General features: G+C 46.7%; 2 protein-coding genes across 2 annotated transcripts; one reads left to right on the forward strand and one right to left on the reverse strand.

Moving 5' to 3' along the window:
- Positions 1 to 18790: 18790 nt before the first annotated feature.
- Positions 18791 to 19804, reverse strand: LOC137543629 (zinc finger CCHC domain-containing protein 3-like). The gene has a single exon (XM_068264748.1). It carries the CDS (start codon positions 19802 to 19804, stop codon positions 18791 to 18793), a length of 1014 nt encoding a protein of 337 aa, XP_068120849.1.
- A 3073-nt stretch (positions 19805 to 22877) lies between these two features.
- Positions 22878 to 97129, forward strand: LOC137543626 (alpha-1,4-N-acetylglucosaminyltransferase-like). Its single transcript, XM_068264746.1, has 3 exons — positions 22878 to 22968; positions 67617 to 68083; positions 91258 to 97129. Exons 2-3 carry the CDS (start codon positions 67640 to 67642, stop codon positions 91843 to 91845), a joined length of 1032 nt encoding a protein of 343 aa, XP_068120847.1. The 5' UTR covers positions 22878 to 22968; positions 67617 to 67639; the 3' UTR covers positions 91846 to 97129.
- Positions 97130 to 144179: the final 47050 nt, after the last annotated feature.

The raw sequence follows: 144179 nt of genomic DNA on the forward strand, positions 1-144179 counted from the left end.
GGCCCTTTCAGAAGAAGCTGAAGCTGATGGAAAGCCTGCTGTGAGCCTGCTCTAGAAATGCCTGCTCTCCTCTCCTGATTCATGCTGAAGCCCATATTCCTGTGATGAGAGGAGAGAGGACATTACAGTGCAGGGAAACAGCCACAGAAGAGACAGGCAATGCAATGCTGCAGGACAGGGCCGGGCCGAGGCATAGGCTGTAGAGGCTCCAGCCTCAGGGCGCAGTGTAGGAGGGGGCGCACAATTCATTCAGCTGTCATTCCTAATTGTGTTTGAAACAGAAAGAAATAAGAAAAGGGGATACATAGCAGTGACTGCAAGCCAGATAACTAGATATTAAGGTGTTGGGGAGGTTGTGGGCCCTGTGGCACTCTTAGTCTAATAGCAATCAGTGTGTGATGGCTGGGGTGGCAGGGATGGAGGGGCGCACTTTGGTGTCTCAGCCTTGGGTGCTGGAGGACCTTGTCCCTGCTCTGCTGCAGGATGTCAGGGCTGCTTCTGTTAGAGCAGAACCCGGCTTCCTGCTGTTGCCTGGCAACACACAGCCACAGCTCAGCAGCGTCTAGGGGCTAAACTATTAACTGAAGGGGGGGAGCAGAACTTTAACAGTTAAAAAAACAAGCAGCTCTGTTCTCCAAAATTCTATTCTTTGCTCCCACATCCTGCAGCAGGACCATAGGAGCCTTGCTGGTATTACAGGGATGATGAGGAGCCAGCAGCTAGGATACCGGGGCCGGATTACATGCTGATGGGGCCCCTTAGACTTTGACAGGGCCCCAATCAGGTGCTTGGAATGGTTAGTGGGATAATCCGGCCCTGCGTTCACCCTCAGATCGCCCTCAGACCCCCCCCCCTCCTGATCACCTCGCCAGTGCAGTGCTTGCATCTTTTCTCCCCTCTAATCACACCCTGATCACCTATCAATCACCCCGTCACCCCCTGTCACCACCTGTCACTGCTACCCATCAGATCAGACCCTAATCTGCCCCTTGCGGGCACCCAAACACCCGCCCAAACCCTCAGATCACCTTCAGACCCCCCCCCCCCTGATCACCTCCCCAGCAGGGATGCTCGAGTAGTGTTTTTTATTACCCGCCCGGATCTGGATCCGTGTACCCAGATATCCGGATCTGCGTATCCAGATCCGACCTTGCGGATATCCGGATCCGATCCGGATATCCGACCAAATTACCCGCGGGTACCCGACCTATTCGGGTATCCGGATAGAAAACCCGGAAGTGCCCTTTAAATAGCTTTAAAATTGTTTTTATGGTAAATGATGCATGTAGCATCATGTTTTTTTAAAGGGGAATACTAATTAATTATTTGGTGGACATAAAATGAAGAAGAAAAAAAAAAAAGCTGTCAATTAACATCAGGACTAGGTTCCAGACAGCGGTCGTGCAGCCCACATTGTGTCCAAAGTCCGATCGCACAACTGGGACATGACAGTTTTCAGCCCAGACACCTCCAAAAAAATTACACCGCAATTGTGTTTTGGGTTGAATATAGGTGGCAGTATCAGCAGCAGTGGCCTGTGGCACCGTGGTGGCCAGATTGGGGAGGTGAAGATTCTCCTGCAGCCAGAATGGGATGCTGCGGCTTTTCTCTCTGTGGCGGTTGGGGGTTGAGTGGTGCAGCTGGTGGTAGCGGCAGAAGGATGTGGTGGGTCCCGCATTCCACGACCACTGTCTGCAATGCTGATCCTCTGTGTCAAACCCACCGATGCATCCTCCTCCTCAGAGTCAGAGCTGACATCCCCATCCTGTGGATGGTAGTCACGGTCCTTCATCCCATCATCAACATCACACCCCCCCTCCTCAAAACCCAGAACATCCTCCTCAAACTCCTTGTGGCTAACAGCCCTGAGTTCAATCGCGGCGCCTGGAGCGAAAAGCTCGCTGACTGAGGGTAGGCTGCCCGCTGGGGTCGACACTGACACGGCAGACCTTCTGAGGGTGGCTGTAATGTTGCTCCCTGTCCTCTTGCCCTTGCTGCCCCTCCCCCAGCTGCCGGTGCCAGCAGACATAGTACAACTTATACGTGATGATGTCACCAGATGATGTGGGGTACTTTTACTTTAATAAAATCGGGTTTGGACTTTACATCAAATCAGCACGGAGTCACAGACCGCAGAGTAGAGGACAGACAGTGCACACTGTGTTATGGTGGTGGCCTGGCGGGTACACACGGTGCGTTCCTGCACTCGATTTCCCGCTCGATTCCCGTCGACTCGATTATTTCCAACATGTCCGATTTGCATTTCGATGGATCGTTAGGTCGATTTGGCATACTTTACATGCGAATCGACCTAACGATCCATCGAAACCCAAATCGGACATGTCGGAAAGAATCGAGTCGACGGGAATCGAGCAGGAAATCGAGTGCGGGAACGCACCGTGTGTACCCGCCAGGCCGCGGCCATAACAACTAACTGCAGTACTAACTACAATACAATAACACAGTAATCCTCCTATTCCCTATACTGTCCTGCTGGCCTACACAGACACAGACACAGACAGGACCTAACTGAGTGAATGAAAGCAAACAATTACAAGCTAGCTAGCTAAAAAAAACCAATAGAACAATAGCGTAGTGAAGATGTTTAGCACTCAAAGCTTTAGGTTTATCACTGTATACAGCACTTGCTAAGCCAGCACTGGAGCAAGTCTGTCAGTGACCAGCCTGCCACACAAGCAAGGACAATCTGTCTCATCATGCTAGCCCTCCTTGCTATACAGGGGGGCTGGCCAGGGTTCCCTTCTGTGATTGGGTGCCAGGACTTAGGCTGGTAGGCTTCTGATTGGCTCAATGAGGTCAGGTGGGGCTGGCCAGGGTTCCCCTCTGTGATTGGTTGCTAGGGCTTCTGCTGGGAGCCCTCTGATTGGCTGAATGACATCATCTCCTTACTAGTTACACTATCCGGATCCGGATATATGGATGGATACCCGCGGGTATTCAGATTATGCAGCTAGCTATCCTGATAGAATCTGGATAGTGCTATCCGGATAGTGGCCCAGGTATCCGGATCCGGATCCGACCCGGATAGCAGAAAAATGATCGGATACCTGGGTTTACCTGGGTACCCGGATGAGCATCCCTGCTCCCCAGTGCATTATTTGCATCTTTTCTCCCCTCTAATCACCCACTGATCACCCATCAATCACCCCCTGTCACCACCTGTCACTGCTACCCATCATACTCATCAGATCAGACCCTCATCTGCCCCTTGCGGGCACCCAATCACCCCGCACACTCTCAGATTGCCCTCAGACCCCCCCCCCCCTGATCACCTCGCCAGTGCATTGCTTGCATCTATTCTCCCCTCTAATCACACCCTGATCACCTATCAATCACCCCGTCACCCCCTGTCACCACCTGTCACTGCTACCTATCAGATCAGACCCTAATCTGCCCCTTGCGGGCACCCAAACACCTGGCCACACCCTCAGATCACCCTCAGACCCCCCTGATCACCTCCCCAGTGCATTATTTACATCTGTTCTACCCTCTAATCACACACTGATCACCCATCAATCACCCCCTGTCATCACCTGTCACCTTCTAGCACACCTACGCATCAGATCAGGCCCTAATTTGCCCCGTGTGGGCTCCTGATCATTAGGCCAAACCCTCAGATCTCCCTCAAACCCCCTTCCGATCACCTCCCCAGTGCATTGATTGCATATATTCTCCCCTCTAATCACCCCCTGAGACACCCATCAATCACCTCCTGTCACCACCTGTCACTCCTATCCATCAGATCAGGCCCTAATCTGCCCCCTGCGGGCTTCTGATCACCCGGCCAAACCCTCATCCGCGCCACAGCAGTGACAGAATTTTTTTTTCTGATCACTGCGGGTCTCTACGACTTAATTGTGGCTGAGACCAAGCGTTATGCCACACAATACGCAACCACCAATCCAAGAAGCTACCATGCCCAGCCTTTTCGGTGGAAAACACTCCAAGTTTCCAAACATAACATTTTTTGGGGCCTTCTCCTTAACATGGGTCTAGTCAAAAAGAACGTATTGCGGTCTTATTGGTCTACACACCCAATACATCACATGTCCATGTTCTCTGCTGCCATGTCCAGGTCACGATTTGAGAACATCCTGCGGTTCCTGCACTTCAGTGCCAATACAACCTGTCATCTAAGAGGCCACCCTGCTTATGACCGGTTCCACAAAATTTGGCCCCTCATAGACCTTCTGTCATTAAAATTTGCAGATGCTTATACCCCTGAACAGTTATTTTGAGGCATTTGGTTTCCAGACTACTCCTCATGGTTTTGGGCCCCTAAAATGCCAGGGCACTAGGGCAGTAGAGGAACCCCACAAGTGACCACATTTTAGAAATAAGACACCCCAAGGTATTCCGTTAGGAGTATGATGAGGTCATAGAAGATTTAATTTTTCATCACAAGTTAGTGGAAAATTACACTTTGTGAAGAAAAAACAATAAAAATCAATTTCCGCTAACTTGTGACAAAAGATAAAATCTTCTATGAACTCACCATACTCCTCACGGAATACCTTGGGGTGTCTTCTTTCTAAAATAGGGTCACTTGTGGGGTTCCTAAACTGCCCTGGCATTTTAGGGGCCCTAAACCGTGAGGAGTAGTCTGGAAACCAAATGACTCAAAATGACCTGTGAAATCCTAAAGGTACTCATAGGACTTTGGGCCCTTTAGCGCACCTAGGCTGCAAAAAAGTGTCACACATGTGATATCACTGTACTCAGGAGAAGTAGTATAATGTGTTTTGGGGTGTATTTTTACACATACCCATGCTGGGTGGGAGAAATATCTCTGTAAATGGACAATTGTGTGTAAAAAAAAAATCAAAAAATTGTCATTTACAGAGATATTTCTCCCACCCAGCATGGGTATGTGTAAAAATACACCACAAAACACAGTATACTACTTCTCCTGAGTACGGCGATACCACATGTGTGACACTTTTTTGCAGTCTAGGTGCGCTAAGGGGCCCAACGTCCTATGAGTACCTTTAGGATTTCACAGGTCATTTTGAGGCATTTGGTTTCTAGACTACTCCTCATGGTTTAGGGCCCCTAAAATGCCAGGGCAGTATAGGAACCCCACCAAGTGACCCCATTTTAGAAAGAAGACACCCAAAGGTATTCCGTTGGGTCTATGGTGAGTTCATAGATTTTATTGTTTGTCACAAGTTAGTGAAAAATGACACTTTGTGAAAAAAAAACCCAATAAAAATCAATTTCCACTAACTTGTGACAAAAATGAACTCACCATATTCCTAACGGAATACCTTGGGGTGTCTTCTTTCTAAAATGGGGTCACTTGTGGTGTTCCTATACTGCCCTGGCATTTTAGGGGCTCTAAACCGTGAGGAGTAGTCTAGAAAGGAAATGCCTCAAAATGACCTGTGAATAGGATGTTGGGCCCCTTAGCGCACCTGGGCTGCAAAAAAAGTGTCACATGTGTAGTATCGCCGTACTCAGGAAAAGTAGTATAATGTGTTTTGGGGCGTATTTTTACACATACCCATGCTGGGTGGGAGAAATATCTCAGTAAATGACAATTTTTTGATTTTTTTACACACAATTGTCCATTTACAGAGATATTTCTCCCACCCAGCATGGGTATGTGTAAAAATACACCCCAAAACACATTATACTATTTCTTCTGAGTATGGAGATACCACGTGTAACACTTTTTTGCAGCCTAGGTGCGCTGAGGGGCCCACAGTCCTATGAGCACCTTTAGGCTTTACAGGGGTGCTTACAATTTAGCACCCCCCAAAATACCAGGACAGTAAACACACCCCACAAATGACCCCATTTTGGAAAGTAGACACCCCAAAGTATTCAGAGAGGGGCATGGTGAGTCTGTGACAGATTTCATTTTTTTTGGTCACAAGTTAGCAGAAATGGAAACTTTTTTTATTTTATTTTTTTGTCACAAAGTGTCTTTTTCCGCTAGCTTGTGACAAAAAATAAAATCTTCTATGAACTCACCATGCCTCTTAGTGAATACTTTGGGATGTCTTCTTTCCAAAATGGGGTCATTTGGGGGGTATTTATACTATCCTGGAATTCTAGCACCTCATGAAACATGACAGGTGCTCAGAAAAGTCAGAGATGCTTCAAAATGAGAAAATTCACTTTTTGCACCATAGTTTGTAAACACTATAACTTTTACCCAAACCAATAACTATACACTTATTGGACTTTTTTTTATCAAAGACATGTAGCACCATAAATTTGGACAAAAATGTATATAGAAATTTTATTTGAAAAATGTCAGCACAGAAAGTAAAAAAAAAATCATTTTTTTTGACAAAATTCATGTCTTTTTTGATGAATATAATAAAAACTAAAAATCACAGCAGCAATCAAATAGCACCAAAAGAAAGCTGCATTAGTGACAAGAAAAGAAGGTAACATTAATTTAGGTGGTAGGTTATATGACCGAGCAATAAACCGTTAAAGCTGCAGTGGTCTGAATGGAAAAAAAACTGTCTGGTCTTTAAAGGGACATTTAAGCCAGAAAAAAATGAGTTTACTTACCTGGGGCTTCTACCAGCCCCCTGCAGCAGTCCTGTGCCCTCGCAGCCACTCACTAATCTTCTGGTCCCCCGCTGCCAGCTAGTTTCGTTTTTGCCGACAGGCCCGACAGGACTAGCCACGCGTAGCTTTCTCCGCATTCCCGACTGTAATTAGCACTATTGCGGGCCGCAACGCGTACAAAGATATGTGTTGCTGCATTACCTATGCATAGATATGTGGCAACGCATATTTTTGTACGCGTTTCGGGCCCGCAAGAGCGCTAATTACAGTCGGGAATGCGGAGAAAGCTACGTGTGGCCAGTTCTGTCGGGCCTGTCGACAAAAATAAAACTAGCTGGCAGCGGTGGACTAGAGGATTAGTGAGTGAGCAGGACTGCTGTAGGGGGCTGGTAGAAGCCCCAGGTAAGTAAAACTTTTTTTTTTCTGGCTTAAGTGTCCCTTTAAGGGGTTTTAAAGAGAATCTGTAACATCAAAATGTCCCTTGGGGGGTACTCACCTCGGGTGGGGGAAGCCTCAGGATCCTAATGAGGCTTCCCACGCCGTCCTCCATCCCTCGGGGGTCTTGCTGCAGTCCTCCGTACAGCGGCGACGTAAATATTTACCTTCCCGGCTCCTGCGCAGGCGCTCTAGTGGCTGTCGGCTCCGAAGTAGGCGGAAATACCCGATCGCCGTCGGGTCTGCTCTACTGCGCAGGCGCAAGTCTCCGGCGCCTGCGCAGTAGAGCGGACCCGATGGAGATCGGGTATTTCCGTCTAGTTCGGAGCCGAAAGCAGCCATAGCGCCCCCGCTGGAGCCTGCAAAGGTAAATATTGAATTGACAGTCAGGTCTGTCGCCGGCTGTTCGGAGGGCTGCAGCGAGACCCCCATGGGACAGAGGACGGCGTGGGAAGCCTCATTAGGATCCAGAGGCTTCCCCCACCCGAGGTGAGTACCCCCCAGGGGATCTTTTTGATGTTACAGTGTCTCTTTAAGACTACAGTCCTTAAATGGTTAATATTGAAATTAAGTTAATCAGGAACAACATATTTTGAGTGATTATTTTGTTTGTAAATGTGCTGAAAGGTTATTTTTATAAATTGGGTGATAAATAAGTCATTTATGAGAAGTTTTGTGAATAGAGCCCATTGTGACAGATTCGAGAAATGTTTCTAGATCTTCACATTATTTTGTGTATCTGTACTTCTGAGTCCTGTATTTTAGCACTATAAATAGTGGATTGAATGGATCTGTCATTGGACTTTATGAATATGGTGTTGCTAACTAGAACTGCCTATGCTGTTTGCTGTGTTGATTTTCTCAAAGCTAAATTTCCCAGGATTACCAAGATTACCCAATTCCATTAGCGGCTTGCAAGGGATAGGAAGATGGTGTCGGGTTGGCACTACAGCGAACACCAAATACGTGGAGTTGTGGACGATGAGCTTAGAAGAGTGCACTCCTCATAGGGCCGCTTCACTGGCATGCGCAAGCATAAAGATAGATGAAATGCATAACAAAAAAGGTGAGATAGCTGGAACTGCTGTGAACGCTGATTTATTAGTACAAAAAGTGTTAAAAAGTCACAAGTGCAGGTTTGCAAAATATGACAGATACGATGCACATACCAGAGTGAGAAGAGGCACAAACTTGATGGTGGGTGCTGGGTAAAGGATGCCTGATACCCATTTTGCGCCGGAAGTGCTTCTACGGTGGCTACCAAGGCTACTTCTACGGAGGCTACCGAAACATGCTTCTACAGAGGCTACGGTAGCCTCCATAGAAGCACGTTTGGCGCAAAACGACCATCAGGCATCCTTAAGGCTGGTTTCACAGTGGGACGTTAAAGTCCTACGTTACAGCAGCCAGTAACGCAGCCTAACTCACAGCACTGTAAAATCAATGTGCTGTTCACAGTGCACACGTTCCGTTACATAGTAACGCAGCACGTTTAAACAAAGTGCTGCATGCTGTACGTTATACTGGGCTAAGCCACGTTAGACTGTTTGCACATGCTCAGTGATGTTGGAGGAGGAGGTCTTCCCTCCTCCTCCGAGGCCAGCCACATGGCTAATTAATATTCACTGCACTGTGGTGACTCATGGTGGGACTGTAGTGTTATCCGGATCATGAACGAATCGTTCATTTGATCCAGATCTTTTTTGTGAGTCGAATCTTTCGGATCATCACAGTGAAAGATTCAGTTCACAGTGGATGTCTGTCTGGAAGAAACAGGAACATACAGAGTCAGAATGTACAGTGCAGGGAGATTTTTTTTTATTAAACCATATCTTAGAATAGCATACAATATAAATAAATTAAATTAAAAGTATGCTAACATAACTAATATACAGCTTACAAAGCATGCAACATAATACATAAATAAAAGAGTATGCAATACAACAAAATGCAAAGAAAACAAAGGAACAACTTGTTCCACACATGTAATGTAGCAGAAACATATTTCTATACGCAAAACCACAATACCGTTCCATGTAATGTAGCACAAGAAAACTTGTTGAGGAGGCATCACTCACCCTCATTCATACTGACTGGACAACCAGACAAAAAGGAAACCAAATACATGCAACACTAACCACCACCCAAAAAGGACATGAAACAGCACCTACGACATTCAAACGACAGGACAAAAAATAAAAGAAAGAAAAGAAAAAACACATACTACCCCCAAAAAGTGAAGGACAACACCCACATTACATCATCCATACCGAATGCACACTAAAGAGAAACTGCGGGACTTTTACGCCCGATTGGATGTTACACTAATGCCCAAACACAAGACTAAAGACAATACACAAGGCAAGACTGAAAATAAAATAATCCCCAAGACAGGACAAAACCTCACCTACACGTAGAAAGAAGCACAAAGGGATTCTCCCCATGTGCCTGCGGCAAGACTTAAAAAAAAATATCAGTAAAAAAAAATCAAAAATCTACGGTATAAAGAGAAAGGATGATAGCAAAGCCTACACCCAGGAGAGGCTTCCACTGGCTCAAGGAGGCTTGATGTTCTGCCACGCCAGAACCCAAGCTCCTCTCCCCAGCTTCTTCCTCTCCAAATACCGAATGGTTCCCACCTCACCCAGAATGCTGTGCACCACCACCTGGACGGGCAAGTCTTTCTTCCTAATCGCTAATTCACAACGTGCCAACTATAAGTGTCTCCTAATCACTAAGCAAACTATGTATAATGTGCACAAATCATAACCCTGGCGTTGATTGAAAGCTCCATAGGCCCACTCAGCATAACTAAGATGCGCCAGAAATGGGATATTCAGGGCCCTCCCCACCTGTTTGTATACCTCCACGTTGAAGGGGCATGACATTAGGAAATGGTTCATGTCCTCCTCAACAGTGCACCCCTGTCAAGGACAGACACGCTCCACCACATCCCAACACTTCGTGTTCCCTCCAACGTAAAGCTTGCCCTGGAAGGTAAGCCAGGCGATGTCCCACAATTTGTTCGGAACACGTGGCGAATTAAGCAAACGCAAGCCCTCCTCCAAAATTGTGCCTGGACAATCCCTCAAGGCCAGTGAGTCAGGAAAGTAGGAGTCCACCACCCTGGCCGACAGGACTTTCCTGTCGACCGATCTGATGTCCTCCACCGTCAATCCCCACTACAGCAGTTTCTTCATACAAGGTAAGACATAGGCCGGAAGATAGCCGTGACGTGCTCTCAGATTTTTCACCAGGCCACCGCTCTTCCATTCTCTAAGGAAATGCTCACACCAGGTCTGGAAGATACCTACCCAACTAGGCGGGTTCTCCATCAACAAGCTAACAAGATTGTACTTAATAAAAATTAAGGAGAAGAAAACAATTGGGTTGACCATACCTAAGCCACCCTCCCGCCTAGTTTTGTAAGTAATGCTTCTGCACACATGGTTTAGCCTGTTTCCCCACAACTTTAGGAAAAACAGGCCTTTGACCCTGGTGTACAGAGATGCTGGCAAAATAGCAACATAGCTGACATACAACATTATTGGCACCAGATAGGTCTTGATCAAGTCAATTCTTTCCCTAAAGGTCAAACTCCAACCTTTCCAGCGAGCTACTTTTGTGCTGACATCAGATAGTTTACGTTCCCAATTTCGCAGGCCGTAGTCGCCTGGGCCGAATTTGATGCCAAGGATCTTAACTTCTTCTTGAGGCACGGGAAAGGATCCGGGAAGTCTAAAGGACTCTTCAACTTTACCCATCCAGAAAGTTTCGCACTTATCCGGATTGATCTTTGAACCAGATGCCAATGAGTACCTGGTGATCTCTTCGGCAACCACCAACGCCTCCTCCGCCTTCGAGACCACCACAGTGACATCATCAGCATATGCCACCACCTTTAGAGATGAGCCACCAGAGATGCCCACTGGAACCCCACCAAGCATGCTGCTCTCTAACCTTCTCACAAAGGGGTTGATGGCGAACACGTACAGCAGAGAACTCAGCGGACAACCCTGGCGCACCCCCGAGCTCACCTCAAAAGGCTGGCCGATCCATCCGTTGATAAGCATAAAACTCTCAGCCTCCTTGTATAAAGTCTGCAGCCAATGTACAAACCTCCCCTCCAAACCATACACAGTAAGTAGCCGCCATAGGTACTTGTGGTTGACTCGATCAAAGGCCTTGGACTGGTCCAACGTCAGCAAGAACTTTCCCCAGCCTTCAGCCCTGCACCGTTCCAGGATCTCCCGGACAGCTAACAATGCTGAGAGCGTGCTCCTACCCACAACAGAACAGTGTTGATGGCGGGAAAGTACGTCTGTTACCTGGGACAAACGCCAGAACAAGATTTTCGCCAGGATCTTCCTGTTGACGTTGAGAAGGTTGATGGGACGCCAATTCTCAATCATCTCAGGGTCATGCCCCTTTGACAGCAAGATCACTGCAGACTGTCTAATAGAGGGCGGTAACTGGCCCTCAGCAAGACAATTGTTGAACACACCAGCCAATTGAGGAGCCAAGATGGATGGGAAAGCCTTGTAGAACTCAGCCGTCAGTCCATCCAGGCCTGGGGTCTTTTTAGGCACAAGGCCACCAATGGCTCTCGCTACTTCCTCTGCAGTGATCTCAGTTGCCAAATCTATGGCAGAAACATCAACATCACCCAGACCTGGTATGGAAGCCAAGAAGTCTTCCATCCTCGCCTGGTCAAGTGGCTTCTCCCTAAGTAAGTCAGCATAAAACTCTCTAGCGATGGCCAAGATCTCTGACCTGGACTTTGCCAGAGACCCCGAACCATCCCTGAGACCACGGACCGTCTTAAGTGCCGAGCTTTGTTTGAAACTCTGGTAAGGATCAGGCAGGGGTATTTACCGTGATCCCTTTCCAGAGTCAAAGAAGCCAGCCGGTCGTATTGCTGTTGCTTAAGGCGAAGTTTGACCTCAGAGATCTCCCCCGGATCTCCGCCCTCAGAGACGAGAACAGTCAACCTCTCCCTTAGATGCTGGTAAGCGAGATTTCTATCAACACTCTTACGGATCGCTAGACCCTTGAAAAATCTGGCAACACGTATTTTTGACCTCTTCCCACCACTCAGACCTATTGTCAAAGCAGTCCAGGATAGAGACCTGTGCATGAAAAAACTCCTCAAAGGATTGTCTCACCTCATCTTCCAGCAGCAGGGACGAATTCATCCTCCAAATACCCCTACCCCTGGGAGGAGCATCCGAAGCATTCAAGCCCACCGACAGAATAAGGTGATCAGAAAACTCCACCACCAACAACTTGGGAGTTGAAGTGATGAGGCTCTCCGAAACAAAAAAACTATCTATCCTAGACCTACTGCTACCTCTATAGAAGGTAAACCCCATGAGATCTGGTGAATGGCGAACATGCACGTCCACCAGTTCAGCCTCAACAACTAATCTAGCTAAAAACCTGATATCAACACCTATCCGGACCTGGGCCCTTGCCCTGTCCATGGCCCTAGTGATGGTGTTAAAAACACCTCCCAGGATCACAGGATAGGTTGAAAAAAGGAATGGCCTGACCTGCGTGAAGAGGCGCTTTCTCTCCCCTTTAGACTTGGGGTCGGCATAGATTTTAATTAGCCTGAGATCCTGCCCCCCCACGCAGACGTCTAAGACCAGACACCTACCCATCTCTACCTTAATTATTCGCCGGCACGTTACCATGTCGGCCCTAAAGAGGACCACCACACCACTACCAGGCTCTCCCGCAAGAGACCAAAAACTCAGACCGGACACCCAGTCCCTCTCAGCCAACCAGAGGTCAGCCATAGAGGTGAGCCTGGTCTCCTGCAGGAAGAAAATATCAACCTCAAGGGTAGCCAAAATCGAAAAAGCCAATTTTCAAGCTCTGGTCATTTTAATGCTAGCAATGTTGATCGTTGCCAACATGACTGGTGGAGGAACTGCCATCAGAATGATTAACCCTCCTGGCGGTATAAAAAAATCCGCCAGGAGGGAGCGCAGCAGTTTTTTTTATTTTATTTTTTTTTCTATATCATGTAGCGAGCCCAGGGCTCGCTGCATGATAGCCGCTGCTCAGCGGCATCCCCCCGCCCTCTTCGATCAGGAAATCCCGTTCAAAGAACGGGATTTCCTGGAGGGCTTCCCCCGTCGCCATGGGACATCATTGGGAGTCCCGGGCCACCCCTCGGCGCTGCCTGGCACTGATTGGCCAGGCAGCGCACGGGGTCTGGGGGGGGGGGCCGCGCGCCGCACCGGATAGTGGCGATCGGGCGCGCGGCGGCGGCGATCGGGGTGCTGGGGCAGCTAGCAAAGTGATAGCTGCGTCCAGCAAAAAAAAAATTAAACAAATCGGCCCAGCAGGGCCTGAGCGGCACCCTCCGGCGGCTTACCCCGAACTACGTTCGGGGTTACTGCCAAGGAGGTTAAGATTTCCCTTTATGCTTCCTTAAACAAAAGGCAAAAAAAACCAAAGAAAAATGACAACATTTACAAAAAGAAAAAACATAAACACAAACTACAATGCCTCCTGAACAACATTAGGACTCCAATCACCATCTCCTCCTCCTCTGAAGTGAGGGGAGAGGTAGCCAGGACCTCAAATCTATTGGACAAACTTAGGTCTTTTTTGTCCTTCTGTCTCCTTTGAGTGACCGCCAACCTTTTGGCTTCCCTTTACTCTTCAGAGAGGGCCTTAGACAGGGCCGGATTTCTACTTTTTACCGCCCAAGGCCCACTGTCACCAGCCGCTCTCTGACCAATCTCAACCAACCCCATCCTTTAACTTACACACACTTTTCTGCCAAACATATAGCCTTAAAGAGAATCCAAAGTGGGTTTTAAGACTCCTATTAGCACACAGAGGCTGGGTCTGCATATAATCACCAGCCTCTGTTACTATACTGGGCTCCCCCTAGTCCCCCCCCCCTGCGCTCTGCAGTCCCCCCGAAAAGAAACCACCATGTTAGCGACATGCAGCGTGTCGCTAGCAGGCTGATTACATGCAGACTGTCACTCTTCGCTGCTCCCCCGCCTCCTCTATAGTGTCGCTCCCCACCTGCGTCCCTTCCCTCCCCGCCTCTGTAAGCTGATTGGAGGTAAGGGACGCAGGTGGGTAGCGGTTCTATAGAGGAGGCGGGAAGCGGCGGAGAGTTACAGCCTGCATGTAATCAGCCTGCTAGTGACACGTTGCGTGTCGCTAGCACGGCAGTTTCTTTTGAGGGGGGGGGGGGACAGCAGAGGGCAGGGGGGGGGGACTAGGGGGGGAACGGTATAGTAACAGAGGCTGATGATTATATGCAGAACCAGCCTCTGCGTGCTAATAGGATTCTTTAAATCCACCTCGGGTTCTCTTTAAAGTGAACCTGAAGCAAAATAAAAACTAGATACTTACCATAGTAGATCCTCCTGTTCCAGTGCTGGGACCCTTTGAGTATATTCAGGCCCCACCACTACTGCTAGGGACCTTCTTCCTCGAGGCTGCACTTCCCTCTGTGTACAAGCCCAATTGTACTGGTCATCTTCGAGTATGGTCTGTACATGCCCAGTAGCACAAATCCACTTGTGTATGGCCTGTTCCTCTTTGCACAAGCTGCTTTGTGCTATTGGGCATGTACTTGCACATACTCAGTACAGTTGTGCTTGTGCACACAGGGAAGGAAGAAGAGGGTCTCTGGAAGTAGTATGGGTAGCCAGATGAGCACATCACCTCATTACGGGTAACCAAATGACCCCCCTCCCACTCCTGCTTTAGGGGGATGGGAGGACCAGAACTGGGGGCCACAGTGTGGGTTAAAGGACCAGGATGGAATGGGGACATACTTGAGAAGGCTGCGTGAAAGGGACCGTGCCTGTGCAGAGTGCTAAACTTACAGAGCTGCCAGTGGGAGAATGGAGGGGGACCAGAGAATGCTGTGGGACCTCACAAACTATGGGGAGCTGGAAGAAGCCCCAGGTAAGTACAAGTGCATAGTTTTAAAATGACCCTGAGATGAATGATAATACATTTTATACATACCTGGGGCTTCCTTCAGCCCCCTCCGCACCAATCGCTCTCATGCCATCTTCCTCCTAATCCTCCCGTTAGCAGACCTGATAGCAAGTGGGGATGCACTGCGCCCACCCCATCGCTGGAAGTACTCTGCGTCTGAGCAGTACTACTGCGCAGGCTCAGAACGCTCCCAGCTGAATAGCCAAAGTTATGGGGCTGCTAACGGGAGAAGAAGGCAGAGGATGATGGTGTGGGAGCAATCGGTGCAGAGGGGGTTGAAGGGAGCCCCGGGTATGTGTAAATCTTTTATTATTATTTGTCTCAGGGTAATTTTAAGCACAGCTCAAGTCTGATTTAAAGAATAAAAAAGCTGCTGTGCACACAGAATATTGCATGCACCATAGCTGTGATTGTGCCCAGTAGCAGCTTTTTAAGAGGGATGACAACAACATAACAGGAGTCCTAAGGATCTGAGGGGCAAGAACTCTCTGAGGGTGGGGGGCTAGAAGAAACCCCAGGAATGTGTAAATCCTGTTTGTGTTGGTTTTTTATTTTAGCTTAAAGAGGAACTCCAGTGAAAATAATGTAATAAAAAAAAGTGCTTCATTTTTACAATAATTATGTATACATGATTTAGTCAGAGTTTGCTCATTGTAAAATCTTTCCTCTCCCAGATTCACATTCTGACATGTATTACATGGTGACATTGTTACTGTGGGCAAGTTATGTAGCTGTTTCTAGCTGCTCTGGCTGTTACAGACAGCTTTAAACAACCATTTCCTGTCTGTGAACATTGTTACATTGTGGCAGTTTGCCCAGAGTACCGTACGGTACCAGAGCCTCTTGTGGGAGGGGTTTCAGCACAAAATCAGTCATACAGCGCCCCCTGATGGTCTGTTTGTGAAAATCATTATATTTCTCATGTAAAAGTGGGTATCAGCTACTGATTGGGATAAAGTTCAATTCTTGGTCGGAGTTTCTCTTTAAGGTCTCGTTTAAAACACAGTGCATCTTCAACTTACACTATCCTGGGTGCCTCCTCCACTGAATCAGGATGTGCTCTCTCACTCCCTTATGTGAGAGCAGGACTAAAGCAGGCCATACACTGGCTCGATTCCCGGCCGTTTCGACAGCAGATTCGATTCTGGGATCGAATCTGCTGCCAATCGTTCGCGGTAAACACAGCCGCCGATCCGATTTCCTCCCGAAATCGGATTGGTCCGTCGATCGCGCCGTGCGGGAAATTACCCTTGATCGCCCGCGGGTAAAGTGCGCGTCGCTAGCGGCGGCCGATCCGATCAAGTATACATTACCTGAGGCTGGCTCCCGGGCGTCTTCTCCGCACTGCACGGCTCTGTTCCGGCTCCATCCATCCCAGCGCTTCCTGTGTCACTGCAGTGACCAGGAAGTTCAAATAGAGGGCGCTCTATTTGAACTTCCTGGTCACGGAGTAACACAGGAAGCGCCGTAATGGAGCCGGAACAGAGCCGTGCAATGCGGAGAAGAGGACCCGGAGCCAGCATCAGGTAATGTATACGGGGGGGGGACAGGCGGCAGGAGCAGCTCAGCAGATGGTGAATCGGTTTCAGGCTGAAATTGATTCACAATCTGTTTGCAGTAAAGGCAGCCATACGATCCCTCTCTGATCAGATTCGATCAGATAGGGATCTGTCAGCTGGTCGATCTAATGGCACATCGACCAGTGTATGGCCACCTTTATGCACCGGCAACTATACAATCCCTGCAGGTTGAAGGTTCAGCCATGTGGAAAAGAGGGGGAGGAGTTGAGACTCCTGACACATTCCTGTCTGCTAACACAGAACTCCTGTTGCGAGCTACATGGCCTGGGCACACAAGCAGGGGGGAGGAAGTGGGGGCGGAACAGCCTTATCATTTGACTTTTACACAATGACAGCGAGCAGGGCTGCAGCGATACAGCCACTGCTCCTGTCAAACTCAAATTAGCAAAGCTGCCCTGCCGCTCTGTTCCTGTCTATAGCTGCTGTGGCACACACAAATATGCATTCTGTGTGCAGAGCAAAGCACAGGCTACATTTTTGTGAGAAATGTTATTATTATTATTATAATGGTGTCGGCAGCTGTTGGGACATTGGTTGGACTGCTTGTCAACCCGCCCCTTCCTTGACTCCGCCCTAGGCACGGGCTTACCCGGCCTTCCCACAAATCCGGCCCTGGCCTTAGATAAAGATTTGGCTCCACTACCTTTCTTTTTCTTTGTTTTGAAGCATTGCTCCAGGTACTCTCTCTCCTCTAAAGACAAGTGCTTTAGCTTCCAGGGAGCAAGAGCAGCTCCTGTTGGACCGGCGGTAGCTGAGAAAGAAAAGGCAGTGGGAACAGGGCCAACAGAGAAAGAGACCGCTCCACTGCCAGAGGGAGAAGGGGAAGGGGATTCAGGAGGAGGAGGGTGGAGGCAAAACAGGAGCAGGGGGGGGGCAGGAGGGCGGGGCAAGGCAGGAGTAGGGAGGGCAGGAGGGGGAGGAGAAGAGGGAAGGTTAGGAGCAGAGGGAACAGGTGCAGGAAGATTTCTCTTCCTGGGGCGTGTACAGGAGGGTTTGTTGTCGGAACATGGGGGAGGGGTCTGAGACGCGTACGTTAAAAAGGGGCGCTGGGAAAAAAGGGCGCGGGGTTTTAAACGATAAACATGGATAACGTTTAAAAATATAATGTACTATATTTCGTTTAAAAATAATGTTTTATAAAGTTATAAATCATTAAATAATGTGCATGAAATTGGCAATTGTGAAAACGTTAATCTTCCGTTTAAAAAGTGAAACGTATAATAACGTTTAAAAAAAATAGTAAGTAACCCTCCCTGTACCTACCCCTAACCCCTAGACCCCCGTGTTGGTGACTAAACCTAAGACCCCCCTGGTGGTGCCTAAACCTAAGACTCCCCTGATGGTGCCTAAACCTAAGACTCCCCTGGTGGTGCCTAAACCTAAGACCCCCCTGTTGGTTCCTAAACCTAAGACCCCCCTGGTGGTGCCTAAACCTAAGACTCCCCTGATGGTGCCTAAACCTAAGACTCCCCTGGTGGTGCCTAAACCTAAGACCCCCCTGTTGGTGCCTAAACCTAAGACCCCCCTGTTGGTGCCTAAACCTAAGACCCACCTGTTGGTGCCTAAACCTAAGACCCCCCTGTTGGTGCCTAAACCTAAGACCCCCTTGGTGGTGCCTAAACCTAAGACCCCTCTGTGATAAGCATTAATAACGTGTGAAAAAAATATTGTGCTGTTTTCCATTTAAAAATAATGTTTTAAAAAAGATTGTACTGTTTTTCGTTTAAAAATAATGTTTAAAAAATTATAAATCATAAAATAATGTGTAATCATGAGAAGCAGTTATAAAACAGTAAAAGTCTCCGGGCGCCGCTTATAAAACGTTATTTTTCTCCGGCGCCCTTTTTTCCTGTCGGGCGCCCATTAAACGATATTTATTATGGGAGTGAATGGCGGCGCCCGATTTGTCCACTTGCCTCAGGCGCCCGAATTTACTGTTACCGTCTGAGACTCCTATTCCTCACAGGCTTAGGTCGCTGCTCCTTAGGAGAGTCACCTCCACCCCGAGCAGCATCCCGGACAAAAGCCGATGCCCCTCAGGGGCCATGCTGGCTGGAGAATAAACAGGGGAAGGGACCACAGAGGATGGGTTGACAGCAGACTCTGAGACATTGAGGACTGGAACGGGCTGGACAGAGAAACTAGGGGCTGACACTGAGACATCCTGACTCTTCTCCATACGGGCCAACATGGCCCTCTTCAGATCCGAGGGCATCGCAGTCCAGGAGACCAGGCACTCTGTGTCAGAAATTGCATTTAATGTGCTTGCAGGACGAGGTAGAGTGCCCGAATTCCTGGCACCGACCGCACCTCAGATCTGGGCAACCACTGGCAAGATGCCCCCGCTTGTCACATCTATTACAGGTCCTGGGCTGGCCCGGGTAAAACGTTATTATCTTGTCCCGCCCTATAAGGGCAGCGTGGGGAGTATGGGTGACGATCCCCTCCTTAACATGGAGTTTGATCGCCACCTCATATTCCCCCCACCAGATCCCGAGCTCGTCCAGGACCTTATGTGGCGGGGACATGATGTAATGCTGGACCCAGGTCATCAGGTCCCATACCGCAATGCTTTCATTCTGCACAACGATGTGTGCCTTTCTCTCCAGCGACTGCCTTGAGAGAGGGATGACCTGAAAACCATGCCACTCACCCCCCACTGACTCTCTCAATCTCGCCTCCAAAAAGGCTTCCATGCCATGCTGGGAAAGGAAGGACACATCGAAGTACTGTGGGGAGTCCCCTGGAGCCAGAATCGTGAAAAGGTCCACAGGCCTAACCCCCAGGTCGAGTAGGTATCTGACAAACTCCCTCTTGGTAAGGCTTGCAGAGGTATGTTCCCATTTCATGCGCACAACATTCTTTCGACCTGGGGTGTAGGCCTCCGATTCTGTCTCCAGGGGAGTTAAGACTCTCCTCCCAGAAGCAGAACCCCTTACAGCTTTAGAGTAGGACACAGGTTTAGCTGAGGGAGCACCCCGAGCCGAAGCCGCCAGAGGAGTGAGGGCCCCCGGGTCTGCAGCAGGACCGAGGGCTGGAAAGCCCACCCTCACCACGCTCTCAAGTGCTGGTGGCTTCGGCTCAGCTGTAGCACCCCTAACGGCTTCCGCCCCAGCATCAACACCTTCACTAGTCACAGCTTTAGACGTGTCAACAACACCCTGGTCAAGGCTCACTTTAGTGGAGATGGGGGGAGGAGGAGGCCTGTATCTGGGGGCATTCTGCCCAAGCCCAAAAATGGTCTCCATCCACTCCATCTTACCATCATAAGAATATCTCTTAAAGACCTAATTCTCCACAACAACTCTCTTGCCATCTGCTCTAAATTCCAATTGGCGACCACAATCGGGGTTTCCCATGCCCACCAGATGCAAGCCTCCATTATATCCCCCCGGCTCCACCTTGAGAACAACAGCCTCATCAGTATGGTCGTTTATTACGACAAGTCTATTCTTCTCCAACCTATAAGTTGAATTAGCAGACTTGAATTCAGTAATTAAATCTTCTAACACCACTGGAGGGGGTTCCTGATGCTTCTTTTTCTTTTTTCCCCCTTTTTTACCTCCACTCTCATCCTCTGAGTAAAAATCAGAAAAGAGATTTCTTTCGAATAAAGGACCAAGATCCCTGAACCCATCCCCTCTCTGACTTGTTCCGCCCTCCTGCACCAACAACACCTCCCCTCCTTCAGCTTCCTGTAAGAAAGTGGGAGATTTACCTTTCCCCTTGTAAACACCCCCATCACTACCCTGACCCCCAGCTTCCAAGGAGGACAGATCCGCGTTTCCTCAACTTCTGAATGGGAGGCAGAATCAATTTGGACTTTTCTCCTTCTTCTCCCACCTCCAACATCAAGCCTTACAGCCTTGCTATATCTATTCCTCCCTTTCTTATTCTTTTTCCTTTGTTTAGAAGGTAATAAAGTGTCTGTCTCACCATCTGGTGATGTCCCGGCCTCGCTGTCCACAGCTCCACTATGATCCCCTGGAGGGCTCTGGTTTGCTTCACCAGCAGCTCCTGGGAAGAAATCCTGGGCCAGTTGTTCAAAACCAGCCTCATCTCCCAAGTTCTCCATAGGGACTGCAGGTCCAGGAACCTCTGTCCCTTCATACTGCGCAGGATCATTCTCAAAAAGTTCCTCAGCAGAAAGGTTCACTTCCAGACTCGGTTGTCCAGCCAATTGTGCACCTTCCTCCATTAATTTCCCATTCTTAACAGATTGTGAAAGTCTGTGGATGGTTGTCCCACCAGCTCCCACGTCTTCCAGGTCTTCCTGTAACACCTCCTCCTCATCTGCATACTCTTCTGCCATTACCACCTCTACCTCTGCCTCCTCCTGCGGGCTTCCCCCTCCAGGCTGGTTTTCCTGCAGAGTGGTAACCACCTCCTTATCATTTACATGCTCCTTCACCTTCTCAGACTCCAATTCTGCCTTCTCCAGCGAAATTACACCCTCAGGCTGGTTCTCCGCCTCCTTAGCCTCCAATACCACCTCCTCAAGCGATCTTCCGCCCTCAGGCTGGTTCTCCACCTTCCCAGCATTCAGCTCTGATCGTTTTGCACGGAATTCCGTCTCCATGCGCCTCAATGGCCGCATCAGCTCCAATCAGATTTCCGCCTGGCGTCACTTCCGGCTGGCGGACCCCACGCCACTCTGTCGGCGCCATCTTGGAGGCCATGTCCACTGGCAGGTAAGCTTTCCCTGTAGTCCTGGGCGCACTCATCCACCCCCAGCTTCACCCCAGATCCCACAGAAGCCACCACTAGTGACCCCAATGCAGGACCCGAGGTTCTACCTGGGGGGGGAATCCGTGTGGGCGCCCGGGGAGGCCACTACAGCCCCAGCCATACCACCACCTCCAGGTGACACAGAGGGGGGCACGACAACCACAGCCCGAGCACCGGCAGCACCCACACCACTACCCCCCACCTCACTAAGGGCCCCGGCAGCACACATGCTACCCAGATCCCCAGCAGCAGGAGCAGCAGTACAGGCACCGCCAGCACTCTCCTGGGCGCCCACCACAGGACCAGGTACTCGCTTGCTCTTGCCCTCCGGCACCTCCTCCTCACTTCTATCTTCCACGGCACCCCCGGTTGTCTCACCTTGTCCCGGTGGTATTTGGGACTGAGACATTTTGGTTTTCACACATGGGGGCACCTCCTGGGGGGAACACTTCTCCTCGATAACCACACAGTCATCCTCTGTGTCACTACCGCTATCGATGTCCGTCTCTGGCATCAGCATTTTTTTTAATCGCTTTTTGTGGCCCATTTCTTCAGCGAAAGGCCCACCGGTCTTTGCTAATTCAGCCAGCCTTGCCTTTTGGGCTTTAATCCCTTGCCTGAGCCCCAGTAGTTCTTCATCCGTCCGGGGGTATCCCGGTTTCCAGTTTACCCCGAACTTGTATTTGGCCCTGGCGAAACTCCATCTCAGCTGTTTTAAGGTCTCTTTGCAGGTTCTCACTGCTTTCAACCAGGCAAGCACGTTGTCAGCAATAGACTCATCTGAAGGGGAGCCGCCGTCTTCCCCCTGGTGAGTAGCAGCGCTAGGGGGGTATAAGCTGGCCGCTCCATGCCTGGATCGGCTAGTTAGAGCAGGAAAAGCCCCTGCCTGGCAAAGGCCCGCAGCAGGGACTTCAGGTCCAACAGTGCCCAGAAAGAAAGCTCCAAAGTCAGCTTGAAGATCTGCCTGAAGGGACCCCTCCTGGAAGTCAGGAGCAACAAACTCACACATCCTCCCACTTCAGAGAAAGTCCTGTCCTGCTAGTCATTTCACCCAGTCTGCTTCCCTAGTAAAATTATTCAAATTATTCGGTTCAAAGATCCGGATCTTTTCAATGATCTGATTCAAATGATCCGAATCCTTAAAAAGATCCGGACTTCCTATCACTAATCTGGAGTGGCTGCTTTGAGAGCTGCATATTGCAGCTCAATCTGATGTCCAACTTCAACACCATCACACGTTGTGTTTAGGGGCACGTTATGCGACCATAACATCCCCTAAAACGCAACGTCTTGGTGGGAAAGTAGCCTTACCCAGCACCCACCTTCAACTTTGTGCCTCCTCTCACTCTGGTATGTGCATCATTGTATCTGTCATATTTTACAAACCTGCACTTGTGACTTTGTAACACTTTATGTACCAATAAATCAGCATTCACAGCAGTGCCAGCTTCACATTACTGGCCTCCCATGGCCTGTAGCCAAGCTGCCAAAGGAAGTATTGCTTTATTGTGCTGTTTTATTGGGCTGTGCCAGTGCCCTTTGATCTGCATAATCAACTTGATACGTTATTCATTTAAGGCTGGTCTAAGAAAGAGGTACATGAAATCAGTGCAACACATCTAAAAACTCCCTCTTCACTGCACTGCAGTTCATTTATTTCCTCTGTTTTATAGGCAAAGGTTCAGCTTTCAAGGTACGGTTCTTTGCATGAAATAAAAGTAATAGATGAGATAAACATACTCTACGGCCTGAAACACACCAGAGGAGTTTTTCTGAGCGTTTTGAGTTTTTAAATCTGCTGCTAATGTTATCCTATGTGTCTGTGCACACTGGAGCAATGAGGTTTTGTAAAACACCCCATAGCATTACATTGGGAAGAGCTTTTAGAGGTTTCAAAACCTCTTCCCAATGTAATGCTATGGGGTTTTTTACAAAACCTCATTGCTCCAGTGTGCACAGACACATAGGATAACCTTAGCAGCAGATTTAAAAACTCAAAACGCTCAGAAAAACTCCTCTGGTGTGTTTCAGGCCTAAATGTGAGAGAGCAAACTGCTTGAGATTGCTTGCTGTTTTCTTTTTTTTTAATTATTCCTCAACTACTTGATATTCTCTCTCCCTCTTTCTCTCTCTTTGGGCCATATGCAATTCACTTACTTTTTCACCTGAGTTTTCTCCTAGGAGATAAATTATCATTTTGTTTTTAAAATAACTTTTCAGCATTTTGCAAGTGAAAAAGTACCAAAATGTAGTTGTAAACTACTATCAAATTTATTTTGAGTATTTTCTTGCTTGCTGGGGCTTTAAAAGGCATTTTATTTGGGAGCTGTAAAAATATCACTTAGGTGTGTGTAAAGAGCTGTGAATGTGTATGTAATCTATGAACTAGTGGTGCTCATAAATTTTGCATAATTTTTTGCAATTACGCATTTAGTAATTGAGATTGCGATTACCTTATTATTACACAGCATGCTACGTTTATGAATCATAATTACTACTGTAATTACACAATTATGCATAATTAATGCGTAAAAAAAATTGCATTCATTTGGCAGTGTATGTGCAGCTATTAGTTGAATATTCGATTGAAATGTGTTTGTATGTGAAAAAAATTGCGTTCATCAGCCACTGTACAGCATGGGTGGCTATTATTTAAATATTCAATGCAAAAAAATGTGTTCATAAGAAGAAAAAAAAATTGTGTAATTAACCCAAACAAAATTTTGCATGAATTACGCTAACATGCGTAATGACGGTTAACAATTACGTTATGTTGCAAAAAATTTTATGCATAATCCGCAAAATTTGCATTATAATTGTGATGCGTAATTGCGAATTACGATGCGTAACCATGCATAGGCGTAATTTCTGCCCACCACTACTATGAAAGTACAGAGACAAGAAATGTAACATGATTGACACTTCCAATTATCTGGACGCTGGAACTTTAAGTGACTATTATAGTCAGGAACTACATGTGCTGCTCTTCAAGGGCAGTTAGGCTACAGCCAATTATCTAATCCAAGCATGCTTTAAACACACATCCATTTTGTCTGGACACTGGATCATTATCTGACATGCATTCCCTGGAGTTATATACACCTATAGGTTGTGTCCTTGTGTGAACTGACCAACATATGTTGTCTATTTAGCTGTTGCAGCTTCTTAACTGCTCTGCGATCACCTAATGTTGATAAGCGGTTGCAGAGTGGCTCCCCTAGGACCGGCTTACTCCGATTGGCGTCAGGTCCTGGAGGTGGGGATTAGCAGGGAATGTGCGCAATCGTTCCTTGCCGAGACACAGAGAGGAGTTCCGTGATCAGCCTGCCAGCCACAAGCGGAGCTGGCAAGCTGTTAAATAAAGAACTAATGGCTATTTTGATTCGTACAGTGCTGCAATCGAGTGCATTTTGTACTAGTGTATTTAGTGCATGCTTTGTCACGTAGCTGTCCCCTGGAACGGCTCAGAATCGAATCCCACTCATTGGCTGATGCCTATGAGACGCAATTGTAGTGATAGGATCTCAGGGGAAGGGGGAAGAAAAAAAATACCCTTTTTTATATATAGAAAAAAAAAATAACATTCATAAAATAAAAATTGGCATGGCAGCAGCAATCAGATACCACCAACAGAAAGCTCTGTTGGTGGGAATGAAAGGAGGCAAGATTTATGTGGGTGATAAGTTGTAGGGCCGTGCTATAAACTGTTAAAGCTGCGCAGTGCTTAATTGTAAAAAATAGTCTGGTCACTAGTAGGGTGTAAGCCTGTGGTCCTCGAGAGGTTAATAGTATTAAAATACAGCAATTGTGTACGGTTATTAGGGCATTCTATATGGTGTGAATGGCAGATGGTTATGTGGATTGTGCATGTGTGTGGGGGCGGGTGCTAATCATCCTTGAGGCTCCTTTTGTGTTTTTAGTGATTTTAATCATTTATGTTTTTGGTATCTGTCCTTGGAAATTGTCTGCAATAAAGATATTTTTTGGGAAAGTGAGGCCTGGATTAACTTTTTTTAGTGTTCCTGTTTGTGTATAAACTTCCATAACTTACAGGCCCACACTCTATGAGCGTCTATACTCCAGATGTGGAAAGGTTTATTTTTCCCGGTGTATATGTTATGGGCTTATGGCCAGAATCCGAAGTCTGGCCAGTGGCCATTTCGGGGTTCTGACCGGCTAAAATGTAAAGTGGCCGTGCTAATGCGGTCAATGTCAGAAATGAATTGATTCTGGCTCCTCTCCTTGCTCCCCTCGCTAGCTCTGACTCCTCCCCCTGCCCCCTCCTATAACCCCTGGCAACCGGTCCGTTATCCCTACCCATCCTCTATCTCCACTAACACAACAGAGTCGTTTGACGCCTCAGGCAAGTATGAGGAGGAGCAGGCAGGGGGAACACTGCAGACATTACTTCTGCCAGCACATGCTCTGCAGTGCCCACCTATGGGAACAAAATAGGTGGCAGGCACGAATTCCTGCTTCTCACTGTACTTCCCTGCAGTTAAAAAAGGTAACTTACTTGTTGTAGGGGGAAGATACAGGGTGGAAAAGGAGGAGAGAGAAAGGAGAGGAGGAGAGGAGATGTGGGTGACGGTGGGTGCTGGGCACTGTATGCCCGACGGCCGTTTCTCGCGAACGTGCGCTTCAACGGAGGCTCTGTTGAAGCGCACGTTCACGCGAAACGGCCGTCAGGCACACGGTGCCCAGCACCCACCGTCACCCACATTGCTTCATCCAACTGGTATGTCTATATTTTCACACTAATTATGTGATTTTTGTATGCACCTTATACAGTATGGAATAAACAGCTGATTGCAGTGCCGGTCTCCTCTCCTCTTTCTCTCCTCCTTCTGCACAGCAATACTACTTCATATACCAGAGCACGCAATTGCAACCATACTGTTTGAAGCACAGTGGGTCCTGCCAGATCCCCACTCAAGTTTTCTACACCTGCTGTAGTGCCAACGTGCACACCTCTCTACGCCACAAAGATACAGGGTGGGTAGAGGTAGAGAGAGGAGCGGGTGGGGGGGAGAAGTCGGAGCCACCAGACTTTATTTACTTCACTTTTGGCTGACTGGTGAGAGGAGAGGGCAGGGGGAGGAGCTAAAGCCGGCAGAATCAATCCATTTCTGACATTGGCCACGTTAGCACAGCCACTTTGCATTTTGGCCAGCCAGAACCCGAAGTGGCCAGACTTTGGGTTCTGGCCATAACACATATAAAGCATTACTTTTTCCATGCCTGGGGCTCAACTCAATTGTCCAATTGCCTCTTTGCTATAAACAAATGCACAATATATGGGTGAGCAGACTCATTTTTTTAAGTTTGATTTCATGGCAAATTGGACCAACATTTGTTTTACCAAACTTTTTTTTCTAGTACTGACACGTACTTCACATTAAAATGTGCCTTTATACCTTTCTGCAAATTCACTACCAGATTTTGTAACAAAATTGCATTGAAGAGTATTAATAGAAAAGCCTCCATACTTGCTAGAATTATTATTGTTATATTGTGTATTGTATTTATAAAGCCCCAACATTATGCGGCACTGAACAATAGATAAATAGGGAGACAGACAAGAAGGCACAAGGTACAAGATAAAAGATTATGCAACAGAGTCTTCGAGACCACATCATTCAAGTTCAAGTCAGCCTGCAGGAAGGCAACCAGATGATGGGGGTGCAGAAAGCCCCAAATCATCAAATTTTCTAGGTATGTTAAGTGGAACAGTAGGAACAAGGACGGGGAGGGGAGTTGTTAAAAAAAGACCTTGTAGTTTATAGGAAGATCAATTTTAAAGTTACACTAGGAAAAATGTGACATGATGAAATAAACATGAAAGTACAGTGCAAAACTCTTTTAACCAGGCTGTTTTTTTTTTTTTTATTTTGCTGTCTGAAAGGGTTAATTTTTAGGCATGGAAGTGACAGCTTCAGTCTTGTCAGTACCTTGTCGGGAATATAGTAAAGATCACTGAAAAGCAAATTACAGCCATAAATGTTTTCCTGGCAGATTACAACTTCTGAGAGCAGAGGGAGATAGAAAGAGGTCAATAGTTCATGTATTTTCATTTAGGGACATTTAATAGTCTGCCACTGAGCAGAGACAGAAAAACATTCAATCTACTTTGTAAATCCTATATAATAATAGGCAACTGTCCCTGCGTAGCTGGGTCCGTGCTTTTTTGCTACTGCGCATGTGCGCAGCACAGACCCAGCCTCACACAGACAAGAGGACAGGGAGCCAGGTGGGCGTGTGAGCGGGCGGCCGTGTGCGTGCAGTGCGTGTTGCGTTCACGCGCGTGCCTAGTGCACGCGTGTGGCGGACATGCACGACGGGCGGGTGCACGCATGCAGGGTCGGCCTGGGCCACAGTAGTACAGTTTATTTCCTTGGTGGGCCCCGCCTCCAGGTCTCTGGTGGGCCCCCACCCCCACCTCCTTGTCTGACAGAGCTCCAATTGCTGCCTGCAGCACAAAAATTATCTTCTCAGTGCTGTAATCACAGTGGCGTAGCTAAGGAGCTGTGGGCCTTAATGCAAATTTTACAATGGGGCCCCCCAAGCACTCTATACATTCAACTGATACGACGCACCAAAACCTGCCAATGGCAACTACAGTGTCAGAGGTGCAAGAAGGGGATGGGAAATAGCTTGTTAATGATTACCACTATTCAAAGTATCTATAGAAGTGATTATTATGAGCACAGGACCAGTAGAGAGGTAATACTGTAGTTGAGGGAGGGCCCTTCGGGGTTCCTTTGGCCCAAGGGCCCCAATGTGGTCGCAACCTCTACGGTCGCAACCTCTGCAAAGTAGGGCATTACTTTATATTGAAGGAGGGGACTCTATGCAAAGTTTTGCTGGGCAGCAGTGTCTCTGAATTACAATGCTGCTAAGATCATGTACATTTGACCCTGTCCATAATACATCATGACCACGCCCACCTTCCGGTGCATGGTCACGCCCTTTTTTCACCGCAATCATGGGATGTGTGGGCCTCAGGTTGAAATTTCTTTGGTGGACCCCCAGTGTCCCAGTCTGACCCTGCACGCATGTGCACGGCAGGTGCGCGGAGACAGACCTAGCCCGTTTTTAAACGGGCTAGGGTCACTAGTGTTTAAATATAAAATAAAACCGTGAGATAACTAAAGTAGTAATTTTTAGGAGTAGGAGGATAACTACAATTGTTTATCTCATCAGTTTATTTATTTTACATTGGGTTCACTTTAAGTATGGTTGAATGACAGATAAAGTGTCTACCCACAGGTATTAAAAATATACATATATCTGCAAAAACAGCAGTGGATTTCCTGCTGGGTGTTTCTGTGGATCAGTATGCAGGCACTGTGCACTGACTCGGGTTCCTCCCTCCTGAGCCTTTTTAACCCCCTGTCACCCATGCAGGTTGGCATAGCCTGAATTCAGAGCCACAACCATGTGGGGTAGTGTAATTCAACGTTTTGTATTTTAGTAGGCTTGTTGGCGTATGAAAGAACAACCAAACTGAAGTAGATTGGCGAGTTCTCACTAGAGTTGGGCCGAACCTCCGATTTTAGGTTTGCGAACTTTCGCGGAACGTTCGGTTCGCGTTAAAGTTCGCGAACCGCAATAGACTTCAATGGGGATGCGAACTTTGAAAAAAAAAAATAATTATGCTGGCCACAAAAGTGATGGAAAAGATGTTTCAAGGGGTCTAACACCTGGAGGGGGGCATGGCGGAGTGGGATACACGCCAAAAGTCCCCGGGAAAAATCTGGATTTGACGCAAAGCAGCGTTTTAAGGGCAGAAATCACATTGAACAGAACCCGCCACTGAACAGAACAGGTATACAGTGGCGGGTTCACAGAACAGGTATGCAGTGGCAGGTTCACTGAACACAACAGGTATGCAGTGGCGGGTTCACTGAACAGGTATACAGTGGCGGGTCCACTGAACAGAACAGGTATACAGTGGCGGGTCCACTGAACAGAACAGGTATACAGTGGCGGGTCCACTGAACAGAACAGGTATACAGTGGCGGGTCCACTGAACAGAACAGGTATACAGTGGCGGGTTCACAGAACAGGTATGCAGTGGCAGGTTCACTGAACACAACAGGTATGCAGTGGCGGGTTCACTGAACAGGTATGCAGTGGCAGGTTCACTGAACACAACAGGTATGCAGTGGCGGGTTCACTGAACAGGTATACAGTGGCGGGTCCACTGAACAGAACAGGTATACAGTGGCGGGTCCACAGAACAGGTATGCAGTGGCAGGTTCACTGAACACAACAGGTATGCAGTGGCGGGTTCACTGAACAGGTATACAGTGGCGGGTCCACTGAACAGAACAGGTATACAGTGGCGGGTCCACTGAACAGAACAGGTATACAGTGGCGGGTCCACTGAACAGAACAGGTATACAGTGGCGGGTTCACAGAACAGGTATGCAGTGGCAGGTTCACTGAACACAACAGGTATGCAGTGGCGGGTTCACTGAACAGGTATGCAGTGGCAGGTTCACTGAACACAACAGGTATGCAGTGGCGGGTTCACTGAACAGGTATACAGTGGCGGGTCCACTGAACAGAACAGGTATACAGTGGCGGGTCCACAGAACAGGTATGCAGTGGCAGGTTCACTGAACACAACAGGTATGCAGTGGCGGGTTCACAGAACAGGTATACAGTGGCGGGTCCACTGAACAGAACAGGTATACAGTGGCGGGTTCACAGAACAGGTATGCAGTGGCAGGATCACTGAACACAATAGGTATGCAGTGGCGTGTTCACAGAACAGGTATACAGTGGCGGGTCCACTGAACAGAACAGGTATACAGTGGCGGGTTCAATGAACAGGTATACAGTGGCGGGTCCACTGAACAGAACAGGTATACAGTGGCGGGTTCACAGAACAGGTATGCAGTGGCAGGTTCACTGAACACAACAGGTATGCAGTGGCGGGTTCACTGAACAGGTATACAGTGGCGGGTCCACTGAACAGAACAGGTATACAGTGGCGGGTCCACTGAACAGAACAGGTATACAGTGGCGGGTCCACTGAACAGAACAGGTATACAGTGGCGGGTTCACAGAACAGGCATGCAGTGGCAGGATCACTGAACAGGTATGCAGTGGCAGGATCACTGAACAGGTATGGAGTGGCAGGATCACAGTACAGGTATGCAGTGGGCTGAGGGCTCACTGAACAGAACAGGTATGCAGTGGCAGGATCACTGAACAGGTATGCAGTGGCAGGATCACAGTACAGGTATGCAGTGGGCTGAGGGCTCACTGAACAGAACAGGTATGCAGCCAGGAAGAAGTTAAGCCTAACTAATCTTTCCCTATATGAGAGACTGCAGCAGCTCGCCCTACTCTCACTAATGCAGGCACACGAGTGGCCGTAATGGCCGCCGCTGCCTGCCTTATATAAGGGGGGGTGGGGCTCCAGGGGCTAGTGTAGCCTAATTGGCTACACTGGGCCTGCTGACTGTGATGTAGAGGGTCAAAGTTGACCCTCAGTGCATTATGGGGCGAACCGAACTTCTTCCGCAAAAGGTTCGCGTGCGGTACCCGCACGCGAACCACCTACGTTCGCGCGAACCACGTTCGCCGGCGAACCGTTCGGCCCAACTCTAGTTCTCACGCCACCGTGTTCCCATGCCTCAGCATTGTGCAGGCTAAGGCAGGGGTCACCAACCTTTTTCCACCCGGGGACCGCTATCCAGACCAAACTTTTCACTGGTGGAGAGGGAGCATATGTCGCATTACTTCCTGCTTGGCTAGTGGCCAGACAAGGAACACTGCGAAGGCCTGTTTTTGGCGGTGAGATGCGGTGCGACGGGCGCAACACACTGCATCGCTAACGCTGGCTTACAGTGTGAAACCAGCGTTTTTGTCCACTAGCTGCCGGCACCTTTTTTTCTGGAACATATAGTGACACAAATACAAAATATTTATAAATACAATAAATAAATAAATATACATCATTTATGTGTAATTTAACCTATTGGCGACTGTGTCACGCCGATGGGTGTGCATGCGACGGTAGCCCCAGGACCACCTAACGCCGATCGGCGTAAAGTCCTTGGGGGGGGGAATCGCAGGGGATAGCGTGCGCCGATGTGCTCCGCTCCATCATCAGCCTGCCAGCGGCGCTAGGAGACTGTTAGACAGCGAAACCGCCGTCTATTTACCCCGTACAGCGCTGCGATCTACAGCAGCTCTGTACTGGGGAGAGTCGTGTGACACGGCTATCCCCTCCAGAGTCTCATTAGTGATCCACTGTCATAGGCTAAAGCCTATGACAGCCGAACACAGTGATTGGCTGGCGGGGGGAGGGAGGGGGGATAACAAACTTAATTTAAAAAATAAACAAATATATATATATATATATATATATATATATATATATATATATATATATATATATGTGTTCCATTGGGAGAGTGATCGAACCCCACCAGCAGAGAGCTCTGTAAGTGAGAAGAAAAGAGGGGAAGGGGGGAAATCACTTGTGTGCTGTGTTGTGCGGCCCTGCAGCGAGGCCTTAAAGCTGCAGTGGCTCTTATTATGAAAAATGGCCTGGTCATTAGGGGGTTTAACACAGCGGTCCTCAAGAGGTTAAAACGCCAGGCATTCTGGTACCTGAAGCTGTAGAAGTACAAGAGTGGATTGACTAAATATTTAATTTGTTTGAACAAGAGAAATGTGATTTGTAGGGTGTGGCTAGCCCATTACAGATATGGATTAGCGGGACGTCGCTAGGGCCTTTGATCCGGGGCAAGCCCCCGAACCTGTTGCCATGGTGCCCAGAATCGATGGAGTGGCAGGAGGGGGCACTGGGCGGAGTGCCGGGTCGGTGAGCGGGCAGTTAGAAACTCACCTCCGATCGCAGCCTCCATCTTCTTCCTTCCCCGGCGTCCGTCACCTTGGTTACAGCGCCCCCTGTGATTTCATCACAGGGGGCGCTGTTACCAATGCGAACTACGCAAGGGGAGGAAGTCGGAAGAAGATGGAGGCTGCGATCGGGAGTATTTAACTGCCCGCTCCCCTCGCCCCTCCGCCCAGCACGCACTTCCTTACTCCAGCCTCCTACACTGGGGAAGCTACCTATCTAATCTATACTGGGGGAAGCCACCTATCTAACCTACGCTGGGGGAAGCCACCTATCTAACCTACACTGGGGGAAGCCACCTATCTAACCTACACTGGGGACAGCTACCTATCTAACCTATACTGTGGGAAGCTACCTATCTAACCTACACTGGGGGAAGCTACCAATCTAACCTACACTGGGGGCAGCTACCTATCTAACCGACACTGGAGGCAGATACCTATCTAACCTACACTGGGGAAGCTACCTATCTAACCTACACTGGGGGCATCTACCTATCTAATCTATACTGGGGGCACCTACCTATCTAACCTATACTGGAGGCACCTACCTATCTACAGCCAAGCAAAGCCCCAGGGCCCCAGCCTAGCAAAGCAGAGCCCTCAGCAAAGCAACCCCCCCCCCCCCCAGCCTAGCAAAGCCTCCTGGTCCCAGCCCAGCAAAGCATACAGCCAAGCAAAGCCTGGTAAAGCCCCCAGCCCAGCAAAGCCCCCCAAAATGCCCCCAGCAAATTGATCAGCCCAGCAAAGCCCCCAGCAAGTCACCTAGCAAAGCCAGGCCGGCACAGCATCACCATCAGCAAGGCCAGCACAGCACAGCATAGCATAGCATAGCATAGCATAGCATAACCTCCAACCAAGTACAGAGCACAGGCCAGCCAGCCAAAGACAAGTCAGAAGCCAGGTGAGGGGCTTATATATGTGAAATACTGCCTATTGAATATATTTAAGTTACGCCACTGCTATGTTCATGTACATTTGGCCCCACCTGTGACCACGCCCAGTCTATGCGGCATGACCACGTCAATTTTTCACCGTGACGCGCCTTACGCGACGCACACTCATTCCCTCTTGGTGCCCAGGGGTGCCCCGGATCTCCCAGGAACCTAGAAACGCCCCTATGAAACAGTGTAGGCTGTCATAAATGATACGGAAGTCGAGACAATTAGCGATTCTGTATCGTTCCGCAGAGCAGAATGTCAGTTTGTGTTTAAGCGTACAACATATGTCTTTTCCTTCTCTTCTGAGTGAAAGCAAACCCATCACCCACACTGAATTAGAGTCCCTTTTCTGGCCAGTGACTTGTTAATTAGCCAAGGGGTGTGAAACCCTAGCCTGGTGTAATATGTCAAAGGTTGTTCTAGCTGGTCACACTCAGCTGCTAATTGAGCACCAAAAGGTCTTTTCATCCAGGAGAAGTCAAAGGAAGCTAGCTCCACAGGAGTCCACTGAAGGGCTCAGACACAGAGGCACCGCTGGGGAACAGATTTAAATGCATGTAGTTTATGATTTTGATCTGTTAAATGAAAAACATGTATAGCACAGCTATGAAATTAATATAGTCTTATATATATACGCTATAGCAGCATAGAGGGTGATAGCAGCGGCTGGGAACGTGGAAAAACAGCCGCGTTCCCAGCCTGTCGGCGGCTGTCGCCGAACCGGAAGTAGCCGCCGGCGGGGACAGGACGATCGGAGCGGGGCTGCGAGGGCACCATCCAGCTTCGGGGTGCTGAGGGATGCCCCAGGTGAGTAAATGTCATTTTTTTTTTTGACTTAAGTTTTCCTTTAAGTCCTCCAAATCCCATCTTCACGAGAGCCTGCTGCTGCTAACCAGAGGACCATGTGGTTAGCAGCCATCTTGGAACTGTAACATCTGCTTGGATTACAAAATATACCTAAAGGCCTATGATTCTGAAACCAAGGACTTTGCATTTCTTTTCCCAGAAGGAAATATCCCCACACAGACTGCATTTCGGCTAAGTAAACCTTTCACAAGTATTCCCTTTTATTTTAAGCTTTGTGTGTATATGTTATTTAGTGTATATGAATGTGTGTAATGCATTTTTGTTTAAAATCGTTTAAAAATCGTTTTACGGTTACAACCTGTTCCTGAACATACACAATCGTACTTACACCTCCGAAAACGTTACTCTAACGATTGGTGTCACAACACAGATTTTTCTGATTATTGGTGATCTGCAGTATCACCAACAATACAGATGCTATACCTGATTATGTGGTGATCTGCAGAATCAACAATAATACTAGTATAGCTAGACACAGGACACCCAATGTGGTATTGTGTTTGGTGCAACAGTAATTGGAGAAGTTATCTCCCGAGAAGCGGGAGATACAGACACTGCTGCAGCCAAGGATTCCCTGAGGAGCAGGGAATCAGACTGTACTGCAGCCAGTGGACCCCTGAGGGGCAGAGACCACTGACTGTGCTGCAAGATGATCTCCTGGTGGAATAAGAGATTATGATTGTACTGCAGCCAAGGATTCCCTGAGGAGCAGGGAATCAGACTGTACTGCAGCCAGTGGACCCCTGAGGGGCAGAGACCACTGACTGTACTGCAAGATGATCTCCTGGTGGAATGAGAGATTATGATTGTACTGCAGCCAAGGATCCCCTGAGGAGCAGGGAATCAGACTGTACTGCAGCCAAGGATTCACTGAGAAGCAGGGAATCAGACTGTACTGCAGCCAGTGGACCCCTGAGGGGCAGGGACCACTGACTGTGCTGCAAGATGATCTCCTGAGGAGCAGGTGACCATAAGACTGCGCTTGCAGCTAATGAACACCTGAGGAGCAAGTGTCACAGACAGTGCAGTAAAGCTGATCACCTAAGGGTTAAGTGACAGCCAGAAAGGTCAGACAAGCAAGGTCAGCAACATATGGACAGAAAAAGTACAGAGACGGAAGACTGATTCGATATCCAGGTACAGGCAGTGTCGGCAACAGTTTATCAGATAGGCGGAAGTACTGAATCAGTAAGCAGGAGAGTGGTCAGGAGAGCCAAAGATCATAACAGGTAACCAGTAATATAATAACAATCCTAGTCTAGGTTTGAAGTCCTTGAATTCAACAACTGGGAACTAGTCTAACACATAAACAGTAGCAATGTAGCAATATCCTAGTCTTAGGTGTGAAGTCCTTGGTTTCAACACCTGGGAACTAGTCTAACACATAAACAGTAGCAATGTAGCAATATCCTAGTCTTAGGTGTGAAGTCCTTGGTTTCAACACCTGGAAACTAGTCTACAGAATGGTACACAAGTCTCAAAATACAATAGTACTTTAAAGCTTTCAACGGAATCTGACTAAGTGTGAATTCCCAGCTCCGGCTGATTCTAACACACTGTAAGATCTGACTAGGGTCTGAGCGCTCACACGTAAGAATTCGCAACAGCAGACAACTTGCATCTGACAGGCAAGTCTTATAAATACCCAAAGCGCTTCACAGCGCCGCCCCAGTCGCTCTGCCAATCCGGAGCATAGCTGGAGTCAGCTGATCGGCTTGATCAGCTGACTCCCCTTCTACTAGCATAAAGGTCCTGTCGCCTGGCGCGCGCGCGTAGCTCTTAATCTGTGTGCACTAGAAGGACCAGGCGAACCAGCAGCATGTTGCTGCGCAGCAGAAGCCGCCGGCTGGAACGCGGAGATAGCCGCCATGCCGCTTGCCCGTGCGGCGGCATCTCCGCTATTCATTACAGTACCCCCCCCCCCCCCCCGAGGAGTGGACCACGGTCACTTCCTACCCGGCTTCTCAGGGTGTAAGTCATGAAACTCTTTCTTTAATACCTCAGCATGCATGCGACAATCCGGCACCCAAGTTCTCTGCTCTAGACCATACCCCTTCCAGTGGACCAGATACTGTACAGAATTTTGCACTAACTGAGAATCCAATATCTTCTTGTTCTCATACTTAGGTTGGTCGTCAACCATCACAGGTCGAGGGAGAGGAATTGTCAAATATCTGATCGATATCTGCTTAAAATGATTACCAACTCAGTAAAGGACCAGCCTTTAAAGCGTCATAACCAAAATTAGACAGTAGTGGGTGCGTGCTCACTATAAACAGAATATTTATAGGTTTACAGTTTTACCTCTGAAAGAAAAACGCAACACTCAGCTGTTGAATTTTATAAAATTATCTTGTTAAGAAAAATAGATAAAGCATTTATATACAGGAATATACATCTCTCCAGTTGTTGTTAATCATTCCAAAAAAATACATTTTCATCCAAAAATACATTTTCAAAGTTCCTTTAGTTAAAAGAATCCATTTCAATATAGCAAATATTCTGCTGTAGCTTTTATCCTTCATCGATTGTGTTGTCTCGAGATTGAACAGTGTATGTTACACACAATATAGCTTTATCCTTAAAAGATGATTTATGAAGTTCTATTCTTATATAAAGAACTTAAAGTAGATATTTCTTAATCCTTCAAAGCTTGATAATTGCTTCTAAGCTTGCAATTGCGTTTGAATAGTAAAACTTATAGCATAGAAAAAAGTTATCCAAAACTCAAAAAACTGCTGAAGTTTAAAAAGACAAGTCTTAACTTTTGCATAGACTAATTGTCAAAGAATTCACCAAGAATAATTGCATATTACCTCTCTTGGGTTTCAGAATCACGATGGAAGGTAGTCTCTTGCTAGGCCTCAATCATCTCAGTAGAGTTTCAGGCTTGATGCTCCAATGTGCTAGCCTGCCATCCTTTTTATTGTAATTTTTCCAATATGGCGTCCGGGTAGGGGATTTTACATGAAGTCATGTTCTTTTTATAACATTACCTCACCCTTTATTTTTAGATAGGGATATCTAGATGCCCCTTATGGTTGTAAGTGGTAGTAGCAGGCACAAGAGATACCCCCTGTGGTTATAAGAGGTAATGGCCTACACAAGGCTTATGGCCTAACTGTTTTTATACAATCTGAAATAAAGTGTATATTATTGATTAGCTTATTAGATATGCGGGAACACTATGTGATTAACATCTTGCGTATAAAATAGACTTAGCTTAAGCAGTGTATATCTTGACCTCTTAGATGGTTAAACTTACTAACACAACAATATTGCATAACATGTGAACATCTCTTCAATACTATCTCATTCTTAACCTTGTAGGAATAAACAGCTCACTTCCAATAATAACATTAACAAGTACACAATCTAATTTTGATTTTGCCTGTACTCACGGATCTTGAAATTCACTCAACTTATCTGCAAAACATTTAAAATTTGTATACGATTTAGGCAAGAGGGATGATCAGTTCTCTGCATTAATATAAGATTCTGACACCCCGGATGCAGAGAGATGATAGAATCTTGCTTGTTTTGGTAGTAGTTAACTCTTAGTATAAAGTCTAATTCCACAGTGGTGCAATTTCTTCTCAGGCAAATCTTTGCTCTTTAAAGAGACTCTGTAACAATTTTTTCAGCCTTAGTTCTTCTATCCTATGAGTTCCTATGCCTGTTCTAATGTGCTGGGGCTTACTGCAGCCTTTCCTAATTACACTGTCTCTGTAATAAATCAATGTATCTTTCCTCTGTCCTGTTTGTCGGGCTAAGGATTGATTGTGTGGAATGTGCAGGGCTGCTTGTGATTGGTAGAAGCGATACACACCCTCTGCAGGCCCCCTGCACACTGTGATTGACTCATACACTATGCTTAGCTGAGCCTATTAGAAGCTGGTTAGTTTGTTTGTAAACACTGCCTAAAACTGTTAATTACAAGCCAGGATTGCAGCAGAGAGTGGCAGAAACAGCACAGAGGGGCACAGGAGAAAATAAGGAATAGAATGGTATGCTTTTTAGTGTAAGAATATTAGAGTACAGATTCTCTTTAAGTGGCACTTTTTTGTGGCATAGTCAAAGTCTCAGTCCTTGATTAATATCTTCTCCATTAGACACATTTTACTGGTCCAGATAGTCTATAGTCTTTTTCATGACATCCTTGAATTTGAAGTTTTCATCACAGTGGTGGCTTGTGTAGATATGTAAGAAGGTTCACAGTCACAGTCAGTATGTTCCCATTTAAGGTCAGGTGCAAAACTTTCATAATAGCAAAGCATTGGCAGCAATTATACTTTTCATGTGGCTCCTAGATTGCTTCTTTTGGAGCATGATGATTATCTTGATATCACAGAGGTTGCTGTGACTGACTTGGATAGTCTCCTTGTACTGTCGGAGTAAGATCATCGTCAGTGGAAGGTGTTGATGGATCATGATATCCATTCACTAGTCCAGGTGTATTGGAACCTTCATCATCTGATGATAGAGGATTGATCGGTCCAGATCTCTAAACCTCTTCTGTACAGACAGGTATCTTTGTAGCATTACATGTGATTGGTGGAACATCATGTTCATTGAATATCAGATGTAGCTTATTATCAGGGGTCTCCACAGTGTAGTTGTTTCCCATTTTAAGACATGTGGTGAAACTTAAAGTTCAAAATGTATAAACAAGAATTACACCATTGATGTGATGTGATGTGACTCCTGAATGCTTTTAGAGCACAATGCATTCAACCTTTTATTGTTAGCTTACAACTGGTTAATTAGTTAGTTGGTTAGTATTATGTAGTAATACAGTTAATGACCCCTTTCTTATACCACAAAGTTTCTTTCACAAATGGTATGTAGCAGAACAAAGTATGTGTAGATCACCTATATAAAAATGCTGTGTACTTCCTCAGCAGGATCCCATGTTGTGATGTCATCTTACATTTGATGTTGATATCATATTGAGAGTTTAGACATTGAAAAGTTCTTGGAAATGCAATTTGCAATGTATCCAGTTGTAGTAAGCCGTTTTCAAATATGTTCTTTATGAACCTCATTTATTAACTTCATATTGTTGAAGGTGCTTCTCCACTTCATGTTTCATCTTTCCAGCATTGTAGAGTAATTCTTTCTCTTGAATTGATCAATATCTTTACCACAGATTTTAAAGTCTTTTGTCACTTATGATGTAGACTGTGAGCATCCTTGTATGAGAATCTTGGTACGTTATATGGATTTTTTTTTCTCCAATGATGATAATGCAAAGAGTTGTATTTAGCATGTTTCCAATCCATCCGGAAAACCAATTAACTGGGTTTAGAAACTCCAATGATACTATTTCTGAATTTCTCTTTCTGAAGGCGGCTTTCACTTCTTCCATATGTTTCAAGTGCCCTTCTATTATTTCACTATAGTTTTGATGTATGTAGTTGCAACACACTGCTCCTACAATTGCACATGTCCCTCCTTGTGCTGCAGTTAAAAAGTCTAACACTAGAGTATGCTGAGCCAACATTTTAGTATGCCATTTTAACTCTTCGTTCACTATTCCAATAGTCTGAAATATTTCATCTGTAACATTATCAAATAGTCCAGCAAGCAATTCTATATTTTGCGAGTTTATTAAAGTTAGTCCTCCTGTTCCAATCAGTCCAGTAAACACACCAACTTTTGCATACCATGGTACTTGAAGGAGTCTTCCTTTCTTAGTTCCATCAGCACTTCTCTTGTACATATGATGATTGGAAATTTGCTCAATGCTTATCTGGTCTTTTTCGACAAACCAAGTGGCGGGTACTATTTTAATGATTGTACACCTTCCTTTTCCACCTATAGGTAATAACTTGTAAGCTGTATTTCCACAAGCCCAAAACCAGTTATATGGCAGTTTGATTTGTCCCAAGATGCTTCCTTGAAATGCATAAGTGAACAGTGGTTCTCTCCAAGTTTTATTTGCAAAGAGATTTTCATATTGTTTTCCCTTTTCAGTCAACTTGTAAGTTAGTCCTTTTTCCCAGTTACAGTGTAGATTTATGATTGTTCCTTTTGGAGTATCTCCCAAATGATGTAGGGAATCAGAGATATTTTTGCAATTTTTGGGGTTCAAACATATGTATGACTGTCCTCTGTTTAATTGAACAGGATTTTCTTTTTCAATTGTCCACCAGGGTTCATACATCCATGTTGTCAGTTGTAGTCCATGTATGGAGTAATTGAATTTTTCTGTAGAAAATGTCCCATAACTTGCATGTGTAGTATTTACCAATTCTTCTAGTGGTACTGGAATTGCTAGGTAAGGCATGATTTTTGCGGATAGTGAAGTATGTGAACAGATCCAACAGTCGCTCTTGTTCAAGCGCTGGGCATATTGTTGATGCATCATGATCAATTTATTTTGAAGTTTTCCTTGTAGATTATGCCGTTCTGCTTCAGTATGCAGTAGTAGCGGCAGACACAGCCAACACCACAATAGTGGCATCTTTATGGGTTGTAGAGTAGGATGTTAGTTTCAGCACCTTAAAATATAAAAAAGTAAAGAGAGGCAAAACATATATAATATGCAATATTCTTGGTGACCTTCAGCATAAAATAACTACCTTCTCACATGTGATTCTGAAACAAAAATATTATTTTGATGTTACTAGGTGCAAGTTGTATTTTTACTTGTTTGGTCAGGTATTCAAGTTATGGCTGGAAGTTCAATCTTTCCTTGCTGGTGTCTCTTTAAGCTTTATCATAGTTGATCTGTAAAAATCAAAGTAGTATTTTCTTTTCCTTCTGCAGATAAAATTACATGTTTCAAATAGTGCCTCAAAAATAGCACATCTCTTATGACTTCATATGTGTGTTCATATGTCATAGCTTTTCTTAGCTTGACTTCTATCTTGTTCTTTGTAAGGTATATTGCCCTTTTATCTTCATTACACCCTTTATAAGTAGATTATCTGAACACAATTCTTCCAGTGCTTCAGTGTACCTCACTTTTTCTCCTTTGAGTATCTTTAGATAGATCATTGTCCATTTAGGCTTCACTTTTCATATTAGGCCTTTGCTGCTTTTCACACAGAGCATATGTTGTAGTGCAGATGTCTGCAGAACTAGCTTGGTTGCTGTATGTCTGTATTCTAACAGTCATCTTCCTGTTTCAACTGTAGAAATCTCTCTTCGGCTTCTTGGTATCTGCTTCTTTTAGCTAGAGCATGTCCTTGTATCATCGCACAGGTAGAAAGTTCCCTGTCTTCATAGACTTCTTTATGTATGGGATCAAAAATATAAAACATTCATCTATGTTTCAGTCATCTTCTGAAGATATTATGTAGGCTATCTTCTTTCATCACAGGATAATCTTCTTCAAGATCTTAATGTAGTGTCACCATTACCATATCTTCTCATCATCTTCTAATTTGACTGCTTTTATCTGTAAAGTCAATCACCATTTTCATCTTCTAATATTTTCAGTTTGTTCACTCACCTGATAATTTACTTTATCTTAATGCCCTTCCTCTTCTTTCTATGTTCGGTTCTTGTCTCCCAATTGGCCTACTCCTCTTAGTGCTATCTTGATCTGTTGTCAGCCCGTGTTTTAAACCATTGGTCAGAGTTTTTTTTTTAAAAAGTAGAAAGTCCTTTTGGCCTCACACTTCTCTCTAGTACTCCACCCAATTGTATTGATGTTCAGCTTTTTTTCAAATCAGATCTTCTAGCTTAGCCTCATTCAGTGGCTTGTTCATGTTGACATCTTGCTCAGTCTTCTTGCATGTAGCTGTCTTTGCTTGTCTTAGCAAGTTTCTTCAGGCCTACATGGGATGCTTGTTTGAAGTCTTGGTGGGCCAGATAAAATAAATTATCTTGTGAGACTTCTAAATCCTGATAGCAATAGCAACCTTTTCCATTCTTCAAAAATGACAGTCTCTTTACTGATGTGTAGGATGCCTTAATGCGTCTCTGTACAATTCTAGCCTCAAAATATATAGAATTCCCCCCTTTGAGGGTAGAAACTACATAAAAATAAAAATCTTCTTTTTTTTATACTTTAATATATGTGTGTGATACTTAACTATCTCAGCCCTAGATCTGAGTCTTCGTCACTCCTTGCACAAAAGTTTTGCTTTTTTTTTTTTTTTTTTTTTAATAAAAATAAATAAATAATGAAAAATAAATTAAATAAAATAAAAAACCTGAATCTTCATGATTGTACTTTGTACTATCTTTCTATAGCATAAACTGTTCCTTATTTTTGTATTTATAAAACTTGTGAAAAAAACTAAGAAAAAAAAAATGTTCATTTGCCGTGTTTTACTATAAAGGCGGGGGTGAGCGCGCTCTGTATGAGACTTTGTTTATCAGCCCCTGCAACCTTCGCTGGCAGCCTTTGCTGAGCTCTTCGTAGCTGTTTTGATAATGTAGCCTTTGACCCAGTAACAGACACAGAGAAGAATGAATAACAATTCAGTTATGAAGTCTGTTGTCTTCAGTCTTGTAAAGAGTCATTGCACTATATGCTTCAACATAATATATGTTTACTTGTTTGTTATAAAGTACTGTATTTCTCATAAAAGTGTCTTGTAAAAAAAAAAAAAAAAAAAAAAAACTGTTTCTCCTCTTCTTGAGGGATATGGCATGTCACTTTGCTAGAATCATCTATTGCACACAATTTTCCTTTCAGTGTCGCTATGCTCAACTGTGAACTATAAACATAGTCCGTATTTCTCTAATATTTTCTCTGTATTCTGAGATATCAACGGCATGTTGTATAGAAAAAGATGCTAAAATCCTCCTGCTTGAATCTCTCATCAGAGATATATAGGGATGTGTAGATAGCTCTTTTCTTCTCAGATAAAAATAACTTCACCCGTTATTTATTAAAGTTTCTATAGACTGTAGCTAGTGTTGGGCGAACACCTAGATGTTCGGGTTCGCGAACGTTCGCCGAACATCGCCGCGATGTTCGGGTGTTCGACCCGAACTCCGAACATAATGGAAGTCAATGGGGACCCGAACTTTCGTGCTTTGTAAAGCTTCCTTACATGCTACATACCCCAAATTTGCAGGGTATGTGCACCTTGGGAGTGGGTACAAGAGGGGGAAAAATTTAGCAAAAAGAGCTTATAGTTTTTGAGAAAATCGATTTTAAAGTTTCAAAGGGAAAACTGTCTTTTAAATGCGGGAAATGTCTGTTTTCTTTGCACAGGTAACATGCTTTTTTGTCGGCATGCAGTCATAAATGTAATACATATAAGAGGTTCCAGGAAAAGGGACCGGTAACGCTAACCCAGCAGCAGCACACGTGATGGAACAGGAGGAGGGTGGCGCAGGAGGAGAAGGCCACGCTTTGAGACACAACAACCCAGGCCTTGCATGAGGACAAAAAGCGTGCGGATAGCAATTTGCATTTTGTCGCCATGCAGTCATAAATTTAATACAGATGAGAGGTTCAATAAACAGGGACCGGAAACGCTAACCCATCACAGATGTTCATTGTTCATGTTACTTGGTTGGGGTCCGGGAGTGTTGCGTAGTCGTTTCCAATCCAGGATTGATTCATTTTAATTTGAGTCAGACGGTCTGCATTTTCTGTGGAGAGGCGGATACGCCGATCTGTGACGATGCCTCCGGCAGCACTGAAACAGCGTTCCGACATAACGCTGGCTGCCGGGCAAGCCAGCACCTCTATTGCGTACATTGCCAGTTTGTGCCAGGTGTCTAGCTTCGATACCCAATAGTTGAAGGGTGCAGATGGATTGTTCAACACAGCTATGCTATCTGACATGTAGTCCTTGACCATCTTCTCCAGGCGATCAGTGTTGGAGGTGGATCTGCACGCTTGCTGTTCTGTGTGCTGCTGCATGGGTGTCAGAAAATTTTCCCACTCCAAGGACACTGCCGATACCATTCCCTTTTGGGCACTAGCTGCGGCTTGTGTTGTTTGCTGCCCTCCTGGTCGTCCTGGGTTTGCGGAAGTCAGTCTGTCGGCGTACAACTGGCTAGAGGAGGGGGAGGATGTCAATCTCCTCTTTAAAGTCTCCACAAGGGCCTGCTGGTATTCTTCCATTTTGACCTGTCAGACTCTTTCTTCAAGCAGTTTTGGAACATTGTGTTTGTACCGTGGATCCAGAAGGGTATAAACCCAGTAATTGGTGTTGTCCAAAATGCGCACAATGCGTGGGTCGCGTTCAATGCAGTCCTAGGCCGAAGAGGTCATAGCCTAGGGTCACAAAAACCTGTTTATTTGGGCTATTTCAATGGTAGTGATGGTGACGTACATAAATCTCAGCCATGGCCGTTAGCAACGTCTGAATTTCACGAAATGTCTCATGCAGGTAGAAGACATATTGTTAGACTTGGATTCCAAAGATGGGGTCCCTACATCTCTGCAAACCAGAGTTACAGGGGTCCAAAATTGGTAAAATCCCCCATAGGCTTTCATTGCCTCCCTATTTCACTTTCCAAAATCTCACATCTTTTCAAAGGGCAATGGCTCAGCAGTACCAAATTTTCTAGCATTGTAGGGACCCTTAGGGGGAACATGACTGGTGAGTTTCGGGCCCCTAGGCCAAAGAGGTCATAGCCTAGGGTCACAAAAACCTGTTTATTTGGGCTATTTCAATGGTAGTGATGGTGACGTACATAAATCTCAGCTATGGCCGTTAGCAACGTCTGAATTTCACGAAATGTCTCATGCAGGTAGAAGACATATTGTTAGACTTGGATTCCAAAGATAGGGTCCCTACATCTCTGCAAACCAGAGTTACAGGGCTCCAAAATTGGTAAAATCCCCCATAGACTTTCATTGGGCCTCCTATTTACAGTTCCAAAATCTCACATCTTTTCAAAGGGCAAATGATCAGCAGTGGCAAATTTTCTAGCATTGTAGGGACCCTTAGGGGGAACATGACTGGTGAGTTTCGGGCCCCTAGGTCGAAGAGGTCATAGCCTAGGGTCACAAAAACCTGTTTATTTGGGCTATTTCAATGGTAGTGATGGTGACGTACATAAATCTCAGCCATGGCCGTTAGCAACGTCTGAATTTCACGAAATGTCTCATGCAGGTAGAAGACATATTGTTAGACTTGGATTCCAAAGATGGGGTCCCTACATCTCTGCAAACCAGAGTTACAGGGCTCCAAAATTGGTAAAATCCCCCATAGGCTTTCATTGCCTCCCTATTTCACTTTCCAAAATCTCACATCTTTTCAAAGGGCAATGGCTCAGCAGTACCAAATTTTCTAGCATTGTAGGGACCCTTAGGGGGAACATGACTGGTGAGTTTCAGGGCCCTAGGCCAAAGAGGTCATAGCCTAGGGTCACAAAAACCTGTTTATTTGGGCTATTTCAATGGTAGTGATGGTGACGTACATAAATCTCAGCTATGGCCGTTAGCAACGTCTGAATTTCACGAAATGTCTCATGCAGGTAGAAGACATATTGTTAGACTTGGATTCCAAAGATGGGGTCCCTACATCTCTGCAAACCAGAGTTACAGGGGTCCAAAATTGGTAAAATCCCCCATAGACTTTCATTGCCTCCCTATTTCACTTTCCAAAATCTCACATCTTTTCAAAGGGCAATGGCTCAGCAGTACCAAATTTTCTAGCATTGTAGGGACCCTTAGGGGGAACATGACTGGTGAGTTTCGGGCCCCTAGGCCAAAGAAGTCATAGCCTAGGGTCACAAAAACCTGTTTATTTGGGCTATTTCAATGGTAGTGATGGTGACGTACATAAATCTCAGCCATGGCCGTTAGCAACGTCTGAATTTCACGAAATGTCTCATGCAGGTAGAAGACATATTGCTAGACTTGGATTCCAAAGATGGGGTCCCTACATCTCTGCAAACTAGAGTTACAGGGGTCCAAAATTGGTAAAATCCCCTATAGACTTTCATTGCCTCCCTATTTCACTTTCCAAAATCTCACATCTTTTCAAAGGGCAATGGCTCAGCAGTACCAAATTTTCTAGCATTGTAGGGACCCTTAGGGGGAACATGACTGGTGAGTTTCGGGCCCCTAGGCCAAAGAGGTCATAGCCTAGGGTCACAAAAACCTGTTTATGTGGGCTATTTCAATGGTAGTGATGGTGACGTACATAAATCTCAGCCATGGCCGTTAGCAACGTCTGAATTTAACGAAATGTCTCATGCAGGTAGAAGACATATTGTTAGACTTGGATTCCAAAGATGGGGTCCCTACATCTCTGCAAACCAGAGTTACAGGGCTCCAAAATTGGTAAAATCCCCCATAGGCTTTCATTGGGCCTCCTATTTACAGTTCCAAAATCTCACATCTTTTCAAAGGGCAATGGCTCAGCAGTGGCAAAACTCACCAGTCATGATCCCCCTAAGGGTCCCTACAATGCTAGAAAATGTGGTACTGCTGAGCCATTGCCCTTTGAAAAGATGTGAGATTTTGGAAAGTGAAATAGGCAGGCAATGAAAGTCTATAGGGGATTTTACCAATTGTGGAGCCCTGTAACTCTGGTTTGCAGAGATGTAGGGACCCCATCTTTGGAATCCAAGTCTAACAATATGTCTTCTACCTGCATGAGACATTTCGTGAAATTCAGACGTTGCTAACGGCCATGGCTAAGATTTATGTACGTCACCATCACTACCATTGAAATAGCCCAAATAAACAGGTTTTTGTGACCCTAGGCTATGACCTCTTTGGCCTAGGGGCCCGACACTCACCAGTCATGTTCCCCCTAAGGGTCCCTACAATGCTAGAAAATTTGGTACTGCTGAGCCATTGCCCTTTGAAAAGATGTGAGATTTTGGAAAGTGAAATAGGGAGGCAATGAAAGTCTATGGGGGATTTTACCAATTTTGGAGCCCTGTAACTCTGGTTTGCAGAGATGTAGGGACCCCATCTTTGGAATCCAAGTCTAACAATATGTCTTCTACCTGCATGAGACATTTCGTGAAATTCAGACGTTGCTAACGGCCATGGCTGAGATTTATGTACGTCACCATCACTACCATTGAAATAGCCCAAATAAACAGGTTTTTGTGACCCTAGGCTATGACCTCTTTGGCCTAGGGGCCCGAAACTCACCAGTCATGTTCCCCCTAAGGGTCCCTACAATGCTAGAAAATTTGGTACTGCTGAGCCATTGCCCTTTGAAAAGATGTGAGATTTTGGAAAGTGAAATAGGGAGGCAATGAAAGTCTAAGGGGGATTTTACCAAATTTGGAGCCCTGTAACTCTGGTTTGCAGAGATGTAGGGACCCCATCTTTGGAATCCAAGTCTAACAATATGTCTTCTACCTGCATGAGACATTTCGTGAAATTCAGACGTTGCTAACGGCCATGGCTGAGATTTATGTACGTCACCATCACTACCATTGAAATAGCCCAAATAAACAGGTTTTTGTGACCCTAGGCTATGACCTCTTCGGCCTAGGGGCCCGAAACTCACCAGTCATGATCCCCCTAAGGGTCCCTACAATGCTAGAAAATTTGGTACTGCTGAGCCATTGCCCTTTGAAAAGATGTGAGATTTTGGAAAGTGAAATAGGCAGGCAATGAAAGTCTATAGGGGATTTTACCAATTGTGGAGCCCTGTAACTCTGGTTTGCAGAGATGTAGGGACCCCATCTTTGGAATCCAAGTCTAACAATATGTCTTCTACCTGCATGAGACATTTCGTGAAATTCAGACGTTGCTAACGGCCATGGCTAAGATTTATGTACGTCACCATCACTACCATTGAAATAGCCCAAATAAACAGGTTTTTGTGACCCTAGGCTATGACCTCTTTGGCCTAGGGGCCCGACACTCACCAGTCATGTTCCTCCTAAGGGTCCCTACAATGCTAGAAAATTTGGTACTGCTGAGCCATTGCCCTTTGAAAAGATGTGAGATTTTGGAAAGTGAAATAGGGAGGCAATGAAAGTCTATGGGGGATTTTACCAATTTTGGAGCCCTGTAACTCTGGTTTGCAGAGATGTAGGGACCCCATCTTTGGAATCCAAGTCTAACAATATGTCTTCTACCTGCATGAGACATTTCGTGAAATTCAGACGTTGCTAACGGCCATGGCTGAGATTTATGTACGTCACCATCACTACCATTGAAATAGCCCAAATAAACAGGTTTTTGTGACCCTAGGCTATGACCTCTTTGGCCTAGGGGCCCGAAACTCACCAGTCATGTTCCCCCTAAGGGTCCCTACAATGCTAGAAAATTTGGTACTGCTGAGCCATTGCCCTTTGAAAAGATGTGAGATTTTGGAAAGTGAAATAGGGAGGCAATGAAAGTCTAAGGGGGATTTTACCAAATTTGGAGCCCTGTAACTCTGGTTTGCAGAGATGTAGGGACCCCATCTTTGGAATCCAAGTCTAACAATATGTCTTCTACCTGCATGAGACATTTCGTGAAATTCAGACGTTGCTAACGGCCATGGCTGAGATTTATGTACGTCACCATCACTACCATTGAAATAGCCCAAATAAACAGGTTTTTGTGACCCTAGGCTATGACCTCTTCGGCCTAGGGGCCCGAAACTCACCAGTCATGTTCCCCCTAAGGGTCCCTACAATGCTAGAAAATTTGCCACTGCTGATCAATTGCCCTTTGAAAAGATGTGAGATTTTGGAACTGTAAATAGGAGGCCCAATGAAAGCCTATGGGGGATTTTACCAATCTTGGACCCCTGTAACTCTGGTTTGCAGAGATGTAGGGACCCCATCTTTGGAATCCAAGTCTAACAATATGTCTTCTACCTGCATGAGACATTTCGTGAAATTCGGACGTTGCTAACGGCCATCGATGAGATTTATGTACGTCACCATCACTACCATTGAAATAGCCCAAATAAACAGGTTTTTGTAAACCTAGGCTATGACCTTTTCGGCCTAGGACTGCATTGAACGCGACCCATGCATTGTGCGCATTCTGGACAACACCAATTACTGGGTTTATACCCTTCTGGATCCACGGTACAAACACAATGTTCCAAAATTGCTTGAAGAAAGAGTCCGACAGGTCAAAATAGAAGAATACCAGCAGGCCCTTGTGGAGACTTTAAAGAGGAGATTGACATCCTCCCCCTCCTCTAGCCAGTTGTACGCCAACAGACTGACTTCCGCAAACCCAGGACGACCAGGAGGGCAGCAAACAACACAAGCCGCAGCTAGTGCCCAAAAGGGAATGGTATCGGCAGTGTCCTTGGAGTGGGAAAATTTTCTGACACCCATGCAGCAGCACACAGAACAGCAAGCGTGCAGATCCACCTCCAACACCGATTGCCTGGAGAAGATGGTCAAGGACTACATGTCAGATGGCATAGCTGTGTTGAACAATCCATCTGCACCCTTCAACTATTGGGTATCAAAGCTAGACACCTGGCACAAACTGGCAATGTACGCAATAGAGGTGCTGGCTTGCCCAGCAGCCAGCATTATGTCGGAACGCTGTTTCAGTGCTGCCGGAGGCATCGTCACAGATCGGCGTATCCACCTCTCCACAGAAAATGCAGACCGTCTGACTCAAATTAAAATGAATCAATCAGGGATTGGAAACGACTACGCAACACTCCCGGACCCCAACCAAGTAACATGAACAATGAACATCTGTGATGGGTTAGCGTTTCCGGTCCCTGTTTATTGAACCTCTCATCTGTATTACATTTATGACTGCATGGCGACAAAACGCAAATTGCTATCCGCACGCTTCTTGTCCTCATGCAAGGCCTGGGTTGTTGTGTCTCAAAGCGTGGCCTTCTCCTCCTGCGCCACCCTCCTCCTGTTCCATCACGTGTGCTGCTGCTGGGTTAGCGTAACCGGTCCCTTTTCCTGGAACCTCTTATATGTATTACATTTATGACTGCATGCCGACAAAAAGCATGTTACCTGTGCAAAGAAAACAGACATTTCCCGCATTTAAAAGACAGTTTTCCCTTTGAAACTTTAAAATCGATTTTCTCAAAAACTATAAGCTCTTTTTGCTAAAAAGTTTTTCCTCTTGTACCCACTCCCAAGGTGCACATACCCTGTAAATTTGGGGTATGTAGCATATAAGGAGGCTTTACAAAGCACGAAAGTTCGGGTCCCCATTAACTTCCATTATGTTCGGAGTTCGGCTCGAACACCCGAACATTGCGGCCATGTTCGGCCCGAACCCGAACATCTAGATGTTCGCCCAACACTACACGTGACCCGTTCGGCCAATCACAGCGCTAGCCGAACGTTCGGGTAACGTTCGGCCATGCGCTCTTAGTTCGGCCATATGGCCGAACAGTTTGGCCGAACACCATCAGGTGTTCGGCCGAACTCGAACATGACCCGAACTGCAGAACCCGGACAGTGGCGAACACTGTTCGCCCAACACTAACTGTAGCATGAGTGTGCTTGTAAAAAAAAAATTCTCCTCTCTGAGATTAAAAAGCATAAGAATTCTTCCTTCTTTGCTTAAGATTATGGTTGCAGTTTACATTTCTGACCATATATATATAAAAAGTTTGCTAGCTTATTTCCCGGGTAAAATTCACAATGATCTATGTTTCCATCACGTGAATATGTAATTCCAGGGTAACTGTTAACACATCTGGGGTGCCATCTGTCAAATATCTGATCGATATCTGCTTAAAATGATTACCAACTCAGTAAAGGACCAGCCTTTAAAGCGTCATAACCAAAATTAGACAGAAGTGGGTGCGTGCTCACTATAAACAGAATATCTATAGGTTAACAGTTTTACCTCTGAAAGAAAAACGCAACACTCAGCTGTTTAATTTTATAAAATTATTTATATTATTATAAAATTATTTATATACAGGAATATACATCTCTCCAGTTGTTGTCAATTCTTCCAAAAAAATACATTTTCATCCAAAAATACATTTTCAAAGTTCCTTTAGTTAAAAGAGTCCATTTCAATATAGCAAATATTCTGCTGTAGCTTTTATCCTTCATCGATTGTGTTGTCTCGAGATTGAACAGTGTATGTTACATACAATATAGCTTTATCCTTAAAAGATGATTTATGAAGTTCTATTCTTATATAAAGAACTTAAAGTAGATATTTCTTAATCCTTCAAAGCTTGATAAATGCTTCTAAGCTTGCAATTGCGTTTGAATAGTAAAACTTATAGCATAGAACAAAGTTATCCAAAACTCAAAAAACTGCTGAAGTTTAAAAAGACAAGTCTTAACTTTTGCATAGACTAATTGTCAAAGAATTCACCAAGAATAATTGCATATTACCTCTCTTGGGTTTCAGAATCACGATGGAAGGTAGTCTCTTGCTAGGCCTCAATCATCTCAGTAGAGTTTCAGGCTTGATGCTCCAATGTGCTAGCCTGCCATCCTTTTTATTGTAATTTTTCCAATATGGCGTCCGGGTAGGGGATTTTACATGAAGTCATGTTCTTTTTATAACATTACCTCACCCTTTATTTTTAGATAGGGATATCTAGATGCCCCTTATGGTTGTAAGTGGTAGTAGCAGGCACAAGAGATGCCCCCTGTGGTTATAAGAGGTAATGGCCTACACAAGGCTTATGGCCTAACTGTTTTTATACAATCTGAAATAAAGTGTATATTATTGATCAGCTTATTAGATATGCGGGAACACTATGTGATTAACATCTTGCGTATAAAATAGACTTAGCTTAAGCAGTGTATATCTTGACCTCTTAGATGGTTTTAACTTACTAACACAACAATATTGCATAACATGTGAACATCTCTTCAATACTATCTCATTCTTAACCTTGTAGGAATAAACAGCTCACTTCCAATAATAACATTAACAAGTACACAATCTAATTTTGATTTTGCCCGTACTCACGGATCTTGAAATTCACTCAACTTATCTGCAAAACATTTAAAATTTGTATACGATTTGGGCAAGAGGGATGATCAGTTCTCTGCATTAATATGAGATTCTAACAGAATCCACGTGCACCGCAGGCTTCAACAGAGAAACATGGAATGATCTCACACCTCTCATGCTGGCTGGGAGATCATAAGTGACGTCATTAATCTTTCTGGACACCGGGTATGGCCCTACAAATCTGGGTCCCAACTTAGGTGACGGTTGTTTTAAAGCTAAATGCTGAGTAGATACCCACACCAGGTCCCCTGGGGAAAACTTCCACTCTACAGACCGTCTCTTATCCACCTGTTTCTTCTGAGTCTGGAAAGCTTTCCCCAAATTCCTCTTAACCATTCCCCAAATCTCCCTCAATGCCCTCTGCCAATCCTCCAGGGCCGGAAATGGGGTAGATGCCACAGGTAATGGAGCGAATTTGGGAGATCTTCCCAAAACTACCTGAAAAGGGGAAAATCCTGAAGAGGAACTCTTCAAATTGTTATGTGCAAATTCTGCAAACGGCAAAAACTTTACCCAATCAGACTGTGCATCTGCCACATAACATCTGAGAAACTGCTCAAGGGACTGGTTAACTCTCTCGGTCTGACCATTGGTCTGTGGGTGGTAGCCTGATGAAAATGAAAGGTCCATACCCAGCTGATGGCAAAAGGCCTTCCAAAATTTTGACACGAACTGGACTCCCTGATCTGACACCACATTCTCCGGAATGCCATTCAGCCGGAAAACGTGCTGAATAAATAGATCAGCCATCTCCTGGGCTGAGGGGAGTCCTTTCAGAGGGACAAAATGAGCCATCTTACTGAACCTATCTACTACCACCCAAATGACCATCTTGCCCTCAGACTTGGGGAGTTCTCCTACAAAGTCCATTGACAAATGAGTCCAGGGTTCATTTGGCACTGGTAGGTGTTGAAGTGTGCCCACTGGTGCCTGGCGAGAGGGCTTACTTCTAGCACAAACTGAGCACTCTCTTACAAACTCCTTACAATCCGTTGCCAGCGTAGGCCACCAAGCGCATCTGGCCAGTAAATCCTGAGTTCTGGCAGCCCCAGGATGCCCCGCATTTTTATGGGAATGGAACAATTGTAAGAGTTGCAGGCGGAAAGGCAGTGGTACGAACATAACTCCCTCATGCTTTCCCTCTGGAACATCCTGTTGATAAGGGCCCAGAGTAGCCATCCAGTCCTCCCAGGTCTCAGTAGCTGCCAAGACTATTTTCTGAGGTAGGATGGTTTCCGGGGTTGAAGATTGAACTGTCCCTGGCTCAAAACACCCAGATAGAGCGTCCGCTTTGACGTTCTTACTACCTGGTGTATACGTTACAGGTGACCGGGAAGGACAGATGAAGCCTTTGCCCAAGTTTTCTTTAATGCATTCCTGCATTACCAGTCCCTCAGATCCCGACAGATTATGAAGATGGCCTCTAGGAGGCATACAACCAGATCCCAACTCCATGGGACAATCGAAACTCAGGAGAGGCGAGAGTTTATCTGCAGACTCTGGACAGAACATGTCAGCGAATTCTGTACACTGCATTGACACCCCTTTGAGCTGTATCTTAGTAGTGCAAGCGGCAACTCTCTCCAAACAATGATGATGACAATGGGTTGACCAGCTCTGTAGCTGACCTGAAGCCCAGTCAATCTGAGGAGAGTGGAGTTGCAAGTGCAACCAGGGCATACCAAGAATAATGGTAGAGGTTGCCATTGGCAGAACAAGGAACTGTAATTTCTCTTTATGTAACACCCCTATATTACACAATAATAAGGGGGTTTGGAAAAGAGGCTGTCTACACTGTAATGGCGAGTCATCCACCGCCGTGACCAGAATCTGCCGGTCTAGAGGGAGTAAGGGAATCCCCAATTTTTTTACAAAATCATAATCTATAAAATTGGCTGCAGAGCCAGAGTCCACAAAGGCTTCTGTGGATCTGTTCTGACCCTCCCATGTAATGGAACAAGGAAGAAACAAACGATTATTGTTTAGAGATAAAGACTGCTCGCCTATGGTATGACCTCTGACTACCCCTAGGCGGCAGCATTCTCCCGACTTTTTAGGACAGTTCTGGACAATGTGACCCTTCTCAGCACAATATAGACCGAGTCTTTCTAACCTTCTGCGATTCTTTTCCACTTGCATCAACCTAGAGTATCCGATTTGCATCGGCTCGTCCGGAAGTGACGAGGGTGGAGAGGAGTCATATGAGACAGATCTTATAGCATTCCTACCACGAATCTGTTTCTGGTAGCGCAAGCGGCGATCTATCCGCACGGCCAAAGAAATCGCTTCGTGCACAGATTTGGGCTCAGGATGTCCTAACATCAGATCATAGACTGCATCAGACAATCCTGCCAGAAAACAGTCTAATAATGCATATGCTCCCGATCTAGCTGACACAGCCCACTTCCTGAACTCAGCGGTGTAAACCTCAACCGATCTATGACCCTGCCTGAGCATCTTTACTTTCCTTTTAGCAGTGGAAGCAATATCCGGATCATCATATATAATGGCCATGGCCTTAAAAAATTCCTGAACCGAGGACAACGCCTCATGCTCTGCATGAAGGCTATATGCCCATGTTTGAGAATCACCTGACAAAAGGGTCTTTAGGAATGTTACCCTCTGAGACTCAGTTCCTGACAAGGTAGGCCTCAACTCAAAATAAGACAACACACGATTCCTGAAATTCTGAAAGTCAGATCTATGGCCAGAAAACTTTTCAGGTATGGATATGCGAAGGTCCGTGACTGGAGGGGATCGCACTGTATTTATAGTCGATTGAAGTTCCTGAACAGCCCCAGACAGTGGTGTAATCTGGGTTTGTTGGTGAATAATCACCCCGGAAAGACCATTTACCGCGGTGGTCAGGACTTCAACATGACTATGCAGTGCGTTCATAATGTTTTGGTCTGCTGTTCTGTAATGATTCGTGTCAGCAACACAGATTTTTCTGATTATTGGTGATCTGCAGTATCACCAACAATACAGATGCTATACCTGATTATGTGGTGATCTGCAGAATCACCAATAATACTAGTATAGCTAGACACAGGACACCCAATGTGGTATTGTGTTTGGTGCAACAGTAATTGGAGAAGTTATCTCCCGAGAAGCGGGAGATACAGACACTACTGCAGCCAAGGATTCCCTGGGGAGCAGGGAATCAGACTGTACTGCAGCCAGTGGACCCCTGAGGACCTGGCAGGGACCACTGACTGTGCTGCAAGATGATCTCCTGAGGAGCAGGTGACCATAAGACTGTGCTTGCAGCTAATGAACACCTGAGGAGCAAGTGTCACAGACAGTACAGTAAAGATGATCACCTAAGGCCCCGTTCACACTTGCGGTTTTGCAAAAACCGCACCGGATGTCCGGACCGCACCGGAGCCGGATCGGACCTGAACCGTACGGTTCCTGTCCGGATCCGGTCCGGATCCGGTCCGGTTGCATACGGTTTCCGTGCGGTATGAACACGGTTGCGGTCCGGTTCCGGATTCTTAAAGAGATAACAACCTGTATAAATACCTGGGGTTCTGGGAGGTCAGCAGAAGCTCTGGGGTCATTGTTGGAGACAGCTGGACGTGTGGAGACCATCCTTGGATACAGAGACAGCAGTTGGGACCATGGATCCAGTCATTTTTTACGCTTATTACCTGGGAATTCTCTCCTTCCTGTTGTTTACCTACTACTATGTGGGGAGAAGGCGTGCTCCTCGCAGGAGATGGTGGGTGCACCCTCTACAAGCCAGGAGGCAGAGGAAGGGAGAGTTCCAGGCCCTCTACCGGGACCTCAGACGACACCCACAGAAGTTCTACAGCTACACTCGGATGTCTATTCCCCTGTAAGTATCTAGGCCTAAATACACCAACCCCCACCATCCCTAAACACCCCACCCTCACCCCCACAACACCTCATCCCTGTATACCTAGCTAAACACACCACCCTGACCCCCACACCCCTGTATACCTAGCTATACACTACACCCCCACCCTCCACAACACTCCCAAACCTCTGTAAACACACCTCCCCCATCCTCCACCCAACACCTTGTCCCACAACATACTTTACAGCTTCTTCCTTTCCATCTCCTGACAGGTTTGATACCCTTTTGGAGATGGTGAAGGATGACCTTAGGAAGAAGGATACCACGTTCAGGAGAGCAGTCACACCACAAGAACAACTACTCATCACACTGAGGTATGTAAAAACAAATTTTTTTATTGCAAAAACTACCACTTTCCAACATGGAAACATTCTTCCAACATGGAAGACAAAAAATAACATATCTATGGTATAGCCCGGTCAGTTTTAAGGAACACCAACCACCAACTTTGTGCTGGAAGAGTTGCAGGGCATAGCTGCCCAAGTGTCTTTCGGGGACACCAGTCCCTAATATTAAAGTGCTTCAAAAACCTAACCACTGGCACAGGACCCTCTGAGCCATGGATGAAGGACACAGGTCAGTGAAAAGGCTAGGCCTCTCACCGACCAGTCAAGGTGTCCTTCATCCATGGTTCAAAGGGTCTTGTGCAAGTGGTTAGGAACAAGAACAAAGTGAGGAGCAAGAGGAACCGATGGCAGAGGTGCATGACTACAGGTGCAGTGCAACAGGCACAAGGTTGTGACCCAGGTAGTGTCTTTCGGGGACACCAGGCCCTAAAATTGAAGTGCTTTAAAAACCTAACCACTGGCACAGGACCCTCTGAGCCATGGGTGAAGGACACAGGTCAGTGAAAAGGCTAGGCCTCTCACCGACCAGTCAAGGTGTCCTTCATCCATGGTTCAAAGGGTCTTGTGCAAGTGGTTAGGAACAAGAACAAAGTGAGGAGCAAGAGGAACCGATGGCAGAGGTGCATGACTACAGGTGCAGTGCAACAGGCACAAGGTTGTGACCCAGGTAGTGTCTTTCGGGGACACCAGGCCCTAAAATTGAAGTGCTTTAAAAACCTAACCACTGGCACAGGACCCTCTGAGCCATGGGTGAAGGACACAGGTCAGTGAAAAGGCTAGGCCTCTCACCGACCAGTCAAGGTGTCCTTCATCCATGGTTCAAAGGGTCTTGTGCAAGTGGTTAGGAACAAGAACAAAGTGAGGAGCAAGAGGAACCGATGGCAGAGGTGCATGACTACAGGTGCAGTGCAACAGGCACAAGGTTGTGACCCAGGTAGTGTCTTTCGGGGACACCAGGCCCTAAAATTGAAGTGCTTTAAAAACCTAACCACTGGCACAGGACCCTCTGAGCCATGGGTGAAGGACACAGGTCAGTGAAAAGGCTAGGCCTCTCACCGACCAGTCAAGGTGTCCTTCATCCATGGTTCAAAGGGTCTTGTGCAAGTGGTTAGGAACAAGAACAAAGTGAGGAGCAAGAGGAACCGATGGCAGAGGTGCATGACTACAGGTGCAGTGCAACAGGCACAAGGTTGTGACCCAGGTAGTGTCTTTCGGGGACACCAGGCCCTAAAATTGAAGTGCTTCAAAAACCTAACCACTGGCACAGGACCCTCTGAGCCATGGGTGAAGGACACAGGTCAGTGAAAAGGCTAGGCCTCTCACCGACCAGTCAAGGTGTCCTTCATCCATGGTTCAAAGGGTCTTGTGCAAGTGGTTAGGAACAAGAACAAAGTGAGGAGCAAGAGGAACCGATGGCAGAGGTGCATGACTACAGGTGCAGTGCAACAGGCACAAGGTTGTGACCCAGGTAGTGTCTTTCGGGGACACCAGGCCCTAAAATTGAAGTGCTTTAAAAACCTAACCACTGGCACAGGACCCTCTGAGCCATGGGTGAAGGACACAGGTCAGTGAAAAGGCTAGGCCTCTCACCGACCAGTCAAGGTGTCCTTCATCCATGGTTCAAAGGGTCTTGTGCAAGTGGTTAGGAACAAGAACAAAGTGAGGAGCAAGAGGAACCGATGGCAGAGGTGCATGACTACAGGTGCAGTGCAACAGGCACAAGGTTGTGACCCAGGTAGTGTCTTTCGGGGACACCAGGCCCTAAAATTGAAGTGCTTCAAAAACCTAACCACTGGCACAGGACCCTCTGAGCCATGGGTGAAGGACACAGGTCAGTGAAAAGGCTAGGCCTCTCACCGACCAGTCAAGGTGTCCTTCATCCATGGTTCAAAGGGTCTTGTGCAAGTGATTAGGATCAACAAAGTAAGGAACAAGAGGAATCAAAGGCACAGGTGCAGGACTACAGGTGCAGTGCAACAGGCACAAGGTTGTGACCCAGGTAGTGTCTTTCGGGGACACCAGGCCCTAAATTATTAGTGCTTCTAAAACCTAACCACTGGCACAGGACCCTCTGAGCCATGGATGAAGGACACAGGTCAGTGAAAAGGCTAGGCCTCTCACCGACCAGTGAAGGTGTCCTTCACCCATGGCTCCAAGGGTCTTGTGCAAGTGATTAGGATCAACAAAGTAAGGAACAAGAGGAATCAAAGGCACAGGTGCAGGAGTACAGGTGCAGTGCAACAGGCACAAGGTTGTGACCCAGGTAGTGTCTTTCGGGGACACCAGGCCCTAAAGTTCAAGTCCAGCAAAACCAAAAGTTAAAAAGCCCTGTGATAGTATCCTTCCTCCGCGGATCGGAGGTATTCAGAGGAGCATGTCCAGGAACAATTTGACTTTTTTTTTCAAATTGTATCGGCACCACTACTCGAAAAGGTGGGAGTTGCTGCCTGGAAATCTGGACTCTCTTGGGTGCTGGTCGTGGATGAGCTGGACCCTGACAGCGGTGGCCCATATTGACTGCCTCTGTAGCCGGTGTACATCTGTGATGATTGCCAGGTGGGCACCGCTGTTGGTTGTGGGGGTCTAAAAATTGGTGGTTGCAATAATGGCGTGTCCATGTGCTGTTTAATCACCTCCAGCAAATTGGAATGGCACGCCATCAGGTTTTGGGAAGGCACCTTTTCCAGATATGGTATTAGAGACATCACAGTGTGAAAACACGGGTGTGCCTGCAATTTCAGTAGTTCCTTGCTTTGTTGATGCATTTGCTGCATCATGTTCTGCAGCTGGCCCACCGACTGATGATGCTGCGCACGCAGTTGGTCGATTTCTCCTCTGTGCATCTCATGCATCATTTTAAGCTCGTCCCTGTAGTGCCCATGTACAGCGTCGAGCTCACATTGCAGTGAAGTGATGTGGGACTTGTACTGCTCCATGATGTGGCCCCTGTCCTCATCTTGCAACTGCCGGGTTATGAGAGTTTGGTGGCTCTGAAGAATCCCGAGAAGTCCGGAGACAGCCCCGGACATCTCGGACTCTGTCTCTCTCCTTGTTGGGGGGAGGGTACCTCGACGCCTCACTGGTGTGGTGGTCCTCACTGGTGGTGTGGCAGCATCTTCCCGTCCTCTGGCCTGTGTCGGGGTTGCCCTGCGCGCTGGTTGTGCTGCAGTCTCTCGGTGCTCCTCACTTTGTTCTTGTTCCCCTGGAGCTTCCATAGCGGTCGATTGTGGAGGTTCAGCTTCTTCCACACTCGGTCCTGCAACCTCAACATCCAAGCTCTCTTCTGCCAAGTCATCATCAAAGGAGAGAGTAGGGATTAAGGACTCCCTCCTCCTACTCCTCTCCTCGGGGCAATAGTTTACATCGGCGACGTCATCATCCACCAAGCTCTCCTCACTGCTGAACCGTGCCTCCTGGGTCGGTTCCTCTTGCTCCAAATTGTCTTCAGTCCTGTAGATAAAAACAATATTTATTGGTGTGCCAAACAGCATGTGGCGTCAATTCACAGAGCTAGCAAACACTAGCAATCACTTTATCAACCGTTTCTACCCAACATTTGATAAAGCTTGTGAGAAAAGTTCGTTAGCCATGGGAATTGAGGCCATAGCAATACATGGCCGAAGTCATGGTATGAGCTCTCAGTTCCTGCCCACAGTAGTGGTACTTACAGTCTAGGTTCCAGGCTTGCATTGATGAAAGACAATTGCTTGGCAAATTGGTAGTCTTTTTGTCGCCTTCCCCCGCCACTGCCACTTCGTTCGGCAAGTTTTTTCTTCCGTAGCCATTTCACGTATGCATCCCGTATATTGCGCCACCTTGTCTTGAACCTTTCTCCTGTAACGACATGAAAAATTGATTTTGATTATTTCTCTTGTAGGTACATCGCAACTGGACAAACATATACATCGCTACATGTCACATTTCGTATTGTGAAGAGCACGGTGGCAGGCATCGTCGTGAGGACTTCGAGGATCCTTTGGACGCGACTGAGGGCCAGATACATGCCTGTGCCGGACACCACGAAATGGGAGGAGATCGCCCAGGGCTTCTGGACCGAGTGCAAGTTTCCTAATTGTGTTGGCGCACTGGATGGGAAACACATCCGGATTCAGAAACCCGTGGGGAGTGGCAGCCATTATTTCAACTATAAAAAATACTTCAGCATTGTTCTAATGGCAGTGGCAGATGCGGACTACAAGTTTGTGTACGTGGATGTGGGGTCGTACGGTAGTTCCAATGACTCTGGAATTTTCCAGCGTACGACCCTTTGCCGGCTGATGGAGGAAGGCAGACTGCGTCTCCCCCGTGACAGACCCTGGCCTGGGACAAGGGCACCGGCCTACCCCTATGTGTTTGTGGGGGACGAGGCCTTCGCCCTGTCCGACCATGTAATGCGTCCGTACCCAGACAGGGGACTTGATGCCAGCCAGCTACACTTCAATGCTCGGTTGAGCCGTGCAAGGAGAATGGTGGAGTGCACATTTGGGATCCTGGTGTCAAAGTGGAGGGTGTTCCACACGCCCATGCTGCTAAAACCGGGCAACGCAGTTGTCGTGGTGAAGGCAGCATGCATCCTCCACAACTTTGTGCGGCAGGAGGAAAGAGAGACTCCGGAACCCCCGAATGTGCTTCCACTAATGCCCCTGCGGAGGTATGCAACCAGGCCAAGGGTAGTGTCACTGCGGAACAGGGACCAACTGAGACTTTATTTTACCACACCACCAGGACGAGGGTGAATGTTTGGTTTTTAATATGTTTTGTTGAAATGTGTTTATTTTGGAGTTTCAAGTTTTTGAGTGATTTTAAATGTATTCATTTTTTACAATAAATTGATGTATAATAATTGGTCATTGTGTATGTTTTATGTGCACAGGTGGGGTACATCGCAGGTGGGTGGGATACATCACAGGTGGGTGGGATACATCACAGGTGGGGTACAGGTGGGTGGGATACATCACAGGTGGGGTACAGGTGGGTGGGATACATCACAGGTGGGGTACATCACAGGTGGGTGGGATACAGCACAGGTGGGGTACAGGTGGGTGGGATACATCACAGGTGGGGTACAGGTGGGTGGGATACATCACAGGTGGGGTAGAGGTGGGTGGGATACATCACAGGTGGGGTAGAGGTGGGTGGGATACATCACAGGTGGGGTACAGGTGGGTGGGATACATCACAGGTGGGGTACATCACAGGTGGGTGGGATACAGCACAGGTGGGGTACAGGTGGGTGGGATACATCACAGGTGGGATACATCACAGGTGGGGTAGAGGTGGGTGGGATACATCACAGGTGGGGTACAGGTGGGTGGGATACATCACAGGTGGGGTACAGGTGGGTGGGATACATCACAGGTGGGGTACAGGTGGGTGGGATACATCACAGGTGGGTGGGATACATCACAGGTGGGTGGGATACAGCACAGGTGGGATACATCACAGGTGGGGTAGAGGTGGGTGGGATACATCACAGGTGGGGTAGAGGTGGGTGGGATACATCACAGGTGGGGTACAGGTGGGTGGGATACATCACAGGTGGGGTACATCACAGGTGGGTGGGATACAGCACAGGTGGGGTACAGGTGGGTGGGATACATCACAGGTGGGATACATCACAGGTGGGGTAGAGGTGGGTGGGATACATCACAGGTGGGGTACAGGTGGGTGGGATACATCACAGGTGGGGTACAGGTGGGTGGGATACATCACAGGTGGGGTACAGGTGGGTGGGATACATCACAGGTGGGTGGGATACATCACAGGTGGGTGGGATACAGTACAGGTGGGGTACAGGTGGGTGGGATACATCACAGGTGGGATACATCACAGGTGGGATACATCACAGGTGGGGTAGAGGTGGGTGGGATACATCACAGGTGGGGTACAGGTGGGTGGGATACATCACAGGTGGGTGGGATACAGCACAGGTGGGGTACATCACAGGTGGGGTACAGGTGGGTGGGATACATCACAGGTGGGGTACAGGTGGGTGGGGAACAGGTGGGTGGGCAACACGTGGGTGACACAAATCCATAGCAAAAGTGGAATACATCACAAGCTTAAACCACAAGCCCCCCCCAAAAAACTTCTAGTCAACATACCCTCTGTGCCTTGCTGTCTCTTGCTCAAGTGCTCAAAGTCCTCCACATACAGCTTGGCAATTTTTTTCCACAGGCCTCTGCATTTTTTGATGTTGCTGTGGTCCGCATCCCCCTTGTCCCACAGGGCTGGTACCTGCTGCACCTGTAGGATGAGGTCTTCTGATGTGTAGGGCCTCACCCCCTCGCTATCAGACAGATCCTGCTCCATATTGCTGCCAAAGAGCTCCAGCATGAAGTCACTGCTGCTCCACTCTGTGAACGCTGGTGCCATGTGGTCCCCATCCAAAATGGCCACCATACCATAGAGTCAGCATAGGAAGTGTGGTACAACATCCGGTTTTTATAGCCAGTGTGTTGTGCGCTCTCCGGTTCTCATTGGTTTCCATTGGCCGGATGCAACATTCCGGCTCCGGTCCGGATACGTCAGCCGGACCAGCCGGACCAAAAAATAGCGCATGTTGGAACGGACGCCGGAGTCCGGATCCGGTCCGGCTCCGGTCCGGACGAAACGGACGCATGTGAACGGTCGCATAGACTTTCATTGCTATGCCGTGCGTCCGTTTCGTCCGGTCCGCATGCGGTCCGGCTCCGGCACGGCTCCGGCACGGCGATTCCGGATAGCAACCGCTAATGTGAACCGGGCCTAAGGGTTAAGTGACAGCCAGAAAGGTCAGACAAGCAAGGTTAGCATACGGACAGAAAAAGTACAGAGATGGAAGACTGATTCGATATCCAGGTACAGGCAGTGTCGGCAACAGTTTATCAGATAGGAGGAAGTACCGAATCAGTAAGCAGGAGAGTGGTCAGGAGAACCAAAGATCATAACAGGTAACCAGTAATATAATAACAATCCTAGTCTAGGTGTGAAGTCCTTGGTTTCAACACCTGGGAACTAGTCTAACACATAAACAGTAGCAATGTAGCAATATCCTAGTCTTAGGTGTGAAGTCCTTGGTTTCAACACCTGGGAACTAGTCTACAGAATGGTACACAAGTCTTACAATACAATAGTACTTTAAAGCTATCAATGGAATCTGACTAAGTGTGAATTCCCAGCTCCGGCTGGTTCTAACACACTGTAAGATCTGACTAGGGTCTGAGCGCTCACATGTAAGCATTCACAACAGCAGACAACTTGCAACTGACAGGCAAGTCCTATAAATACCCAAAGCGCTTCACAGCGCCGCCCCAGTCACTCAGCCAATCCGGAGCATAGCTGGAGTCAGCTGATCGGTTTGATCAGCTGACTCACCTTCTACTAGCATAAAGGTCCTGTCGCCTGGCGCGCGCGCGTAGCTCTTAATCTGTGTGCACTAGAAGGACCAGGCGAACCAGCAGCATGTTGCTGCGCAGCAGAAGCTGCCGGCTGGAACGCGGAGATAGCCGCCATGCCGCTTGCCCATGCAGCGGCATCTCCGCTATTCATTACAGTTACCTTGTGTTCTAGAGTATCTTGTATTTATAACCCGTATGCTTGAATCGGGCACAGATAGACAGATCTGGCGCCGATCCCTGCATACAGCTAAGGGTTAAAGAGATACTATAATAACATGTGTTTTTTTAACCTGAGTAGAGAGAGTTCCTGAACTGCTGTTAAATAATGATGTATACATTTCATTTGCTTATCTCTTTTGTTTACTGTAACAAATTCCTTTCACTCTGAACTGACGGCACTGTCTGCTCATTTCTGAGAGTTAATGAGGTGAGGGATTTTCCTCACTGTTATCTCTGTGTGTACCTGTGTGTCCGAGAGCTCTCAGAAGAAGCTGCATGTTTCTAAACTGTCTGCAAGAGAGCAGAGGAAATGTAACTTGTTTTAAACGTGTAATTGTCAGTCACTCAACAGTTTTTTATATATTTTTTGGCTTTCAGGGAAAAATACTCTGTAGTCTGATATGCAAAAAACAGCACTGGCTGAGCAGTGAAGCAGACACCCCTTTGCAAATGATTTGTCCCAATAGAGCTAAATCTCATACACAATGAATTAAAGCTTTTGCCTCTGATATTTAACATGAAAAATAGGAAAATGTTTACACAGCTACTTAGACATTATTTGTACATTGTCATTTTATAACACTTGGGTATTGATAGTATTCCTTTAACTTACAGTGTTCGCAATGTGCTAATATATTTACAGTCATGTGCTGACTCACATGTGGTGGCAAGTATGTGAATTGTACGTGCGTGGTGAATCCTTTGGAGTCAGGACGCTCCTCTCGGCTAGTCGGTTCATAGATTGCAAATCCACATATAGGCATCTATGCGCAAAGCGACAGCAAAACAGAGTTTCTGACTCTGACCGATTGCTCAAACAGAATAGATACATGTCTGACTGATGTTTAAAGGGAACAATGATGCAAATACTACCTCAACAAAAGAATGTGACAGCAAGGCGTTGGTTTATAGAGTTAGGAAACTATATTTTGTTAGGATGAGTTTGATAAAAAGAAAACAAAATGAACATAGTATACTAATACAAGCTTCTTTAAAGGGCAACTGAAGCAAGATAGATGTAGAGGCTTCCATAAGTACAGTATTTCCTTTTAAGCAATACCAGTTGGCTGGCTATCTTTCTGATCCTCTGCCTCTAATACTTCTATCCATAGACCCTGAACAAGCATTCAGCAGACCAGGTGTTTCTGACAATATTTTCAGATCTGACAAAATTAGCTGCCTGCTTGTTTCTGGTGTTATTTAGACACTACTGCAACCACATAGATCAGCGGGGCTGCCAGGCAACTGGTATTGTTTAAAAGGAAATAAATGTCAGCATCCATATCAGTGGCATAGCTAAGGAGCTGTGGGCCCTGATGCAAGTTTTACATTGTGGCCCCCCATGCACTCTATACATAACAATTGATACAGCGCACCAAAACGCATACATTTGAAATCGGCGCCGGTAGACTTGGGCGCAGGATACAGCCGGTATATGGCTGATCCTGCTGCTGCACAAGTTCCTGGCCGTGTTAATTACTATTCCCCCTCCAGGACGCCATGGATAGTGGGAAATGATATAATTCAGTTTCCAGCGATTGCTGGAGGCCGAATTATTGTGTTTTTTAAGTAACTTCGGCTTCGTCTCCTGACGGCGCCGACCTTACTCACTGAGCGCTGCTATGGATGTGATTCCTATTATAGTCTATGGTGGCACACCGGCTGCGCCCAAATCTAGCAGCGCTGAAAAGCACTGCTCCGCCTAGCACAACCACAATGTCAGAGGTGCAAGAGAGGGATGGGGAACAGTTTGTTATTAATGATTACTACTATTCAAAGTATCTAGAGAAGTGATTATTATGAGCTCAGGACTAATAGAGAGCTAATACTGGCGTTGAGGGAGAGCTCTATGGGGCCCCTCTGGCTCAAGGGCCCCGATGTGGTCGAAACCTCTGCAACCCCTATTGCTACGCACCTGCTCCATATCCCTTTTACTTAATTTGCCCTTAAGGAAAGTCATAGTTTCTGGCATCTCTCTAATTTACTGATTTAAATAAAGGGACCTATGTTGAAAGTACTAATGTGACAACAAAGTTGTAATTTGGAACAAAACGAATATCAATTGCGTATTCAAGTTATTTTAAGCACACTAGAGTATAGGTACTCAAATTGTGCTGCACCCAGTGGCGTAGCTAAGGAGCTGTTGGGCCCTCTTGAAAGTTTTACAATGGGGCCCCCCAAGCACTCTATACATAACAATTGATACGGCGCACCAAAACCTGCCAATGGCAACTACAGTGTTAAGGTGCAAGAAGGGGATGGGGAACAGATTGTTAATGATTACTAGAGATGGCCCTAACGGTTCGCTGGCGAACAGTTCTCAGCGAACCTTCGGTGGTTCGCGTTAGCAGTGAATCAGGAACTTTTTTCAAAAAAAGTTTGGTTCGCCCATAGACTTTAATGCCCGCCAACTTTAGCGGTTAATAGCAAAGTCCCCTTACATAGTAAAAACACCAAATTTGCAAGGTATGTAGAGGAGGGCAGTGACAGCAAGATGAAACATTTTTTTTTTCAAAAAGACCTTATACTTTTTGAGAAAATCGATTTTAAATTTTCAAAGAAAAAAGAGTCGATTCATTAAAAAAAGAACCGATTCATTAAAAAGAACCGGATGATTCATGAACCGTTAGTATAGCTTAGAATGCATCCTGAGCAGGACGTATAGCTGCCATGGCATCAGAATCACCACCATTAACATTTTTGTGACCCTAGGCTATGACCTCTTTAGCCTAGGGGCCCGAAACTTACCAGTCATGATCCCCCTAAGAGTCCCTACAATGCTAGAAAATGTGCCACTGCTTAGCCATCGCCCTTTGAAAAAATGTGAGATTTTGGAAAGTGAAATAGGAGGCCCAATGAAAGCCTATGGGGGATTTTAGCACTTTTGCACCCCTATAACTCTGGTTGGTTATCACCCGTTGACTTTAGCAAATTAATAGCAAAGGCCCCTTACATTCTAGCAACACCAGATTTGCAGGATATGTTAAAAAGATAGCAGGAAACAATATTTAAAGGACTTCTGAGGCCGAAAATGGGAAAAAAGTTAAATACCTTTTTATAATCCAGATCCATGGAGGACGCCATCTGCGCCCTCCCGTTCATTCCGCCATGGCTCCCGCAGTAATACCGGCCCCAGTCGGGTCCCGACACCCACCCCCCATGGGTGCACCGGGTGCCAGCCTAGGTGAGGGTGACAGGTGAAGGCAGGTGGGGAGAGACAGCGGGAGCCAGCAGCTTCACGTCCTGCTCAGGACGCATTCTAAGCTATACTAACGGTTCAAGAATCTTCCGGTTCTTTTTAATGAATTGGTTCTTTTTTTTAATGAATCAACTCTTTTTTTCTTTGAAACTTTAAAATTGATTTTCTCAAAAAGTATAAGGTCTTTTTGAATTTTTTTGCTGTTGTTCCCACTATTCTACTTAACATTCTCAGAAATTTTGGTGTTTCTAACTTTTAAAGGGGCTTTGCTATTAACTGCTAAAGTCGGCAGGGGTTTATTTTCTCACGGTCAGAAGGAGATCTTTAAAATCAATTTTCTCAAAAACTATAAAGCCTTTTTGAAATGTTTTTTCCCCTCTCCTCTTGTAGTCACTGAAAAAACTCAGGTGTTACACTACTTGAAACATCTTTGCCATCACTTTTGTGGCCAGCTTGAATGTTTCTAGTTTTCAAAGTTCGCCTCCCCATTGAAGTCTATTGCGGTTCGCAAAAGTTCCTGCGAACCAAACTTTTTGCAGAAGTTTGTGAACCGGTTCGCGAACCGAAAATCTGAGGTTCGGGCCATCTCTAATGATTACCACTATACAAAGTATCTATAGACGTGATTATTATAAGCACATGACCAATAGAGAGCTAATACTGTAGTTGAAGGAGGGCCCCCTATGGCCCAAGGACCCCGATGCAGTCACAACCTCAGCAACCTCTATTGCTACGCCCCTGGCTGCACCCCTTTGCTTTGTTGAATAAGGTACTCATTTAATTTACTTGCTTTTCTTCCTGTTTCAGCTCAGTCATTGGACACTACTGCCATGTGGAAGCCATCAAAGATATTCTATATTGTCTGCCTGATGCTTTTTATAGCCAGTATTAGCTTTTTTAGCAGAAATGTCCTGAAGGGGTACCAGCATTATATCATGAAATCCTTCCGTTTGAACAGTATTGGCTCAGATTCAGTTGCTTTTATGGTAACGGCTATTCTAAGGCAAGGCAATGGCATCCTATTTATGGAGACCACAGAAAGAATGGAGCCACCACCTTTGGTCTTGTGTGTTATAGAGTCAGCAGCTCGCATTTACCCTGACAGACCGGTGGTCTACTTCATGAAAGGACTGGGGGATATCACCACAGAGGAGGAGGAGAATAATACAAGGCAGCGTTTTCCATCTCTCTCATCTTTTCACAATGTTTACTTCTTTCCTCTCAGAATGGATGAATTATTTAGTAACACACCTCTTATGACTTGGTTTAAAAAGGTAAGGAGAAAAAGGAAATTGATTTGATTATATCCATGGATATGCAGTGGGGTAACATTCCTCACTTCTAGCCAGCCTTGGAAACCTTTTAAAATGTGAACCTTAAAGGATATCCGAGGTGACCAGTGATGATCACCGGATAAAATCTGAATAGGTTTTATTCATTTTTTTTCCAGGTAATTAAAGCACCTGTGCGGGTGGGCAGGGGGAGTTAATCTTGCCCATAAGACGTTTTCTTTGATCCGTCCCACAGCACCTCCCACGATGCGTACCAAGCCGCGGTCCCGTGATTACAAACACTTCCTCCTAATGGGTTAAAGGAGGAAGGGTTTGTAGTCACGTGACACGCTTGGAACGCATCATGGGGGGTGTCGTGGGACAGATCAAAGAAGACACCTGCACAGGGGCTTTAATTACTTGGTTGAAATCCGAATAAAACCTATTTGGATTTCATCTGGTGATCATCACTGGAGGTGACATGTGACATAATGAGATAGACATGTGTATGTACAGTACCTAGCACACAAATAACTATGCTGTGTTCCTTTTTTTTTTTTCTCTGCCTGAAAGAGTTAAATATCAGGTATGTAGGTGGCTGATTCACTCCTGACTCAGACAGGAAGTGACTACACTACTACCTTCACTGATCAGAAAGTCCAACTATAAAACACTTTCCTAGCAGAAAATGGCTTCTGAGAGCAGGAAAGAGATAAAAGGGTCAATAGTTCATAGCTTTTAGCTCTGGCATACTTTGATGAATGCGTCATTGAGCAAAAATAATAAAACAGTGAAAACTTAAAAAGTAGATTTAAATATAAAATAAAACTGTGAAATATCTTAAAAAGTAATTTTTAGGAGAAGAACGATAGATACAATTGTTTATTGTATTAGTTTATTTTCACCTCGGGTGTCCTTTAAGTGGAATAAAGGTGGCAAGTTTAACTTACCTGGGACTTCTTCCAGCCCCCTGCAGTCCTTCTGGTCCCTTGCCGTGGTTCCACTCTTCTCTCTTCAGCCTCTGTGCCTTTCTGAAAGCTGGCCGACCGGGCCAGTCGCATGCTACTGCGCTTTCACAGCCCCGACCACTCGCCTCCTCGATCGCAAGCCCGTGGCTGGAGATGTTTGGGGCATGTGCTGTAGTCATTTTTAATGAACCACACAAATGCAGAACATTACCTGCCACAGGAGCACAATCAGAAGACGTGTGGCCTGCATGCAGCTTTCGGAGGAGAACAGCAGATGAAGGGAGAATAATGGAATGACAGTGATATCAGAAGGACTAAAAGGGGCTGGAAGAAGCACAAGGTAAGTTAAACTGGCCACCTTTATTCCACTTTAGGTCCCCTGAACTGAGAGTGATATAGGAGCTGCCATATGTATTTCCTTTTAAATAATACCAGTTGCCTGGCTATCCTGCTGATCCTCTGGCTCTAATACTTTTAGCCAAAGACCCGGAACAAGTATGTTTTTTCAGTTGTTTCTGAGCATACATGTAAAAAAAATAAAAAAAAGGGTTATAAAAAATAGGGCCCGGGGGATTGCTGCTAGTAGAATATTGGTATGATTACTGCTACTTAATTCTGATAGTAAAATATTGGTAATCTTTACTATGACCTTATCTAAGCCTATGCTCACACAGAACCCTCTATTTACCAATGCCTAACCCTTAACCCACCCTCTACCGATGCCTAACCCTTAATACCCCCTGGTGGTGCTTAACCCTTGCCTGCTTGGTCATAGTGCATAACCCTTTACCCCCGGCACCCTTTTGTGCCCACTATTCATAGCTGCAATTAGCATACCGGGTAGCCCCGGCACCCACTGTTTTTTTGGTAGCCTCAGGTGCCCAAATGCCACTTCATTGCCCCAGCCTCAGGCACCCACATTTCTTTTGATTGTCGCTATTTATTGCTGCAAATCGCAGTCTAGCGCACCCAAATTTCCCTGCATTGTTGCTAACTGCTGCATTTATCGTAACAGCTTTGGTGTTGCCCTTTCTTACACAGTGCCGCTCGTGCCCAAATTTCCTGTTTTGCTTTCACATTCAAGTCTGACTGGATTAGCTGCATGCATATTTCAGGTGTGCGATTCAGAACTACTGCAGCCAGAGAGATCGTCAGGACTGCCAGGCAACTAGTATTGTTTAAAAGGGAATAAATATGGCAGCCCCCATATCCCTGTCAGTTCAGGCACCCTTTAAAGAAATATCAGAAACAAGATGTTGCGCTCCTCCAAACTTATATAAAGTCTCCTGTACTGGTTCACACCACCAAAAAACAGAATCAGTCTATAGGGAAAGATGTCTGCGCTCTGTACAGTACCCTTAGGTACGTGACACAGTTCAATAGCTATCCAGTTCCAGCATGTGCAACCAAGGATTATCCACGATATTCTGTAATCACAGTCCTCAGAAAGGAGATAAAAACAAATATAGGGGTAATAGTGTAGTATCCTCTAATTTTTATGCACCTCCACCTTTGTGATTGTGAACACCCCCATATGAATTCATGCTAAGCGCTCACCAGATGGTTGTGCTGCTCAGTCACAAACAGCAAATAGGGCATATCAGATGTCATCCACTTTGGACCTCTTAGTATCAGTCATCAATTCCTTGAGTAAAAAACAACAACAACCCATAATGCAGTATCATTAATGTAGTTATATTCCTCCACCATCAGCTCAACCATGATCACAACACTCCACTATAGCCAAAAAGTGTCGCCCCACTTGTGCAGCATATGCCCATAGCCAGAGAGTGTCAATCACAGATTACACCATCAGTGTGAGCTGACACCTGCATCACACGATTGAGCTCACCAGAGTCCAATGCTGCTCAATCACAAACAGCCATAAACGTTTTGGGTACGGTAAAGGATCGTCCTTGGTAAATGTGCCTTCTGCTCCTATAAAAACTAAGCAGACGCTTCCATAGCGCTATAAAAGACTTTAATATAGTAATAAAAAGAGCTATTACACTCACATGTTCCTTAGTAAAAATTTGCATGTAACAAGTAAAATGTGTTTGTGACTGAACAGCACAACCATCTGGTGAGCACTTAGCATTAATTCATATGCGGGTGTTCACCATCACAAAGGTGGAGGTGCATAAAAATTTGAGGATACTACACTATTACCCCTATATTTGTTTTTATCTCCTTTCTGAGGACTGTTATTACAGAACATTGTGGATAATCCTTTGGTTGCACATGCTGGAACTGGATAACTATTGAACTGTGTCACGCACCTCAGGGTACTGTACAGAGTGCAGACATCTTTCCCTATAGACCCTTTAAAGACAACCTTTAACAAGAAAAAGACCCCCTGGGGGATACTCACCTCAGGTAGGGGAAGCCTCTGGATCCTATAGAGGCTTCCCCTGTCCTCCTGTGTTACACGGCGGTCTCACTGTGCCCCACCGGCGGGGATGTAAATATTTACTTTCCCGGCTCCAGCGCAGGCGCAGTGTCGGCTCTCCGCTCAGAGATAGGCGGAAATAGCCGATCACTGTCGGTCCGCTCTAGTGTGCAGGCGCAAGTCTCCTGCACCTGCACAGTAGAGCGGACCTGACAGAGATTGGCTATATCCGCCTATCTCCGTGCTGAGAGCAGCAACAGCACCCCCGCTGGAGCCAGAGAAGGAAAATATATCAAGCCTTGTCAGGCTTGGCGAGCCAGGATTGCGTGTTGCTCCGGGGAGCCAGCGCTGGATTGCCTGCAGCTACAGGGATGGGGGAAGCCCCATTGGAACCCTGAGGCTTCCCCTTCCTGAGGTAAGTACCCCCCAGGGGAACTTTTTTTTTGTTACAGAGTCTCTTTAAGCAGTGAGAAATATTGTTCTATCGTTAAAGTTTAATTGTTATAACAAACAACTAGCATTGTTATAACAAACAACTAGCAAAAAAAAATGTGCAATTCTCTGCATCTGTTAAAGCAAAGCTGGACGTTTTTAACCAGTAGAGACCATTTATTGGCTAACTTAAAAGAAAAAGAGTAAGCTTTTGGCTAAGCCTTCTGCAGACAGGCTAAGGCCTGGTTCACACTATTAATCGCAGATGGCCGTGCAGGCAGAACACAAGGCAAGCCATCTGCTTTGTTGCTGTTGTGCTTATGAGGCCATTTAGGGTTAGGCACCACCAGGGAGGTCTTAGGGTTAGGCACCACCAGGGGGGTATTAGGGTTAGGCACCACCAGGGGGATATTAGGGTTAGGCACCACCAGAGGAGTCTTAGGGTTAGGCACCAGCAGGGGGGTCTTAGGGTTAGGCACCACCAGGAGGGACTTAGGGTTAGGCACCACCAGAGGGGGTCTTAGGGTTAGGCACCACCAGGGGGATTTAGGGTTAGGCACCACCAGGGGGGTCTTAGGGTAGGCACCACCAGGGAGGTCCACTGTCAAGCGCCCCCTGGTGGCCGGACCGCACAATGCCTTCCAATCAGTTTCAGCAAACAGACCATTTAATCTCGTGGTCGCAATTGGTGCGCAGAAACCGCTGTAACTCTGCAGACCAGAAGGAGACATGTGAACTACAAAACAAAAAATACTAGGCTGCCACCATCTCAGTGCAAATGGGACAGAGAAGGCCAATCTGCCTGATATTAATACCTGCAAATAAAATGGTTAAAACACACCCTGTTCTGACTAATAAGAGCAATTTTCTGTAGTAAATCTTCAGAAAGCTAGGATTCATTTTGTGTGGCTGAATAGTAGGTGTAGCTGAACAAATAATAAATGCAATATAAATAATTAATATATACAGAAAATCATTAAAATCAACAATTATAGAGACAATAGTAGTGCAGTATAAAAATAAAAGGGGAAGAAATAAACAAATACTTAAGTTCAGGTGATAATATCCCCAAGATGGCGCCGTAACAGGATGCTGTGGCGACAGGGCTCTGGTCCTTTTTCTCCTTTTGCCCCCTTAAAATCCCTCACCTGCTCTTTCTCTCCTTCTGGGAAGAATGGTGAAGTGGCAGGGGTCACGGGCGTGATGGATGCAGATTCCCATCCAGCCAGTGGGCCGCAGAATGCCAGCTGATCAGCTATGTGCTTGGTCAGCTGGCTGCAGGGACTCTACTGTTCCCGGGCGGCCGATCGTGAGCCAGCCGCTTGCAGCACCATCACCACCACACAGCCTGGGGAACTTTGCCAGGGAGCCAACTGAAGGAACACGGGGAAACACACAGGCCTGTTGGTGGGTGGCCAGCTGATCGGGCACTCAGCTGATCGCGGCCATGAGATCTGGCTGCGCAGGGTTCTGGATCTATCCTCCGCTACCTGGTCTGCTCTCTGCCACTGCAGTGGGAACCAGGGCATGCTGCCGATACAGCCTACAGGACCTGGCCACTCCACTGTCCACAAGAAGATCCGGATCTCTCTCCACCTCTGCCCGGATTGCAGCCAGCAGCCGCTACATTTAGCCCACCCACGTGGTCCCCTACTCCCCTAGGCCTGAATCCGGAATACCATAATTTCTGCCTGGCACCAGTGACCACCGGAGGTTTCCAGCCCACCCACATGGTTCAGCCACCCACCTTACTGCACACGGGAACTGGACCACAGAGCTGGCCTACAGCTGTTACTCAAGCCGCCCACTGCTGTATTGCTCACTCCCATCATAGGGCCACAGCATATCATCTGTGTGGACGTTACCCACGTGACTGCGACCATAGGCCAAGGAGCTGCTTCACCCTGATGCAGGCACCTCAACCTCCAGCTGACATGCTCTGCCTACCTTTTGCTTTCTGCTGCCTGGGAGTCCTGATGTCTCTTCTGTGTCCCCTAGAGTGCCAGACCACCATCCATATCCAGGCGCTCCACAGAGGAACTTTGCTGAGGCCACCCTGGCCTGGTCTCCGGCCGCCGGGCCCTGCTCCAACAACCTGGTGCTGCCACCCTCCACCTGGTTTCCATGGGACCTGCCAGGCTTATATAATCCAGCATCTGGCAGGGGCCCACTGATTTGACACCTACTGGCACCTTACTACACAGTGCCTGACCAGCAGCTGCAGATCCATCACAGCCTGCCGAGTGGGACATCAAATGGGCTGGGTTGCACTGCAATCCTAGGGGGTCTTATCTTTTTTCACTGCTTTCTTTCTCGTTGTCCTCGTTACAGATGCCCCGAACGGTTTGCATGTGAACGCGAAAACGCAAACTTCGGTGGTTCGCGTTCGCGGTGAACCGCAAACTATATGCGCGTTCGACCCGCCCCCTATACTACATCATTAGGCTCAACTTTGACCCTCTACATCACAGTCAGCAGACACATGGTAGCCAATCCTGGAGCCCCCCCCCCATTATAAAAGGCAGGCATTTCCCTCACTCATGTGGCTACAGTAATTAGAGAAGGGAAAGTTGCTGCAGAGACATGGGGAAAGCTTAGTTAGGCTCTTGTTAGGCTTGTTAGCTTGCTCCTGGTGATACGTATTGCTAAAGAGCACCCCTCAACAGCTCTTTTGAGAGCTAATGTTGTTCTTTTAAACTATGTTTTTTTTTTTTTTGTGTGTACCACTGACACTTACAGTACATATACAGCCATGTCAGTCAGTCGCAGCTGGCCCTTGGCCCCTTGCTAATTCCTAGTGTGCCACTGCCAGGTCCAACACATTCCGTGCCTACCTTTGTAATACCAATCACTGCATACCTGTCCATGTTTACTGCACCTGTGTGACAGAAGCACGCAGTGTTATATACCAGTCACTGCACCTGTTCACGGTATCTGTGTGTGTGCGACAGCTGCACATTTGTAATACCAATCACTGCATACCTGTTCATGTTTACTGCAGCTATGTGACAGAAGCACGCAGTGTTATATACCAGTCACTTCACCTGTTCACGGTACCTGTGTGTGTGACAGCTGCACATTGTATTGATACCAGTCACTGCATACCGGTTCAGTGCACCTACATGACCGCACGCAGTGTTATATTATATACCAGCCACTGCACCTGTTCACGGTACCTGTGTGTGTGACAGCTGCACATTTGTAATACCAATCACTGCATACCTGTTCATGTTTACTGCACCTGCATGACAGAAGCATGCAGTGTTATATACCAGTCACTGCACCTGTTCACGGTACCTGTGTGTGACAGCTGCACATTGTATTGATTCCAGTCACTCCATACCTGTTCAGCACACCTACATGACCGCACGCAGTGTTAAATTATATACCAGTCACTGCATACCTGTTCACGGTACCTGTGTGTGTGACAGCTGCTCATTTGTAATACTAGTCACTGCATACCTGTTCAGGGTACCTGTGTGTGTGTGACAGCTGCACATTTGTAATAACAGTCCGTGCATACCTGTTCACTGCACCTGTGTGGCCGCACGCTGTTTTATACACCAGTTCGTGCATACCTGTTAACTGCACCTGTGTGACAGCTGCACATTGTATTGTAATACCAGTCACTGCATACCTTTCACTGCACCTGTGTGACTGCACATTGTATTAGTCAAGTCAGTGCATACCTTTCACTTCATTCCCCCCCGATATGAACAAAACATCAGGCAGAGCCAGAGGCAAACCCAGAGGCAGGCCACCCGGCAGGTCTGTTCGAGGTCGTGCTGACGTGATTTTGTGCAGCCCTGGACCAAAGTACAGTGCTCAGAAGAAGGCACGTCCCATCAACTCCCAAGATTGTCAGGACGTGGTTGACTATTTAACACAGAACACCTCATCTTTCGCAGCCACCAGCGCTATTTCAAGCACCACATCCACTACATTTGACACTTCGCAGGAGTTATTTGGTGGGGAATTCACTGATTCACAGCCATTATTGTTACAAGATGAAGGCGCTAAGCAAGTTACACCACCTCATATGTCTGAGTTAGGCGACACTATGGACGTAAGGTGTGAGGAGGAGGATGATGAAGTACCTGCTGTTGGTGCAGTTTTGGAGGTGTCTGATACAAGCGAAGCTGGGGAGGATGATTATGATGATTATGATGATACAGATGTCACGTGGGTTCCCAATAGAGGAGATGAACAGCGGTACAGTTCAGAGGGGAAGTCAGAGAGGAGTAGGAGGAGACGAGTTCCTGAAAGAAGCAGGGGGAACTCGTTGTCGGAAACAGATGGTGGCAGTGTCCGGAACCATGTATCGCCACCTATGGACAGCCAGCCAACATGCTCTTCAACGTTAGCTGCTGACGCCACCATAGTGCCATCACCCCAGTGCTCAGTGGTGTGGACATTTTTCTGTGTGTCTGCCTCAAATGAGAGCAATGCCATCTGTTCTATCTGCCACCAAAAATTGAGCCGTAAAAAGGCCAACACCCGCGTAGGGACAACTGTTTTACAAAGGCACATGGAGAAAAGGCACAAACTGCAATGGGAAGACCACCTGAGGAAAAGCAGCACACAAAAGCAAAGCCACCCTCCTTCTCCTCTTCCTCCTTCAGGTGCATCATCTACAGCCGCTTTCTCCCTTGCACCTGTACAATCACAGCCACCCTCCTCCACTCTGCCTCTCACCTTGAGCGATTCCTGCTCCTCTGCCCACTGCAGCAGCCAGGTGTCTGTGAGGGCAATCTTTGAGTGGAAGAAGCCAATGTCTGCCAGTCACCCCCTTGCCCAGCGTTTGACAGCTGGCTTGGCGGAACTGTTAGCTCACCAGCTGTTACCATACCAGCTGGTGGACTCTGAGGCCTTCCGTAAATTTGTGGCCATTGGGACACCGCAGTGAAAGATACCAGGCCACAATTATTTAAGTAAGGTGATACCCAAACTGTACCGTGAAGTTGAAAGGCAAGTGGTGTCATCTCTGGCACACAGTGTTGGGTCAAGGGTCCATCTGACCACGGATGCCTGGTCTGCCAAGCATAGTCAGGGCAGATACATTACTTACACAGCCCATTGGGTCAACCTGGTGACTGCTGGCAAGCAGGGAGTACATGGCTGTGCAGCAGACCTAGTTGTGACACCTCCATGGCTTGCAGGCTGGCCTCCTGCCACCTCCTCTCCTTTTCCTCCTACTCCTCCTGCTACATCCTCTTCACTGTCGTCCTCCTCCTCCTCCTCCTTGGCTGAGTGGCAGAACAACTCTACTGATGCTGCGATCTCCTCTCCAGCTATACAGCCCCAGTGTAAGTACCCAGGCTTACAGGACGACCTGAAGCAGTCCAGGAAGGTGTGTAGGCATTTCAGGCGGTCGTACACAGCCATGGCACGCTTGGCCGATATTCAGTGGAGAAACAAGTTGCCGGTGAGGCGCTTGATTTGCGATAGCCTGACTCGCTGGAATTCAACGCTCCTGATGTTTAACCGCCTGCTACAACAGGAGAAAGCCGTCAACCAGTATCTCTACAACTGCAGTAAAAGGACATGCTCTGGGGAGATGGGGATGTTTTGGCCGAAGTACTGAACACTCATGCGAAATACCTGCAGCAGGCTCATGCAGCCGCTGTAGCAGGTAGAAAGAGGGGGGATCTATTTATTATTATTTTTATATTATTACCTGGTGAGCAGATTTAAATAGAGGTGCTGCTGGCACAGGTTTGTTAAGTAAGGGCATTTTTCCCTTAGTTGTAATGTGTAATGTGTGGGTAGGCAGAGCTGATGGCTGAGGGAAGGTTGCTAAGCAACCAGACACACAAGCAGGGGAGCCGTTAGGGAAGATATAACAGCTTTCTGAGGGGTTGAGTTGGCAGTTGGAGCAGACAGGAGAAGGGGAAAGATGCAGCAGCAGTAGCGTCCCTACCATAGGGCGGCAGGGGGCGCCCCGCACCGGGTGTCGGGCGCCCCAGGGGGTGTCATCAGGCCTCCCACAGAGGCCTGTGTAATGTGCAGGACAGGAGGGGGAAGCAGCACGGAAAGGAGGGGTGGCGGGGAAAGCGGCGGGGAGGGGGGCCGGACCCCCCACCTCCCTCACCTGGGTCCCCTCCTTCTGGCGCTTCCCACTCCTAATTGGCAGCAGCGGGCAGCAGCGGGCAAGAGAACTTACTCACCTCCTTCCTGCGTTCCAGGCGATGGCAAATAGCGTCATCGTCACGTGACGCTGGTCTCCGCCTTCTCCACCGCTCACTGTGCTTCCTGATTGGCGGAAGCACAGTGAGCAACAGAGAAGTCGGAGACCAGCGTCGCGTGAGGATGACGCTATGCGCCGCCGCTATCGCCAGGAGCAGGTGAGTGAGTCTTCTTCGCCACTCCTGCCCGCTGCTGCTAATTAGGAGGGGGAAGCGCCAGAAGGAGGGGACCCAGGTGAGGGAGGTGGGGGGTCCGGCCCCCCTCCCCGCCACCCCTCCTTCCAGGCTTTCCTCACACTGGGCCCGGGGGCAACTAAACTAGCTATACTGGGGGCAATTATACTAGCTATTCTGGGGGCAATTATACTAGCTATTCTGGGGGCAGCTATACTAGCTATTCTGGGGGCAACTGTACTGGCTATACTGGGGGCAACTAAACTAGCTATACTGGGGGCAACTAAACTAGCTATACTGGGGGGCAGCTATACTGGGGGCAGCTATACTAGCTATACTGGGGGCAACTAAACTAGCTATACTGGGGGCAGCTAAACTAGCTATACTGGGGGCAGCTATACTGGGGGGCAGCTATACTGGGGGCAGCTATACTGGGGGCAGCTATACTAGCTATACTGGGGGCAGCTATACTAGCTATACTGGGGGCAACTAAACTAGCTATACTGGGGGCAGCTATACTGGGGGCAACTAAACTAGCTATACTGGGGGCAGCTATACTGGGGGCAACTAAACTAGCTATACTGGGGGCAGCTATACTGGGGGCAGCTATACTAGCTATACTGGGGGTAGCTATACTGGGGGCAGCTATACTAGCTATACTGGGGGCAGCTATACTGGGGGGCAGCTATACTAGCTATACTGGGGGCAGCTATAGCTATACTGGGGGCAGCTATACTAGCTATACTGGGGGGAGCTATACTGGGGGCAGCTATACTGGGGGCAACTATACTAGCTATACTGGGGGCAGCTATACTAGCTATACTGGGGGCAGCTATACTGGGGGCAGATATACTAGCTATACTGGGGGCAGCTATACAGGGGGCAAATATACTAGCTATACAGGGGGCAAATATACTAGCTATACAGGGGGCAACTATACTAGCTATACTGGGGGCAACTATTGACGATTGAAGTGTTTTGTGGACAGGTATGCCACACGATTGCATGTATTTTCTGGTCAAATCTGCTACATGATTGCATGTATTTTCTGGGCAAATCTGCCGACATGATTGCATGTATTTTCTGGGCAAATCTGACGACATGATTGCATGTATTTCCTGGGCAAATCTGCCGACATGATTGCATGTATTTTCTGGGCAAATCTGCCGACATGATTGCATGTATTTTCTGGGCAAATCTGCCGACATGATTGCATGTATTTTCTGGGCAAATCTGCCGACATGATTGCATGTATTTTCTGGGCAAATCTGCCAACACGATTGAACGTATTCTCTGGGCAAATCTGCAGACATGATTGCATGTATTTTCTGGGCAAATCTGCCGACATGATTGCATGTATTTTCTGGGCAAATCTGCCGACATGATTGCATGTATTTTCTGGGCAAATCTGCAGACATGATTGCATGTATTTTCTGGGCAAATCTGCCGACATGATTGCATGTATTTTCTGGGCAAATCTGCCGACATGATTGCATGTATTTCCTGGGCAAATCTGCCGACATGATTGCATGTATTTTCTGGGCAAATCTGCCGACATGATTGAACGTGTTCTCTGGGCAAATCTGCAGACATGATTGCATGTATTTTCTGGGCAAATCTGCCGACATGATTGCATGTATTTTCTGGGCAAATCTGCCGACATGATTGCATGTATTTTCTGGGCAAATCTGCAGACATGATTGCATGTATTTTCTGGGCAAATCTGCCGACATGATTGCATGTATTTTCTGGGCAAATCTGCCGACATGATTGAACGTATTCTCTGGGCTAATCTGCAGACATGATTGCATGTATTTTCTGGGCAAATCTGCCGACATGATTGAACGTATTCTCTGGGCAAATCTGCACACATTACGTGTATTTTCTTCAGAAAACCTGCACAATTATGTGAATTTTCTGGGGAAAGGGTCACCAAAACTTGGGTCCACTGTCTTTGCATTGCACTTTTAAAGGGAACCCGAGGTGAGAATAATATTGAGGCTGCCATATTTATCTCCTTTTAAGCAATACCAGTTGCCTGGCTGCCGTGCTGGTCCTCTGCCTCTAATTCTTTCAACCACAGACCCTGAACAAGCATGCTTGTTTCTGGTGTGATTCAGTTCACTACTGCAGCCAAATAGATCAGCAGGGCAACTAGTATTGTTTAAAAGGAAATAAATATGGCAGCCTCCATATCACTCTCACCCGGGTTCACGTCAAATTACAGTTAGCTCCGCCCTCATCCGGTCATGGGCGTGGCGCCCATTTTTTTGCGCGCCGCATGTTATAGCGCCACCCATTTTTTGCCCCTTTACTTTTTTGGGGGGGGGGGTGTCTTATAATACCCAGCACCGGGTGTCAAATGCCCTAGGTACGCCACTGTGCAGCAGGCACAGCTGAAGAGAAGCAGGCCAGACGATGCGATAGCTGACATTTTGGGGGAAAATTACTGAGCCATGATGATTCTTCAATCCTCCATAAGATAAGCCAGCCATCAGTCCTGTAAAGCTGACAAGGAGTGGGAAAGCCAGGAGAGAGATTTCAAACAGAGGAAAGAGAGCCAGACAGATGATAGCCAGTGATTCTTGACACTGAAGTGCTGGAAAAGAAATCGTTCAAGATGACACGTATGAAATGTGATCAATGTGTTGATAAATCAGCATGCCACAAGAAAGATTTTTAAACATTTTTAATTACAGTAAATTTGGCTCTGGTAATATCCCCCACTTCTGAAGTGTAGTGTTAGGAGGCTGAGAATTCAGAATTATCCTCCCTACTGTGATGAATATAATCTCACTTGTATTTTAGTTTGATTTTTATAAGTAGCCTGAATAGTTGCTGTAATGGGAAAACAGTTGTGTTATGGAAGACAGAAACTGCATATTACCCATATACTAGGCCTGAGACTAAGAGATAGTGAGATTGAGAGGAAAGTGAATTTGCTTAAGGAAATGAGCTACTGTCCTGTCCGCTAGAGGCCTATCTTAACCTCTTATAGCTTACTGACTTTACCAAAGTAATAAATGCAAGAAACCATTTTGTTTTGGTTATTTTATGTGTGGTGCACAAGATAGTGTGAAGTTATATTGAAAGAAATATTTACCTATGGGAAGAGTCGTTCGGCTGGATTCCTGTAAAAGAAAGGAGAATGATTAATATGTCCATTTACCAGTAGTGTTGAAAGATTTAGAAGAAGTACCTGTTACTAGACTGTTTTTCTGGCAATAGACTGGTCCTGCAAAAGAACAGAAGAGATTACATACAGGAGCGGCAGAAGCTGAGATTTATAAAGAAACTGTTGTGCTTTTATTTTTCTGCTGGTTTTTTTTTTTTGGGCAAGCATATTGAGTAGTTTTGCTCATAGGAACAAGTGACGGAGTTATTTTCTTCTTATTATTTAATTCTAGTAACCTTATTAATTTACTAAGAATTTAGTAATTCACTAACCAATTTTATTTCTTTTATTATTTATTATTAACTTATTAACCAACCAATTTATTAACTCCTAACCATCTAACTTATACATTTATTATTCTGGCTTTTCCTAAGAAACGGCTGAACTATTGAACAAGAAAAATAGCCAGAATAATTGATCAGACTGAGAACATAAAAAACAAGAGTACTCTATTTACTATTGAGTTATGAAAGATTTTGCTGATCAGCAAACTTAGAGGTTAAAGTACTATATAACGGTCTTGTCAGTGAAGCATTAAACTGAAATTACTTTAGTACTCAGAGTTTAGGAAATCCAAATTAGGTCCATTTTTCATTAAAGTGGGTGGGAACGCTGAGAAAATACTTACCGGGTGGGAAGGTTATGTGTTATTGTTAACCAGTTGTTTTCCTCCTAGCTTCCGGAAGTGTTCTATAGAAAGAAGACCAGAAGATAATAAGAAGACTGTGATATTAGATTGTGCTGTTTGTAATTCTCATTGGTTACATGGAGTAGAAAGTGTATTTTTTATCTTTTATTTTGAATAAATCTTTTGAATTTTACAACCTGCATTGGTGTTTGTGGAGTTCTCCTTCAGTTGGTGGTTTGAAACCGTTTACATAATTTTGGCGTAGTCGGCAGGATGGAGGCGGAGTTACAGTCAGAGGGCCAAGGCCCCACTCCAGGAACCAGTGCCGCTGCGGGAGAAAAATCCCACTTAACACCCTCTGCTTTTCAGATGACACCTGTTGGGCTCCTGGCCACCTATTTACCTAAATTTAATGGCCATAATATGTTGCTAAGAGATTGGATTGAACGAATCCAGAGTGCTGTTAAGGCTTATAAAGTCCCTGTGGAAATTCAACGAGAAATAGCCATCCTAGCTTTGGAGGGAGATGCACGTAAGACTATCGTCACCTCTGAACTCCCTGAACCTGCTCCAATGGAGACAATTATTGAAATTTTGGAAGAAATATATGGAGATCCAGCTGATCTACATGTACTGCGTAAGAGATTTATTGATCGTATACAAAAACGAGAAGAGACTATTCCTCAATTTGCAAATGCCCTCAAAGAGCTGATGAATGCCCTGATTCAGAAAGAAATGGAAGAAGATGAGATTTCTCATGTGGATGCCGAGGCTTGGTTGGTACACCAGTTTTTGTTGGGTTTGAGGAGTGGAACTACTCGACAACATCTTAAGGAAAAATTGGAAAGGGAACGGAAAATTGGATTTCATAAATTGCAAAGTTTAGCTGTAAAATACCAGCAGGAAGAGGAGGCTATGCAGGTGAATCACTTCCAGATGAATGTACAAGTACCTAACCTTCAAAACAAAAAACAGAAAAAACCCTACAAAAGTGAGATAGAGACTTTGACTGAGGTAGTCCAACAACTGACAAGGGAGATAAAGAAGTTGAAAGAAGAAAAACGATCCTTGTCTAGTAAAAACTTTCCTTCCAGAGTAGAAAACGAACGAGAACCACCATTTGTCTGCTGGAATTGCGGAAGAGAAGGACACATGACTAGAAACTGTACTGACCGTAGGTGGATGGAGAGAAGACCATATTTAAACTGAATGATCCTGCAGCAGAGGGTCAGACTGCAGGATATATCCAACAGACCCAAGATAGAAGTAAATCACCCTTGATGAAAAGTATAAAGACACAGACCCATAGGAATTTCGGAAAAAATTGGAGTAATGGCTCCTTTAAGAAAAAGAACATAATTGTATTTAAGAAAATGATAGGTGTAGTGAAGTGGTTCAACGATAAAAAAGGTTATGGTTTTATATCTCCTGGACACAAGGAAAGAGATGTGTTTGTACACTGGACGGCCATAGGGAAGAATAACTCCAGGAACCAGTTTCGCAGTTTGAGGAATGGGGAGACGGTCGAATTTGATCTTGTAAAAGGAAATAAAGGTATGGAGGCTGCCAATGTAACTGGTTTGAATGGTACTCCAGTTCAAGGCAGCAAGTATGTGAAGCATTTGAGACCCCGCAGGCATTGTGCGATAGATCTTGATTACTATCAGAAGAAGTCTCTGTTGTATCAGAAACTGGGAGAAGCAAGGTATCCTGAACCCTCCACACTGCACAAAGAGTTTAAACGGAGGTGTGATTCAGTTTCATCTGATACTCAATCCGGTAAGGTGAGGGAACCTAGAGATACCGGAGACAAAAAAGATAAGCAAATTCAGGATAAGCCAATTATCTATGTACCAAAGGAAACTGTAAAAGACTTAAGTACACAGAAAATTGAAATATGTGAACCGAGAAAAGAATCAGACATTTCTTCAAGAAAGGACTGGGAAGATTACTGGAATCCAGTGCCTAAACCTCAACGACAGAGACGTAGTCGAAAAAGATATGGTTTATCCGAAACCCCTCGGATACAATCCATCAAGGAGGAAGATCTTGATTACCTGGCCAGGACCTCTCCAGATGACCAAATAAGAAGAGTAGAAACAGGGCCTGAATTGGAGTCTACCATTGTTTCTCAAACTGAGATCCACGATGAAGTAAAGTGGCCTAATTTTTGATAGTAGACGTAAAGAAGAACAAGTGTTAATACCACAGGAAACTGTGGTTCAAATTCAAAATGGGGAAAATAGTTCTGAATTGAGTAAAACAGCTCTGACATTTAATAAAAAAGCATCTGAAAGTTTAGATTCACAGCCTCAACGATACAGGAAAAAAAAGAAAGGACAGGAAGCAATTGTCTGATGCTTCAGCAGATAAACCATCCTTCAAGATGGATATGGTTGTCTTATAGCGATGATATATCGCTTTACCAAGGTTGCGGAATTGGTATGTCTCAGGTGAATGAAATTGCGGAAGTATGGTGGACTCCCCCAAGGAATGCATGGTGTTCTGCCCCAGGGATTTTGGCTGATGACTGTAGCTTCATCTCCTGGCCAATGCCGATTTTGATTCTCCAGGGAGAATCCCAAATTTTGAACAAGGGGAGGTGGACGCTGCTTTGACTGGGGAGAATTCCATAGACCTCAATGAGGTGGGGGTGGAAAATTTAGACTGTATTAGAAAATCTACTCAAACTAACCAAGGAAAATTACCTGATAGGTATATGCAAGAGGAATTCCTTTGGTATTGATGTATGATTTTAGTGTATAATTGTAGAGGACTACAATGTTCAAAGAAGGGGGGGAATTGTAGCAGGTAGAAAGAGGGGGGATCTATTTATTTTTATTTTTATATTATTACCTGGTCAGCAGCTTTAAATAGAGGCGCTGCTGACACAGGTTTGTTAAGTAAGGGCATTTTTCCCTTAGTTGTAATGTGTAATGTGTGGGTAGGCAGAGCTGATGGCTGAGGGAAGGTTGCTAAGCAACCAGACACACAAGCAGGGGAGCCGTTAGGGAAGATATAACAGCTTTCTGAGGGGTTGAGTTGGCAGTTGGAGCAGACAGGAGAAGGGGAAAGATGCAGCAGGCACAGCTGAAGAGAAGCAGGCCAGACGATGCGATAGCTGACATTTTGGGAGAAAATTACTGAGCCATGATGATTCTTCAATCCTCCATAAGATAAGCCAGCCATCAGTCCTGTAAAGCTGACAAGGAGTGGGAAAGCCAGGAGAGAGATTTCAAACAGAGGAAAGAGAGCCAGACAGATGATAGCCAGTGATTCTTGACACTGAAGTGCTGGAAAAGAAATCGTTCAAGATGACACGTATGAAATGTGATCAATGTGTTGATAAATCAGCATGCCACAAGAAAGATTTTTAAACATTTTTAATTACAGTAAATTTGGCTCTGGTAATATCCCCCACTTCTGAAGTGTAGTGTTAGGAGGCTGAGAATTCAGAATTATCCTCCCTACTGTGATGAATATAATCTCACTTGTATTTTAGTTTGATTTTTATAAGTAGCCTGAATGGTTGCTGTAATGGGAAAACAGTTGTGTTATGGAAGACAGAAACTGCATATTACCCATATACTAGGCCTGAGACTAAGAGATAGTGAGATTGAGAGGAAAGTGAATCTGCTTAAGGAAATGAGCTACTGTCCTGTCTGCTAGAGGCCTATCTTAACCTCTTATAGCTTACTGACTTTACCAAAGTAATAAATGCAAGAAACCATTTTGTTTTGGTTATTTTATGTGTGGTGCACAAGATAGTGCGAAGTTATATTGGAAGAAATATTTACCTATGGGAAGAGTCGTTCGGCTGGATTCCTGTAAAAGAAAGGAGAATGATTAATATGTCCATTTACCAGTAGTGTTGAAAGATTTAGAAGAAGTACCTGTTACTAGACTGTTTTTCTGGCAATAGACTGGTCCTGCAAAAGAACAGAAGAGATTACATACAGGAGCGGCAGAAGCTGAGATTTATAAAGAAACTGTTGTGCTTTTATTTTTCTGCTGGTTTTTTTTTTTGGGCAAGCATATTGAGTAGTTTTGCTCATAGGAACAAGTGACGGAGTTATTTTCTTCTTATTATTTAATTCTAGTAACCTTATTAATTTACTAAGAAAGAATTTAGTAATTCACTAACCAATTTTATTTCTTTTATTATTTATTATTAACTTATTAACCAACCAATTTATTAACTCCTAACCATCTAACTTATACATTTATTATTCTGGCTTTTCCTAAGAAACGGCTGAACTATTGAACAAGAAAAATAGCCAGAATAATTGATCAGACTGAGAACATAAAAAACAAGAGTACTCTATTTACTATTGAGTTATGAAAGATTTTGCTGATCAGCAAACTTAGAGGTTAAAGTACTATATAATGGTCTTGTCAGTGAAGCATTAAACTGAAATTACTTTAGTACTCAGGGTTTAGGAAATCCGAATAAGGTCCATTTTTCATTAAAGTGGGTGGGAACGCTGAGAAAATACTTACCGGGTGGGAAGGTTATGTGTTATTGTTAACCAGTTGTTTTCCTCCTAGCTTCCGGAAGTGTTCTATAGAAAGAAGACCAGAAGATAATAAGAAGACTGTGATATTAGATTGTGTTGTTTGTAATTCTCATTGGTTACATGGAGTAGAAAGTGTATTTTTTATCTTTTATTTTGAATAAATCTTTTGAATTTTACAACCTGCATTGGTGTTTGTGGAGTTCTCCTTCAGTTGGCGGTTTGAAACCGTTTACATAGCCATCAGTGATTTGATCCCATATGCTTTCTTCCTGGAACGTGCCATGCGTAGAGAGGTGGATCAAGCTGACAAGCTGTGGAGGAGCGTGAACAGGAACAGTTACAGGAACAGGAGGAAGAGTTGTAAGATCAATTCTCAGCAGAACCAGATGTTTCCTCAACACCTGTGGCAGCACAGAGGGGGGAGGAGGAGGAGGAAGAGTCGTGTGGGGAAGAGGAGTCAGATGATGAGTAGGGTGTTTTGTTTGAGGAGGAGGCGGAAGAACAACCACAGCAGGCATCGCAGGGGGCTTGTGCTGCACAACGTTCCTGTGGTATTCTTCGTGGCTGGGGGAGGAGGAGAACTTACCTGACATCACTGAGGAAGAGCAAGAGGAGATGGATAGTACGTCTGCATCCAAGATAATTAGGTCATTGCTTCATTGTGGACAGACCAAATTTGATTGATCAGCTGGACTGTCACTGTTGTTCTGTCATTGAGCTACCTCAGCCCGGCAACCATATGGGCTTGAAAACCGCTATATCCTGCACTCTGGCCATGGTGCGCACCAGTCCAGCACGGCCGTCACTACACAAACAGCTGTTTGCGGTGCGTTACACAGTGAGTTTGGTCTGTCAGTGTGAAGCAGTACACTAATTACACTACCTGATTGATCTATACACATGCAAGATGTTTTAAAGCACTTTAGGCCTCCAATTTAGCATGCAATGTGATGTCTGCCCTTAAAACGCTGCTGTGTGTCAATCCTGATTTTCCCCGGAACTTTTGGCATGTATCCCACTCCGCCATGCCCCCCTCCAGGTGTTAGAAACATCTTTTCCATTACTTTTGTGGCCAGCATAAATGTTTCTAGTTTTGAAAGTTCGCCTCCCCACTGAAGTCTATTGTGTTCTTGCAAACCCAACTTTTGCAGAAGTTCGCTTTCGATGTTTGAGAACCGAAAATCGGAGGTTCGAACCATCTCTAGTTCTCATTCTTCACTGCTGCTGTATACCTATCTCACTATCCTTCCTTTCCTCTCCTCTCTCTCTTCCTCAGGATAGACTTGGGGAGCATCTGATTCAAAGAAGCGTTGTGAGTGCCATGTACGGCAGCAGATGTCCCCCTGGTCTTTTCTCCTCGGTCCTTTTCCTTGGTCCATTCTTACGGACCCCTCTAGCTATGCCTTTACTCTACTCTCTACTCTATGCCTTGTATATGCGTGTTAACTACTGTATGTATCTAATGTATGTATATATATGCACTGTGTATATACTGTATCTACTGTACCTTATGTATGCTTACTGTACCACCACCAAAATGTGCCAAAATCAATTCCGGGTACAACTCACGTTGTACTTGGCGAAATAAATAATTCTGATTCGGATTCTAAGGGTTAGGGATAGGTAGAGGGGAGGTTCTGAGGGTTATAACGACAATACATATATTATAGTTGGTTGGTACATGTTCATATAACAAATTACAGCAGTATGAGAAATACTAGGAGGAGGTCCCTGCCCTTGCGAGCTTACTCCTTAGGGAAGGAGACACAGGGGTTAATGGGTGAGGCAGTGAACCTTTGGTGCTACCTATAACATATTATAGGCTTGTCTGAATAGGAGTGTTTTCAAAGTGCATTTGAAGTTTTCCAGGCTCGGAGCATGATGAACAGGCTGTGGGAGAGAGTTCCAAAGGAGAGGGACAGCCTGTGAGAAGTCCTGGATGCGAGAGTGAGAGGAGGTGAACAGGCTAGAGGACAAAAGGGTATCCATTGCACTCATTAACGAGAATGTTAATGTGGCCATACATCAGGCGACTTGGTGGCCGACCAACCATCCTATTCGATTATTATAATTGAATTGGATGAAAATCTGTGCCGCCAAGTGCATGCCCGACTCACAATGTGACCAATTTCGGGACAGAAAGAAAGATAGAAGGGGAGACTTTCTACATCTATTCCAGGGACAGTGAGTGGCTACGTGAACACAAGACGGCTGCAGGGGGCTGGTAGAAGACCCAGGTAAATAAAGCAGGTTTAAGTATCCTTTTAAACAACTGTCCCTGCAATAGATATAGAAAGTCTCCCCTTCTATCTTTCTTTCTGTCTAATGTAGTTTAAAAGATCCGCGCCATCAAAGTAGATACTTTATTGTAGCTCAATTAAAAACAATAAAATCCATATGTGGGTATGTACAAAGATGACGCACAGGCGTTTCGGGCCATATCAGGTCCTTTCTCAAATCGTGACCAGCCCACAATTGTGGGCTGGTCACGATTTGAGAAAGGACCTAATATGGCCCGAAACGCCTGTGCGTCATCTTTGTACATACCCACATATGGATTTTATTGTTTTTAATTGAGCTACAATAAAGTATCTACTTTGATGGCGCGGATCTTTTGAACTACATTGCATTGAACTTGTGACTCCAGAGGAGATCTCGGCACATCATTTTGCAACCATTGGTGCAGTGACTTTCACTTGAATACTTTCTTTCTGTCTGTAATGATCCGCTCAACTGCCTGCGCAGGCAGGCAGCTTTTTGACCACTGTTCAGGTCTGCATTCTGCAGGTCTCTGGAAAAGAGACCTTTTGTCAGTTTTGCAGCTTGCTGCTGCTGAGGAATTTGCATACGTTTGTCATGCAAATTGCCTAGCCACATCCTTTGTAGGCTTGCTCTATAAATACCATGTGATTCCACAGTACGTGGCTGGTCATAAGGGTTTGTCCTGTGAAACACTTCTGGAGTGTCAGCCATGCTTTTTGTTTTAAGATTAGCTTAGAGTAATTCTCGGGACAGCACTAGGCATCCTTGCTAGAGCAGTCAGGATTGTATTATTTGTATTGCCTGTTCTGTCTGTCTGTGGGGTGCTAACCAGAGCAGCGGTTTGCTAACCAGAGCAGCGGTTGTTACTGGTAGGCCCTTTTGTTCATCTGTCTGTCATGCTTGGATCGCACTAGCTTCTAGCGGTAGCGGCTGTGGATCCTTCTGATCTACTACTCTCTTGCTATACTTGGATCACACTAGCTCTGGCGGAAAGAGCAGTGGATCCTGCTAGCTCTATTTCCTTACTTGGATCGCACTCGCTCTGGCGGAAAGAGCAGTGGATTGTATCTCTCACTTATTCCTGTTTTCGTGTATCTGTCCTGTCTGATACGAACGCTTGCTGGAGGCTCGGTGAGGTAACCGTTAAGCAAGCGCTCGCGTTCTCTGTTTTGTGTTACTTGTGGCTAGTGAGGGTAGCGTGCTTGTCTCTGTTGTGCTTAACACGCGGAGACCGCACTGTAAACGCGTTCGCTGTTGCGAATGAGTGCGGTGTTCGCGTTTAGTTCCCGTTTGTTATTTTCCTTATATTCTCATTGTATGATTTGCTGTGCCTTTGCTACTCTCGTGCCCTATCTTGCTTTAGCCTTGTGTCTCCTCTGGCAATCGCCTCTCTCGCGATTGCGTTCCTACGTTATATCTGCTGTTGTGTGTGCACTGTCGCGGGTTGGCGACTAGATTGGTGCACACACATACAATCTGTCTCTGTGCTCATTCTCATTCGCAATCGCTTCTCTTGCGATTGCGTTCTCACTTGGTTTTCTCTGTTGTGTGTCCACCGTCGCAGGTTGGCTGGCTAGATTGGTGGACATACATACATTCCTCATCTGTGCTTATTCGGTCTTGTGTCGCTGTTAGCAATCGCCATCTCTTGCGATTGCCTTCTCACCTGATCTTCATGGTTGTGTGTTCATTGTCGCAGGGTGGCGACTAGATTGGTGGACACACATACCCTCTGTCGCTTTGATCTCTCTCTTCCAGGGCTATCTTGCCTTGCGTTTCTTCCCTTCGTACAATTCCTGTCTGGCGTCTGTGGCAGGGTAGAGGATCTGATCCTCTGCACTCCACAGCTCCATCTGCCGACAGGAATTTCCCTCTACAGGTGCGTTGCACCTTTTGCTGGGTTCCCTCAAATTATACGCTTGTGGAGGATTTCCACAGTGTCAGCGCACGTCCTGTGCGCTGATCACGGAGAGAATTCCACAATCGTTACACTGTCCTAACAGCTGTGCAACATGGCACAGTGAGAAACCTCTACCAATTTCCCTTCTTGAAGGGCTGTGGTGGGATCTATAGTGATTGGCTCCCGGGGCAGGTGATGCTGCATTGTTGGATAAAGTGATTTGCTAATAAAGGGACATTGCAGTGCTTCCCCCCCCCACCCCCACCCTGCCCCATGCTTTTCCCACTGGACCAGCCCTCTAGGTAGTTCTACCATACTTCCTTGTTATGGCTACACAGCCAACCTGGGTGCAGAATTCGAGGAGAATCTTGCTAAGCGACATTGGCTCAATTTGCCTTGAGATAGAACACCATGATCCCACTCGCTTATCCCTAGTCTTTGAAGTGTAAAGCTCTTTCATCCTAAAACATGTTCTTTATATTACAAGCTATACATAAATTATTTTATTACTGTTGTATTAAATTACTCTTATTTTCTATATCACTAGACAGACCCTAAGAAGGAACGTTATTGGACCCATGTCAGCTCAGACGCCTGTAGGTTTGCCATGATTTGGAAATATGGAGGAATATACATGGACACTGATGTCATCTCAATCCGTCCAATACCTGAGGCTGATTTTCTAGCAGGAGAACATTCTCAGAGTACCAGCAGTGCTGTTTTTGGTCTCTCTCCACACCACAATTTGACTTGGCAATTTATGGAAAGCTTTGTTAAGAACTACAGAGGAGACATATGGGGTCACCAAGGACCAGCAGTCTTCACACGTCTAGTGACTAAATTGTGTGGTACGTCAGTATTAGAATCCAAAGAGGATACAACGTGCGCAAATATATCCTATTTTAACCCTCAGCGCTTCTACCCCATCTCATATCCTTCATGGAAAAAGTATTTTGAAGTCTGGCCGAACTTGCCAACTTTTGATAAGTCTTATGCATTACATCTTTGGAATTACATGAATTCGGAACATAAAACTATGGTACCAGGGAGCAACACATTGGTGGAACATCTGTATCAAGATTATTGCCCCACTACATATGGGCACATTTTAGAAAATGAGAAGACGCAAATCTAAAACAAGTTTGCTGGCTTAACTGAAAGTAAAATGGCGTTTATTTAAAATTACACCAAATGTACTTCTAGATGAATATATGTTAACTTTTTCTTCTCCCTTTCAAGGACGGTTGAAAAAAAGAATAATAGGGGCTGCCATATTTATTTACTTTTAATCAATACAAGTTGCCTGGCAGCACTGCTGATCTACTGTATATAGCTGCAGTAGTGCTTGGAAGAACAAAGAGAAATCGAGAGCCCAATATGGTGTAATATCGTTAAGTTAATTGTGGTTTAAAGCAAAATATTTAGATATACTCACAAACATGGGTTACCCATAGGCAACCACTTCAAGTGCAGGTGGGGAGTATTAGAACCTGACCCCACTCAGGTTTTTAAGATGTCGCACTCTGTAGATAGGAAATGGGGTAGCACCCCTCCACCGAGGGTGGAAGAATACCCTGGCGCCTCTGTACACCAAGCCTTGCTGAAATAGCTGCAGTAGTGTTTGAATAACACCAGCAACAAGCATGTGGCTAATCTTGTCAGATCTGACAATAATGTCAGAAACACCTGCATATGCTTGTTCAGGGTCTAGGAGGATCAGCAAGATAGCCAGGCAACTGGTATTGTTTCAAAGGAAATAAATAGGGCAGCTTCCATGTTCCTCTTGTTCAAGGCTGGCTTTACAGCTCAGGAGCCTATAGGCGCAGAAAATCTGGTGCCCTAAACTCCGCCACTCAACACAAGCCACGCCCCAGGTTGCCCCCCCCCCCCATCTCTTATGAAATAAAACCACAATAATACCAACAATATGCAGATATTATTAATGACACACACAATTTACCAAATATAGGCCAACATTACCAACAACAAGCAGACAGTTAATGGTAGATTTAGTGCTAAGCAGGTAATAACAGTTGCAGTTTGGAAAGCAGCAGGTGACAGATCACTAAGGTTGATATGTACAAACCATGGTGAGAGGTGAGATTAGAATGAAGGTGAGTATGACCCAATTGAACAAAAAGAACTTACAACCTTAAATCTTAATAAACATACAAAATCTTTATTAATCATATACATAATATCCCCTGTTAAAAAATGTGCCACCCAGCTCCCCACTCCCTGACCCCCCCCCCCCGAGATGAATCGGAGACTCCCGCCCACTCCTCAAACTACCTATAAAGCTGCTATGAGGCTGGCCACAAGGTTAGTATACTCAAATGAGATTGCCACATATAGATCTATATCAATACTGGACGTCCAGTCAGCAAAAATAGGTCAGAAAAAATATGTGTACACTTCCACTTGTTCTAAGTATAGCGTAAATCACTATGCAGCCAGTCATTGGGTGAAATGGCAAGCACAATTAATGTGAGCAAGGAAGTTTGTCCAGCCAGGAAGTTGCAGTGCAAGCATAGCCAATGCTATCAATCAGCTTCTTTGTGAAATAGTCCCCAGCGTTTAGCAGGCATAAAACACACAGTCTATAGCATACCACAGCAGACTAGTAAGCGGAGACATTGTAGCACATGCAGCAGATAAAGCCATGCAATAATTCTGTTACAGGTTCAATTACAGGATCATAGATATGCAGTTTATGCAATAACAAGTATCAATGGCTGTCCACATACATAACAACAGGTCATGCCCGTGGGGCTGCTTACGTCTCCCAAGGGAGATAAAAGGTACAGATAATGGGTACAGAATTAGCAATTAGTTGGTGATTGCTGCCCCCTTTATCCTGCATGGTTAGTATGGTCAGTATGGAAAGGGGGGGGGGGTCATGGTGGTGTTACCTCTTCCTTCCCATAAAAAACAGCAGAGCAGCAGAGCACAATTACCTACTCAAAGTTCAGGTACTCTAGTCTCCTATTCACTGCAGCCATTCAGCAGGCAGTAATGTTTCTACATAGGCTCCCAATGTCGCATGACATGCATTTCAAACAATGATTGAGGAATGCAGCATCATGAATGGCAGCATTGAAGAAGAGCCAAGAGGACCTAGAGCTGAAGTTGGTATTTATTCTCCACTGAATGGGGGAGAGAGGTGGGCCCTGTTATTCCCCAGGCCCCTCTACAGTCAAAGGAATAGCAGAGGCTATGGTTACGCCATTGTCTGCCTGGGGCCTAGATGATACCTGCCCCTTATAAAGCTTTACTGTGGCCTAAGCAGCATCCCCATCCCCTGCCTGTTAAAGTACAGGGTGGCGCACAATAGACCGGCCCCCAGCTGCCTGTCCTGAGTGCAAGTATACAGGTAACCTCTCGTGTACCTCTTGCTTTATCCCTGCTGTGAGTGTCCTCTTTATTGAAGCCTGTATCCTTTGCATTTGTATTTGCATATTAGAGCGATAGCCATACAGCAGCAAAGACAAGTGAGGGCTGGTGCACACCAAAAGCTTTTCGGAGCAGTTTTAAAAACGCTAGCGCTTTGAAAAGAGCTTGGCTAATGTATTTGAATGGGATGGTGCACACCAGAGCTATCAGTTTTTTCCAAAAACACAAACTCGGGTCCTGTAGCATTTTTGCTTATTTCTGAGGTGATTCAGCCTTAAAGGGGAACTGAAGTAAGAGATATACGGAGGCTGCCATATTTATTTGCTTTTAATCAATACCAGTTGCCTGGCAGCCCTGCTGGTCTATTTATCTGCAGTAGTATCTGAATAACACCAGAAACAAGCATGCAGCTAGTCGTGTCAGATCTGACATTAATGTCAGAAACACCTGATCTGCTGCATGCTTGTTCAGAGCAGGGGCTATGGCTAATAGTATTAGAGGCAGAGGATCTGCAGGAGGGCCTGGCAACTAGCATTGCTTAGATGGAAATAAATATGGCAGCCTCCATATCCCTCTCACTTCACTTGTCCTTTAATGTTAAGTATAGGAAAGTGGAAAATCGCTCTGAACAGCGCTAGATCAGAGCGATTTTCCAAGCATTTTTGTTACAGAAGCTGTTCAGTTACAGCTGTACTGTAACAAAATATTCAAACGTGGCACCGAAATGCTCCAAAAACCACTAGGCATGTTTAGAAAATTACTCTAAACATGCCTAGAATCGCTCAGAAAAACCTCTTCAAAAACCGCTAGTGTTTGCGGATCTGCTAGCGGTTTTTGTTGTCCATTGGCCCTGACACAGGCTTTAATATAGCCAGAGAAGATACTGTACACAGAAGATATTGAGCAAGAGGCACTCAGGGGCTTACCAGCGTTTGCCTGTAAAGTCATGTTTGTGGCAGGTAGCAGGACCCGTCTTTTGCACGCCAGTGCCACCCTGTATAAACCCAAATACCCTAGGCAAGAACCCAGCAAACCTCACCTGTCACCTCAGCCCTGACCATCTACAAATATTGACTGTTAAATTGTTCCCATTTTTAATTATAACAAAGTAAGAAAGAAATACAAAATGTATAAAAAAAAAAAAAATATGTTAAAGCTTACGTCTATTTTTTTAACCATTTCAGCTCACTGGGATTTTTCACCTTATGCATCAGAGCAATTTTCACCTCCCATTCATTCGCTAATAACTTTATCACTACTTATCACAAGTTATTGATCGATATCTTGTGTTTTTACCGCTACTAATTAGGCTTTCTTTGGGTGGTACATTTTGCTAAGAATTATTTTTTTTACAAATGCATTTTAACAGGAATATTAAGAAAAAAATTGAAAAAATTCATTATTTCTCAGTTTCTGGCCATTATAGCTTTAAAATAACCAATGCTACCATAGTTAAAAACTATGTATTTTATTTACTCATTTGTCTCAGTTATTACACCATTTAAATTACTAGCACAATGTATGGCGCCAATATTTTATTTGGAAATACAGGTGCATTTTTTTCCATTTTGTGTCTATCTCTATTTACAAGCTTATAATTTAAAAAAAAATTCGTAGTATACCCCTTCACATGCATATTTAAAAATTTCAGACCCTTAGGTAACTATTTGGGGTTTTTTTTCTTTCTTTTTTTTTATTGAAATTTTTTTTTTTTCCATAAAATTTTTTATTTGAGTAATTTTTTTGTTGTGGGAAATAAACAATTAATTTTAAATGTTAAAATTTGTGTAAATTGCCTTGAAAAATGTATGTAGATGTAGTTTTACTATTTGGACACAAGATGGCCACATTGAGGTTTTTTTTTTTATGTCCTCCTCGCTTCCCAGAAGCATAAGGAAGACGGAAAACCGTGGCCTCTGATAAGAGACCATCATTTTTTCTGCGGGGGACTTTTATCGGTGATGGGGAACCATGTTCCTGTTCACTGATCTCAGGGCTACCAAAGAACAGCATGGGGGCACGGGGGCGCGCTCTGCGATCGTGAGCAGCAATGCGCCAAAGCACGGCACTGCAGCAGAGCAGCCACCTGGACGTGAGGATCACGTCTGGGTGGCTGAAATGGTTAAATTATTTTTCTGCTCTGTCTGGGCAGTGCTCTCCCCAGGCTTTTTTAGCCGGGTGCTCCACCCAGCTTGTTTTGGGGAGCAGTGAGAACTTGGCTGTTCTCCCACCATCCCAGGCAAGGATGTGGCACTGGCAAGTAGCATTCCCACTCACTACATATCATAGCCGGCCTTTGACCTGCGCGACTGGAGCGGTTGCTCAGGGCGCCAGCTTCCAAGGGGGCGCCTATAGCTTGCTACCTATACTAAGGGCACCTACACCTGACTTCCTAAACTGGGGGCACCTATAGCTGGCTACCTATACTGAGGGAGGGACCCTACTCCTGGCTAACTATACTGAGGGCACCAACACCTAACTTCCTATACTGGAGGCACTTAATCTTTGGCTACCTATATTGAGGGCACCTGCACATGAGATCCTATACTGGGGGCACCTATACCTGGCTACCTACCTATACTTACAGTAGTCTGAGGGCATTTTATTGGGGGTGGGGGGACGCACTGCGGCTATAACGCATGGTGCAAATTGTAGGTGCTGTGCTAGCATTCAAATTGGGGGGGGGGGGGGCACACGTAACTCTGATCTGAGCATTTGCCGTGATATGTCAGAACTTCAAAAATGTTGGGAACCACTGTCCTAGGAGGTAACTCAGGAGAAAAGGTGAATTGCATATGGGCCTGCCCTGTATGTGTGTGCGTGCGTGTGTGTATATGCACATGTGAAAAGGATGAAAAATCAGATTTTGCTCAAGTTGCTGTGAAACCTATGGCCGGCCCTGCTACATATGTGTAAAGAACACAGCAAATTTCAGCCCTGAGCCTGACCATCTACAAAGGTTGACTGTTAAATTGCTAAAAAAATGTACTTATACTGTACTAAGAAATACAAAATGTATATAAAAAAAAAAAGTTAAAGCTTAAGTCTATTTTTTTAAATGGTAATTTTTCTGCTCTGTCTGGGCAGTTCCTTCACCATGAGCAGTGTTCTCCCCAGACTCTTTTAGACGTGTGCTCCACTCGACTCGTTTTGGTGAGCAGTGAGCTGAGCACCCGGCTGTTCTCTCACCATCTCAGGCAAGGATGTAGCAAGAGGCATTTCCCACTCACCACATATGTGTAATGAACACAGCAAACCTCACCTCAGCCCTGACCATCTGTGACATATGCGCAGTCACCCTCCAATTCCTGTTCCCTTTGTCATGCAGTTTACCATTCAGCCTCAGACCTTGAGGGAATCCTGAAGGCAGTCAGCACTGCAGGCAAAGTAACCTTTTGGATTGGTTGGTGAGTCCACACACAGTCCAATTTCGATTGTATATACAACCGATACAATCTCGGCTCTCATATAGAGGTCAGGTCGCTGCCACCAATTCGCAATAATGCATGTGAATATGCTAAGTCTAACTCTAGCTAAATCCTGTAGGAAAAAGGGTTAATTTGACAACCTTTCTAGAGATATAAAAACAACAATATTAATATCAAAATTGTTATGTTAACATCTCTCTTTGAAGATGTGAATTCTTTTTGCTGAAATTTTTCAGAACAGCACTTTTTTATCGTTTATTTAAAGAAATAATGCAGAACAAAAATATAGCAATAGAAACAAGTTGATACAGACATAATAAGGATTAAATGGGAAAATGTAACGATCGGTGTCAGCACACAGAGAGAATCTGATTATTGGTGATCTGCAGTATCACCAAGAATACAGATATATACCCGATTATTGATGATCTGCAGAATCACCAATAATCCAAGTATAACTAACCTCTGGACACCTATATAGTGTGAGTGTTTGGTGCAACAGTAATGACTTTGAGTGAGACCACCCGAGGAGCAGGTGGTCTTTGGCAGTATGGGCGATACTGCCTTCTGAGAAGTGCAAAAACCTTCCAGCAGCCTGAGACGTCCAAAGGGATGGAGTCCCAGGCTGAAAGTAGGAAGGACCTGTGAGTGAGTGACACCTAAAAAGGTAGATGTCACTAGCAGGTCTGGAGACTATCTCTTAAAGGAGAGAGATAACTCTCAAGGTTGGGCAAGCCAGGTCGGCAACACACAGACAGACAAGGTACAGAGACAGAAGGCTGATTAGGTATCCAAAGGCAGGCAGGGTTGGCAACATATAATCAGATATGCGTAGGTACCGAATCAGAAAGCAGAGGGATAGTCAGAAAAGCAGTAGGTCATAACAGATATCAAACAATGCCTATTCTTGGGTGTGAGGTCCGTGGTCTCTACACCCTGGAACTAGTCTGGAGTATAATATGATGGTACACAGTATCCCTAGTCTTGAGTGTGAGGTCCGTGGTCTCGACACCCTGGAACTAGTCTGAAGTATAACAGAATGATAACACAAAGTCCCTAAGCTTGGGTGTGAGGTCCGTGGTCTCTACACCCTGGAACTAGTCTGAAGTATAACAGAATGATAACACAAAGTCCTTAATCTTGGGTGTGAGGTCCGTGGTCTCGACACCCTGGAACTAATCTGAAGTATAACACAATGATAAACAGAAGTAATTTGGCTCAGTGTGAATTCCCAGGTCCTCATGGTTCTAACACACTGTAGGATCTGACTAAGGTCTGAGTGCTTCCACGTAAGTGTTCGCAACGGCAAGACTGACCAGCAGTAACTATATATAGAGCAGCGCTCTCCGGCGCCACCCATCAGTGATTGACCAATAATCACTTGCTCTGAGGTCAGCTGATCCTTCCTCGGCTGTCATAAAGGTTCTGCCTCTCGTATTTCTCAATCTGTGTGAACTAACAGACCCAGCCACACCAGACACACGCTGCTGCATGCAAACCGCCGCGCTGGACGCGGAATCAGCCGCCTTGCTGTCAGTACACGCGGCGGCTTTTCCACGTTCCATTAAAGTACCCCCCCCTCCCTGGAACATCTTGTTGGAACGGACTTAAAGTGACAGTCCAGTCTTTCCAGGTTTCAGTGGCTGCCAGGACCACCTTCTGAGGTATAATGGTCTCAGGGTCTGAGGGCTGTGCTGTCTCGGGCTCAAAACACCTGGATAAGGCATCAGCCTTGATGTTCTTACTACCAGGGGTATAGGCCTGTCGGGGGCTAAGTCTCTTAGCGCCCTCAATGTACTCCAAATTTTTGTGGTCAGTGTAAACTGTAATGGTGTGTTCTGCCCCTTCTAGCCAATGTCACCATTCCTCAAAGGCCAACTTGATGGCTAGAAGTTCCCGATTGCCTATATTGTAGTTTTTCTCTGCGGGTGAAAACCTATGGGAAAAATAGGCACAGGGATGCAGTTTTCCCTGTAAACCAGAACGCTGAGACAGCACAGCCCCTACCCCTACCTCTGAGGCATCTACCTCCACAATAAAGGGAAAGTTGACGTCTACATGTCTCAATATGGGTGCAGAACAGAACAATTTCTTCAGAGTGGAGAAAGCAGCATGGGCCTCTGGGGACCAGTGGTGAGTATCTGCTCCTTTCTTGGTGAGACTGGTGAGAGGCGAGATCACCGTAGAGTACCCTTTTATGAACCTCCTGTAGTAGTTGGCGAACCCCAGGAATCTCTGGAGAGCTTTCAGTCCTACATGCTGAGGCCATTCCAAGACAGCTGAAACCTTTCCAGGGTCCATAGAGAGGCCAGAGGTCAAGATTATGTACCCCAGAAAGGCGACAGAGGTCACTTCGAAAATGCATTTTTCCAATTCAGCATACAGCATACAGCATATTCTGTCTCAACTTCCATAACACAAACCCAACATGTTTCCTGTGTTCTGAGAGGTTGGATGAGAAAATCAGTATATCGTTTAAGTACACCAAGACAAATTTGCCCAACACCTCTCTGAACACCTCGTTAATCAGCTCTTGGAAGACGGCCGGGGCGTTACACAACCCGAAGGGCATCACTAGGTACTCGAAATGCCCGTCGGGTGTGTTAAAGGCCGCCTTCCATTCATCACCGTCCCTGATACGCACAAGGTTGTATGCACCCCTCAAATCCAGCTTCGAGAAAATCTTAGCATTGGTGACCTGGGTAAACAAATCGTCAATTAAAGGCAAAGGGTAACGATTTTTTTACCGTAAACGTATTTAAGCCCCGATAATCAATGCATGGACGGAGGCCTCCATCCTTCTTTTTCACAAAAAAGAATTCTGCCCCTGCTGGTGACCGAGAGGGATGAATAAAGCCTTTAGCTAAGTTTTCTCGGATGTATTCTTGCATAGCTAATTTCTCTGGCCCAGATAAATTATAGAGATGACCTCTAGGGGGCATACAACCAGACCTGAGATCAATGGGACAATCAAAAGGACGGTGAGGAGGAAGTTTATCTGCTGACTTGGGACTAAACACGTCCGCAAATTCTGAATACTGGCTTGGCAAACCTTCCACCTGAATCTTGGTGTTACCCAAGGTTACCTTCGCTAAACAATGATGATGATAACGGGTAGACCAGCTCCATAGCTGACCTGAAGCCCAATTGATCTGAGGAGAGTGAAGTTGTAACCATGGCATACCAAGAATGACCGTGGAAGTCGTCATCCGCAAGACCAGAAACTGTAGATTCTCTTTATATAACACCCCCACCGTAACCCTTAACTCTGGGGTCTGAGACAGAGGGTATTTACTCTGCAGAGGAGAGTCGTCCACTGCAGTGACCAGAATCCGTTGATTCAAAGGGAAAATAGGAATCCCCAATTTCTTAGCAAATTCGTAATCCATAAAATTGGCTGCTGAGCCAGAGTCGATGAAGGCCTCAGTGGCCTCTGTTTGATCTTCCCAAGATATAGTACAAGGAAGGAGCAAACATTTATCGTCTAGAGTCAAAGACTGCGCGCCTAGGGTATTACCTCCGACTACTCCTAGGCAGCAGCGTTTCCCAACTTCTTGGGACAATTCTGCACTCTGTGACCCTCCTCTGCACCGTATAGACAGAGCTGTTCTGTTTTTCTGCGATTCTGCTCCACCGGGACAATTCTGACCGACCAATCTGCATTGGTTCTTGTGGATGTGAAGCGGGTGGAGGAGAGGCATAGGAAACATATCTCACATTGTTCCTACTCCAAGTCTGTCTTTGGTAACGTAGGCAACGATCAACCCTGACTGCTAAAGAAATGACCTCATCAATAGACTTCGTCTCAGGATGACCCAACATTAGATCAGAGACCGCGTCTGACAACCCTGACAAGAAAACAGTCCAGAAGTGCGAATGAGTCCCATCTAGCTGAAACTGCCCATTTCCTGAACTCAGCTGCATAATTTTCCACCGGATCCTTGCCCTGCCGCAGAGTCTTGAGCTTCTGCTCAAGGCAATGTCCGGATCATCATAAATTATAGCCATAGCTTTAAAAAATTCCTCAACTGAGGTTAGAGCTTTCTGCCCTGTCTGGAGACTATATGCCCAGGTCTGAGAATCCCCTGACAACAGAGTCTTAATGAACGTAACTCTCTGTGCCACGGTTCCTGATGAATTAGGCCTCAACTCAAAGTAGGATAACACTCGATTTCTAAAATTCTGGAAGTCAGATCTGTGACCAGAAAACCTTTCGGATACAGGCATACGTAAGTCTGTACTTGGAGAAGATCGCACTGTATTCACAGCCGTCTTAAAGACTTGTACAGACCCAGACAAAGAGTTGATCTGGGTCTGATGACTGTCCAGCACTCGGGTGTAATTCTCCACCGAAGTGGTGAGTGCATCAAGACGGCTGTTAAGTGCGTCCATTTGGTTTTGGTCTGCCGTTCTGTAATGATCGGTGTCAGCACACAGAGAGAATCTGATTATTGGTGATCTGCAGTATCACCAAGAATACAGATATATACCCGATTATTGATGATCTGCAGAATCACTAATAATCCAAGTATAACTAACCTCTGGACACCTATATAGTGTGAGTGTTTGGTGCAACAGTAATGACTTTGAGTGAGACCACCCGAGGAGCAGGTGGTCTTTGGCAGTATGGGCGATACTGCCTTCTGAGAAGTGCAAAAACCTTCCAGCAGCCTGAGACGTCCAAAGAGATGGAGTCCCAGGCTGAAAGTAGGAAGGACCTGTGAGTGAGTGACACGCACCTAAAAAGGTAGATGTCACTAGCAGGTCTGGAGACTATCTCTTAAAGGAGAGAGATAGCTCTCAAGGTTGGGCAAGCCAGGTCGGCAACACACAGACAGACAAGGTACAGAGACAGAAGGCTGATTCAGTATCCAAAGGCAGGCAGGGTTGGCAACATATAATCAGATATGCGTAGGTACCGAATCAGAAAGCAGAGGGATAGTCAGAAAAGCAGTAGGTCATAACAGATATCAAACAATGCCTAGTCTTGGGTGTAAGGTCCGTGGTCTCTACACCCTGGAACTAGTCTGGAGTATAATATGATGGTACACAGTATCCCTAGTCTTGAGTGTGAGGTCCGTGGTCTCGACACCCTGGAACTAGTCTGAAGTATAACAGAATGATAACACAAAGTCCCTAATCTTGGGTGTGAGGTCCGTGGTCTCGACACCCTGAAACTAATCTTAAGTATAAAACACAATGATAAACAGAAGTAATCTGGCTCAGTGTAAATTCCCAGGTCCTCCTGGTTCTAACACACTGTAGGATCTGACTAAGGTCTGAGTGCTTCCACGTAAGTGTTCGCAACGGCAGACAACCTGAGCCTGACCAGCAGTAACTATATATAAAGCAGCGTTCTCCGGCGCCACCCATCAGTGATTGACCAGTAGTCACTTGCTCTGAGGTCAGCTGACCAACCTGGTCAGCTGATCCATCCTCGGCTGTCATGTGTGAGAGGACGCGGAAAAGCCGCCGCCTGTGCTGCTAAGGAGGCGGCTGATTCCACGTCCAATGTGGCGCTTTGCACGCGAAAGCGTGCATCTGGTAACAGAGCAGAACGCGGAAAAGCCGCCGCATGTAACAACAGTAAGGCGGCTGGCTCCGCGTCCAGTGCGGTGGTTTGCACGCGGCAGCGTGTGTCTGGTGTGGCCGAGTCTGTTAGTGCACACAGGCTTAGGAATACGCGTGCACGCGCTGAGAGGCAGAACTCTTATACTGGGCAAGGAGAGATCAGCTGATCACGCCGATCAGCTGACTCCAGAGCAGGTCACTATTGGTTGATCAATTAGGGGTGGTGCCGGAGAGCACTACTCCATATATAGTTACTGCTGGCCAGTCTCAAGTTGTCTGCCGTTGTGAACACTACGTGGAAGCACTCAGACCTTAGTCAGATCCAACAGTGTGTTTGAATCAGGAGGACCTGGGAATTCACACTGAGCCAGATTACTTGAACTGTTATTCGGTTTATACTTCAGACTAGTTCCAGGGTGTAGAGACCATGGACCTCACACCCAGACTAGGGCACTTCTGTTTTCTATCTGTTATACTATAGACTAGTTCCAGGGTGTAGAGACCACGGACCTCACACCAGACTAGGGAACTTGTGTTAGCTATCTGTTATTCATCAGATTAGTTCCAGGGTGTAGAGACCAAGGACCTCACACCCACACTAGACATGTGAGAAAACGCGGAAAAGCCGCCGCATGTGCTCAGAACAAGGCGGCTGATTCCGCATCTAACGCAGTGGTTTGCACGCGTAGGCCTACATCTGCCAGTATGGCTAAACGCGGAGAAACCGCCGCATGCCCTGATAGCAGTGCGGCTGGTTCTGCGTCGAGCGCAGCGGGTGGTACACAACGCATGTCTGGTGTGGCTGGGATCGATAGTCCACACAGGTTCAGAAGGACGCTCGTGCGCGCTGAGAGGCAGAACTTTTATGACAGCCAGAAGAGAGTCAGCTGACCAAGCCGGTCAGCTGACGATTCAACCAGTTCCCATTGGTCCAGCACTTAGGGGAGGCGCTGGAGAGCACTGTGATATATATACCGGGTGCTGGTCATTCGCTGGTTGTCTGCCGTTGCGATCACTACGTGGAAGCACTCAGACCTTTTTGTCAGAATCTGTGTTACCATTCTGTTATACTTCAGACTAGTTTCAGGGTGTTGATGATCACGGACCTCACACCCAAGACTAGAGACTTGTGTTACCATTCTGTTATACTTCAGACTAGTTCCAGAGTGTTGATGATCAAGGACCTCATATCCAAGATTAGGGACTTGTGTTACCATTCTGTTATACTTCAGACTAGTTCCAGGGTGTTGACGATCAAGGACCTCACACCCAAGATTAGGGACTTGTGTTACCATTCTGCTATACTTTAGACTAGTTCCAGGGTGTTGATGATCACGGACCTCACACCCAAGACTAGGGACTTGTGTTATCATTCTGTTATATGTCAGACTAGTTCCAGGGTGTTGATGATCACGGAGCTCACACCCAAGACTAGGCATTGTTTATTATCTGTTATGACTTACTGCTTTCCTGACCACTCTTCTGTTCACTGATTTGGTACTTCGCTATATCTGATACTCTGTTGCCAAACCCTGCTTGCCTTAGGATTACCGAATCAGCCTCCTGTCTTTGTACTTTGTTTGTCCATGTGTTGCCGACCTGGCTTGCCCGACCTTGAGAACTATCTCCCCAGTTAGAGATAGTTCACAGATCAGTCAGTGACACCCTCCTATTGGTGTCATTCACGCTCTGGTCCTTCCTTCTCCCAGTCTGACTCCTCCCTGTGGGAGATTCTCAGGCTGCTGAAAGGTACTCGTTCTCTAGTGCAGTATTCCTTACTGCCTTTGTACCTGTTCTCCAGATTTTGTCCTCAAAGTATTATTGTTGCACCAAACACTCATATTACTCAGGTGTCCAGAGGTTAGCAATATATCTGATTATCGGTGATACTGCAGATCATCAATAATCAGGTATATATCTGCATTTTTGGTGATACTGCAGATCACCAATATTCAGACCCTCTCTGTGTTACACCGATCGTTACAGAACAGCAGACCAAATGCAAATGGACCCACTCACCAGCCGTCTGGGCACACTTACCACTTCGGTGGAAAACATTAATCTAGTGCTGGGCAGCCACCAGACGTTAATGGACGCTTTGTCTGGGTCTATACAAACCCTCCAGACGGCTGTGAATGAAGTGCGATCTCCTTCTAGCACAGACATACGTATGCTTGTACCTGAAAAATTTTCTGGTCCCAGATCTGACTTCCGAAATTTTAGAAGTAGAGTGTTGTCATACTTTGAATTAAGACTTAATTCTTCAGGAACTATGGCCCAAAGGGTTACCTTTATTAAAACCTTGTTATCAGGCGATTCTCAGACCTGGGCGTATAGCCTTCCCATCAGTCACCAGGCCATAACCTCTGTAGAGGAATTTTTTAAAGCTATGGCTATAATTTACGATGACCCGGACATTGCTCGACTTTTGAGTGGAAGCTCAAACGTTTACGTCAAGGCAAGAGTCCGGTTGAAGATTATGCTGCTGAATTTAGGAGATGGTCAGTATCGGCCAGGTGGGGCACATTTGTCCTTTTAGATTGTTTTTTATCAGGTTTGTCAGAGGAGGTCTCCGATCTTATGTTAAGTCAGCCGGAACCTAAGTCCATCGATGAGGCCATTTCATCGGCCATCAGGATAGATCGCCGGCTGCGCTATCAGAGGCAGACCCGGGGTAAAAACCATGTGAGAATGGTGTCCCACGCTGCACCCCCAGTGACTCCACCTCCACCCGCTTCACCTCCACCGGAGCCAATGCAGGTGGGTCGGTCAAAGTTGTCTCAAGTGGAGCGGAAACGCAGAATATCAGAACATCTCTGTCTTTATTGTGCAGAGGGGGGTCATAGAGTGCAGAATTGCCCTAAGAAGTCGGGAAACACTACTGCCTAGGTGTAGTCGGGGGTATTACCCTAGGCATGCAATTTTTACCCCTGGATGATAAACGTTTGCTTCTTCCCTGTACTATTTCATGGGAAGATAGGTCTGAAGTCACTGAAGCCTTCATGACTCAGGCTCAGTGGCTAATTTTATGGATTATGAGTTTGCAAAAAAGTTGGGTATTCTGGTCACCCCAGTAAAACCACAGATTCAGGTTACTGCAGTAGATGATTCCCCTCTGCAGGGTAACAGTCCTCTGTCACGGACTCCGGAAGTGGGAGTCACTGTCGGGGCGTTGCATAGAGAAAATTTGTTTTTTTTTGTGTTACGAATGACAACCTCCACGATCATTCTTGGCATGCCTTGGTTACAACTTCACTCACCTCAGATGAATTGGGCCACTGGTCAGCTAACGAGCTGGTCTTCCCATTGTTTTCATCATTGTTTAGCGAAGGTAACCTTGGGTGAGACCAAGATTCATGTGGAAGGATTGCCAGATCAGTATTCTGAGTTTGCAGACGTGTTTTGTCCTAAGTCGGCCGATAAACTTCCTCCACACCGCTTTTTCGATTGTCCTATCGATCTCCGGTCTGGTTGTATGCCCCTAGAGGTCATCTCTACAATTTATTTGGGCCCGAAAAATTGGCCATACAGGAATATATCCGTGAAAACTTAGCTAAGGGATTCATTCGCCCGTCCCGGTCGCCTGCTGTGCCCGGTAAACTACAACCTGCCCTCTCCCTCGGTGGTGAGCGAAGCTGAGGTCCTGCGCCTCTTATCAACACTTAATGCCAGGAAAGCCTCTGGCCCCGATGGAGTGTCTCCAGCATGCCTGAAAACCTGCTGTCGTCAACTTGCTCCCACCCTCTTCGCCATCTTCAACAAGTCACTGGAGGAAGGCAAGGTCCCCACATGCTTTAAGAGGTCCACCATCATACCTGTCCCTAAGAAACAAGGGGTCTCTGATCTCAACAACTTTAGACCCGTTGCCCTGACGTCCGTAATCATGAAAACCATGTAGCGTACAGTCCTAGCCTACCTCAAGCTCTCCACCTCACCCGCCCTAGACCCCTACCAGGTTGCATACAGGGCAAACAGGTCCACGGATGATGCGATCAATATATGCTTGGAGCTCTCCAACGACCACCTGGACAGACCAGACACGTACGTTAGAATACTTCTCCTGGACTTCAGTTCAGCCTTCAATACAATCTGCCCACGCATTCTCCAACGGGACCTTGCTGCACTTGGAGTCCACCCAAGCCTTCTATTATGGATAACAGACTTTCTCACCAACAGGTCCCAAGTCGTCAGACTGGGAGATATCCACTCACAAGCAGCGATCACGAACACAGGTGCTCCCCAAGGCTGCGTCCTGTCACCACTGCTGTTCTCCCTCTACACAAACAACTGCAGATCAGAGGCCGATTCTGTAAAGGTCATCAAGTTCGCAGACGACACCACCATCATTGGCCTTGTCACCAAGGACAATATCCGGGAGTACCACCAACAGGTGGAGAGTATTTGCAACTGGAGCAAGGAAAACAGGTTGGTGCTTAACACTGCAAAAACCATGGAGCTTATCATTGACTTCAGGAAGTCTACTCCCCCCCCGCCCCCTATTTACATTGACGGCACCGAGGTAGCCAGGGTGCCATGCGGTACTATGATCTCCAGTGATCTCAGCTGGAAGCCCAACACCACTGCCACCCAACGGAAAGCCCAGCAGAGACTCTTCTTCCTCCGCCAGCTGAGAAAGTTTGGCATGACTCAAGAAATCCTGACCAACTTCTACACCGCCACCATTGAGTCAATCCTCTGCTTCTCCATCTTGGTCTGGTATGCTGGGGCCACCGCCAGTGACAAGGACAAACTGCAGAGGGTCATCAGGTCAGCGGAGAGGATCGTTGGATGCCCCCTCCCCTCTCTTGACCTGCTATACAACAACAGACTGAAATCCAGGGCTCTGAGGATTGCAAATGATCCCTCTCACCCAGGCCACCACTACTTCAGCCTGCTGCCGTTGGGCCGGAGGCTTCAGGCCATCTCCACAAAGACCACGAGACATCGGAATTCTTTCTTCCCCTCGGCGGTCAGCCTCCTAAACTCCCTACACATACTTCCATCAATGCAAGCCCCGACGAGCTGCGGGGCAGTATAGTGCAATGCAATGTACAGAGAAATGCATAGTGGAACGCAACAAAATATAATGCTATCTTGTGCCTACGGCTCGCTACTATCTATGTTTTTGTATTTGTTTTTTTACTCTATGTCTCTATCCTCTCTCCGAGCCTGTATTGTGCCAAAAACAATTCCGGGCAAGACCCAGTCATGCTTGGCGAAATAAAGTTTTTTCTGGCGAAATAAAGTTTTTTTTTTCTAATTTCTGATTTCTGCTGGAGCAGGTTTCTTTTTCGTAAAGAAAAGAGACGGAGGCCTTCGGCCGTGCATTGATTATCGGAGCCTGAATAAAATCACAGTAAAAAATCGCTATCCATTGCGTTTGATAGACGATTTATTTACTCAGGTCACCAATGCTAAGATTTTCTCAAAGTTGGATTTGCGGGGTGCATACGACCTGGTACGGATCAGAGAGGGCGATGAATGGAAGACGGCCTTTAACACACCCGATGGGCATTACGAGTACCTGGTGATGCCCTTCGGGTTGTGTAACGCCCTGGCCGTCTTTCAGGAACTCATTAATGAGGTGTTCAGAGAGGTTTTAGGAAAATTTGTCCTGGTATATTTGGATGGTATACTGATCCTCTCAGCCAACCTCTCCGAGCATAGGGATCATGTCAGATTTGTGTTGCGCAAGCTAAGACAAAACATGTTATATGCCAAGTTGGAGAAATGCATTTTTGAGGTAACATCTGTCACCTTTCTGGGGTACATCATTTCTACCTCAGGCCTTTCTATGGACCCTGCCAAGGTCTTTGCTGTTCTGGAGTGGCCTCAGCCGTGGGACTGAAGGCTCTCCAGAGATTCTTAGGGTTCGCTAACTACTATAGAAGGTTCATAAAGGGGTACTCCACAGCCATCGCACCCCTCACCAGCCTCACAAAGAAAGGGGCAGATACTAACCACTGGTCCTCCGAAGCTCTTGGTGCTTTCTCCACCCTGAAGGAATTGTTTTGTACTGCACCCATTTTGAGACACATCGACATCTCCTATCCCTTTATTGTGGAGGTAGATGCCTCAGAGGTTGGGGTAGGGGCTGTGCTGTCTCAGCATTCTGGGTTGCAGGGAAGGTTACACCCGTGTGCCTATTTCTCTCGTAGATTTTCACCCGCAGAGAAAAACTACGATATAGGCAACAGGGAGCTCCTAGCCATTAAATTGGCCTTTGAAGAATGGCGTCATTGGCTAGAATGAGCAGAACATGCGATTACAGTTTACACTGATCACAAAAATTTGGAATACATCGAGGGGGCTAAGAGATTGAGTCCCCGACAGGCAGGGCCGGGCCGAGGCATAGGCTGGAGAGGCTCCAGCCTCAGGGCGCAGTGTAGAAGGGGGCGCAGAATTCATTCAGCTGTCATTCCTAATTATGTTTGAAGCAGAAAGAAATAAGAAAAGGGGATACATGGCAGTCACAGCAAGCCAGATAATTAGAGATTAAGGTGTTTGGGAAGTTGTGGGCCCTGGTGCGCCTCCTAGTCTAATAGCAATCAGTGTGTGACAGCTGGGGTGGCAGGGATGGAGGGGCGCACTTTGGTGTCTCAGCCTTGGGTGCAGGAGGACCTTGTCCCGGCTCTGCCGACAGGCTCGGTGGTCACTGTTTTTCTCGAAATTCAGATTTATAATTACGTATACCCCGGGTAGTAAAAACATTAAAACAGATGCTTTATCCAGATGTTTTGAGCCAGAGACAGCACAGCCCTCAGACCCAGAAACTATTCTCCCACAGAAAGTGGTGTTGGCAGCCACAGAGACCTGGAGGAACTGGACTGAAACTTTAAGTCCCTTCCAGCAGGATGTCCCTGAAGGAAAGCCTGAAGGGGTCATGTTTGTACCATTGCCATTTCGCCTCCAGATATTGCAGATGTTCCACTCCCACAAAAATGCTGGACATCCTGGTGCCACCAGAACACAGGACCTTGTTGCTAGGTGTGCATGGTGGCCTTCATTGGCAACTGACTGCAAGGAATATGTGAGAGAATATGCAGTGTGTGCAAGAAGTAAACCATCCCGTCAGGCACCTGTGGGAACATTGCAGCCTTTACCCACCCCGAGTGAACCATGGACCCATTTGTCCATGGATTTTGTGGGCGAACTCCCGAAGTCTGAGGGCAAAGGAAATAGTGAAAGCAACCTCCAAATTAATCCATTTCTCAACTCAGAATAAGAGGTGATTTAATTGAGCCCTTAAATAAGGGTCAGTGCAACCGTACTAATGCAAAGTTAAGAAAAAGGAAAAATTGACTGGTATAAAGCACTGTAAATAATCAATTACTTTATTAAATGGATAAATTGATGAGAAAAAGGTAATTTCTTAGCATGCAAAGGTACAAAACACAGTAAAATATTTAAAAAAAAGTCTGAGGGCATGTCGGTCATTTGGGTGGTAGTCGACAGATTCAGTAAAATGGCCCATTTCGTGCCCCTGAAAGGACTTTCCTCGGCCCAGGAGTTGGCCGATCTCTTCATCCTGCATATCTTCCGGCTACATGGCATTACGGAAAATATAGTGTCAGATCGGGGAGTCCAATTTGTTTCTAAATTTTGGAGGGCATTCTGTCATCAGTTGGGCATGGAACTTTCGTGTTCGTCGGGCTACCACCCACAGACCAATGGTCAGACCGAGAGAATTAATCAATCTCTGGAACAGTTTCTAAGGTGTCATGTTGCGGAGGCACAGACTGATTGGGTCAAGTTCTTGCCGTTTGCAGAATTTGCACACAATAATTAGAAAAGCTCTTCTTCTGGATTCTCTCCATTCCAGGTGGTAACAGGAAGGTTGCCTAGGTTCTCCCCATTGCCAGTAGCTTCTACTCCATTTCCAGCTCTGGAGGCTTGGCAAAAGTCATTTAAAAACATTTGGGGAATTGTGAAAAAGAATCTAGAGAAGGCTTTTCAGAGTCAGAAAGGTCAAGCTGACAAGAAACGTTCCATAGAGTGGAAGTTCCGGCCAGGAGACTTGGTCTGGGTGTCCACTCGTCATTTGGCTCTAAAACAGCCTTCACCCAAGCTAGGACCCAGATTTGTGGGTCTTTTCCCAGTAACCAGGAAAATCAACAATGTTACTTATGCCATTGATCTTCCTGCCAGTATGCGTGGTGTGAGATCATTCCATGCATCCCTGCTTAAGCCAGCAGTGCATGTAGATTCCACTCCTCCTCCCCCTGTGATGGTGGATGATCAACCTGAGTATTAAGTGGAAAAGATTTTAGACTCACGTATTGTACAGAACTCAGTACAGTATTTGGTTCACTGGAAGGGTTATGGCATTGAGGAAAGAACATAGGTACCTGATTGCCGCATGCATGCGGATGAATTAAGGAGGTAGTTCAACGCTCTACATCCTGAGAAACCGGGTAGGAGCTGTCCAGAGTCCACTCCTCAGGGGGGGGGGGGGGGATACTGTGAGAAAATGCGGAAAAGCCGCCGCATGTGCTCAGAACAAGGCGGCTGATTCCGCATCTAATGCGGCGGTTTGCACGCGTAGGCCTACATCTGCCAGTATGGCTAAACGCGGAGAAACCGCTGCATGCCCTGATAGCGGTGCGGCTGGTTCCGCGTCCAGCGCGGCGGGTGGTACACAACGCATGTCTGGTGTGGCTGGGACCGATAGTCTACACAGGTTCAGAAGGACGCGCGCGCTGAGAGGCAGAACTTTTATGACAGCCAGAAGAGAGTCAGCTGACCAAGCCGGTCAGCTGATGATTCAACCAGTTCCCCTTGGTCCAGCACTTAGGGGAGGCGCTGGAGAGCGCTGTGATATATATACCGGGTGCTGGTCATTCGCTGGTTGTCTGCCGTTGCGATCACTACGTGGAAGCACTCAGACCTTTTTGTCAGAATCTGTGTTACCATTCTGTTATGCTTCAGACTAGTTCCAGGGTGTTGATGATCACGGACCTCACACCCAAGACTAGGGACTTGTGTTACCATTCTGTTATACTTCAGACTAGTTCCAGGGTGTTGATGATCAAGGACCTCACACCCAAGATTAGGGACTTGTGTTACCATTCTGTTATACTTCAGACTAGTTCCAGGGTGTTGACGATCAAGGACCTCACACCCAAGATTAGGGACTTGTGTTACCATTCTGTTATACTTCAGACTAGTTCCAGGGTGTTGATGATCACGGACCTCACACCCAAGACTAGGGACTTGTGTTACCATTCTGCTATACTTCAGACTAGTTCCAGGGTGTTGATGATCACGGACCTCACACCCAAGACTAGGGACTTGTGTTAACATTCTGTTATATGTCAGACTAGTTCCAGGGTGTTGATGATCACGGAGCTCACACCCAAGACTACGCATTGTTTATTATCTGTTATGACTTACTGCTTTCCTGACCACTCTTCTGTTCACTGATTTGGTACTTCGCTATATCTGATACTCTGTTGCCAAACCCTGCTTGCCTTCCCTGATTACCGAATCAGCCTCCTGTCTTTGTACTTTGTTTGTCCATGTGTTGCCGACCTGGCTTGCCAGACCTTGAGAACTATCTCCCCAGTTAGAGATAGTTCACAGATCAGTCAGTGACACCCTCCTATTGGTGTCATTCACGCTCTGGTCCTTCCTTCTAGTGTTGGGCGAACAGTGTTCGCCACTGTTCGGGTTCTGCAGAACATCACCCTGTTCGGGTGATGTTCGAGTTCGGCCGAACACCTGACGGTGCTCGGCCAAACCGTTCGGCCATATGGCCGAACTAAGAGCGCATGGCCGAACGTTCCCCGAACGTTCGGCTAGCGCTGTGATTGGCCGAACGGGTCACGTGGTTCGGACCCGAACGCGCTCTGATTGGCCGAACTGTCACGTGGTTCGGGTAAATAAATACCCGAACCACGTCATATCTCCGCCATTTGTCTGTGGGTTTAGCTTTGGGTAGGCAGGCAGGGTAGTTCGCGCTCCAGCCACGCTAGCCAGGGTCCCCCCCAGTCATTGTGTGTCACTGCTGGGAACAGTAGTACACCGCTCGTTCAGCCACACTATATAGCATTCTGTGTACTGTTCTGTGTCTGCTGGGAACAGTGGTACACCGCTCGTTCAGCCACACTATATAGCATTCTGTGTACTGTTCTGTGTCTGCTGGGAACAGTGGTACACCGCTCGTTCAGCCACACTATATAGCATTCTGTGTACTGTTCTGTGTCTGCTGGGAACAGTAGTACACCGCTCGTTCAGCCACACTATATAGCATTCTGTGTACTGTTCTGTGTCTGCTGGGAACAGTAGTACACCGCTCGTTCAGCCACACTATATAGCATTCTGTGTACTGTTCTGTGTCTGCTGGGAACAGTAGTACACCGCTCGTTCAGCCACACTATATAGCATTCTGTGTACTGTTCTGTGTCTGCTGGGAATAGTGGTACACCGCTCGTTCAGCCACACTATATAGCATTCTGTGTACTGTTCTGTGTCTGCTGGGAACAGTAGTACACCGCTCGTTCAGCCACACTATATAGCATTCTGTGTACTGTTCTGTGTCTGCTGGGAACAGTAGTACACCGCTCGTTCAGCCACACTATATAGCATTCTGTGTACTGTTCTGTGTCTGCTGGGAACAGTAGTACACCGCTCGTTCAGCCACACTATATAGCATTCTGTGTACTGTTCTGTGTCTGCTGGGAACAGTAGTACACCGCTCGTTCAGCCACACTATATAGCATTCTGTGTACTGTTCTGTGTCTGCTGGGAATAGTGGTACACCGCTCGTTCAGCCACACTATATAGCATTCTGTGTACTGTTCTGTGTCTGCTGGGAACAGTAGTACACCGCTCGTTCAGCCACACTATATAGCATTCTGTGTACTGTTCTGTGTCTGCTGGGAACAGTAGTACACCGCTCGTTCAGCCACACTATATAGCATTCTGTGTACTGTTCTGTGTCTGCTGGGAATAGTGGTACACCGCTCGTTCAGCCACACTATATAGCATTCTGTGTACTGTTCTGTGTCTGCTGGGAACAGTGGTACACCGCTCGTTCAGCCACACTATATAGCATTCTGTGTACTGTTCTGTGTCTGCTGGGAACAGTGGTACACCGCTCGTTCAGCCACACTATATAGCATTCTGTGTACTGTTCTGTGTCTGCTGGGAACAGTAGTACACCGCTCGTTCAGCCACACTATATAGCATTCTGTGTACTGTTCTGTGTCTGCTGGGAACAGTAGTACACCGCTCGTTCAGCCACACTATATAGCATTCTGTGTACTGTTCTGTGTCTGCTGGGAACAGTAGTACACCGCTCGTTCAGCCACACTATATAGCATTCTGTGTACTGTTCTGTGTCTGCTGGGAATAGTGGTACACCGCTCGTTCAGCCACACTATATAGCATTCTGTGTACTGTTCTGTGTCTGCTGGGAATAGTGGTACACCGCTCGTTCGCCACTGTATAGCATTGTGCTCTGTGTCGCTGCTGGGAATAGTGGTACACCGCTCACCCGTCACTGTATAGCATTGTGCTCTGTGTCGCTGCTGGGAATAGTGGTACACCGCTCACCCGTCACTGTATAGCATTGTGCTCTGTGTCGCTGCTGGGAATAGTGGTACTGTATAGCATTTCTGTACTGCCACTGTACTGCTGCCAGTCAGCGTGTACTGTAAGGATAAGTGAAATGAGGAAGAAATCCGGTGAAAGAGGGAGGGGCAAGGGAAGAGGTGTTTCCCCTGACGGTTCACGTACAGGCCACAGGGGAGCACCCAAGAAAACCCACTCAATACCGCCCATGTTGTCCAGGACAACAACCCTCACAAATCCAAAAGAACAGGACCAGATAATTACTTGGATGACCTCTCAAGCGTCCAGCAGTGGGTTAAGCAGCACCAGCACATCACGCACGAGGTCCGAGTCCTCAGCCAGTTACAAGGAGCCAGTGGGCACAAAGCTGACACAACCGGCAGCGACACCACGCACACAACTGCCAGATAACCAGTCCGATGAATTACCTCAGGACACAATGGGGTATTCGCAGGAGCTATTCCCAGCCCAACAAACTTCCACCTTTCAAAGGTCAATGGAGGAACAGCCAGAAATGTTGTGCCTGGATTCACAACCGTTAACTGTGGGAAATGCACCGCGCACTGAAATACAAGGCGAGTCCGAAGAGGACTCGGAAACCCAAATCCCAGAGCAATTTGGGCAGGAGGGGTTGCAATTGCAGGAGGTCGGCCGACAAGATCTGGAAGACGACGTTGGAGTGTGCTGCGCAGAGGTTGTTGTGGGGAGCTCTACTCCACGGCGGTGGCCCACAATGACATATGACGAGTTTGAGGAGATGGAAGAGGAGGGTATGGACAATGTGGACAGAGACCCAGATTTTGTTTGTGAACGAGAACATCGCCGTCGTAGCAGCAGCACAGATGAGTCTGTTGAAGAACACACTGCTGCACGAGTTCGCCTTGTGCCACAAGGTAGGCGGCGCGCAATTTCAGGCACCACAAGCGTGGAAGTTCAAGTGAGAGGCAAAAGAGGAGCAAACAGAAATCGCCAGCAAGGAGGCAGGTGCTCCAAAGTCTGGGCTTTCTTTGAAGACTGCACTGAGGATGTTACCATGGCGATTTGCAAGGTGTGCAAGACCCGCCTGAGCAGGGGGAAAAATATTAACAACCTCTCCACCACCAGCATGAGCCGTCACATGCTATCCAAACATCCCACTCTTTGGGCAAACGCGTCAGGACAGGGTACCAGAAACAACACTGCCTCCCTTGGGTTCACCAGACTCACCACCAGACCCGCCTCAGCAGCAGCAGTAGCCCAGCCATTGCGTGGTTCACAACATTCACAAACATCAGACGACGCTGACACTGTCACTTTCCGGAGTAGTGCTCTTGAGGTCTCCCAGTGTTCATCAAACACAACAACCAACAGCCCTTCCGTGTGCAGCGCTACGGTTCAGTTGTCTGTGTCGGAGATGTTTGAGCGCAAGAGGAAATTGCCAGCAAATGACCCCCGGGCCGTGGCAGTAACAGCCAGCATAGCCAAGCTTCTGGCCTGCGAAATGCTGCCATATCGATTGGTGGAGACAAACAGCTTCAAGGGCATGATGTCAGTGGCCATCCCACGTTACGTGGTTCCCAGCCGCTACCACTTTGCGCGCTCTGCAGTGCCTGAGTTGCATGAGCACGTGGTCAGCAAAATAACCCGAAGCTTGAAGAATGCCGTTGCCTGCAAGGTTCACCTCACCACTGACACCTGGACGAGTGCGTTCGGCCAGGGTCGATACATCTCCCTTACCGCGCACTGGGTGAACCTTGTGGAGCCTGGCAGCGATTCCTCACCTGCTACGGCACGGGTGTTGCCCACGCCACAAACAGCTGCACCGCCGTCCCTCCCACTGGATAACAGCAGCACCTACCTCTCTGACTCCTTCTCCTCCAACGCATCTCAAAGCTGTACCTCATCCGGAAACGCTAACCCAGCAGCAGTAGGATCGTGGAAGCAGTGCAGCACAGCTGTTGGCATGCGTCAGCAAGCGTTGCTGAAGCTAATCTGCCTTGGGGATAAGCAGCACACAGGGGAGGAAATTTGGAGGGGAATAAAGGAACAGACGGATTTGTGGCTGGCACCGCTGGACCTGAAACCGGGCATGGTTGTGTGTGATAATGGGAGTAATCTCATTCGCGCTTTAAGGTTGGCTAAGCTGACACACATCCCTTGCCTGGCGCACGTGATGAACCTAGTAGTTCAGCGGTTCCTGAGGACATACCCAGGCGTGCCCGATCTGCTGTTGAAGGTGCGTCGAGTGTCCAAACATTGTAGAAATTCCAGTACTGCTTCGGGGGCACTCGCCAAGATGCAGGAGCGCTTCAATCTCCCCCACCATCGCTTGCTGTGTGATGTCCCTACGCGCTGGAATTCTACGCTGCACATGCTAGCCCGCTTTTGCGAGCAGAAGAGTGCAGTGGTCCAGTACATGACGGCGCAGTACCGAGGCGCATCCGGCCAGCTGCCAAGCTTCTGTGGATCCGATTGGGCCAACATGTTGGACCTCTGCCAAGTCCTCCAAAATTTTGAGCAATCCACGTTGCTTGTGAGCAGTGACAACTCTTCAGTCAGCATTACCATACCACTGCTGTGTTTACTGAAGAGGTCGATGTTAAAAATCAAGGAAACAGCTGTCATGATGCAACTGGGGGAATCTGAAGGAGAAAACGATCAGCGTGATGGTACCAACATCAGGCCATCCGCCTCAGGGAACGCTGGCCCCAGCAGCTATGACGAAGAAGAGGAGGAGGAACAGCTGGAGTTGGAGCAGGAATTTCATGCCACCACTGACGAGGGCCAGAGCGGTGCACGTTGGACTTCCACAATTCAACGCGAATGGTCAGCAGAAGCAGACCAGGAGGAAGGTGACGACTATGATGCATCACAACAACTATCACAACGCTCACAAGAGGATGATGAGGATTCTGGTAGGACTCTGGCACACATGGCTCAATTCATGCTAGACTGCATTGAACGTGACCCACGCATTGTGCGCATTCTGGACAACACCAATTACTGGGTTTATACCCTTCTGGATCCACGGTACAAACACAATGTTCCAAAACTGCTTGAAGAAAGAGTCAGACAGGTCAAAATGGAAGAATACCAGCAGGCCCTTGTGGAGACTTTAGAGAGGAGATTGACATCCTCCCCCTCCTCTAGCCAGTTGTACGCAGACAGACTGACTTCCGCAAACCCAGGACGACCAGGAGGGCAGCAAACAACGCAAGCCGCAGCTAGTACCCAAAAGGGAATGGTATCGGCAGTGTCCTTGGAGTGGGAAAATTTTCTGACACCCATGCAGCCGCAGCCCACTGAACAGCAAGCGTGCAGATCCACCTCCAACACCGATCGCCTGGAGAAGATGGTCAAGGACTACATGTCAGATGGCGTAGCTGTGTCGAACCATCCATCTGCACCCTTCAACTATTGGGTATCGAAGCTAGACACCTGGCACGAACTGGCAATGTACGCAATAGAGGTGCTGGCTTGCCCGGCAGCCAGCGTTATGTCGGAACGCTGTTTCAGTGCTGCCGGAGGCATCGTCACAGATCGGCGTATCCGCCTCTCTACAGAAAATGCAGACCGTCTGACTCAAATTAAAATGAATCAATCCTGGATTGGAAATGACTACGCAACACTCCAGGACCCCAACCAAGTAACATGACCAATGAACATCTGGGATGGTGTTGCGTTTCCGGGCCCTGTTTATTGAACCTCTCATCTGTATTACATTTATGACTGCATGGCGGCAAAAAGCATTGCTGCTATATCCGCACGCTTTTTGTCCACATGCAAGGCCTGGGTTGTTGTGTCTCACAAAGCGTGGCCTTCTCCTCCTGCGCCTGCTCCTGTTCCATCACGTCTGCTGCTGCTGGGTTAGCGTTGCCGCGTGGTCCCTGTTTATTGAACCACTTATCTTTATTACATTTATGACTGCATGGCGGTACAAAGCATGCTATCCGCACGCTTCTTGCCCTCATGCAAGGCCTGGGTTGTTGTGTCTCACAAAGCGTGGCCTTCTCCTCCTGCGCCTGCTCCTGTTCCATCACGTCTGCTGCTGCTGGGTTAGCGTTGCCGCGTGGTCCCTGTTTATTGAACCACTTATCTTTATTACATTTATGACTGCATGGCGGTACAAAGCATGCTATCCGCACGCTTCTTGCCCTCATGCAAGGCCTGGGTTGTTGTGTCTCACAAAGCGTGGCCTTCTCCTCCTGCGCCTCCTCCTGTTCCATCACGTCTGCTGCTGCTGGGTTAGCGTTGCCGCGTGGTCCCTGTTTATTGAACCACTTATCTTTATTACATTTATGACTGCATGGCGGTACAAAGCATGCTATCCGCACGCTTCTTGCCCTCATGCAAGGCCTGGGTTGTTGTGTCTCACAAAGCGTGGCCTTCTCCTCCTGCGCCTGCTCCTGTTCCATCACGTCTGCTGCTGCTGGGTTAGCGTTGCCGCGTGGTCCCTGTTTATTGAACCACTTATCTTTATTACATTTATGACTGCATGGCGGTACAAAGCATGCTATCCGCACGCTTCTTGCCCTCATGCAAGGCCTGGGTTGTTGTGTCTCACAAAGCGTGGCCTTCTCCTCCTGCGCCTCCTCCTGTTCCATCACGTCTGCTGCTGCTGGGTTAGCGTTGCCGCGTGGTCCCTGTTTATTGAACCACTTATCTTTATTACATTTATGACTGCATGGCGGTACAAAGCATGCTATCCGCACGCTTCTTGCCCTCATGCAAGGCCTGGGTTGTTGTGTCTCACAAAGCGTGGCCTTCTCCTCCTGCGCCTGCTCCTGTTCCATCACGTCTGCTGCTGCTGGGTTAGCGTTGCCGCGTGGTCCCTGTTTATTGAACCACTTATCTTTATTACATTTATGACTGCATGGCGGTACAAAGCATGCTATCCGCACGCTTCTTGCCCTCATGCAAGGCCTGGGTTGTTGTGTCTCACAAAGCGTGGCCTTCTCCTCCTGCGCCTCCTCCTGTTCCATCACGTCTGCTGCTGCTGGGTTAGCGTTGCCGCGTGGTCCCTGTTTATTGAACCACTTATCTTTATTACATTTATGACTGCATGGCGGTACAAAGCATGCTATCCGCACGCTTCTTGCCCTCATGCAAGGCCTGGGTTGTTGTGTCTCACAAAGCGTGGCCTTCTCCTCCTGCGCCTGCTCCTGTTCCATCACGTCTGCTGCTGCTGGGTTAGCGTTGCCGCGTGGTCCCTGTTTATTGAACCACTTATCTTTATTACATTTATGACTGCATGGCGGTACAAAGCCTGCTATCCGCACGCTTCTTGCCCTCATGCAAGGCCGGGGTTGTTGTGTCTCACAAAGCGTGGCCTTCTTCTCCTCCTGCGCCACCCTCCTCCTGTTCCATCACGTGTGCTGCTGCTGGGTTAGCGTTACCGGTCCCTTTTCCTGGAACCTCTTATATGTATTACATTTATGACTGCATGCCGACAAAAAACATGTTACCTGTGCAAAGAAAACAGACATTTCCCGCATTTAAAAGACAGTTTTCCCTTTGAAACTTTAAAATCGATTTTCTCAAAAACTATAAGCTCTTTTTGCTAATTTTTTTTTCCTCTTGTACCCACTCCCAAGGTGCACATACCCTGTAAATTTGGGGTATGTAGCATGCAAGGAGGCTTTACAAACCACAAAAGTTCGGGTCCCCATTGACTTCCATTATGTTCGGAGTTCGGGTCGAACACCCGAACATCGCGGCCATGTTCGGCCTGTTCGGCCCGAACCCGAACATCTAGATGTTCGCCCAACACTACTTCCTTCTCCCAGCCTGACTCCTCCCTGCGGGAGATTCTCAGGCTGCTGAAAGGTACTCGTTCTCTAGTGCAGTATTCCTTACTGCCTTTGTACCTGTTCTCCAGATTTTGTCCTCAAAGTATTACTGTTGCACCAAACACTCATATTACTCAGGTGTCCAGAAGTTAGTAATATATCTGATTATCGTTGATACTGAAGATCATCAATAATCAGGTACAGTGGTGTGAAAAACTATTTGCCCCCTTCCTGATTTCTTATTCTTTTGCATGTTTGTCACACTTAAATGTTTCTGCTCATCAAAAACCGTTAACTATTAGTCAAAGATAACATAATTGAACACAAAATGCAGTTTTAAATGAGGGTTTTCATTATTTAGTGAGGAAAAAAACTCCAAATCTACATGGCCCTGTGTGAAAAAGTGATTGCCCCCCCTTGTTAAAAAATAACTTAACTGTGGTTTATCACACCTAAGTTCAAATTCTGTAGTCACCCCCAGGCCTGATTACTGCCACGCCTGTTTCAATCAAGAAATCACTTAAATAGGAGCTATCTGACACAAAGAAGTGGACCAAAAGCACCTCAAAAGCTAGACATCATCCCAAGATCCAAAGAAATTCAGGAACAAATGAGAACAAAAGTACTGTAATTGAGATGTATCAGTCTGGTAAAGGTTATAAAGCCATTTCTAAAGCTTTGGGACTCCAGCGAACCACAGTGAGAGCCATTATCCACAATTGGCAAAAACATAGAACAGTGATGAACCTTCCCAGGAGAGGCTGGCCAACCAAAATTACCTCAAGAGCGCAGAGAAAACTCATCCGAGAGGCCACAAAAGACCCCAGGAAAACATCTAAAGAACGGCGGGACTCACTTGCCTCAATTAAGGTCAGTGTTCACGACTCCACCATAAGAAAGAGACTGGGCAAAAACGGCCTGCATGGCAGATATCCAAGGCGCAAACCACTTTTAAGCAAAAAGAACATTAAAGAGACTCCGTAACAAAAATTGCATCCTGTTTTTTATCATCCTACAAGTTCCAAAAGCTATTCTAATGTGTTCTGGCTTACTGCAGCACGTTCTACTATCACCATCTCTGTAATAAATCAACTTATCTCTCTCTTGTCAGACTTGTCAGGCTGTGTCTGGAAGGCTGCCAAGTTCTTCAGTGTTGTGGTTCTGTGATGCATCTCCCACCTCCAGGCCCCTCTCTGCACACTGCCTGTGTATTATTTAGATTAGTGCAGCTTCTCTCTGCTCTATTATCTTTTACAAGCTGGATAAATCGTCCTCTGAGCTGGCTGGGCTTTCACATACTGAGGAATTACATACAGGCACAGCTGTCTGCACTCTGCAGGAAGAAACAGCCTGACACTTCAGTAAAAGATAGCTGCAGGGGGAAAGAAGCACACAAATGATCTCTTGAGATTAAAAAGGAAGGGTGTATACAGCCTGCTTGTGTATGGATGTATTTTCTATGTGTGGACATGCTGTACATCAACCTACTTCCTGTTTTGGTGGCCATTTTGTTTGTTTATAAACAAACTTTTTAAAACTGTTTTTAACCACTTTTAATGCGGCGGGGAGCGGCGAAATTGTGACAGAGGGTAATAGGAGATGTCCCCTAACACACTGGTATGTTTTCTTTTGTGCGATTTTAACAATACAGATTCTCTTTAAGGCTCATCTCAATTTTGCTAAAAAAACATCTCAATGATTGCCAAGTATTTTGGGAATATACCTTGTGGACCGACGAGACAAAAGTTGAACTTTTTGGAAGATGTGTGGCCCGATACATCTGGCATAGAAGTAACACAGCATTTCAGCAAAAGAACATCATACCAACAGTAAAATATGGTGGTGGTAGTGTGATGGTCTGGGGTTGTTTTGCTGCTTCAGGACCTGGAAGGCTTGCTGTGATAGATGGAACCATGAATTCTACTGTCTACCAAAAAATCCTGAAGGAGAATGTCCGGCCATCTGTTCGTCAACTCAAGCTGAAGCGATCTTGGGTGCTGCAGCAGGACAATGACCCAAAACACACCAGCAAATCCACCTCTGCATGGCTGAAGAAAAACAAAATGAAGACTTTGGAGTGGCCTTGTCAAAGTCCTGACCTGAATCCTATTGAGATGTTGTGGCATGACCTTAAAAATGCGGTTCATGCTAGAAAACCCTCAAATAAAGCTGAATTACAACAATTCTGCAAAGAGGAGTGGGCCAAAATTCCTCCAGAGCGCTGTAAAAGACTTGTTGCAAGTTATCGCAAACGCTTGATTGCAGTTATTGCTGCTAAGGGTGGCCCAACCAGTTATTAGGTTCAGGGGGCAATTTCTTTTTCACACAGGGCCATGTAGGTTTTGAGTTTTTTTTCTCACTAAATAATAAAAACCATCATTTAAAACTGCATTTTGTGTTCAATTATGTTATCTTTGACTAATAGTTAACGGTTTTTGATGAGCAGAAACATTTAAGTGTGACAAACATGCAAAATAATAAGAAATCAGGAAGGGGGCAAATAGTTTTTCACACCACTGTATATATCTGCATTTTTTGTGATACTGCAGATCACCAATAATCAGACCCTCTCTGTGTTACACCGATCGCTACAAGGCATTGTTGATATCTGTTATGACTTACTGCTTTCTTGACTATCCCTCTGATCTCTGATTCAGTACCTCGCACATCTGATATTCCGTTGCCAGACCCTGCTTGCCTTGGATACCGAATCAGCCTTCTGTCTTTGTACTTTATCTGTCCGTGTGTTACTGACCAGGCGTGCCCGACCTCGAGAGCTATCTCTCCTCTTAAGAGATAGTCTCCAGATCAGATAGTGACATCCACCTTCAGGTGTCACTCATTCTCTGGTCCTTCCTACCTCCAGCCTGACTCCACCCCTTGGAGAGTCTCAGGCTGCTGGAAGGTTCCTGTTTCCTCAAAGAGCAGTATTCATTTACTGCCTATTATCACCTGCTCAGCAGGTGCATTACTCAAAGTATTACTGTTACACCAAACACTCACATACCCATAGGTGTCCAGAGGTTAGCAATATATCTGTATTATCGGTGATTCTGCAGATCATCAATAATCAGGTATATATCTGCATTCTTGGTAAAACTGCAGATCACCAATGATCAGATTGTCTCTGCGTGCTGACACCAATCGTTACATCATAAAGGTTCTGCCTCTCAGCGCGCGCGCGCGTATTTCTCAATCTGTGGGAACTAACAGACCCAGCCACACCAGACGCACGCTGCTGCTGCTCCTTTGATGGTAGATGGATGGCTGGACAAAAGACTCTCTCTCTTGTCCAGCAGTGTTGTTTTAACTCTTCCTCTGCCAGAGGGCAGAGTTGTAAAAAAGAGATGGTGGGGTATGCCTTCTCCCGCCCTTTGTCATGACAAGCAGAAAAAACCTACAATAACTGGAATGGTCATGATCCCACGCCAGCCAACTATAACCCGCAGCAAGTGACACGAGCACGCTTCTGGCATTCTCTGTGTCACACAGATAACAAACATGGGTGTCTTGGGGTATTCCAAGGCAGAGCACACTGTTGCTTGCTTTCTGGAGGTGGTAGGAACACATAAATCATATTTAATAATTGTCTGCTAATTTTGAAATGGCTAGCATCGACAGAAAACTGATTAATTTAGTAAAATGTCTGAATGACTTATTCCTTCATATCAAGGTGAATTAAAAGTGCTACATACTCACGGGGGACAAAGACTCCCTGCCGGCGACAGCTGTCCACACGTCTCGCCAGAAAGGCAGAGACGCGGTGGAAGCTGTTTGTGAATGGAGCATCCCCCGGCCGGATGCTCCATTCACTCGCGTAGGTCTCCTGTCGCTAGCCTGCGTACTCACACGGGACTAGCGACAGTTCCGGCGAAGTCGCGGCGACAGCTGTAGCCGGCGATTGAACATGTCAATCGCCAGGCGACAGCTCCGATGGGCGACGATTCGGGGCGCGCGCGTTATACACACGGGCGACCTGTCGCCGCAACACGCGCGTGCCACGTGGCTGCGGCGACGGCCGTACCCCGTGTGTATGGGCCTTTACTCTCATCAGGCTAGAGCAGGAATGTGGTGCTTAATGACTTTTTATGATGTGTCCCTGTATCCTGCTTCTTCTCTGAAGTCTTCTGAAGTGAATCTGTGAGCTACATGATCTGGCTCTCTGTTTTTTGGTTTATTGGGGCTTTCCCTAGGGGGCCATGACTTGTGAGGAGAAATTTGTTGTTTTACAGCACCAATAGCTAAGCTCTTCCTGGGAAGGAGAGGGATTGCTTGGCGATAAACATGAGCATAAACAAACACTCACATTCCCCAGAGCAGGGCTGTGGGATGAAAGAGCACTGGTTTTCTAAAAGCAGGCTAAGGAATTTAAAGAGATACGCCAGATCAAATTTTGTGCACATTTTCATGCGTTTGTCGCAATGGTGTTCGCAAAATCGTGACACCATCTACAAAGGTTGACTGTTAAATTGCTACAATTTGTTATATTTGTAGTACTGTACTAAGAAATACAAAATATATATTTTTTTAAATGTTAATGCTTAAAGAGGAACTTCAGCCTAAACAAATATACTGTCATTAAGTTACATTAGTTATGTTCATTAAAATAGATAGGTAATATAATCTCTTACCCACTCTGATTTAAAAGAAAAGGCAAATGTTTGATTTCATGAGGGCAGCCATCTTTTTGGTTGAAAGGAGGTGACAGGGAGCATGAGACACAGTTCCAACTGTCCTGTGGAGGCCATTCGGAGGCGGCCTGGTGTTGCGCTGATCCACATTTTGCGCAATTTTCAATTTTCGATTTTATTTGATTAGCCGCACCCAGGCTATGCATATACATAGGTTAGGATTTAGTTAGTGTTAGGCCCCTCCCATGGAGGATCGACTTCTTCGCAGTGGGAGGGACGAGTACTTAATAGGTTGCATGCAAGCTGTTACAGGAAACTAACATCCTCCTCCAGTGGTAGACAGGTTATGTGTATGCTCGGTGTGTATTATATCCCACAAGTGGGGCTTGCACTCTTTTGCAGGTAGGCACTTGCCTGTTTTTAAGTAGCGCTGTTCATTTCCTTGCTATGTACTAATTTATTTTGTTTTTGGTCAGCTGCTCCCACTTAACAGCCATGCTTTTGGTGTATATGCAGAGCTTCTGTTTGGGTTCAAGGTGCGTTTGTAGTTTCTAGGGGGGCTCAGCGCACCTCTGATTGGAGACCATTCGGAGGCGGCCTGGTGTTGCACTGATCCACCTTTTGCGCAATTTTCAATTTTCGATTTTATTTGATTAGCCGCACCCAGGCTATGCATATACATAGGTTAGGATTTAGTTAGTGTTAGGCCCCTCCCATGGAGGATCGACTTCTTCGCAGTGGGAGGGACGAGTACTTAATAGGTTGCATGCAAGCTGTTACAGGAAACTAACATCCTCCTCCAGTGGTAGACAGGTCATGAGTATGCTCGGTGTGTATTATATCCCACAAGTGGGGCTTGCACTCTTTTGCAGGTAGGCACTTGCCTGTTTTTAAGTAGAGCTGTTCATTTCCTTGCTATGTACTAATTTATTTTGTTTTTGGTCAGCTGCTCCCACTTAACAGCCATGCTTTTGGTGTATATGCAGAGCTTCTGTTTGGGTTCAAGGTGCGTTTGTAGTTTCTGGGGGGGCTCAGCGCACCTCTGATTGGAGGCCCTTCGGAGGCGGCCTGGTGTTGCGCTGTTCCACCTTTTGCGCAATGTCCTGTGTGCTGATCACCCCTCCCAGTTGCTAGGCAACGTGAATAACAACATAGGAAATACCATCATGCTCTGCACAGCATCAGGGGAAAAAAACCCAGGCAGTTTTCTTTGATGGGTGGAGCTTAGCTAAAAATGCAGCTAAAAATGATGCTTTGGTAAGAAAAACAAAGTTCTGGTGCTGTTAACCACTTGAGGACCTAGGGCTTTCTACCCCTTAAGGACCGGCCACTTTTTTTCCATTCAGACCACTGCAGCTTTCACGGTTTATTGCTCGCTCATACAACCTACCACCTAAATGAATTTTGGCTCCTTTTCTTGTCACTAATAAAGCTTTCTTTTGGTGTGATTTGATTGCTCCTGCGATTTTTACTTTTTATTATATTCAGCAAAAAAGACATGAATTTTGGCAAAAAAATGATTTTTTTAACTTTCTGTGCTGACAGTTTTCAAATAAAGTAAAATTTCTGTATACATGCAGCGCGAAAAATGTGGACAAACATGTTTTTGATAAAAAAAAACCCCATTCAGCGTATATTTATTGGTTTGGGTAAAAGTTATAGCGTTTACAAACTATGGTGCAAAAAGTGAATTTTCCCATTTTCAAGCATCTATGACTTTTTTGACCCCCTGTCATGTTTCATGAGGGGCTAGAATTCCAGGATAGTATAAATACCCCCCAAATGACCCCATTTTGGAAAGAAGACATCCCAAAGTATTCACTGAGAGGCATAGTGAGTTCATAGAAGATATTATTTTTTGTCACAAGTAAGCGGAAAATGACACTTTGTGACAAAAAAAAGAAAAAAAAAAAAGTTTCCATTTCTTCTAACTTGCGACAAAAAAAAAAATGAAATCTGCCACGGACTCACCATGCCCCTCTCTGAATACCTTGAAGGGTCTACTTTCCAAAATGGGGTCATTTGTGGGGTGTGTTTACTGTCCTGACATTTTGGGGGGTGCTAAATTGTAAGCACCCCTGTAAAGCCTAAAGGTGCTCATTGGACTTTGGACCCCTTAGCGCAGTTAGGCTGCAAAAAAGTGCCACACATGTGGTATTGCCGTACTCAGGAGAAGTAGTATAATGTGTTTTGGGGTGTATTTTTACACATACCCATGCTGGGTGGGAGAAATATCTCTGTAAATGACAATTTTTTAATTTTTTTTAAACACAATTGTCCATTTACAGAGTTATTTCTCCCACCCAGCATGGGTATGTGTAAAAATACACCCCAAAACACATTATACTACTTCTCCCGAGTACGGCGGTACCACATGTGTGGCACTTTTTTACACCCCAAGTACGCTAAGGGGCCCAAAGTCCAATGAGTACCTTTAGGATTTCACAGGTCATTTTGCGACATTTGATTTCCAGACTCCTCCTCACGGTTTAGGGCCCCTAAAATGCCAGGGCAGTATAGGAACCCCACAAATGACCCCATTTTAGAAAGAAGACACCCCAAGGTATTCCGTTAGGAGTATGGTGAGTTCATAGAAGATTTTATTTTTTGTCAAAAGTTAGCGGAAAATAGATTTTTATTGTTTTTTTTCACAAAGTGTCATTTTCCACTAACTTGTGACAAAAAATAAAATCTTCTATGAACTCACCATACTCCTAACGGAATACCTTGGGGTGTCTTCTTTCTAAAATGGGGTCATTTGTGGGGTTCCTATACTACCCTGGCATTTTAGGGGCCCTAAACCGTGAGGAGTAGTCTGGAAATCAAATTCCGCAAAATGACCTGTGAAAGCCTAAAGGTGCTCATTGGACTTTGGGCCCTTTAGCGCAGTTAGGGTGCAAAAAAGTGCCACACATGTGGTATCGCCGTACTCGGGAGAAGTAGTACAATGTGTTTTGGGGTGTATTTTTACACATACCCATGCTGGGTGGGAGAAATACCTCTGTAAATGACAATCTTTTGATTTTTTTACACACAATTGTCCATTTACAGAGATATTTCTCCCACCCAGCATGGGTATGTGTAAAAATTCACCCCAAAACACATTGTACTACTTCTCCCGAGTACGGCGATACCACATGTGTGGCACTTTTTTGCACCCTAACTGCGCTAAAGGGCCCAAAGTCCAATGAGCACCTTTAGGCTTTCACAGGTCATTCTGCGGAATTTGATTTCCAGACTACTCCTCACGGTTTAGGGCCCCTAAAATGCCAGGGCAGTATAGGAACCCCACAAATGACCCCATTTTAGAAAGAAGACACCCCAAGGTATTCCGTTAGGAGTATGGTGAGTTCATAGAAGATTTTATTTTTTGTCAAAAGTTAGCGGAAAATAGATTTTTATTGTTTTTTTTTCACAAAGTGTCATTTTCCACTAACTTGTGACAAAAAATAAAATCTTCTATGAACTCACCATACTCCTAACGGAATACCTTGGGGTGTCTTCTTTCTAAAATGGGGTCATTTGTGGGGTTCCTATACTGCCCTGGCATTTTAGGGGCCCTAAGCCGTGAGGAGGAGTCTGGAAATCAAATTCCGCAAAATGACCTGTGAAATCCTAAAGGTGCTCATTGGACTTTGGGCCCTTTAGCGCAGTTAGGGTGCAAAAAAGTGCCACACATGTGGTATCGCCGTACTCGGGAGAAGTAGTACAATGTGTTTTGGGGTGTATTTTTACACATACCCATGCTGGGTGGGAGAAATAACTCTGTAAATGGACAATTGTGTGTAAAAAAAATCAAAAGATTGTCATTTACAGAGGTATTTCTCCCACCCAGCATGGGTATGTGTAAAAATACACCCCAAAACACATTGTACTACTTCTCCCGAGTACGGCGATACCACATGTGTGGCACTTTTTTGCACCCTAACTGCTCTAAGGGGCCCAGAGTCCAATGAGTACCTTTAGGCTTTACAGGGGTGCTCACAATTTAGCACCCCGCCCACTTGCCAGGACAGTTAACAAACCCCACAAATGACCCCATTTTGGAAAGAATACACAACAAGGTATTCCATGAGGGTAATGGTGAGGTCATTGAAAATTTTATTTTTTGTCACAAGTAAACGGAAAATGACACTTTGTTAAAAAAAAAATAAAAAAAAAAATTCTGCTAACTTGTGACAAAAACTAAAATCTTTTATGAACTCACCGTGCACCTCACATAATACTTTAGGGTGTCCTCTTTCCAAAATGGGGTCATTTGTGGAGTCTGTCCTGGCATTTTAGGGTCTCTGCAATCATTACATGTATGGCCAGTATTAGGAGTTTCTGCTATACTCCTTATATTGGGTATACAAGTAATGCACTCTGGGCTGAAAGGAAAAATGAACGGCAAACATACCTTGCTCCACATCAATGGCAGATCTTCCTCCACATCAATGGCAGTGATAACCTCAGGAGAGAGACACCCCGTGCCACCCTGCACTCAGGGTGAGCCACCAACTTATGTGACTGGGCCTCAGAACTTTAGTATACAGCATTATGCCTGTAGGATACAGCAATATGCCTGCCAATAGAGATGACTCTGTGTGGCATTAAAGCATCATCATAGGCCCAAATCACATATAAACCGGGGGTGTCCACACTCAAGGGAAATTCAAACATGCCGTCTTATATCGCCAACCCAGGACAGATCAGCAATATCAAGCATGGAAACCGATCCTTCTTCCCACTTTTATGCTTACCCGTTTGGTCTTCAAGCTTACCTCTCCTCTCACTGCGACAATGTGCAAAAGACCACTGAGTGTGTGCCTACTCCTGTGTCTGGAGTTCCCTAGGTTCTAATAGTGTACCTGCTCGTGGTACCTCTCAAAACACGGCCCTACGCATAGGCCAGGCTGGTCAGGACAGCGGGGACAATAAAAACTGGTGTCATTCCTTCTTCCAGTCCTGCTGCAGACACAACAACGTTTTCTTCGGATGCGTTGACCTGGGGCACACGGAATCTGATAGGCGTAATGCCTACCATGCAGTCGGCTAGTTGCATCTGGGGGGGGGGGGGCTGGCACCTCCTGGATACAGGATGTCCCGAATGATCTGTTCCTGAAATTGGAGGAAAGATCCAGTTCTCCCAGCCTTACTGTAGAGAACAAAGCTGTTGTAAACTGCCAATTGAATCAGATAAAAAGACACTTTCTTATACCAGCGTCTTGTTTTCCAGGTCATTAAATAGGGCGCTAACCTCTGGTCATTGAAGTCCACCCCTCCCATGTTGACATTATATTCGTGGACGACAAGGGGCTTTTCAATGACCTTAGTTGCCCGTTGAATTTGGACTGTCGTGTCTGTGTGAATGGTGGACAGAAAGTAAACGTCCCTCTTGTCCCTCCATTTCACCGCGAGCAGGTCTTCAGTACGCAAGGCGGCCCTCTGCCCCCGTTCAAGTCTGGTGGTAATGAGCCGTTGGGGGAAGCCCTGGCGACTAGGCCGCGCAGTGCCACAGCATCGGATTCCTTCTAACTTTAAGTGCTGAAAGAGGGCCACACTTGTGTAATAATTGTCCACAAAAAGATGGTACCCCTTCTGGAACAAGGGTGACACCAAGTCCCACACAACCTTTCCACTGCTCCCCAGGTAGTCAGGGCATCCGACCGGCTCCAATTTTGAGTCTTTTCCCTCATAGACCCTAAAACGACATGTATAGCCTGTGGCCCTTTCACAGAGCTTATACAGTTTCACCCCATACCGGGCGCGCTTGCTTGGGATGTACTGTTTGATGCCAAGGCGCCCGGTAAAGCGTAAGAGGGACTCGTCTACGCAGATGTTCTGTTCAGGGATATAAGCATCTGCAAATGTTGAGGACAGGTGGTCTATGAGGGGCCGAATTTTGTGGAGCCGGTCATAAGCAGGGTCTCCCTTTTCATGACAGGTTTCGTCGTCGTTAAAGTGCAGGAAGCGCAGGATGGACTCAAATCGTGTCCTGGACATGGCAGCAGGGTACAAGGGAACATGATGTACTGGGTTCGTAGACCAATACGACCGCAATACATTTTGTTTCATTAGTCCCAAGTGAAGGATAAGGGCCAAAAAGATTTTAATGTCGGAAACTTGGACTGGTTTCCACCCGAAAGGCTGGGCATACATGCTCTCCGGGTGCTCGGTGATGAATTGTGTGGCTTTACGGTTGGTCTCAACCACAATTACGTCCAAGAGAACCTGGGTGATGAACAGCTGCAAAAATTCTAGGGCCGTTCCTAGATGAGCTGTCGCCACCTGGACTCCAGACTGGGCGGTGAAAGGGGGCACTACGGGTGCGGCGGAATCAGGGGATTGCCAATCTGGTTGTGCCAGCACCTCTGGGAGTCTATGGGTACTACGGGCCCGTCTTCTTCTTGGTGGCTGCGACGGGGGTACTACTGCACTTGCCACCGTACCAGTTTCAACTTCCATACTGACGCTCACCACTTCGCCAGGGTCTACGGAAGCACTGGCACTAAGTCCAGGAGATGCTGCGCTGCTGGTGCCTGCCTCACCAAGAAAACTATCAACAGCGCTAGCACCACCCTGTTGCCCTTGAGGCGGATCCTGCGCCACCTGCGGTCTAACGACTTGGGGTCTGGTACGCCTGGCTCTAGCCGGGACCATAGCCTCGTCATCACTATCGGTCAGGGAACCACTGCTTTCTACAGGTTCAAATTCGGACCCGGAAGATTCGACGGATGATTCTTCCCAAAAGAACTCATCCGACTGGTCCATGTACCTGTATACCTCGTCATCGGAAAGCCCCCTTCTTGCCATTTTGGATTGCTAAATTTATGGGGTTTTCCTCCGAAACTACCCAGAAAAAAAGAGCACCTACCTAGCAAAAAGGGAGTATTTGAGAGGTATTGGGGTTGGTGGGAAGTGGGGTCTCAGAGGCAATCAAACAATCACGGGACAATTAAATACAATTACAGCACAATCGACTCCAATCACAGCACAATCAAATCTGATGCACTCGGAAGGTGATAGGGGGAGGGTGGGATTGGGTGTGGCGGGAAGTGGGGTCTCAGGCAATCAAACAATCACGGGGCAATCGAAGCCGATCACGGGACAATCAAATACAATTACAGCACAATCGACTCCAATCACAGCACAATCAAATCTGATGCACTCGGAAGGTGATGGGGGGAGGGTGGTATTGGGTGTGGCGGGAAGTGGGGTCTCAGGCAATCAAACAATCACGGGGCAATCGAAGCCGATCACGGGACAACGGGACAATCAAATACAATTACAGCACAATCGACTCCAATCACAGCACAAGCAAATCTGATGCACTCGGAAGGTGGTGATTGGAGGTGGTGGGGGGGAGGGTGGGGTTGGGTGTGGTGGGGGGGGGAGGGTGGGGTTGGGTGTGGTGGGAAGTGGGGTCTGAGGCAATCAAACAATCACGGGACAATCGAAGCAGATCACGGGACAATCAAATACAATCGCAGCACAATCAAATACAAGCGCAGCACAATCGAATACAAGCGCAGCACAGTCAAATACAATGCACTTGGACGGTGATTAGGGGGGGGGTCTGAGGGCGATTTGAGGGGGTGGGGGGTTGATCAGGAGCCTGCACGGGGCAGACTGAGTCCTGATCTGATGAGAGGCAGACACAGGGGGTTACTGATCAAAGATCAGTTAGTGATTGCTGGGGAGGACAGATGTAAACAAAGAGCAGGGGATGTAATCAGAAGGGGGGTATGAGGGCAATCGAGGGCCTGGGCAGGTGATCGGTTACCCCCGCGGGGCAGTTAGGGTCTGCTCTGATGGGTGGGGGTGCTGAGGGGTGATGGAAAGGTGATAGACAGGTGATCAGAGGGGGATCAGAGGGGGATCAGAGGGTAAGGTAGCTGTATACAGATGTATACAGTATACAGGGGGGTAGTCTGGGATGGGGTCTGGGGGTGATCTAAAGGTAGGGGGGGGGGATCAGGGGTGACTAGGAGGCAGTTAGGGACCTAAACTAAGAAACAGTGTCGCTAGTTAGTGGCAGGTGGGGGGGGGGGTGGGGGTTTTATAGGGGTGCAAGGGTGCTGGGCAGGGGTCTGCTGGGGTGATCAGGGGGGGTATGAGGCCTGGGGTGGGTGATCAGGGGGCTGCTGTGGCAAAAAACGCTGTTTGGCAAGTACTTACTAAATGCTTCCTCCTCGCTAGTGGTCTCTGCAACAATGAGACCACGAGGCGAGGAGGAAGCATGTATAAGGCACTTTGTTTACTTAACAAAGTGCCTTATACTTTCTGATTGGTGGATCCCCGAGATCCCTCCGCTCGCCGGCGCTGCTAAGTGGCCGGCGAGCAGAGGCAAAATGCCGGGCTTCCGAATCCCGGCGGAGGATCGCGTCACGGATGACGCGATCGCTCCGCCCATGCCCATACAAGGACCGCCGCATTTTGTCAATACGGCGGTCCTTGCGGCTTCTACTTCCCGGCCGCCATTTGTCTATACGGCGGTCGGGAAGTAGTTAAACTGTTAAAAAAAACTCCAAGCCTCTTCAGTTGTGCTGAGTAGATTTTTAGTCCGGAGGTTCACTTGAAGTCTATTTTTTTTCATGGTAATTTTTCTGTTCTGTCTGGGCAGTTCCTTCACCATGAGCCTTCCATTCAGCTGTGGGATAAGCACTTTTTTTTAAGTGTTGGCAACAACAGGCATCATTTTTTGCCCATTGCCCACAAAATAACTTTGCTACGAACAGTTTTTTTTTTATATTTGTGTTCTGCTTTTATTAATGTGTGCCTACTAGTGGTGCTCAGCAGAGCTCGAATATTCGAGTAGCTCGAATATTCGAGCTCTTTTTCAGCTATTCGAGCTCGGTATTCGAGCTCCGAATAGCTGGAGCTATTCGAATGGGCTATCCGAGTACACTCGAATAGCCCATTCACTATTCGAGCTATTCGAGCAAACCGGCGCTATTCGAGCTCGGTACCGAGCTCGAATAGCGTCATAGCCCAGATTGATGTCCTTAGAGCCAATCAGAGGGCTCCCAGGCCCTCTGACGGCAGCCAATCACAGAGGGGGACCCTGGCCAGCCCCTACCCTATAAATAGCGGCCGCCATGTTACGTTTCTCCGTCCTTGCCTGATACTTGTACAGAGAGAGAGTTGCTCCTTTGTGCTTTGGCTTAGCAAGTGCTCTATTGTGGTCATTTACCTAGCGTTTTTGCTCACCTACACCTGCCATATACACCTATATTGTTGTTAGTTAGATAGACATTGTATTTTAGTTAGTAGCTTGTGTGTTACATTAGAGACAGGCAGCTGCTGCAAGCTTACAGGTTTAGGCCTCAGGGGGGCCTTGCCTCTGTGGGCAGCTGTCCTCTGTTTATTTCTCTCATCTATACCAGTATTTCTGCTGTCCTTTACTAATAGTATTGTAGTTATACTGTACTAGGAGTAGGACACTCACTGACTGTCACTGTTTATAGGCTACTAGCTAGCTCCTGCGTGTGTGCACTCACTCACTGTCTGTGTGTACACACACTCTATTTCCTTCTGATTACTGATTGATTATTGTTAGTTGTACTTACTTACTACTTACTCTTACTGTACCCGTAGGGACACTCACTGTCACTGTTCATATAGGCTACTAGCTCCTGCGTGTGCGCACTCACTGTCTGAGTGTACACACACAACACACACTCTATTTCCTTCTGATCGCTGATTGATTATTGTAATTAGTTAGTTCTACTTACTGTTATTACTTACTCTTACTGTACTAGGAGTCTAGGACACTCAGTCACTGTGTTCATAGGCTACTAGCTCCTGCGTGCGTGCACTCACTGTCTGAGTGTACACACACCCACACTCCATTTCCTTCTGATCGCTGATTGATTATTGTAATTAGTTAGTTCTACTTACTGTTATTACTTACTCTTACTGTACTAGGAGTCTAGGACACTCAGTCACTGTGTTCATAGGCTACTAGCTCCTGCGTGCGTGCACTCACTGTCTGAGTGTACACACACCCACACTCCATTTCCTTCTGATCGCTGATTGATTATTGTAATTAGTTAGTTCTACTTACTGGTGTTACTACTTACTCTTACTGTACTAGGAGTCTAGGACACTCAGTCACTGTGTTCATAGGCTACTAGCTCCTGCGTGCGTGCACTCACTGTCTGAGTGTACACACACCCACACTCCATTTCCTTCTGATCGCTGATTGATTATTGTAATTAGTTAGTTCTACTTACTGTTATTACTTACTCTTACTGTACTAGGAGTCTAGGACACTCAGTCACTGTGTTCATAGGCTACTAGCTCCTGCGTGCGTGCACTCACTGTCTGAGTGTACACACACCCACACTCCATTTCCTTCTGATCGCTGATTGATTATTGTAATTAGTTAGTTCTACTTACTGGTGTTACTACTTACTCTTACTGTACTAGGAGTCTAGGACACTCAGTCACTGTGTTCATAGGCTACTAGCTCCTGCGTGCGTGCACTCACTGTCTGAGTGTACACACACCCACACTCCATTTCCTTCTGATCGCTGATTGATTATTGTAATTAGTTAGTTCTACTTACTGTTATTACTTACTCTTACTGTACTAGGAGTCTAGGACACTCAGTCACTGTGTTCATAGGCTACTAGCTCCTGCGTGCGTGCACTCACTGTCTGAGTGTACACACACCCACACTCCATTTCCTTCTGATCGCTGATTGATTATTGTAATTAGTTAGTTCTACTTACTGGTGTTACTACTTACTCTTACTGTACTAGGAGTCTAGGACACTCAGTCACTGTGTTCATAGGCTACTAGCTCCTGCGTGCGTGCACTCACTGTCTGAGTGTACACACACCCACACTCCATTTCCTTCTGATCGCTGATTGATTATTGTAATTAGTTAGTTCTACTTACTGTTATTACTTACTCTTACTGTACTAGGAGTCTAGGACACTCAGTCACTGTGTTCATAGGCTACTAGCTCCTGCCTGCGTGCACTCACTGTCTGAGTGTACACACACCCACACTCCATTTCCTTCTGATCGCTGATTGATTATTGTAATTAGTTAGTTCTACTTACTGGTGTTACTACTTACTCTTACTGTACTAGGAGTCTAGGACACTCAGTCACTGTGTTCATAGGCTACTAGCTCCTGCCTGCGTGCACTCACTGTCTGAGTGTACACACACCCACACTCCATTTCCTTCTGATCGCTGATTGATTATTGTAATTAGTTAGTTCTACTTACTGTTACTACTTACTCTTACTGTACTAGGAGTCTAGGACACTCAGTCACTGTGTTCATAGGCTACTAGCTCCTGCCTGCGTGCACTCACTGTCTGAGTGTACACACACCCACACTCCATTTCCTTCTGATCGCTGATTGATTATTGTAATTAGTTAGTTCTACTTACTGGTGTTACTACTTACTCTTACTGTACTAGGAGTCTAGGACACTCAGTCGCTGTGTTCATAGGCTACTAGCTCCTGCCTGCGTGCACTCACTGTCTGAGTGTACACACACCCACACTCCATTTCCTTCTGATCGCTGATTGATTATTGTAATTAGTTAGTTCTACTTACTGTTACTACTTACTCTTACTGTACTAGGAGTCTAGGACACTCAGTCACTGTGTTCATAGGCTACTAGCTCCTGCCTGCGTGCACTCACTGTCTGAGTGTACACACACCCACACTCCATTTCCTTCTGATCGCTGATTGATTATTGTAATTAGTTAGTTCTACTTACTGTTACTACTTACTCTTACTGTACTAGGAGTCTAGGACACTCAGTCACTGTGTTCATAGGCTACTAGCTCCTGCCTGCGTGCACTCACTGTCTGAGTGTACACACACCCACACTCCATTTCCTTCTGATCGCTGATTGATTATTGTAATTAGTTAGTTCTACTTACTGGTGTTACTACTTACTCTTACTGTACTAGGAGTCTAGGACACTCAGTCACTGTGTTCATAGGCTACTAGCTCCTGCCTGCGTGCACTCACTGTCTGAGTGTACACACACTAAATTTACTTGTGATTACTACTGATTATTGTAACTGCTAGTTGTACTTCCTGACTGTTACTACTTACTTACTGTACTAGGGGACACTCACTCAGTCACCTCACCAACCAACCCACTCCATTAAAGTACCCCACTTTTCATCCGCCCTTTTAAAAAAGTTTTGTCTATACGCCCAAAACATTGAAGATGTCTGGAAGTGGCAGCCAGCGCGGTTTGGGCAAGGGGAAGGGCAGCAAGGGAATCAGGAGGAGAGGGAGCAGCATTGTGGCAAGCCGCGGCCGCGGGCGCGCCACCATGCACAGTTCCGCAGCAGCAGCAGCAGCGTCAGTGGCTAACATTCCTCCCATAGCCACTGGCCGTGGACGCCTTGGGCGCCGCCCAGCAGGAGCATCTGCAACTCACGCTGCAGAGACACAGCAGCAGCAGCGTGTAGCACCTGCTCTGATTTTCCTCCAGCCGGGTCGGAAACGTCCCATTGAGGAAAAGGATGCAGACACTGTGGTGCAACTCATGACGGAGGATGAGCAGCCCGCCATCAGCTCTGCATCCGAGGCCTCCACCCTCACCACCACCACCACCACCACCACCCCTGTTCGCAGCAGCCGCCCAGCAGGGTCTGGGGAGGAGGCCAGTTCACCGTCAGTCGCCGACCTGTCATTCAGCACTCTTTTGACCCCAGGCATGATGAGTCAATTGTCTGCTGTTGTTGGCGATTTTGAGGAGGAGATGCTGATGGGCACTTTGGGGGATGAGGGATTGGACAGCAAGACTGTGGCGACAGTCAAGCAGCCCATCCATGCATCAGGAGAGGAGTTTGGGGGGTCATCATCCCAGCAGGACATGTTTCAGGAGGGGGAGGATGATGGTGATGACCCGGTGACAGACAGAGACTGGGTGCCACCACCTCCAGGGGATGTCGTCCTCAGCAGCTCGGAGGAGGAGGAGGATGCGCTTGTGGGCCTTGCAAGGAGGCGCATCATTGCAAGCATTGGCAGCGTCCCACAGCCTGCTGGTGTCTCAGGCTCAGCAGCAGCAGCAGCAGCATCAGCCAGTAACACCACCAGCCACACCCAAGCCCCCCCCCAACCACCACAGGGAGACAGGCAGCAGCGCTTCCATGCCGTAGGGGGATGTTTCTGTCACCAATCTGGCGCTTTTTCACCATGCCCACTGTGTACAGCAAGTACGCCACTTGCAACCACTGTCAGCGGAAGTTGAGCAGAGGTGCAGACCCCTTAAAGTTCAGCACCAGCTCGCTCATCAACCACCTTGCGGCTAAACATTTCCACCAGCATGAGGAGTTCCAGAGGCTGAAGGCATCTGGTGCTGGCAGTGGCACCACACCCATCACTGCACAGCCTTCAGCAGCAGCAGCAGCAACAGCAGCCACCCGCCCTCCTGCTCCTCCAGCAGCACCAGCAGAAGTGCGGAAACGCACTGCTCCTCCCCCCTCTGCAACTCCTGCCGCCGACACTGAGGCCTGTTCTGGCAGCCAGTCCTCAGTGGCCTCCTCCGCTGTGTCTGCTGATTCCCGTGTCAGCAAAAGGCCACGCCAGAGCCTTTTGAGCGAGTCCTTCCAGGGGGTGGTTAGGGCTCTGCCTCCCAGCAGCCGTCGCGTGCGGCAGCTGAACGGCTTGCTGGCACGGGCCATGTGCTCCCAACTCCTGCCGTACACGCTCGTGCAGGAGGGGAGCGACATGCGGGCGCTGCTTGCTTGCGCAGCCCCAGACTGGCAGCTCCCCAGCAGACACTTCTTCGCCCGCAAGGCCATTCCTGCACTGCACCGCTTTGTGATGGCCAATGTGGAGCGAGGGCTGGAGCACGCGGTTGGTGAAAGGGTCCACGTCACCATGGACTCCTGGAGCAGCCGCTTCGGGACAGGCCGCTACCTGTCCTTCACTGTCCACTGGGTCAGCTTGGTGGAAGGGGGTGAGGATGGGAGAGCAGCAGCGGGCACAGCAGCAGCAGCAGCAACACAGTGGGTGGTGCCACCCCGCAGGGTCAGGGGAACTGCAGCGGGTTCCTCCGATCCTCTGCCATCCTCCGCCACACCTGGCCAAACCCCCCGCCTCAGCAGCAGCGTGAAGGCCCGCCACTGCCAAGCGCTGCTGCACTTGGTCAGCCTTGGCAAGACCAAGCTGACGGCAGCCCACGTGTTGGCCAAACTCCAGGAGCAGGAGAGGATTTGGCTGACCCCCAGAGGCCTCAGAGTCGGAGAGGTGGTGTCCGACAATGGGGCCAATCTGGTTGCTGCCATAGACAGGGGAAGCCTGACCCACATCCCCTGTCTTGCCCACGTGCTGAACCTGGTGGTGCAGAAGTTCCTGCGCACCTACCAGGGGATGGGCGAACTGCTGGAAACGGCAAGGAATGTTGTGCGTCACTTCCGGCGCTCGGCTGCAGCCTGTGCGAGCCTGGAAGACGTGCAAAAGGAGCTGGATCTGCCACGCCATCGGCTGATCCTTGACGTTCCGACTCGCTGGAACTCCACCCTGGCGATGTTGGAGCGTCTGGTTGAACAGAGGCACGCTGTCAAACAGTACCTTGCCCTGGCCACTGTTTCCGCAGCTCAGAGAAGGGACAAGACCAGCAACATCCCGTCCATCGTCCCCGATGATGACTGGAGGCACATGCAGCAGGTGTGCTTTGTGCTGGCTCCCTTCCTGCAGGCCACAAACATGGTGAGCAGGGACCATGCTATGGTCTGCGAGTGGGTGCCCCTGGTTTCTCTGCTGAACAGGGCCCTCGATGCTTTGCTGGAACAGGGAGCGGCAGCCTTGGACCAGCAGGAGCGGCAACCAGCTGCGCAGTCCACCTCTGAGGGGGAGGAGGAGGAGGACTTGGTGGAGGTCCCTGACCTGGCTGCTGATGAGGGGGATCAGCACAGCGCAGCTGAGTTGGTGCGGGGGTGGAGAGAGGATGAGGCGGCAGAGGAGGAGGATGAGGACAGCACTGACGTCGATGTGCCAGCAGACGTGGCCCGCCTCTTCCCAATGGCAGCGCACATGCTGACGTGCCTGCGCAGGGACCCCAGGGTGATCCAGATGAAGCAGAGGGAGGACATCTGGATCAGCATGATGTTGGACCCACGCCTCAAGGGGAAGTTGAGCCAGTTCCTGCCGCCTGCAGGAGGAGACCCAGCGCAACAAATAAGGAGCTTGCAGCAGGCCCTTGTTGAGCGCTTGGAGGAAGCCTTCCCCCAGCCTTCCACCCCCACTGTCCAGCAGCCAGCACAGAGGCAGCAGCAGGTGCCTGCATCCAGCAGCAGCAAGCGCCCCACAGACCTGCTGTCTCTCAGCCACGAGCTCTACAGGACTGTAGAGGCTCCGGCAGCAGTGACTAGAGAGGAGATGCATGCAGCAGCATCCTCCTCCGGTCACAGCCAGCGCCTGACCCGCATGGTGGCTGACTACATGGGGTCGTACAGCGGGCTTGACAGCGATGCCCCTGTTGATCCCATGGAGTATTGGGTCAAGCGCATGGAGATCTGGAGCGAGCTAGCGCAGTACGCCCTGGAAGTGCTGTCCTGCCCCCTTCCAGCGTGCTGTCCGAGCGCTGCTTCAGTGCAGCTGGTGGCGTGGTCACCGAGAAACGCTCACGTCTGTCTCACAAGTCTGTGGACAGACTGACGTTTCTGAAGATGAACCAGGCGTGGGTGGAAGGCGAGTTCCTGGCCCCTGTTGTCGGCGAGAGGGGGACATGAACTGGCTGCCGGAACCATCGTTAATGTGCCTTACCACCCTTTACCACCTCCTGGCTCCTGCTCACTAAGCCAGCCTGGTTCACTTTGACTATTACGTCGCCTGCAGCCACACATTTTACACCTACAGTGGGCTGCTGTGTACTGCCCTTCTGCTGTCTGTCTGTGTTTCCCACTGCCAGGGTACACAGAATTACCTTCTTCTGCTGCCACTCTGCCACCAGCTATTACGTCAAACAATAGCTATATTGGTTGCAAAACCAAAACCAAACAAACCATTAAAAAAAAAAAGGTTTAATTTTTCTGAGGTGCCCGGGTTGAAAACTGTGTTGTTCCAGTTGTGTATTGGACACAATGTGGGCTGCACGACCGCTGTCTGGGACCTCCTGTTGTGTTTATTTACAGCCCTGGTATCACCGCTAGGTACCAGGGCTATTATGTCACGCTGCCTACCTGCTGCCACACTCACACTGCTCCTCCATACCTCCTCCTGCTGCTGCTGCTGCTGTCTGTCTGTGTTTCCCACTGCCAGGGTACACAGATGATTTACCTTCTGCTGCCACTCTGCCACCAGCTATTACGTCAAACAATAGCTGCTCGCCTACTCCTCCATTCCTCCTCCTGCTGCTGCTGTCTGTCTGTGTTTCCCACTGCCAGGGTACACAGAATTACCTTCTTCTGCTGCCACTCTGCCACCAAAATAGCTAAATTGGTTGTAAAACCAAAAACCAAAAAACCATAAAAAAAAAAAGGTTTAATTTTTCTGAGGTGCCCGGGTTGAAAACTGTGTTGTCCCAGTTGTGTATTGGACACAATGTGGGCTGCACGACCGCTGTCTGGGACCTCCTGTTGTGTTTATTTACAGCCCTGGTATCACCGCTAGGTACCAGGGCTATTATGTCACGCTGCCTACCTGCTGCCACACTCACACTACTCCTCCATTCCTCCTGCTGCTGCTGTCTGTCTGTGTTTCCCACTGCCAGGGTACACAGAATTACCTTCTGCTGCCACACTGCCACCAGCTATTACGTCAAACAATAGCTGCTCACATAATTACTCCTCCATTCCTCCTCCTGCTGCTGCTGCTGTCTGTCTGTGTTTCCCACCGCCAGGGTACACAGATTTACCTTCTGCTGCCACTCTGCCACCAGCTATTACGTCAAAAAATAGCTATATATCTGTGTAATTGGTTGTAAAACCAAAACTACGAAACCATTACAAAAAAAGGTTTAATTTTTCTGAGGTGCCCGGGTTGAAAACTGTGTTGTCCCAGTTGTGTATTGGACACAATGTGGGCTGCACGACCGCTGTCTGGGACCTCCTGTTGTGTTTATTTACAGCCCTGGTATCACCGCTAGGTACCAGGGCTATTATGTCACGCTGCCTACCTGCTGCCACACTCACACTACTCCTCCATTCCTCCTGCTGCTGCTGTCTGTCTGTGTTTCCCACTGCCAGGGTACACAGAATTACCTTCTGCTGCCACACTGCCACCAGCTATTACGTCAAACAATAGCTGCTCACATAATTACTCCTCCATTCCTCCTCCTGCTGCTGCTGCTGTCTGTCTGTGTTTCCCACCGCCAGGGTACACAGATTTACCTTCTGCTGCCACTCTGCCACCAGCTATTACGTCAAAAAATAGCTATATATCTGTGTAATTGGTTGTAAAACCAAAACTACGAAACCATTACAAAAAAAGGTTTAATTTTTCTGAGGTGCCCGGGTTGAAAACTGTGTTGTCCCAGTTGTGTATTGGACACAATGTGGGCTGCACGACCGCTGTCTGGGACCTCCTGTTGTGTTTATTTACAGCCCTGGTATCACCGCTAGGTACCAGGGCTATTATGTCACGCTGCCTACCTGCTGCCACACTCACACTACTCCTCCATTCCTCCTGCTGCTGCTGTCTGTCTGTGTTTCCCACTGCCAGGGTACACAGAATTACCTTCTGCTGCCACACTGCCACCAGCTATTACGTCAAACAATAGCTGCTCACATAATTACTCCTCCATTCCTCCTCCTGCTGCTGCTGCTGTCTGTCTGTGTTTCCCACCGCCAGGGTACACAGATTTACCTTCTGCTGCCACTCTGCCACCAGCTATTACGTCAAAAAATAGCTATATATCTGTGTAATTGGTTGTAAAACCAAAACTACGAAACCATTACAAAAAAAGGTTTAATTTTTCTGAGGTGCCCGGGTTGAAAACTGTGTTGTCCCAGTTGTGTATTGGACACAATGTGGGCTGCACGACCGCTGTCTGGGACCTCCTGTTGTGTTTATTTACAGCCCTGGTATCACCGCTAGGTACCAGGGCTATTATGTCACGCTGCCTGCCTCATTGACTGCATGCTGCCACACACTCATCCTCCTCCTCCTGCTGCTGAATTTACCTCCTGCTGTCTGTGTGTTTCCACTGCCAGGGAGCACATACAATGGCGCTTCCAACATGCGTGCGCCACCAGCTATTTGTTGTTACGCTCAAAAATAGCTGCATTTCTTTAATAAAAAAAAAATGAAAAGAGAAATAAGTGAAGAAGAAGACGATATAGAAGAAGATGAAGAAGAAGAAGATGAAGAAGAAGAAGAAGAAGAAGATGAAGAAGAAGAAGAAGAAGAAGAAGAAGAAGAAGAAGAAGAAGAAGAAGAAGAAGAAGAAGAAGAAGAAGAAGAAGAAGAAGAAGAAGAAGAAGAAGAAGATGAAGAAGAAGATGAAGAAGAAGATGAAGAAGATGAAGATGAAGAAGATGAAGAAGATGAAGATGAAGAAGATGAAGAAGATGAAGATGAAGAAGATGAAGAAGATGAAGAAGATGAAGAAGATGAAGAAGAAGATGAAGAAGATGAAGATGAAGAAGATGAAGAAGATGAAGAAGATGAAGATGAAGAAGATGAAGAAGATGAAGAAGAGGATGAAGAAGATGAAGATGAAGAAGATGAAGAAGATGAAGATGAAGAAGATGAAGAAGAAGATGAAGAAGATGAAGATGAAGAAGATGAAGAAGATGAAGAAGAAGATGAAGAAGATGAAGATGAAGAAGATGAAGATGAAGAAGATGAAGAAGATGAAGAAGAAGATGAAGAAGATGAAGATGAAGAAGATGAAGAAGATGAAGAAGAAGATGAAGAAGATGAAGATGAAGAAGATGAAGAAGAAGATGAAGAAGATGAAGATGAAGAAGATGAAGATGAAGAAGATGAAGAAGAAGAAGATGAAGAAGAAGAAGATGAAGAAGAAGAAGAAGATATAGAAGAAGAAGAAGAAGATATAGAAGATAAAGAAGAAGAAGAAGAAGAAGAAGAAGTATATACAGTACTGAACAAAATTCTGGACACAACTTCTCTTTTCACCTTTTTTTTTTTTAAAGGAACATCCCCACATAATCACTTGCTGTTGTTACTTG

Source organism: Hyperolius riggenbachi, unplaced genomic scaffold (genome assembly GCF_040937935.1).
Source record: "Hyperolius riggenbachi isolate aHypRig1 unplaced genomic scaffold, aHypRig1.pri scaffold_133, whole genome shotgun sequence".
NCBI classification, from domain to species: Eukaryota; Metazoa; Chordata; class Amphibia; order Anura; family Hyperoliidae; genus Hyperolius; species Hyperolius riggenbachi.

Coding starts and splice junctions, on each gene's coding strand:
- LOC137543629 (XM_068264748.1), bottom strand. CDS start 19,804: ATGGAGTGGATGGAGACCATTTTTGGGCTTGGGCAGAATGCCCCCAGA.
- LOC137543626 (XM_068264746.1), top strand. CDS start 67,640: ATGTGGAAGCCATCAAAGATATTCTATATTGTCTGCCTGATGCTTTTT. Junction 68,084..91,257: donor TTATGACTTGGTTTAAAAAG/GTAAGGAGAAAA, acceptor CTATATCACTAG/ACAGACCCTAAGAAGGAACG.